Here is a 144,179-nt window from a genome sequence, read left to right as displayed (position 1 = left end):
ATGAAAGATAATGGAAGACTCAGATACGGGGACAAGGAGGGGGGAAAGGAAGAGGGTGAAAAAGGGAGTCGTTGTGATCCTGCATTTAAAATGGAAGCAGAAAGCCCCATTTTGAAATGCAGGATTTTAGGCTGGTGTAGAGATGCCCTCACATTCAGCAGGAATAAAAGTGGGTTGATAACTTTTTTACATTGTGCTTGCCAACTGCAAGCTAAATAAACTCCATTCATTTTGAGAATGGGTATTTTCCTCTAAGGCCCAGTGTGTATGAACTCCTTTGCCATATACCAGCCCAACACAGCAGTCCCTGTCACCCTGTAGTTTTGCCCACAGACTATAGTATTTCACAAGCAGAGGGGGCAGGATTTTGCAAACAAGGCACGACATCCTGAAGACCTGCTTTACTAAAACAAAAGAAGATATCCCAAGTGGCTTGCATCAGCAACAATAAAACAGTAGTGTAATGTAAATAAAACTAAATGTATGCAAAAATGGACACAACAGAGCAGAATCTATTATCAGTGTTAAAAAACGGGAAAAGTCTTTGCCTGGCATCTAAAATCAGCTGGGGTTGTGGACATCACTTAGATGGCTTTGATGTTTTAGACAAATCCATAGAGGATAAGGCTATCAGTGGCTACTAGCATGGCTGCTTATGAATCACCAAAAGAGAGGACAAAAGAAGCTAACTATTTGCATAAAATGGGCATGTGTTAATTTATATGTATAGATGCAAATTTAGACATTATTATTATACATCTCTCCATAGTGGAGAAAACTGTGACCAGCAGAACTGTGTGCCTTGTTCAGTGATTCTGCTGTCCTGGTGCTGTTGATGGGCAACTTCAAGGCCCCTGACCTCTCTCTTCTGATGGTTCTTTATCTTTAAACCACACTTGGTCTGTTCAGCCCTTCAAACAGAAGATGCCTTCAAAACAGAGGACTGCCCTCTGGCAGCCCTTCAAATAGCGAACTGTCCTCTGTAATGTAAAACATGGCTGCCCCAGCCTCTGAATGCCAATTTCAGGTGAACAACAGCGGAAGAGGGCGATTGCCCTCTTGTCCTGCTTGTGGGCCTCCCATAGGCACTTGGCTGGCCACCGTGGGATAAAGGATGTTGGAGGAGAGAGGCCTTTGGGCTGATCCAGCAAGGCTCTGCTATTCATATGTTGATCACTGAGAAGAGCCTATTCTGTCCATGATAACTAAGCCTGCAAAGAGGGGATGTGAAGCAGGGCCGCCCCCACATTTCTCAAGCCGTGAGGGCATTCTTAAAGGAGCATTAATATCTCTTGAGAGGATAGGGCACGGGGGACAGTCCTTCAGGACTCCAAAGGGCTGCACTACAGCTTTTCTCCCCCAATCTTCTCAAAATCTCTTCTCTGTGAATTTTGATCATAAATATCCTCTCTCGTGCTGAGTATCTGACAGCTGACATGCGGCATCAGCCAGCATTCGACAGTATCCGACAGGCAGTAAATTGTGTATTAATTTAATGGATGGATTTGCTTCATTTATTTTGTTTGGGAGGAACCAAGCGAGTTTAAGTTTAAACATGAACATTTCAAAAATTTGCTGAATGTTGAAATCGTGTTTCATCTCCAATCAAGACTGTGAATTGGGTTTGGCAGCAAGAAGGGAGCCAGAGCTGGTCAGTGAGACCCAGTTTGACATGCTCCTTTTGCTTGCCGCAAAAGGAAGGACTGCACACTGAAGCTTCCAAACAGTCTTCAAGGCCAGACCCTGATAAAGCGCATTGCAACAATCAAACTGAGAGGTTACCAAGATGACAATGTCCATCCAGGTAACTTTTCTCTAACATGGTGTGCAGCTGCCATACCGGGAACTATTGCCAAAAAAGCGTGTCTAGCTATGGCAGCCATCTGAGCAGCCAGTAGCAAAGCCTGACTCAGATCTCCCAGACAGAGTATCTGTTCTTTCAAAGACAGTGTGTTCCTCCTGATAGCCTATATCTAGGATAAGTGCCTCATTGGTTCATGCTGGCTGATCACTAACTATAATTACCTCTTTTCTACCTGGATTGTTTATTCCTGCCCAGTCCATAATTATCTCCAGTACCTACTCAGGGATATGACCACTGCTCCTTGATCTGATGAAACTGAAATACAGTGTGCACAAGTGTAGTAAGAAGAGCTGGTGTGTTGCAGTGGTTAGAGTGTTGGCCTATGACTGGAGAGACCTAAGTTCAAATCCCCCCCCCCCAGCCATGAAGCTCACTGGGTGACCTTGGGCCAGGCACTATTTCTCAGGCGAACCTACCTCGCAGGGTTGTTGTGAGGATAAAATGGGGGGGCAGAATCATGTGTGCTGCCTTGAGCTCCTTGGAAGAAAGGCAGGATATAAATGCAATAATAAACAAACAAAAATAAACAACATATATACCATGCAAGCTAAAGTTCTCTTTAAAGCCATGGTAATGTAACATTAAAACCATGTGTTCATTTGCAGCATGTGAGCACATGGAGAACCTGCTGCCAGCTGAGGCCTCCAAACATGTGTATGCAGCAAAGTCGCTATGTGTGCAATATAGGGATGTGTGAATCAGCAAAACTCAAGTTCGCTAAAGTTCTCCAAATTCCATCTCACAGCTCATTCTGAATCAGCAAAACTCATTCTGAATCAGCAAAAACTCAACTCAACTCATTCTGAATCAGCAAAACTCAACTCAACTCATTCTGAATCAGCAAAACTCATTCTGAATCAGCAAAAACTCAACTCAACTCATTCTGAATCAGCAAAACTCAACTCAACTCATTCTGAATCAGCAAAACTCATTCTGAATCAGCAAAAACTCAGCTCAACTCATTCTGAATCAGCAAAACTCAACTCAACTCATTCTGAATCAGCAAAACTGAAGCTCGCTGAAGTTCTCCAAATTCCATCTCGAAGCTCATTCTGACTCTGTGAACTTTGGGGTTTTCTCCCACATGAAAACCTGTGTGTATTTTCATGCGTGTTGGTCCAAATGTATGCATCAATTGTGTGCATCTTTGAAATTTACGCATTCTTCTCCCATTGATTAAACCATATTTGTGTGTATTTTTCAAAAATGCACATTTTTTCATGCACATTTTTCAAATGTACGCTTGCGTTTGAACACACTGATTTTCATCCATAAATCACATTGCAAGCTTGAAAATGTACAGACTTCAACTGTGGATTGTGTCTGAGTCTGTGTTCAGTCCAGAAGGTGCAAACTGGATAAATCCTGATTAAAAATTATCTGAAACAAATTTCTCATACATCCCTAGTGCAATCACAGCTTAAGCATTTCTTCTTTTTTCCTAAAAAGCATTTCTTCCTTCCTTTCCTGTATTTCTTCTTGCCTTCTTCCTGTCCCCGCCCAGACGCCATCTCCCAGAAAGCAACACTCCCAGTCCTAGGCTATATTGCATTTAAGCTTAGTGCACAACTTTCATGGAGGGAAATGTCATGTGCGAAGCAGCCATAAGGTTCTGTTAAGCAAACAGATCAAAGCTACTTAAACCAGTACCCAAAATGTTTTTCTTTTAAAGGTGCTTCCAGATAAGTCTTTTATCACTGCGCCTTATTCACTGAATTTTACATGGGTTCCAGATGCTGGTGTTTTCCACTTGTGACCCTCCTGTGTTTCCCCAGCGCTTCCGTCTTTTTCCTTACTGCAGAAAATCTGTTAAGGAGAAAAAGATGGAATACCTGCTCAGTGCCTTCTCATGGGTAGAACTAGGAGCGCTCTCATCTGGAAGCCCCTTTAATGTGTCTTGCTGCAATAAAATCTGAAACAAATGAAATGCAAGCTTAGTCTGCTAAGGATAGCCTTTGGCCAGATTCTCCTGGGGGTGCACAGTGGGAAAAGGATGCCTTGTTCCCTGCAAGTTTGCCAAAACACGACCTCAATTCTGGGAAGGTCTGCCTAGCAAGCCAATCTCGGTTTCATGAGTCCCACCCATTGCACTCTTACCAGCATGGGAATCTTTGCCGACGGCTGCAGGGCCAACGTTTGAAATGGGATGATAAAAGAGTCCAATAAGAACAAGCATCTGAAAGAACAACCCGCAACAGATGGTGAACTGATATTGTAAATCCGTGTTCATCAAATGATTTATCTATTGGCAAAAAAATAAAAAAATAAAAATCCAACAGGCTGTGTTTGCGCCTGAATGACATGGGTGTCGCTGACTAGAGCAGCTGTAAAGGAAGCCAGAGAACTAGTAGCTGTACTGGGGGTGGGGGGGGGAGACATGGAAAGGTCAAAACATTCAAGTTGAATCAACGTTAATGTCACAGAAATCTCCAAAACCACAGTGAATGGTATGATCCTATGAAGACGGCCTATGCAGGTCTGTGGCTCAGGCTGTCGGATATATGCAGCTCATCTGGACATACAGGCAAGATAGCGCAATGTTCCTTGCACATTCTGGTGGTGGTGCATTTTTGTGTGTGGGGGTGTCAACCTCCCACCTTTCTGCTTCAATTCAGGGTCTTCTTTCTTTCTTTCTTTCTTTCTTTCTTTCTTTCTTTCTTTCCTTTTAATCCCATCTAGTATCCAGGAAGGGAGATTCTGAGAGTGCATGTCAAAGCCACCTCCCCCAAGGTTGATAAAGAGCAAACTGATGTGCAGTTTTAAAAGCCTGGCCTTTTACAAGCCTGGCCCTTTACAAGCCTGGCCCATGCCTGGCCCATTGGAAGTTGCACAACGCAGAGCAGGAGGATGAGCTCTGGATCATGAGCTCTGTACAGAGCAAGAGCTAGGGTTGGATGTCGGGATGAGGCCCAGGGCCACTGCAGCCATCCAGAGAGCGGCAGGTGATGGGGCAGTGGCAAACAGGCCCTGCGTGAGCACCTGGCTCAGCATGGGCATGCAGGGGCCCATCAAACAAGATGCTGCTTGCTGCAGCATCTTTTCTTCTTATTTTTCAAAACATATTAGAGTTGTTTGGGCGTGTACATGGTTGCAGATACTCATTTTATTATTTCTACTTTAAAATATATATTACCCTTTTCTACAACAAGACAGTGCTTATTCCCAAGTAAATGTGTTTAGCATCAGGGTAGCAGAAGGAAACTCCAATTTATTCCTGTAGTCATGATGGTGTCATGAAATAAGTGCGTTTAAAATACAAAAACTGCACTTGCTCTGAGCAATTTTTTTCTTTTCTGAAAGTTTTGTTTTGTGTCTTTGCTCTAACATGTCAGGTGTTACCAAGTGTCCCTTTTTACCTGGATGTATGCCTGAGTCTGGGCACTTTCCCTTGATGCTTGACGGGATCTTTTAACACTGAGCACTGAGCATCCCAAAACGTGGCACCTTAAGGGGATAACAGGATTTGGAGATGAAAGACACAGTTGCTTAACCCAGGAGTAATTTATTGGAAAGGATAAAAACATACATTCAAAAGGTCGGATTGAATGACTGAGTGAGGTTGAATGGGCCTTAAGAAGCATTGCTAATAACAAGGTAGCAGGAGATGACGGTATCCCAGCTGAACTGTTTAAAATCTTGCAAGATGATGCTGTCAAGGTGATGCATGCCATATATCAGCAAATTTGGAAAACACAAGAATGGCCACCAGATTGGAAAAAATCAACTTATATCCCCATACCAAAAAAGGGAAGCACCGAAGAATGTTCAAACTATCGAACAGTGGCACTTATTTCACATGCCAGTAAGGCAATGCTCAAGATCTTGCAAGGTAGACTCCAGCAATTCATGGAACGAGAATTGCCAGATGTACAAGCTGGGTTTAGAAAAGGCAGAGAAACTAGAGACCAAATTGCCAATATCCACTGGATAATGGAGAAAGCCAGGGAGTCCAAAGGCTGGAGTTAAAATCACTGGAAGAAACATTAACAATCTCAGATATGCAGATGATACCACTTTGATGACTGAAAGGGAGGAGGAGCTGAGGAACCTCATGACGAAGGTGAAAGAAGAAAGTGCAAAAGCTGGGTTGCAGTTAAACCTCAAAAAAACCCCAAGATTATGGCAACCAGCTTGATTGATAACTGGCAAACAGAGGGAGAAAAGGTGGAGGCAGTGACAGACTTTGTCTTTCTAGGCGCAAAGATTACTGCAGACGCTGACTGCAGCCAGGAAATCAGAAGATGTTTACTTCTTGGGAGGAGAGCAATAACAAATCTTGATAAAATAGTTAAGAGCGGAGACATCACTCTGACAACAAAGGTCCGCATAGTTAAAGCAATGGTATTCCCCATAGTAACCTATGGCTGCGAGAGCTGGACCATAAGGAAGGCTGAGCGAAGGAAGACAGATGCTTTTGAACGGTGGTGTTGGAGGAAAATTCTGAGAGTGGCTTGGACTGCAAGAAGATCAAACCAGTCCATACTCCAGGAAATAAAGCCAGACTGCTCACTTGAGGGAATGATATTAAAGGCAAAACTGAAGTACTTTGGCCACATCATGAGAAGACAGGATACCCTGGAGAAGATGCTGATGCTAGGGAAAGTGGAAGGCAAAAGGAAGAGGGGCTGACCAAGGGTAAGATGGATGGACGATATTCTGGAGGTGACGGACTCGACCTTCGGGGAGCTGGGGGTGGCGACGGACGACAGGAAGCTCTGGCGTGGGCTGGTCCATGAAGTCACGAAGAGTCGGAAGTGACTGAATGAATAAACAACAACAAAGGTCGGATTAAGCTAATAGGCATTTATAGAGGTTAAATTTCATTCATACAAACTAACAAATCTAATTATTAAGGCAAACATATTGAGAGAAATGGTTTAGTGTAATTGACTAGCAGGTTGTGTGTGCATGGGTGAGAAAGGAGCCCTGGCAGTGGGGAGAAGGAGGAGGGAGACAGATGTGGGGAATGGCAGGGGAGAGGAAGGTGCTAGGGTAATGGGCCTAATTGAGCTTGTAAGCAAAGAGAGGCAGCCCTAACTTGCTGTTTACTTCCCTGGGGGACGGGGGGTGGGTGGGAGAGGTAGGAAAAGGAGCCAGAAAAAGCTAGCTGGGTTCCTCAGGAAAGGTGTGTGTGGGGGGAGGGGTAAGGTGGGGACTGGCTAGCTAATGGATTTGTTGGGGAGAGGTGAGTAAAGGAGGGGTTGCCTTATTAATCTGTGTCTGCACAGTTTGGGGTGCAATGAAGTTGGAGGCAGTGGGGTGTCTCTTCAGCAACTGAGAGAGGGAAAGTGGGGGAGAAAGAGGGGAGGGGTGGCAATCGTTGGGAATATTGAAACTTTCATCTGCAAGTTACAGGAAGGGAGCAGTGTTGCAGTTAGTTCACAGGCGTTTGTGTGCGTAGCTAGCCTTAAGAATTCTATAGCTTACAAGTGTTTTCCTGCTCCTCCCTTCCTTCCTCCATTGCTGGGAGCACATGGCTTGCTCTCTTGCTCCTGCCAGTGTTAGAAAACACAAATAAATGGGCTAAACAAACTCTTCAAACCCTACACTGTGCCTGCATTTGTATATGCAAGAATACTTGTGAGTAAAGCTGTTTTTCTTTGGTCATTAGAGAAAAGTGTAGTCTCTCTCTTTTTAGCCTTTTGTGTGCGTGTGGGACTGGTAAATGCTCTTTCTGTTCCACCTTTTGTTTTTTCTCTGCTAATTTCCTTTTTAAGAGGAGGCAGCAACACCAAAGAATTCCCATCAGCCATGTGTCCTCTTTTACAGAGGACAGTCTTCTGTTTTGAAGGCCCCCTCTCCTTGAAGAGCTGTCCGGTCCACGTCTGGCATAAAGATAACGACCCATCACAAGGCAGAGCTGGGTCTTGAAGCTGCCCATCAACTGTACCTGGACAGCAGGCTGAGCAAGATGCATAGGCCAGCTGGTCACAGTTTTCCCCACAGTGGAGAAATGTATTTCTAGTGAAATTATAAGAATTATTTCTAAATGTGCATCTCTCTATATAAATTAGCATATGCAAATTTTGCACGTTGGCACCCTCTTCCATCCCCTCTTTTGGCCATTCACAAGTGGTACTGTAGGTCTTCAAGATTCCTTTTCTGAGAGAGAGTGAGAGTGACTCTTCTTTGGGTCAAAGAGTCCTAACTATTGGGCTAACCGGTCACTGCTTATATGCCCCAAATTTGAGATTAATTATTAAAACTCAAACGATGTGTAAAAAAATCCTCTCTCTGCTCGCTCATTGAAATTAATTTGTGTGCTAGTTCAGGGACTAAACTGGCCATCTGTCCTTCTTCTCAGCTTAAACAGGAAGGTAAAAATTAACAGGCTGCTGAAGAACCCAGAAGAACCTCTTGGTTCTTCTGGGCTGGCATCTGGAGCCTCACTGTAAATTTGGAAATAATGTCCAAGAAGAGGAAGAGGTCAAAGGATTAGGTCTGAAAACAATGGTCATGCCAGAGGAGTGATGGCTTTGTATCATATTTGCTTTTAGTGCCAGGCCTGGCTTTTAAGATGGCAGACTTCTCCTATCCTTTCCTAAGCAGGAATGAAGCTTTCCTTCTCATGTCAAAAATAGCAGAATATTGGGGTATCTGGCAACACAGGAACATAGAAGCAGTTGTGAAGCACAGAATGGTGGGGAGGGGAGAAGAGAAAAGTTGTTTTCCTCACAATTGAAGTAATACATATGCCAATCTAAAGGGCCTCCCATAAGACCTGGATGAGGGTTGGGAGCAATGAGACTACCTCCCATTCTTCTTGTAATGGTGTGTGTGTATGTGAGAGAGAGAAAGAGAGGGAGAGGGAGAGGGGGAGGGGGAGAGAGAGAGAGAGAGAGAGAGAGAGAGACTGTGTACTTTAATGGCAGGGGTGGGGAACCTCAGGCCCAAACGCCAAATCTGGCCGTTCTGGGATCTCAAACCAGCCCCAAGTAGCCACACCCCTTCCCCTAGCCCCACCCACTTTCCCCCAGCCACTGATTGTTTCTTTAAAGAACAGAGTCATCTTCACAGCGCCACATCTGCAGATAATATCAGGACTGTGCACATTTAAATATTCATTTTGTAAGGCTCACTATATGTAATAAGCTTTTATTTCAAATTCATTTGATTTGCTTTTTCATCCATCAACTAACTATGGGATAGCTGAATAAAAGTATTTCGGATTTTCCCTGCAACATTTTTTTTTTGGTACAGCACTACAATGGATCTGGAAAAACAAGATGGCTAGCACTTAAAAGGACAAGGCTCCATGTAGGAATAACTCCACTCTCATGTTTAGTAATGAACCATATCCAACATGTAAATTGTTTCTGGCGTCTTTCTAAGTCTGCATTTTCGCTGAGTAGTTTTCTTACTAATGTTTATTAAAATGAAGTACTTTTCTATTGTATATATGAAAGCCTGAATCAACCATATCAAATAAGCTTTTAATTTTCAAAACTTTAAAGGTTTTGAACCTACTCCTCACAAGAAACAAATCAGTCATTTGTGGAAACAATACTCACGTGAAACATTTTTATCCTACTCTCCTGAACTAGAGGCTTAATTCTGCAGACAGGAAAGTAACAGCATTTCTACACTAGGCTAAAATCCAACACCCTTACCAGGGCTTCTGCTTCTGGATTCCTTGTGGGATTAAGGTCGGCTCCTTTTTACATGGTTTCATCCTTCTTCTTTCGTTCTGGGCAAGTTCTAAATGTTTCATTATACAGCCACTAGATGGCACTGCAATATAGCATGACTCCAGAATTATGCCAGTTATTGCACTTTGAAGTTTCTTATAGCATTTTCTCCATAGATAATTACAACACTATCATGGCTAGAAAGGATGGGAGGCCATGGAGGTTGACAACATTGTGTAAAGGGCCTACAAAAAACCATGAGTGACCAATTGCGAGCGCACAATAAAAGCTCTGTGCAGAAATGCTCTCACTATCCCTCATAGAAAAAATGTTTTTTTGTTTTTGTTTGTAGCAGAGCAGAATCTTTCTAAATGGGTGGCAGTAGGCAGAGCCTTGGATAAAACTGTCCCCAAATAGCAAATAAATGATTGCTAAGACAATAACTCTAACAGTGCTTCCATTGGTCTCTCTGATCTGGATGACATGTACATAGCAGAGTAGGAACAGGGTCACTCTGTAGAAGAATAAAATCATGTCAGTGTAGCAGAAATCAGAGTCAGAGAGACCACGGAGTAAAGAAAAATGAGTATTCTTTATTTAACGCGCGGGCTTAAGGCTGGAATCTTTTCCAAAGAGCCAAAAGCCCCGAGGCATAGCCACACATTACTTTTATAGAGATGATGACACACAAGTGACCCTTTCTCCCACCCCCTCTCCTGTGGTTTTACAGTTGGTACAGTTGTTTATAGTACAGGAAATGGGCCATAGGACATTCTATCTTGAGAACAAGGATACAGTCTTGCAGTAAGCAAAAAGGCAAAATCATGACTGTGTTGTGCAATTCGGCTTGCTGACAGGGGAAGTCTCTACATTGCTGTTCCTGCCAAACTATGCTAGCTCAGCAAGAACAGGAGACCACTTAGTCTGACCCCCGACATGGCTGCTACATTCCCCCCTTAAATGCATAATTTTATTACAATTATAGCATTTCATTACACAAGTAGACATCTCGGTTGGCAAGGCATAACACAGGATTTTTATGGCAACTTTCTTATTTAATATCTTGTTGAGCTATTAAAGCATAGCGGGCGGCTGTTTTTGTGGCTGAGGCAATAAATAGATTGTTTAAGCAACGCATAAACCAGGGGATGCAGAGGCATAACAGTACCCCTACCACTGCTACTGGTAAAATCAGAACAAATAATGCTTTGAGCCAGCTGAGATCTGGAAGCCAAGAGGTCAACCAGTCGAGCCAATTATGTTGCTCTATTTTGATGTCAGCGACTATTTGGTGCAGTTTGTTGATCTGTTCATCTACAGCATTGCCATTATCAGTTAAGTTAAAGCAACAGAGCTTTTGGTGTGTCTCACAACCCAAATGATGAAGAAGGAAGAGGTAATCTATACCAGCTCTATTTTCTAGAACCGCACCTCTTAGATCACGCAACTTCTTTATTTAATAATGACAATGCTCATGAGGTGGCATTTATACTTTTGGCCAAGCTGCACGCTAACCGGTTGATTTTCAGACCATCAGCCAAGGCTAAACCTGGAACACCAACTAGTGACATCACTAAGGCCAATTTTTCCGAGTCAGAGTATAGCTGCACATGACTATTACAATCTTCAGTCAGTTGCAGTGCTCGAGGCTGCCGTTGACGGATTTTTTTAGGCCACGGGGGAAGGAATGGCACTAGGCGACTGAGGCAACATGGTTGGTTATCGGACAAGTTGGCAGGAATAAATGACCAAGTGCGGGAACCACATGTCTAAAACTATCCATGAGGCAAAAGTATGTGGGCCTCATTAAAAGATATGTTTTGAATTTTATTACAGTGGAAGGGGGGGACCAGGGATGGCTTTATATTTTCTGGAAAATTTTTGACAATTGGGCATTCGCGCACACGTAGCATTTGTTCCAGCAACAATGGGGGTGTGTAAATTCTGTAGGGGGTAGGATCTTTGCAACCACGCCCCAATCAGCATGTTGGGAGTAAGTTAAACTTACACTATAAACTCTTAACATGGTATCTTTTTGAATTCTTTCAGGATGGTTACAGACAGGTATTAGACGTGCTAATAAGCCTGTTTGCAGGTATATCTTTTGGTAAACAAAAATACTTTATCCCAGTGATGTTAGCTAAGTGAAGCCAGTAATTATCAGTAAATTGCTGGGACAAACTACCTTCTCCAGGGGCAGGCCCCCCTTTTTTACATCTTATTAGGGAAACACAATACAACACTACTAACACTACAACACGCATGTTTGATCTTCTTTGGGATCTGACCGTACGCCGGGCAGCTATTCACCTGGCTAGCTGCAGCAGGGTCTAGTCCCCTTCTTCAATTCTCCAGGTGCAGGTCTGACCGTACGCAGGGGGACAGTCTCCCAGTGTGTCCACAGTAAGGTCTAGCCTGAGTCTTCTTACTGCCTTTTCAGAATGATTTTTAAAGGATTTTTAGGATGTCTGTTTACAGTCCATTCCCCTCCTTTCGCTCTCTTGACTCGTGTTTAATGTACACGAGTTCATAGCTGTGGGGGTGGAAGGTATAACAGTTTTTGGTCCTCTCCATCTGGGAGTCAAAGGGTCATTTTTCCCTCTTTAACTCATACTTTATCTCCTGGTTGGAAAGGATGAATTTCTGTAATGGGAACTGGGGCTTATTTTCTAAGACAAAGCGACGCTGGGCTTGAAGAACTTTGCCCAGTGTTTAGACTTCTTGTTTAAGGCTAACGTTTGCTTGCTCTTGATGCTGCTCCAGTGTCAATTATGAAGTCAATGTCATGGCCCCTCACAGTGGCAGTGACTAGGGGCTTCCCAGGGCTGAGATTAAGGGGGCCCGGTCTGTCTTATTTAAGACTTTTGGCTTTAGCCACTTTAATGAAGGGGGCTTCTTTATACATTTTTATAGACCCCTGCTTTCCAGTTTGGTTGCTAACTAAGCTGTCTCTTCCCTCGCCTGTTCTGGCCCCTTTGGTTTTCTCTTTCGTGTATTTGATTTATTTCATTTGGGCATTCACGCCACCAATGTCCATCTTGTCCGCACTGGGCACACTGTTTTTTTCTTAAGAATCTTCTGCCTCTGCCAGGTCTTTTTCATTTCTTCGTCTACGTTTTCTTGGGCCTCTGGGTCGAGGGGGCATACTGGCAATAGGCATTTAAAAGACGCTCCAAGTACGCTCTGTGGGCTTCGGTGGCACCTTGCAGCACTTTAGACACTTTGGTTATATTAACTGACTTTTTCATACTTGCTGTCATGGCTTCTAACAGCAGGGTTTGATACTGGGTGAGGCGCTTTAGCCCCGCTTGTGTGTTGGGAGAGAGAAACCTCTCTCCCTCTCTTGCTTTTTCTCTCTTTTGCTGATCTGCCTGTATTGCAGATCATGTTTCAAACTTTTTATATAAAACTTTCTGCTTTATGCACTAGCCTTGTCTTTTTGCAAGTTAAACTCACTTACTTAAACTTTACTGCCCTACACTAGTCCCAATGACGCACATTTGGGATAGGCTCTTCTTCTCCTAGTTACATTTTCTTATCTTAAAGAACTATTACATTATTGTGGCTACTTTATACACTGGTAATAAGCTCTAGGCATAATCAGCTGCTTCCAATTTACCCTGGGGCAACTATGGCCACGCTTTTTCTTTATAAATGTTTTCTCTCTTTGCTTCTTGCCTCCTTTTTCTTCTTTTTTTCTTCTCTGTCTGCCACTTTTTCTATTCCTTCTTTTCTACTTGCCTTTGTCTTTCTCCTTGTCATCCATTGGGAACCACACTCAGTATCATTTGGAGTTGCAACTAACAGTAAAAACATCTGCAAATATCACATATATTTTATGATATCTAAGAAATCATAAAATATACACAATAAACTTTTTTTGGCAATTTAACACAATGAATGGAAAACACTTTTTGCATGGTAAGGCATGATGGAGCAGATCCAGCAATTATACTGCTCTTCTGGCTGAAAGCTCAGGGCCCATTAAAATCAAGGGACGGGCATACTCACACACGCAAAGAGTTTTAGGTCACCATTTTTGCATCGGCAACTCTATGCTGCATGAGTTCTGGCAGAAGGAAATCTAAAAGTTATAGATCAAACTTAGCCTGCTGTACGCTGAGCTGACTACAAACACAGACACACGGTCCACAGCGATGAGAGTTTTAAGTTTATCAAAAGCTTCACAGCACTGTCCATGGAAAGTCTTTGACAATTCAAAATTTTAGTCCATGTGCAGAGTGTCTCTAAAAAGCCCAGATGATGGAGCCAAACAGAGAAGGCTCTGGGCAATGAAGATGAGATGTTTCCAGCAAAAGCTCCCCACTTTTGCATCAGTTTAAAAAAGGGGAAGTGTGGCCCTACACCCCTTCTGACAGACAAGGGCCTTTAACTTTTTAGCAAGGCCTCTGTCTAAACAGAGTGGCACAGCTCAGCTCTCTAGCCGTGACGCTTTAACCTGGGCAACTCCTCTGTAAATTCTATTTTACTTCTGTCAGGTTCTTACAGACATCTTAAAAATTTACTCTTTTTTTTCTTTTCTAACCTGGTACACGAAAGCAAAGTGCCGAAACTCAGGACACTGGGGGGGTGATGGGCATCGCCTTATACTTGCATTTTTTTCAGGCAGCCGTTAATCTTCTTCGGGGAGGCGGTGGGGTGATTTGCAGGACTTCAAAGGCAAGCTTTTCCATTTGTTTGTATTTGTAAATCCCAAGCTCAAAACAGGACACGATGAGGTACAGGGCAGCCAAATCTTTGCTTTGGCACGGGCAACAAATAACTTAGGTTAGCTTTCTTCGCTGGGGTCTCAAACAGGAAAACAGTCTTAATTTAAAGTTGTAACATCACTGACAGCGTCAGCCAGCCAGCTAGACAGATTTCACTGTTTTTCAAGACAGTTACTCCAATATCTATTTTTCTTCTCAATCAGGTTGGGTCTCCCAGCTTACACAGTTTATTGCAGCTTCCAGGAGCATCGTAGTAGCGTAATTTTGGCTTGGCCAGGAACATGCTGTCTAGTTTCTCGGTCTCTTCAGCACACACACTTAGGCAGTGTAACACTGGACACTTAAATCAGTGAGATTTCTTCATTGCAGGGAATCCCACGGCAAAAGCTTAATGGTTACGCTCTTCAGAAATCATATAGCCGATGGTCAGTAGCTACAGGCTCTATGCAATTCTAACACAGTTCAAAGCTAAACACGGTTACCTTGACAGAGATCTTCAACCTGGTCTTTCTACTTCATTCTGCTTTGGGACAGTCTTATGGCACACTTTCCACTCGAAGAGGGTTCTAGCCTATGCCCTGGGGGCTGATTCTTCACGTTTATTTTATTTTGCGCCTTCATCTTCTGGGTCTTCATTTTCAGTTTCCATTTCTTAGGGATTTCATCTCAATTAGGCGAGGTGATGATGTTGCACAACTCAGAACGTTGTGGGCAATTCTCCTGCTGCCCTCCCGGCGCACTAGGCTAACGGTTACTTCTTCAGCCTCACACTCCCACGCTACGTCAAAAGCCAGGCTCTCTTGCAACATTTCTCTGATTAACAGCCTCAGATCTTGTTCTTTTTTTTTCTCTCTCAGCTTGACCTTGAGCTTTTTTGCTATTTCCTCTCTCTATTCTGAATCCTTTTTAAAAAATCTTTTTCCTTTTTTTTTTTTAACATACATCTCAAGGGGGTGCAAGTCTTGCTTCCCCCAGCTCTCATAGCCTCTCTCCTAAGATAAAGACAGACACAAGGAGGGAAAGGGGACTGGTCAGTGAGTAAGGGGTCTCACTGGCTGACACAAAAGGAATTTCACACCACGCACTTTGCTACTGGCCTGGGCACCCGGATGGTCAATGGTATGCATCAGAAACCGCAGTAGCCACTCACACAATCATCAATCTCTCCACTGCATCCATATGTCCCTGCCACCCACTTTTCCCACTTTTCACCAGAGCGGAAAGCGGCTTCCCAGCTTCCTCAGCTTCCTACTGAGTACTGGCGTGCTGGGTACTGGCGCCCGCTCGGGGGTGTGATCAGGCCCCCCTTCTACTCGCAAGGAGTAGGTTCTTTTTGTATACGTATACTAACACTGACCTTCTTCATAAGGCGGGGCCCTCTTTTTTTCTGCCCAGTGGCCTTTCTCCCAAAAGGCGGGGCCCACTTTTACTCCATACTTGCCTTACTCCTGAAGGCTTCCAATGTGGGTTTCAACTCAATTGCAGCTGCGATACAGGGAGGGCTCAAGTTCCTTCCTCCGCTTCCCAAGGTTCTCTTGCTGCTCGCTGCCGTTTGGGCGATCCCAGTGCAGGCTCCCTCCCGTTTACCCGACAAAAAGGTCGGTGGCGCCAAGAAAGGGAGGCGTGCGCCGAGCTCTCCCTCCCGGTGCGGCGATAAAGAGCAGGCAACTGCCACCTCTCTGTCTCAGAGCCTGCCACATCCGAGTCACGGCACCATTTATGTAGCAGAAATCAGAGTCAGAGAGACCACGGAGTAAAGAAAAATGAGTATTCTTTATTTAACGCGCGGGCTTAAGGCTGGAATCTTTTCCAAAGAGCCAAAAGCCCCGAGGCATAGCCACACATTACTTTTATAGAGATGATGACACACAAGCGACCCTTTCTCCCACCCCCTCTCCTGTGGTTTTACAGTTGGTACAGTTGTTTATAGTACAGGAAATGGGCCATAGGACATTCTATCTTGAGAACAAGGATACAGTCTTGCAGTAAGCAAAAAGGCAAAATCATGACTGTGTTGTGCAATTCGGCTTGCTGACAGGGGAAGTCTCTACATTGCTGTTCCTGCCAAACTATGCTAGCTCAGCAAGAACATGAGACCACTTAGTCTGACCCCCGACATGGCTGCTACATCAGGAAGGCATATGCATGATTATCCTGCAAATGGGCCAAGCAATGTCCAACTGGCCAACCAATCCTTATAAGTGGGCCAAAGTCAACATCAATAAACCCATTATTGGATCATGTATAGAACAATGCACAGCAACCCAATTTACATATCTATCAAAAGTCAAGGCTGCTCTGCTCAAGCTCTGTGTTTTAGTTTTGTATTGTATAAACTATTTAAACTGCTCTAAATTTGCTGCTGAATGCTTCAGACTAACACAGATTACAGCAGATAGTTCTAGACTTCAACCAAATGAGTGTCTTTAACTTTTTCAAAAGAAAAAAGTCCTACAACTCCCAGCATTCTCCAGCCAGATACGTTGACTGGGGAATGCTGGGAGTTGTAGGACCTTTTGTGTCCAAACCTGCATAGGATTGTGCTCTAAATGAAGTTCTCAACCTGTGCTTGTTGGGGGTGGGTTGGTCATATTATTTCATACAAATTGGATGAATCTGTGTGATGTCCTTTTAGTTTCAGCCTGAACAGGCAGATGTTTTTTTTAATGTGAGAAGCATTTTTTTTTTAATCTTGCTGTTCATTTTTTAGGACAGGTAGGCGGCTATGAAATAAAATGAGAACATATGATTTAGAATGAATAACAAAATGATTAATAAACTACACTGCGATTCATTGTTGTCATGTGACAAGATGCTTAATACGTTGTCATCCATTGTTTGAGAACAATCTGCTTGTTTCAATAAGGGAAAGAAAGTACATTTACATAACAACAGCGGAAAAAGAATGGAAGGGGTAAATGTTCCCTTGGCAAAATTCTGTTTTGAAGTTACTGGATCTAAACCAGGAATAAACTTGGCCCAGTGTATTTCAACCCAGCAAAAGAAAAGTTGGTTTGTGAATTCCTTTTTAGAATACTAAAAAAAAAGATGTTTCTGAAAGCCCAGTTAAGGGAATGTTTTTCATTTATTAATATTTGTTACCGCTCATAAAAAGGAGCGACACAAAATAACAGGTGAACAACTTTAATTGTTTAAAGCCATAGTCATCACAATATAAGCACAACAAATAAACAAAAAATTGGGCATATTCAAAAAACCAGATGTATGCATACATAACCCCTCTATAATGAACTATACATACAGTGTGAAAAATCAGTATTAGAACTCATCCCATCCCGTGTATCTTTTGAGTGTCTGTGTTTAGCATCGCTAAAACAGTGGCCTCATATTTTCTTAGCTGCTAAAGCAAATTTTGGAACTTGGGTGGTATGAATACATCTTTGCCTAGAAGCAGTTGACTTATCTGAAGCAGGGGACATATCTGTTTGACAAGGACCAGAGAATACAAATAAGAAACTTCTGCCTAGGATGGTCATATAAGAGACAACTTAGTAAGTAATGCTAAACATTCTCAACCTCTCCAGACTCACAAATACAAAGGCATGTGCAACATGAGCACAAGTTTCAGTAGAAATTAGTCCTACTTCTGCTCTTAAAAGTCCCGCAGGTGGGTATAGTTAACAGAGGTCTCATGAAAGAGTTCTGAACCACCTCCACAGGAGAGACATTCTTATACTCCCATATCTCTGCACTGTACATCAGTTGTGTGGACTACCTTCTCCAGAAACACCTCAGCTGAAGGTGCGACCAAACTCCCCCCACCCTTGAGGAAATGAATGGACTGAGAAGATTTCAGCTTGACTGCATCTAAGTGTTGCTTCCAAGAAAGCTAGGCATTAAAACAAAACCCCAAATATCTAAAATTACACAGCTATTCAATGGGATTATTGTCCAATTTCCATAAATGAGTTTTTCTCTTCTTCCCCAAAACTATTTTGGTCTTAGCATAATTAATTGTCAGATGCTCTTTTATACAAAACTTACTCAATTTGCTCAGCAGCCTTTGCATCCCAGTTAATGTAGTGGAGGTCGTTGCAGTGTCGTCTGCATACAAACAGGACTGAAAGCTTGACATCCAGGATTGAAGCTGGAAAGTATTCCAAACCATCCAGACTTATACAATGTTAATATATAAGTTAAAAAGGAAAGGGCCAATAGGCATCCCTGGTGTACTTTTCTGTCAGCTGGTATATTTTCTGATAACAGTCCATTCACCCCAAATCTAACCTTAAGAAAGTTACTGGAGTGAAGCATTTGTATTAGAAATAGCAGCCTTCTATCACCTATTCACAAAATAACGTATGAACTTGCACATGCCACATAAAAAATATGAACCTTTCACTTTACAATTGCCAGGTTTAGGCCATGAGGAAGGTTTAAAAGTTACATATAAATAAAAGTGAACATATGAATCTGCTGTACACTGAGTAAGACTATTAGTCCTCCTAGCTCAGTTAGGTTGCCCACCCCTGGTGTAAGCACTATCTGCCCCCAAAGGCCATGTATGTTGGAGAGTGGACAGTCATGTGCCACATGCCAGTGGACATGGCTGGAACTGGCAGTGGGCCTGGCAGTTGGGTGGGGCCAGGGTTGGGAACCTCCTCACCCTCTCTCTCTCTCTCTCACACACACACACACACACACACACATAACACACACACACGTGCATGCGCTCATGGGGAGGACATGAAATTTCTCCTTTCACATTTCAATGGTAGCAGTAATATTTAGGAAAGTGTGAATCAAAAAAACTTGAGCTTGCTGAAGTTCTCCAAATTCTATCTCAAAGTTCGTTCTGACTTGAATCCATATCAGACGGTGATCTTTGTTTTTTCTTTTCACATGAAAAACAGGGCATATTTTCATGTACGCATCACTTGTATGCATCATCTTTGAAATGTACGCATTCTTCTCTGATCGATTCAAAAGTAGTTGTGTGCATTTTTCAAAAGTGTGCTTTTTATGCACATTTTTCAAAATGCGCACATGGTGTCAAACGCATTAATTTCAATACATGAATCACATTGCAAGCTTGGAAATGTAGGGACTTCGACCACAGATTGTGACAGGCCATCTTCGGTCCGAAAGGTGCAAGCAAACGTCATAAATCCTGATAGAATACAAACTGAAAGTAATTTCTCATACATTTCTAGTCATGTTCTGTGCACCTCTTAGATCGGGGACCTTCACCTATAAAGTGGAAGGTCTGAAGAGGGAAGCTGTGCTCGTTTAGCTGAACATGTGTAGGCTCTTTGGCATGTTCAGGAATCCTGTGCAATTGCCGTTCCTGGTCACAGGGAACAGCCTATGCCCAATCAGCCACATGCGCACGCATTTGCCCTTCAGACCTTCTATTCAACATCCAAAGATTTGGGATGGAGCTGATAGGCCTGATGTTTGCAGCAGGGCTGGGGCGTACTGCCCCACTTCTCCATGTGTTAAAGAATGCATGGAGGAATAATGTCAGAAGGGGGCTATTCTCAAAGCTGCGTATCAAAATAAATCAGGTGAGAATGTGATGTGTGCTTTGTTCAAGATAGTTTTGGATTTTCCTCATCTCCAGGAATGCCACAATCTTCTTCTAGAGAACAATGTGGTTCCTGCCCTCTTCCATATGCATAACACCCAGATCAGAGGAGACCCAAGGGAATATCTTTACAGCCATTGCTACTTTCTAAACGGGGCATCGAAAGTAGTAGGGTTGTGCAGGGACCCCCCAATCTGACTCGGAAGCTGCTTTGTGGCTTCGGAGGCGGGCCCAATTCAGCTCAGGCTGATTAGGGGGGGCCTGACCCAACTTGGCCCCGAACCCTAAGTGGGATTTGGCCATCTGAATCCCACTTTGGGGGCCCCCCGATGCCCCCGCACATCCCCCAGCTCCTTACCTGGGCCTCCTCTGCAGCCACCGCTGCCTCCTCTGCCGCCTCCTCCTCCTCCGATGTTACCGCCACCACTATCGCCGCCCGCCACCACCAGCTCCTGAGTCCTGGACGCACGCCGGTTCTTGTTGCAGGGAGTTGCCATTTTTAAAATGCCGACTCCTGCCAAAAAGAGCCGACGCGTGTCCAGGGTTCAGGAGCTGGTGATGACGCCAGTGGTGATAGCGGCTGTGGCGGCGACAGAAGCGATGGTGGTGAGGGCAACTCCTGTGAGTCACCTCAGATAAGGAACTGGAGGTGCTGGCGCGGCTGGGCCAGGGTGCCAAAGCTCAGAAATGCACCGAGTGCTTCAGAGAGCCCCTGACCCACTTCGGGTCGCTTCGTGTCCCCTCTGCTTTGCCCCGGAAAGGTCCTGAAGCAGCTCACTTCAACTCGGGGTTCGGGCCTCAGGCCAAAGCGGTGCACAGCCCTAGAAAGTAGCAATCCTTTATTTGCTATTTTCTGGCCACCATTATCCCGAAGGCTCTGGCTCCTATTGCAGTCAGCCTTCAGGAAGATTCATTACAGGTGATAACCTTTCCCTTGTATTTCTTTTTTTTTTTTTTACACCAAGCTTTATCAAATCCCCTCTGTGGATACAAATGTCACAGCCCAATTAACAGTGCAATCCAAGTTTTGCTTGGCTTAATGTGCTGTACGTAACACAATCCCTTGTCAGTTTGATACAGTTCTGCATATTTTCCTCATAATCTGTGATCATCATCATATGGAATGTACTGAATGCTCTTTGCACACTGCCTTTTATGAAGGAGCCCCAAACACAGTACTATAGCTGTTTGGTTCTACGCTATATATGGGGCTTTCTGTTCCTGTCTGGAATGTTCTGAAGCGATTCCCTTGCTATCATGAGATGGTGGAGAGCCCATCTGTGGAATTCCATGTTGAGACTGAATTGGGAATGATATGAATAATACCCATAATTACTCCAATTGGAGTTTGCATTATGGGCAGAGAAATCCTATGGTCCCTGGGAGAGTGTCCAGGGACCAAAGGATATGGTGGATCTTCCCCCTGCCCCACTGTCTGAGGCCATAGACAGTGCTACGACCTTGGGAGGGAGAATCTAAGATCAGACCGTTCCCCTGCCCCCTTGCAGCTGCAGTGGAAAACACCACCGTGGCTGTTCTTCTGAGGTCACAAGAGTGATGTTCGAAGAGCTTGGGGACAGGAAAAAGGAGGCAGGACAGGGGGTGGGGTGGGTTGGGGAGGGGAGTGAGGAGGAGGAGATGCCAGGATCTGCAGGATTCTAAAGCCTCTCCATTGCCTGGCTTGCCCATAACAAGTTAGGCTTGTCTAGCAGAAAATGTAAAAAAGAGGAAGAATGGGAGTTATTTCCCCACCTGTCCTCCTCCTTCCTTGCCTAGTTCCTGCCAGCAGCAGAGCATAGATAGTCAGAGGGTTCTGATTTTGGAGCCTTCTGTCTATTGAGTAGCAATCCCTTAGGATTGCGCTTTAAATCATCCATTCCAAACTAATCATTTCATTGAATTGTCAGAGAGCTAATCTTGTACAAATGAAGGAAAATGGAATGGCAAGTTCTGATTTGTTTGTGATTCAGCTGCTCCATTCATTAATTCTTTCATGATGTATCTGACATCAGAAAGTAGAACACCTCTTAATATATGTTTAAAGATTCTAAGTGCATAAGAATGATCATATACCTTTGGTGCATATGCTCTATACTAGATATTAAATGTAAGCATTCGCTGTGTATTGTCTCAAAGTGAAAGGGGGGAGGAAGAAGGGGGAGTAGAGGGAAATCTCAAAAGTTTCCCAGAGGCCACCTATTCCCTGAAGAAAAATAAAACAACCTTGATTGGCAGATCCATTTTTTTCCAGGTTCCAGGAATATGGGGGATTAGGCCAGCCCTTTCGGCTTCCTCAAAAGAGCTAACAACCCCAAAGACAGAAGAAGAAATGTTCAACCTTGAACTTCAAAGGCTGGAGGAAGGCTCTTAATAAAATCTCATGTTCTAAAGATGTACATGGACCCAGCATAACCACCTCTTTGAAAGAAAAAGAACAAAGAGTTTGTGGCACCTTAAAGACTAACGAACTTGAAATACTATAATGAGCAACAGTTCTTAGCCTGTTGTGTCAAATGATTCCATTAAGGCTGTAATCCTATACACATTTACCTTGGAGTAAGTCTCATTGAACTCAATGGGACTTATGTCTGAGTGGACATGCATGAAATTTCACACTTGGTCTATTTTCACATATATGAAATAGGAATATCGGAGAAATCTGCAACGGAATCAAATGAGTTCAGATTTTTATGAATCCGACCAGTGGATTCTGCAGTAGACTGGCTTTTCCTGAGTCCCGCGGATTCCGCAGACTTGCAGGCTTAAAAACAAAACAAAAAAACTTTCAGAATCTTACGCAAATTTAGTCATAGAAAAATACATAAAATAAAAAACACTGGTTGAAAATGTGTATTTTCCCCATATGCTAAAGCATGAAAATGTGCATGGGGGGATTTGCGCATTTCCACAAGTGTGAATTTGTGCAAATTTGGGAAATTGGAAAAAATCCGATTGTGACAGATGGAATGGATTTTACAAAATCTGTACACACCTAATGAGAAAACAGCTTGGACCAGGAAATCACTCTGGGATTGTGTTGTCCCCATTTCCTCCCCAAACCCCTCCCCCCAATTGTCATTTTTATGACTATTTCATCAAGAGTTTGTAGATGATATTCTGTAGGGTACTCTATATCTGTGTCTAGCAGATATGCCTTTTTATTTGATTTTTAAAAACTCTAGAGTAGGCACTGGGCCCCTGATTCTGATCAGGACCCTAGCATGGATCTGGACTTGGGCACCTGTGCCTACTTTAGAGTAAAAGGGAAAAAAGACATAGCTACTAGACACAGATTTAAGTAATGTCTGTTTTGTCCCTGTGACATCAGTAGTAATGAAGGAAAGAGACTGATGCCAAAGGTACATAAAAGGAGAGCTACAAAGCAGAGCTACTAGGGAGTTGGGGCCCAGACTCCATCTGATTACCCTGATTCTCTGCCAGTCCCAAGCCACATTGAAATAAGTAAGTCCTGTAATGCAGACAGCAATGAAATGATCTCATCAGGAAGTAAAATTGCTGATGTAACTTGTGTGTGCCTGGATACCTGTTGTACAGCTTATCATGTTATTGCGAGGGTGATGCTCCTTTGAGCAGCCAAAGGCCATCCATTTTATTCCCCATAAATCACATGGGAATGACTCTGTCTCATCACAAAGCATAGCATCATTCTGAGAAAACTTCTGTGGGTGCAGGGAGATGATGGCTGGCAGCTGCCCAGAAGCACACTGGTACTAGTAAAGCCCTCATATTTTGCTCCCACTTTGCCCTCTGAGATGGCCTATCCAATTTTGCTGCCTGCAAATAGGGTGGCAAAATTGAAGGAGGTATATGAGCTCAGATTTATGAAAAGGAAAAGGAAAGAAAACCCTTTCCCAAATTGCCTAAGAGCATCTCTATACCAGCCTAAAATCTCGCATTTAAAATGGGGCTTTCTGCTTCCATTTTAAATGCAGGATCACGATGGACTCCCTTTACATGTGCTTCCTCCCCCCTTCCCCCTCCTTTCCCCCCTCCTTTTCCCCCTTATCTGAGTCTTCCATATGTTTCATTATACAGCCGCTAGATGGCGCTGTGGTCCTGCTCCTCATTGCACGTTTTCCTCTTTTCAGGAGGGAACTCAAGTGGAACTTGAGCATTGTCATTTGATAGTTCATTATCTCCTTTCTTTTATGGAATAATGGTCATTCAGTGTGGGAGACGCTCTAGTGGTTGGCGATGTCATCTGAAGGACCCACAAACTTCTGTGAGTAACCAATCTCAATAGCTGGATAAAAAGCTCTGTGTGAAGAAGCCCTGAGTCCTTTTCTTTCCTTATCACACTTCTCTCCCTCTGCCGAATCCAATCCCCCATTTCCTCCATCATCTGAGACATCAATCATCTGCACCAGCTTTCAGCATGTGTCCCATGCACATGATCTGTCCTGTAGGCCGTGTGTAAGCCCAGAAATTTGTATACTGTGTTTGATGGGGAAGGATAGGAACGTGCTGATGGAGCAAGGTTATCTCATGCCAAATTGTACTTGATTACACAGGAACAACTTGCCGGAGGGAAAATGGAGCCGACTACTTCCAATTTGCACAGTGTCAAGAAATCTATCTTCCTTCTGCATCTCAGCAGCCTGTAAAGTTCCCTTCCGTGAGGCTGAGCCTGCATGTATTTGTTAGGCTATCTGTGTGTGTTATCTCATATTGTCCAGGGCTTCAAGGCCACAGCAGCACTCACTAACTGCCTGGGCTGAATGAGTTCAGCTGAGTGTTTGTGATGGGATTATTTAGTAACAATGCCTCCTGTTAGAAAGGCAATTAGCAGAGAAAAACAAAAGGCAAAACAGAATGAGACACAGGCTATCTTAGAATAAGAAAAGACCACACCTTTTTTTCTTTTTTTTAAAAAAAATACTTTTAATTCTATTTTTAATCTTTATAAGTGAAATAAACACTATCAACAACCTAATCAGTAACTACAATTTCCCAACAATACAATATTCTTAGGAGGACACAGCAATACCAAAAGAAAAGAAAAAGAAGAAGAAACCGGAAGAAGGAAGACAAAAGTATAAAAAATATAAAAAATTATTTAAAAGGATTAAGTTTAAACTCCATTACACAAAACCTTCAAATCCCGTTCTACTTAAAAATTATACCTATAACATTGGCAATAACAATTCAATACAGTATAAATAATCACCCTTACATTTCAATATCATATCATCAGTCTTGTAGCAAGGAAGCAGGCCTACAATTAATTTCCAGTAACCATATATTACCCTTCAGCTAACATATAATAGTAAAGCTTAACAATTTAACCAGCCAAAAATCTTACTAACCAATCTCATAATAATGATAATAATAGTAATAAAAAAGGAGATTAAAAAGAATAAAACCTTACAACAATCACTAATGTATTTTGCACTAGATATATAAATGAGTGTGCACATTTCTATACACCCTCAAACAGTAAATTTAAGTACAGTATATCATATCCATTTTAAAAAGAAAGGAATTAAAGAAAAGAAAAAAAAGAAAAAAAATGAGAGAGAAAAAAAAGACGTATAAATATATATGTGCATTTATCTCCAGCCTAGCCTGAATCTTACAGACTAAACAAAGCCAGTTAACAAAACATGTTTATAGATTCAAGTTCATGGGGCTGGAACAGAAATCTCACGCAATTTTCCATTTAGCCACGCCTCTGCCATTTCATGATTTAGAAACTTCTTCATTTGGCCTTCAGAAAAAATGCAAAATGTAGCAGGATATTTTAAGTGATATTGTAAGTTCATTTGTTTTGCCGTATTTTTCACCTTGCCAAATTGCCTTCTTTTCTCAGCAACTTCTTTGGTGTAATCCGGAAATAGCATAATTTTATCTTGTTTCCAAAAAAGATTTCCGCCCTCTCTTGCCAAACACAGGATATGATTTTTTGTGGAGATTCTTGCAAATTGGACTATAATTACATCACCAGTCTCTTTGGCATTTGACACACGGAATGCCTGCTCAATATCAAATGAAAATCAGACGGCACAGGGAGTATCTCATGCAGGAGCTTATCTACAAAAGTAGACAAATTTACATCAGTAGGTGAATCTTTAATACCAATGATACGTACAGTTGTCCTGTGCGCAAAAGCCTCTAGTTGAGAAATTCTGACAGAAAAATTGTTGAAAAAAACTTGTAACGTAGTTTCATTCCCTGCCACCTGATCTTGCAGCTAGTTAACCTTCGCCTCCATTTTTTGCCAAGAAGTGTTAATTAAATCCACAGTCTTTTGCAGGGCGGTGATGGAATTTTGAATTGTATCCAGATTCCAGCCTCTTAACCTGTTCAGCAAATTGCAAGGACAAAGTTTTTATCAGAGCGAGTAACTCCTCTGTATTTCAACAGTAACATGTGTATGTCAGGGAGAGACCTAGTGCATTATCTTATGGAGTGTCAATCCAATACCATCAGTCCTTGACCTTGTTTGGCCAAGTTCAGGGAACCTCCCAGACCTAAATGAGCTAAAGCTTAGGAAAGTCCCCTTATATACCCAGCCCATGTGATCGTAGTTAAGGCTGGGGTAGGGCAGGGATCTTACCAGTCACATGGGCAAAAGGGAGGGCTACAGAGGCACTATATAAAGGAGGTATCCCTCAGCTTGATCTCATTTGAGTTGGGGAGCTACCTGGTGATTGTTAGATAAGCGCAGGGATTCCATGACACCCTTCCTCTTAAGTTATAGGAGTTTTCCTGAGCTGTGCCCTCAGAGACTGCACAGTTCCATGGAAACTTAAGCTGCTATCCTATACTTACCTAGGAATAAGATCTCCTGAACACAGCAGATCTTACTTACAAAAATATGCATACACTTGCGCTGTTACAAAATGTCATTTGGGTAGAGGTGGGTGAGAATTTTGTTCAGGGTGTTGTTGTTTTTTAAGATTAGATCAAAATTCACAAATTTCTTCGTAAATGGGACAAAAAAGTCATGAGTTTTCTTTTCTTTTTTTTAAAGAAATGTGAGGGAAAACAAAACAGATGGATTGATCCATCCAGGCAAAGGGCTTTGAGTGCTTAGCTTTCAGAAGTCTGACTTTGAATCCCTGTGTATTCAACTGTGTTTGTGGTACTGAACTAGTGTTGCCTCCTCTCTCTTTTTCTGAAGGCTGCACATCTTTAACAGCCGTAGGGCAGGTACAACCTGGTCCTCTCCATGCTGGGAGTAGCTATGCCTATTGAATTTGACTGGTGCTGATGGCTGAGAATTTTATTTGGTTCACCTTTGATAAGAACTTCCTCAAATTTGCAAATTTCATCATAAACTGACAGAAAGACCTTGAGTTGTGTGTTGCTTCTTAAAAATGAAAGTGTGTGAAAAGGGAACTGATGGGCTTGTCCGACCCTACCTTTGAGTTGGAATGTGCGAGTCAGCGAACTCCAAGCTCGCCAGAGTTTTCCGTCCAGCTATGATAGGTGGTAAGCTTATTTTAAAAAGGGATAACATACGACAAACAGAACAATATTTGGAAACAGTACTTACAAGGCAAAGCAACAAAGCTGACTAAACCTGCTTATATGTACCAAGGCACAGATCTTCAATAGGACAGGGTCAAACGGAGACAACTGAAACCCAAGTCGCAGATGAAGACAATGGGCAGAGATACAACAAAGGCACATTGGGGGAACTGCAGTACTTCAGAAAAGGTTAGAGCATCTATATTTATGATTCATTTGAATATTGTTTTCCAAGTGCCAAGCTGGAAGAACATAAGTCTCAAAGATGAAGTGGATGATGGGGCCTTCTCATCACAGTGGCTGAGGAATTGAAGAGTGCTAAAACAGCAAGTTATAAACTTTGTTGTTAGTAAGCATTTGCTTAATGCTTTCAGGCATTTTGGTAGCTTATATAAGGGTGTGAAAAGGACTCACTGCCACAGTAGGTGACAAGCAGAAGGCTTGTTATGACAATGGCAATATTTATCATGTAAGCATTTCAAAATGGTGTACAGTTCACTTGCATAAGATGATATATAAGCCTAGCTCTTCTTTCTGCTGTCATCCTGATAGGCTATACCAGAAAACAGTGTCTGCCTCAATTGTAGCTGATAGATTGTGTTTGGGTAACAGTCCAAAATGAGGACATGTGGAAAGTGAAATAAATAGTAGTCTACACAGACCACTTAATGCTCATTACATTTTTTTTAGCTGTACCCCTAAGGATGTGTGAATATGACAAATGTGTTTGCAAACGTGTATCACAAGCACAGTTCTTTTTTTTCTTTTTTAAAAAAACGTTTTATTGTGAATTTTTTACAAAACAAACTGAAAACATTACAAAACCTAAAAAGAAAAAAAAAGTGAAATAAAAAAATACCAACAACATATTCAAAACCCTGAGTTTCTAACATTACAGTATTCGAGAAAAAAGGGAAGAAAAAAAGGAAAAAGGTTGCACATAAACTTCAGTAAAAGCAGACCAAATATCCGCATATAAGTCCATTTGCAAGTTACGCCTATATACCACCCTTTCAAATGTTGCTAGTGTTGTTAAATCTTCAGTCCATTGTTTTATAGGCGGTGAGCTTTTATCTTTCCAGTATCGTAGTATCAGTCTTTTAGCAACCAAAAGGGCGCAAAAAATCCATTTACGCTGACCATGTGTTATGTTCCAAGAAGCAGGTAAGTAATTTAAGAGAACATTTACATCAGTAAATATTAAAGAGCTTTCCAATATTAAATTTATCCGTACAATGACTTCCTCCCAAAAGGAGGCCGCGATTGGGCATTTCCAAAACATACGAAGAAAAGAAGCACTGGCTGCATTACACCTCCAACAATTAGCTGAATTTGACAAGCCATTACTAAAAAGACATTGTGGCGTCCAATAGACCCGAAACAAAAGCTTTTGCTGAATAAGGCGTAACCGAAGTTCCACTGAAATGTCCGACACAGACCCCAAAACAGCAGTCCATTGATTAAGCAAAATAAGATGTTCCAATTCCTTGTTCCATTCCACTTGTGTCATATTTATTCATTGATAATAAATGTTTATAAACATGAATTGTAGGTCGATACATCTGATCAGCTTCAATAAGTATTTCCAATAGCGAAGGAGACTCTGGGGCAGTAAAAGCAGCAGGACCAAATCTAGATACCAACAAATGTTTCAATTGCAAATACTGCCATTCTGCTGAAGCCGGCAGATGAAATTGGTCTCGCAAAATTGAAAATACCAAAAACTCATCATCAACCCCCACTAATTGATCTAAAGTAAAGATCATCTTATCTGTCCAGGTCCTCCATAAAAACATTTTCTTGCCAATTTTTAAATCTGCATTTCCTCATAAAGTCAATTTAGCATGGGAAAATGGATCAAACTGTAATTGACGTGACATTATACGCCAGTCTTCCCTAACTGCCAAAATTGTAGGAGGAGCTCTGCCTACCTTACCTTAATATTCTGAGAACGTAATACCATCCATTTAAAGAGAAGCTCCAGACAAGAAGATTCCAATACTGACCATGGAGGAAAATCGTGGGAAAGACCAAAATTTAGTAGAGGTCAGCATGTAAGCCCAATGGTACATAGCTAAATCTGGAAAACTGAACCCACCTTCATTAATTGGAAGTTGCATCCTTTTTAAAGATATTCTTGGTGGAGAGGAACCCCAAAAGAATTTATGAAACAAAGCATTGCGTTTTTGGAAATATTTGCCAGGTATAAGTATAGAGATCCCTTGTATAACATAAATAATTTGAGGTATGGTATTCATCTTAAGTGTATTCACCTTACCCCATAAACTCAATTTTAAAGATGCCCATCTATCTATATCTCATGAAATATCATTAATCAACTCATTTAAATTTAAACTAATCATTTGAGACATATCTCTAGGAATAATTATTCCCAAATAAGTAATAAACTCTGGGCACCATCGAAATTGCCAATTGGCTAATACACTAGAGTATATCCTATGTCCAATCAGCATTATTTCTGACTTTGACCAATTAATTGAATAGCTGGACAATTCACCAAGGTATTAATCAATTTAATCAAAGCTGGAACTCACAACTGGAGTCTTGAGATAAACAACAAAAGATCATCAGCATAAAGACTAGTTTTAAATTCTAATCCAAAATGGATGAATCCATGAATACTATTATTTTGTCTAATAGCACACACCAGGGGTTCCAAACATAAATTAAATATCAATGGAGAAAGAGGGCAACCTTGTCTAGTGCCCCACCCTAGTAGAAAAAAAAGCTGAAAATAAACCATTGGTCAATACTCTCGCTCTAGGAGCTGGGTATAAATTTTTAACCCATTTCAGAAATTCTATAGGAAAACCAAAATTAGTCAATGTAGTAAAGATAAATTTCCAATGACTTTTTTGAAGGCCTTTTCTGCATCCAAGGAAATGAAGGCCACCTGATCAGTTCCTTCAGAGTTTAAAGCAACCTTTAAACTTCTCATCATTAAGAAGTGAAACATTTAAACGCCAAAGACCGGGGGCCCTAGGAGTATCAGAAAAACTGCATTTCCAAACATACTGGAGTATGATTTGACACTACCAGTGTATCAATCTTGCAATCTTTGATTTGACATGCCAAAGTTGTAGAAATTAAAAAATAGCCTAATCTAAAGCAATTATGGTGAACTGATGAAATAAAAGTATAGTCTCTGTCAGCAGGATGTACAATCCTCCAAGCATCGATTAAGCCATATTCCATCATCTAAGCCTGAAGTGCCAGTTTCACTGCAGATTGAGTCTTGGGAAAAGGTGCACTCCTATCTAACAAAGATCTTGGGGACTTTAACGAGGATCGAAGACCTCGTTAAAGCCCCCACCCACAATCAGATAATCATAGGTAATATCAACCAGTTTAGCAAAACAATAATGAAACATAGCCAGAGAATCAATATTTCGCCCACATACATTGATCATAACAATTAATTTGCCCATATACCTTCCTACCAAGATCAAAAAATGCCCCTCAGTATCAAAAATCACCTGTTGAACAGAGATGGAAAGTAACTTATGGATTAAAATCGCCACCCCTCTACACCGGGTTGAAGTGTCTGTGACATAGGCCTCCCCAGCCCAATCCTTTTGCAACCTCTGCCAATCTGCAGCCATCAAGTGAGTTTCTTGTAAGAGGGCCATGGCAACATCAAGCTCTTTTAACTTGGTAAGAACTCTTTTCTGTTTGTTTACATTTCGCAGCCCCTTGACATTCCATGAAGTCACATTAAACATTGAAAAAACAAAAGCAAATTGTTTGCCCCTCCACCCAAACACATCCTTCTAGAGTTACAAACAATGCCTAAATTTATATACCATAATTGGTATAACAAATACATCCTAAATTTACATTTAGGACTAACCATTTCAGACTTCATCAAAATAATTCTTGTTATGTAGAAACTGAGAAAAACTTTAAAATTATTCCAAAATATGAACAAAAATTGAAAATAAAAAACAAAAGAAAAATAAAACTGAAATAATCCTATTTGTGTCCACCTACCATAAAAAGTGCCCAAACCCCCCACCCCTAACAAACCAAATCAAAAAACAAAAAACCTAAACAAAAAATAAAAACTTTTGTCTTCCGTTTGGACTGATTTGTAGCCGCAGTGCTCAGCTTAGCCCCTCCCGAATATACAAGCACAGTTGTTTGTGGGGAGCTGGCACTGTGTAGTGTAGCAAAACTGAACTTTCTGTCATCTAAGGAGAAGCCAGGACTCAAACCTGTCTGGAATTTGTACATTATGAGGCATGGATGAACTGCCTTTTAATCCCCGGTGGCTGGCTGTGGTGATCGTTTGTTGGTATTTGGAAGGTATTCCACAAACCTTCAGAGACACTCTCTTCAGTCCTTCAGTACAGGTTGAGCTAAAGTCTTCCTCAGATTAAGAGCTCATAAAGACATTATAAAACTTCCTAAAAATCTAGTTGCTAAGGATCACTGTAGCCCAGCCACTGGGGTTTGATCCTTTAGGAATGCTGGAGCAGCTTTGATTTGGGGGTTTATACTGAGGATACAATTCTTTGAAGAATTAATCCAGCTGACTGCAGGGGGATTGAGTTTAAGGTTATGTTAGACTGTGGCAATATGCAAGGGGAGTGTCCCTGCTACTATCAACAGGATTGTCCATTTCTTTAGGACCACAGTGCTGGAACATACTGAAAGGCAGTGTAGTTGAACCCCTGCTCAAAGCCTCAAAGTCAGGCGTGCCCACCCTGAGCATATTCCAACTGTACATTCCCACTCTTACATTTTTCTATTTTTTTGTTTCATAAAATGTGCTACTCACATAAATGAATGGATACAATACCAGTCAAATCTGGCAGTTTCAAAGTTGTATCAGTCCTAAGGAAAACAAGAGAAGGAGAGGAAGGAGAGAAGGGGAATGATAAATTGCCTGTAGACTCATTGTAGATAGAACCAACCGTTAGTGAGACAAAGTAGCTGAAGCAATTCTGAATCATCATTCACTTCAATTTGAACTGGAACTAACAAGTAGTGTATGTGCTTCTACACTGAGGATGGACAGATCTCTCAAATTCCATTCTGCTCAATTTCTCATTTTTTCCAACCTTAAATTTGTTCCATAGCATTTCTACATCAAGTTGTGATTATTTTCTTAAAAGTCTGCATGAAAATGTGTACGGTGCCTTGCATAAGTATTTACCCCCCTTTGATTTTTTCACATTTTGTTGTGTTACAACCTGAAATTAAAATTGATTTAATTAGGATTTCTTGTCCACACACAAAATAGTCCATTATGTTGAAGTGGGGGGAAAGTCTACATATTTTACAAAATGTTTTACAAATAAGAAAACTGAAAAGTCTGGATTGCATAAGTATTCACCCGCTTTGCTCTGACATCCCTAAATAAGCTCTGGTGCAACCAATTGCCTGCAGAAGACACATAAATAGTCACCCAGTGACTCCCATGACTGAGCAGGAATCTGAACCCAGGACTCCCTGTTTCAAGATATCCACACAGCAGGGCAAGGCAACCTGATGCCCTCCCCCCAGATATTTTAGATGACAGCTTCCATAATCCTTGACCATTGGCTAGGATTTCTGTGAGTTGCAGTCCAAAATGTCTGGAGGGCACCAAGTTCCCATGCAGCTTTGGCTCTCAAAAGATGCCATGTCCCAGATTCCCTTCAGAAGCTAGAGAATTCAGTATCCCATCATTCCTGTTCCTCTTGAATCCTACCCATGTTGTAACAGGAAAAGGCATTCTGTCCCTTGTGGACTTAGAAAGCTATTTATTTCATTGGAGAAATACTAAAGGAATATAATTTATCAGTAGGCTGCAGCCTCACCTTGATGTAGTTTCTTTTCTAATATTTTCTGCAGAAAAAAAATCCCTTAACCGAATATTTCTTGGAAAGTTCCTGTTTGTCCCTGTTTCCTAAGATGTTTTAAAACTCTCCGTCCTTTCCTCTTGATATACATTTGCTCTCATAGCTTTCCCTAGGAAGTTTCTAGTAAAAAGCTGTCAGTGGCATAGTATGTAAATCACAGTACAGCTATTAGTAGTTCTGTATGAAGCAAATCTCCGGGAGAGAGCCCAGGACAGGAAGGCCTGGCGTGCTATGGTCCATGGGGTCACGAAGAGTCGGACACACGGCTGAACGACTGAACAACAACATGAAGCAAATCATCCTCAGTTGATGAGGACCCTCTGTAGATGTCACGATATACTGGGGTATGAGGTTGCCCTCTTGGGGTGAAAATAAAGTGCAGATTGTAATTATTGGGCAAATTATAAGAGCAATGGTGCAAATTACAAAGGCAATGTACAATAAAGCGAAGAGAAAACAATTAGTTAAAAATGCAATAAAGTGATATGCAATACAAGTAAAGCACAACAATCAAGTATTTAACTTGCTGTCCAGTAACTCCATATGTCCATTTTTGCCACAAGAATACTATTGCAAGGCTCTCTGGCAGTACCAGGTCCTGGTTTCAGGAGGCCCTTGAGCAAGATGGCCTCAGTGGGCCCCTCCTCCTTTTCCTCCACCCTGAAATCAGCCACTTGCTAGGTCTGTCTGAGCTCAGTCCCTACTACTGCCCAAAGAAAGAGTAGGAGAGTGAGCAGGCAGTGGCAGCTACTCTTTCTGGTGGTCTCATTGCATATTGATGCCCTCTGTCTGGATCTGAGGAACTGCGCGGGTGGCAATGTTAACAGAAACACCGACAAGCCCATGGGCTCTGGTAGTGAGCAATGGATTGGCTGGGGAATGCTGGGAGTTATAGGACTTTCTCTGTTTAAATATGCATAGGATTGTACCTGGAGGGCACAATCCTATCGGGATAGGTGGCCACCTTCGAACTCGGAGGTGGCCACCTATCCAATGTAGGACAGGAGCAGCACGGAGGGGATTGTTCGTGCTTCAGCTGCCCTGCATTCATGGCTAGACAGCTGATTTTGGCTGTCTAGCCGCGGGAAGTTGAAGTAGGGTGGGCGGATGCCGGGCAATGCATAGGAAGAGTCAAAATGGCACTACCGCCCTCCCTGCCCCAGCACGCCCCCAGGAACGCCCTGTTTTCTCGCTCCTCTTCCGAGCGCGGTGCACTGGGCCATTCCATGCTGCCTACAAGGCAGCGCGGGAGGAGATGTAGGTTGGCTCTCAGGGAACTGACCTATTCTGTGGCCGTGTAGCTGCTGACTAGTGGCCATAGGATTGTGTCCTTAGTTGTCTTTGATGAGTGCTCATGTGTTTGTCAGATTCATGATCACGAGCAGAGCCTTCATAAAATTCAGATCCCAAGTAGGGATGGCGGAGAATTCCGCCACAGATTTCAGTGAGGCCGAATCCGTGGTGGAACGGCCTCCCACCCCCTGCCCCCCCGCGGATTCCCCCCGGGACGAAGCTTACCTAGGCTGGATGTTCCAGTGGTGGCGGCTCCGGTGGCGGCGGCAGCAGCGGCAGCTGCTCTTTCAACCGGCTGCCGCGGCCGCCATTTGCATCTGCTGTTTGCTGTGATAGGCTACGTAAGTATTTACGTAGCCTATCACGGCAAGCAAAAAAAAAACAGCGTATGCAAATGGTAGTGGCTACAGCGGCCGCCATTTGCGTTCCCTATTTTTCGCCGTTTTAGCCTACGTAAATATTTACGTAGGCAATTATGGCGGAAAAAAGGGGAATGCAAATAGCGTAGCGGATGCTATTTGCATTCCTTTTTTTTTTCGCCGTAATAGTGTACATAAATATTTACGTAGGCTAAAATGGTGAAAAATAGGGAACACAAATGGCGGCCGTCGTAGCTGCTGCCATTTGCGTACGCTGTTTTGTTTTGTTTTGTCTGCTGTGATAGGCTGTAAATACTTACGTAGCCTATCACGGCAGCCTGGTTGGATGCAAATGGCGGCCGCTACGGCGGCCGCCATTTGCATCCGCAGCAGCCAGTCCACGGCTGGAACTCCGGCTGCGGACAGCCCTGGCCGGCTGCTCCGCGGAGCTGCTGCGGAGTGGAGCCAGCCGGGCAGGATTCCGTGGGGGAGGACTGGATCACCTCCCCCCCGTCAAGAATTCCGGGGGGAGGGACGGAGCGCCTCCCCCCCACTGCGAATCAATCCGCGTAAAGGTGAGTGACTTTCGTACATCCCTAATCCCAAGGGGTGTATGTCTCCTGAACCCCCAACTAATTGGATACAACTATATTTAATACCATATTTAATTTACCAATACCATATTTAATTTAAGCTGCATCAGCACCATATTCACATCTATCTGAAACATTTTAGAAATCCTAGGAGCTTCACCCTTGCCATTTTCCCCCTTTCCAGCAAGAATTCAAATGCTTGCTTGGCCTAAAAGGACCCTCACTGTCCACCTGCATTTGGGTCACGAAATTCTTAAGCTTGTTCCTTCTGGGAGATGGTTTTTCAGGGGGAATGTTAACTTTTTTTAAAAAATGTTTTGCTGATGTCCAATAAGTAATTTAGATTCAAGTGATTTTCCCATGAGATAATGCTCAGAAAAGTTTATATCATTTAGCATGCTCTTGTTTCTTGGTATAATTTTAAGAACAAAGAAGAGACAGCAATTTTTCTCTCAGTGAAAAGCCAGACATTGGGGAAAACAGTGTCATAAAAGACTGCTTTTATATTCACATAGCTTGGTATTCTGAAAGGCAATATGTGTTTAAAATGACAGCATAATTGAGGTTATAATTATAAGCTTTACGTACAATCTGAGAGGTGCAAGATGGTAAAGGTCTACAAGGGTTGCCTGACTGCATCTGTATTGTTCAGGTTACAAATGAAATTCTATGTGCAGTCAAAACGAAGTGGAAAGGTTGAGTTTTGCAGAATGTTTGCCTCCACATATAAACTGTCCATCCTCAGGTAATTGGGATTGCATATCAGAATGCGGAGTGTTGGTTGTGAACTGTATCCTTTTATTGTCAGCTGAATCATTTGAAGAGAAGATAGAATATAAATGTTTAGAGTTTGGCTGTCTTGAATACTGTGAATGGGCCGATCACTGGGAACTACTGGGTGGCCAGGGCTTAACAAATGGGCTGTAATGCTCCTTGATGGCTGGAAATGTCTCTCCTGGGCCTTTGGAGGTGACATCCATCAGAGTTTGGAAGTGTACTAGGAAAATAGTCTATCAACAGTATTTAGCCATAATACCTTGATGCTCTGACTAAATACCAGTTGCTGAGCAACAAACAACATTGGAGATTGATGTCTTGATTTCGGGCATTTCTAAAGCATCTGGTTGTCACCAGTTGAAACAGGATGCTGGACCAGATGCTGCCTTGGTCTGGTCTAGCAAAGGGTTTTAAAAGCCATTTATTTATGGTGTTTTTAAAATTTGTTTTAGAAAACAAATATGTCATAGCATACATATGGATAGTAGTAAAAAGAAAATAATTAAACTCCATACATACAATAAATAAGACACAAACTCTACCGTAAAGATGGTAAAATCAGTGTCATACATCTAAATCAATTTATGGACCAAGGATGAATAAGCCATGGTATAGTGTACACCTTTGAGAGTAAAAGTAAACTAGAGACTTAGTGGCTGAAGTTACAAGGCTTGAATCATTTAATCAAAGTTTGATGTATATAGGTTTGTATTTGGCACGATAGAGCTGCTGATCCACTCAAGTTAATGGACCCCAGTTCTCATACAATATACAGGATCGGTGCCGAGCTTGAGTGGACTCTCAGCAGATTGATTGGTTGATTGATTGATTTAATCAGCGCTATAACAGACATTCTTTGGACAGATTACAAAGCCTAAAACAATAGAATACAATATAAAACCACAAAAGCTAATAGAATAAAATGCAATGCAAAACACCAACCAGCACAAGACTAAATATAAAAAAAATATAAAGGCCCCATCTACATAGAGGATTTTACTCCAGTTCTACTGTGCCTCACAGACTATCATGGCAGATGACGTAACCCCAACTCCACATCAACTGTGTGTTTTGCTGCCCGAAAAGCTGCTTCTTTGCAAAGTCGTTTTGCGCTGAGTTGTCCTGTTGCAGCAGCCTCTGTGCAATTTGGGAGTCTGTGTGACCTCAAGAGGCTTCAGCATGGGCTTCGGCATGTTGCATCATGAAAGGGTGGACATGAGGAGAAGTGCTGGCTAAATGTGTCCAATGAGAAATAACTTATTCCCTTCGATTGCACTTCACTGAGCACAGGAGAGGGGTGGGGAGCAAGCCTGCTGTTTTAAATATCCGCTCTTATGGAAGAGCCAAGGTATGCAGGAGTGTAACAATTTTAAAAGCTGATCACCTCCAAATGACCCTTACTCCTACCAAGAAAGGGTGGGCATGAGGAGTTGTTGGCTAAACATGTCTACTCGGAAGTAACACATCCTCTTCCATTGCACTTCACTGCCCATGGAGCAAGGAGAAGGGTGGGGAGAAAGCCTCCGCTCATTCGTTGCCCTGCTCCTACACAGCTGATGATGTTCAGTTCTATTCGCAGGACTCTGCCCACCCAACCCCCAACTAATGCAGTTTCTGGTAGGAATGTCAGAGAAATCTGCAATGGAACCAAATGAGTTCAGATTTTCATGAATCTGACCCACAGATTCCGCAGCAGACTGGCTTTTCCCCTGTTGGGTGGATTCCGCAGACCCGCAGACCAGTTTTCCAACTTTCCTGAATTTTGCACAAATTTTGTCATAGAAAAATATGCAAAATAAAAAAACCCGGCCAAAAATGTGCATTTTCCCCTTAGTTGAAAGCTTGGAAATGTGCATTCTGGGGAAATTTGCACAAATGTGCATGTGTGCAAATTCGTAACAAAAAATCCAATTCTGGAGGCGCCTGACAATCTGCAAAACACAGACAGAATGGATTTTACATCCCTAGTTTCAGATCCATTTCAATCGGGCTTCAGGCCAGGTTCTGGAATGGGAACTGCCTTGGTCACCCTGTGGGATGACCTCTGCCAGGATAGGGACAGGGAGAGTGAGACCCTGTTGATTCTCCTGGACCTCTCAGTGGTTTTTGATACCATCAACCATGGTATCCTTCTGGATAGGTTGTCTGGATTGGGAGTTGGAGGGACTGCGCTGCAGTGGTTCCGCTCCTACTTGGATGGCTGACTCCAGAAGGTGGTGCTGGGCAATTATTGCTCTGTGCCATGGCAATTGTGCCATGGGGTTCCTCAGGGCTCTGTTTTATCCCCCATGCTGTTTAACATCTACATGAAACCACTGGAGGAGGTTATCCGGAGGTGTGGGCTGAGGTGCCATCAATATGCGGATGACACCCAGCTCTACCTCTCTTTCTCATCAAACCCAGGTGAGGCAGTGGCTGTTCTGAATCAGGGCCTGGGCACAGTAATGGACTAGATGAGGGCCAATAAACTGAAACTCAATCCAGACAAGACGGAGGTACTGTTAGTGGGTGGTTTGTCTGCCTGGCTAGGTGATATTCAACCTGTTCTGGAGGGGGTTGAACTCCCCCTAAAGGATCAGGTTCCTAGTTTGGGGTGCTCTTGGACCAAGAATTGTCATTTGAGGCACAGGTGAACTCAGTGGCACGGAGCACTTTCTTTCAGCTTAGCTGGTATACCAACTACGCCCTTATCTGGACAGAGATAGCCTAGCTACAGTTATCCATGCTCTGATAACTTCTTGTCTGGATTACTGCAATGCGTTGTACATGGGGCTGCCTTTGAAAACAGTCCGGAAACTTCAGCTGGTCCAAAATAGGGCAGCAAGATTGTTAACAGGGACTGGCCAATGAGATCACATCATGCCTGTACTTTTCCAGCCGCATTGGCTGCCAGTCCATTTCTGGGCTGAATTCAAAGTGCTGGTATTAACCTGGCCCCAAGCTGTTAAGGGCTTTCAATGTTATCTGAAGGATCGCCTTCTCCCATATGTGCTGCCCAGACCATAAGATCATCCTCAGCAGTCCTTCTCTGTGAGCCCCTGCCAAAGGAAGTGAGGTGGGTGGGTACCAGAAAGAGGGCCTTTTCTGCTGTGGCACCCCGGATGTGGAATGAGGATCTTGGGCCCATCACTCTCTTGGTTTTAGGGATGTCGGAGAATTTCTCCACGAATCTCCGGGAGGCCGAACTTGGTGGAGAAACGGTCCGCCCCCCCGCCCCCCCGGAATGGGACTTACCTTTGTCGAATGTCCCTGGCGCTGGCGGCTCACGGCGGCTCACGGCGGTTCGGCGGCGGCAGCAGCCGGTCTTCTGACCGGCTGCCGCCACCACCATTTCCAAGGTGAAAAAAACCCCAAAACAATGTGATAGGCTACATAAAGATTTACGTAGCCTATCACGGCTAGATTTTCAAAAAACACCGTGATAGGCTACGTAAATCCTTACGTAGCCTATCACGGCTGACTTTGGAGGGGGGGGTGAAAAAGCCCGTACGCAAATGGCGGCGCCCATGGGCACCGCCATTTGCGTTCCTTATTTGGGCACGTGTAGTCTACGTAAACATTTACATAGACTACGGCGAAAATAAGGGCAACGCTATTTGCATTGCCCTTATTTTTGCCGTAGTCGACGTAAATGTTTACGTAGACTTCCCGTGCCCAAATAAGGAACGCAAATGGTGGCGCCCATGGGCGCCGCCATTTGCATATGCACTTCCCCCCCCCCAAAGTCAGCCGTGATAGGCTACGTAAGGATTTACGTAGCCTATCACGGCTGACTGCAGGGACGCAAACGGCAGCGGCTACGGCCGCTGCCATTTGCGTCCCAGCAGGAGACGAGATTCGCAGCCGGAGGGACGGGGCGCCTCCCCCCCGGCCAGAATTTCGGCAGGGAGGGATGGGGCACCTCCCACCCCACCCAGAATTTCAGGGGGAGGAACAGAGCGCCTCCCCCCCCACCGCGAAGCAAGCTGCGGCATAAGGTACGGGACTTTCATCCATCCCTACTTGGTTTAAACTATTCCACAGTGTTGCTGTGGGAAAGATAATCCTCGTGTATTGATTTATGAAAACATGCATATCCAACATTTCCATCCTAAAAATACAACCACGAAGGTGGCTAGCCACCATAATAAAACAGTAAGCAATAAAACAACATAAACCATATAAACAAAAGCAGCACCAGCTCTAATTAAAATAGCAGATATTGAATTATCCAAGGGTGCTTTATTGAAGAGTGCCTCTAGGAACATAGGAAGCTGTCTTATACCAAGTCAGAACATTGGTCTGTCTAGCTCAGTTTGTCAGTAATGACTGGCAGCAGCGGCTCTCCAGTAGGGATGGCGGAGAATTTCTCCATGAATCTCCGGGAGGCCGAATGCCAACGCATTTGGCCCCCCGAAACTGGTGGTGAAATTCTCCGCCGGCCCCCCACCCCCCCCGGGATGGGACTTACCTCGTGTGAATGTCCCTCTTGGCGGCGGGTCCCGGCGGCGGTTCGGCAGGGGTGGCAGCGGCGGCCGGTCTTCTGACCGGCTGCCGCCACCGCCGCCATTGCAAAATAAAAAAGGAAAGTAAAAAAACACACACACGCACCCGTGATAGGCTATGTAACGATTTACGTAGCCTATCACGGCTAGATTTCCAAAGTCAGCCGTGATAGGCTACGTAAATCATCACATAGCCTATCACGGGTGACCTTGGAAAAAAAAGAAGCGTGTATGCAAATGGCGGCGCCCATGGGGCGCTGCCATTTGTGTTCCTTAGTTTGGCACGTCTAGTCTACATAAAGATTTACGTAGACTACGGCGAAAATAAGGGCAACGCAAATAGCGTTCCCTTATTTTCGCTGTAGTCTACATAAATCTTTACGTAGACTAGACGTGCCAAACTAAGGAATGCAAATTGGGTGCCATGGGTGCCACCATTTGCGTACGCGCTTTTTTTTTTTTCAAAGTCACCCGTGATAGGCTACGTGACGATTTACATAGCCAATCACGGCTGACTTTGGAAATCTAGTCGTGATAGGCTACGTAAATTGTTACGTAGCCTATCACGGGTGTGTGGGGGTTTTTTTTACTTACTTTTTTTTTTTGTGGCCGGGTAGACGGGGCGCTCCTCCCCGGCCTGAATTTCGGCGGCGAGGGATGGGGCACCTCCCCCCCGGCCTGAATTTTGGCCAGGCGAGGCGGGGCGCCTCCGCCCCCTCGCCTGAACTTCGGGGGGAGAACTGAAGCGCCTCCCCCCCACCACGAAGCAAGCTGCGGGACCAGGTAAGTCCCTTTCGTCCATCCCTACTCTCCAGGATTTGAGGTAGAATTCTTTCCTAGCCCTACCTGGAGATGCTGGGGATTGAACTTGGGACCTTCTGCATGCCAAGCACGTCCTCTACAGCTGAGCCACGGCCCTTCCCCAGTCAGATGTGGACATCCAGGCCTCTGAATTCAGTCTGCTGGACTCTCCTCAGGCCACATCCTCATTTTCAGGCCGTGGCCCATTTCCCGCAGCCATGCCCCTCCTCAGCCTCATTCAGGGTTACTGATATTATTCACTCAGTCCTGGGCCCAATCTACACAGCCGATTTAGTGTGGAGCGATAGCACACTGGGGTTGTTTGCAACAGATGACACTATTGCCAATCTCCAGCAACCCCATAGCTTTCCTCTGGAAAATGGTGCATTTACGGAAAGTCCTTTTAGTGCGTCATTTTCCCTTAAATGTGCCACATGTGGTTCTGCTGCAGTGTGCTCCATCCTGCTGCAATAAATCCTGGACATGCCTATTTCTGTGACCTGGCAGGCCAGGAACCTGGTCAAGGGTGGGGCCGCCCTTCCCCCTCCCCTCTTTTCCCCCATTCACAGTATCACTCTTTCAGGCATTCACAATAGCACAGTACCTGCTTTCCCCATTCACAGTATGTAGCCTGTATTTCCCATTCAGAATAGCGCAGTAGTGCTGTTTCAACCATACACAACAGCGCTGTAGCTGCTTCACCATTCAGATTATGTAGCCTGTTTTTCCCATTTGCAATAGCACAGTATCTTTTCATCTTTCGCAATATTCCAATGGTGGATGAGAGGGGAAATATGTGGGGTAAACTACTGGGGCTTAATTCAGTGTTTCCAGTAAACTTCCCTGAACAAGAGAGCGTGGACAGGGCGGGGAACAAACCTCTCTTGTTCACTGAACAGCACCTATGGGGTTGATGACATTGCGTTCTACTCAGCCCACCCAACCCAACGTATGGGGGTTTCAAGTGCTGTGTGACCCATGAAATCGCCAGAGTTCTGGACTGGGAGTTAGGAGATCCAGGTTCTAGTCTCCACTCAGCCATGGAAGCTCACTGGGTGACTTTGGGCCAGTCACAGACTCTCAGCCCAACCCACCTCACAGGGTTGTTGTTGTGAGGATAAAATGGGAGAGGAGGAGGATTATGTATGCCGCCTTGGGTTCCTTAAGGTGGAAAAAAGGCGGGATATAAATGTAATAAATTAATAATAAAAACAAATACATAGCATGTACTTCTTGCTTCTTGTGCCCCTGATGGACCAAAGGGTTTTCATGAAAATCTGGATATAACCAGGAAGTGCTTCTCATTCCATTTCCATGTAGATGGAACCCTGCTCTGTCCCTCAGCTACAAAGTAGACAGATGGGCCCTTGTGCAAGTTCAGGAAGGACAATGCTTTTAATTGGCTGGTGCTGTTTTTTCTTTGATAGTTGCTCTTCATTGTGTTTTGACTTTATTTTCTTTTTATATTATGTTTTAATTTATGAATGTATTGAATGTATTATGTTTTTATGTTATGATTTTGTCTTTGATCTGGATTTTATTGTTAGCTGCCTTGAGCGCCATTTTTTGGCAGAAAGGTGGGATATAAAATAAATAAATCAATGCTTGGATGAAAATGGCCTTTTCTTTTTTTCTTGGTTGCATTCTGAGCAAAGGTAAGAGCTACATATGTAACTCCACCTCTTTTTTATGCTGGCCACACCCACTGCTGGAATGCAGACCCTTGACAGACTTCAGTTGAGGAGGTACAGCAGACCTCAAGAGGAAAGAGCCCCCGCCCCCGTCACTGATCTAAACGATTTTAAGCTGATGCCTTAAAGGTACAGAGAGAAGGCACCAGCCAGATCTCCTGCAGCAAGAAGTTACACAGTGTGGGCAGGCTGTGTCCCGTGTGTCTGCCAGCCGCAGCGCCGTGGTGTTAGAACGTGGAGCAAGGCCTCATGTTCCCAGCCCAGAGCTTTTTTGAGGAAGGACAGGATGGAAATGCAAAAAGGAACGTATAAAATGTTCTCCCTTGCATGTCAAAATCTTAGGATCTCTCCACCCCAAGCATCTTTAACCCAGCTGAAAAGAGGAACAGACTCAGAGGTTCTTCCCCAGTACATTTACCACTAAGCCTAAAAGGAGCCAAGATTGGAATGAGACAAGCTAATCCACTACTACTGAGGGAGCTCCTCTCCTTATGCAGTGTGGAAATCTAGATGCTAGGCAGTAATTAAGACAATTCACATTTCATTCATCAGTCATGTGTTCCATCAGCATCACCCTGCTCTAGACACATGCAGTGTTATATATATATTCCTGTCTTATTTGCAAGCAGAATTAAGTTATCTGTAAATATGTTCATTACGATTAGTCAGGCTTTATTACTGCCAGATTAGTTTCTGAAGCCATGAAAAAGGCGTTAAAATAACACATATGTAGTTCTGATAAATAGATTGAAAGAATGATGATGTTCCTAGATCTCACAAAGTTGTTTGTATGTCTTGAATGACAATTCCTCTTTTAGGGACAAGCAAGACATGATGCGGGACAGAGATCCATAATCAGGTTATTTAAAAACAAACAGACAAACAAACAAAAACAATTAGAAGTCCCATGTGGCTGGTTTGAAGATTGAAATGGCACTGGAGGAGTGGGAGATAATCTTTCCCCCCCATACTTCCCCCCCAAGTCAAACACACAGACAGCCCAACTGCTGTTATCTTGTTGCACAAAATGCTAGTTTCGCCCCCTGGAGGCTAGTCCAATTTGCCCCAAAGAGGAGAGTCAACTTCAGGCTGGGTCCAACTCGATTTTATTGTTTGCAAACAATTCGACAAAGGAGCTCACGCTCAAAGCAGAGTCGACCCTGGGCAACCTCCACGCTACAGTTTTATCACTTAGCTTGCATTCCTTAGCCAGCGTGTTACTTTTGATTGGTTGCCAGCGGTTTGCTTAGCAACCTTATCTTAGGGTTACTGTCTGCTCATTCTAGGCATGCGCAGCTCTTACAGTACTATGTGCTGCTTAAGACACATACAATGGCTTTTAGGTTACATTTTTACTACAATTCCCCCCTCAAAAGGCTTTTCTCAAATTTATACTCTCTTTGGTCCAGCGGTGGACTACGCACTTAAAGGCGCAAACTATTATCGCTGTGGCATTGACGGTGTTCTCTAAACAGCAAGTGAGGCCTGGGACGCTCTTGTTCTAGCTACTAGAATGTGGACAACAAAAACACTTTTTTTTTGAACTTTTGGAACTCAGTTTTGTTCCGTTCATCAGGAACCCTTGAAACGAGAGCGCCCCCTTTCTGTAGAGCTACTTGAGTCCTTTTAGGGGTTCATTATTCCAACGGTGACCTTCAGGTGGGTCAGCTTCCGGTGTGACCCTCTCTGGTGCAGGTGATGCCTTTATTCAGTGTGATGAATCCACTTCTTTTTTTTGGCGACTTTCATAGCAATGGGAGTGGTAAGTAGGATCTGAAACAGACCCTTCTGCTTCTTGGTAGGTGGTTCATCTTTCTAGGACTGGATTAGCACCCAATCGCTGGGATTGAGATTATGCACTGGAGCATCTAAAGGCCAGGATTGGTGCGGTGTCGCAAACCTGTGAAAACAAAACAGACTGCAAAGCAGTAACATAACCTTGAATCTTAAAACTTTTACTTTTAAATTCACATTTAAGCTATCAGCCATAGGTAATATCCGAGGTGGGCACTTGTGGAACGTTTAAAAGGTGTCAATTTAATACTTCCCTTGGGGGCGCACCATACTTGAGTCAAGGTGATTGGCAAGGCCTGTGGCCTTTCAACTTAATCTTTAAACAAATTCTAATGAGCATTGTCTTTAAGGTGCGGTTCATCTTCTCAACTTGACTTGTAGATTGAGGTTTCCAAGGGGGGTGTAGCTTCTAGTTAGTTTGTTATGCCTGGGCCACTACTTGCGTCACTTGTCTAACAAAATGGGGCCCCTGATTTGATTCACTCTCTTTAGGTAACAAGAGCTTAGGGATTACTTTTTAACAGGATCTTGGCTACTGTCTGAGCGGTGCAGTCAATTGCTTTTATCATTACTAGCAGGTACCGATAGCCAAGAGTCTGGGGCAACTCTGAAAAGTCAATTTGAAATCTCTGAAAAGGATAGTAAGCGCATGGGCGACTTCTCATTTGAGCTGGGGGCTCAAACATCTTTGAATCATTTTTGAGGCACAAAGGGCAGTCAGCCACTGTTCTCAGGTCTTGGTCCAACCTGAAGGAGGTGCTATCTGCCTCGGGCGCACTCAAAATCGGGGTGCTAAAGGGGGATGATCCCTTTATTAGCTAACCATAATTTTTGAACTTCTCAATGAGCGGCTTCAAGCCTGCACAGGTGGCTTTTTTCAGAGGATACTGCCTCACGCACACAGGGCTCTCCCTTTTTAAAGAAGATTTTAATTTGTGTTATGCATTTGGTCGGGCAGGGGTTCTGTCTGCCCACACACATGGATTAACATTCTTTAAAATCTCAGTCCCTTTGGCCTCTGACACAATCTTGATTGCTTGAAGGGCCATTCGATAATTTGAGCCCTGCATTGCTGGCAGCTGTACTACAATCTGATTATCATGGAACAAGATTTTAGCTTGCAGTTTTGTTAACAAGTCCCACCCCAAGAGGGCAACCAGGTATGCAGATGAAACTACAAAGGCATGTTCCAGTATGTTATTTCCAGTCTTCGTGAGGAGGGGCTTACACAGGGGCAATTTAGTTTTTTTTTTTTTCCCTTTAATTTCTTCTATAGTTACATGCTTTCCACTTTTTCTTGCCGGGGGGCTTCACAGGGATCATAGAAAATGTGGCTCCAGTATCTACTAGGGCTTTACAGTCTTCGCCACCAACCCTTACTTTTACCTTGGGATTCTCCCGAGCGTTTGTTCGTAGGGTGGTGGCCCTTCAGCTAGACTCCCCCCCACTGGAGGACCCTGCCAGCATTTGGCAGCCTTCAGGGTGAGTCTCTTTTCTCTTTTCTTTCAGCTCTGGACAATCTTTCTTCCAATGTCTCTTCTCTCGGCAATACGCACATTTATTGAGCCCCAGTTGGCCCTTTCCTTTTCTGCCCCCCCCCCCCCTCTGGTCACTTCTGTGCTCTCAAGCTGCTGTTTATATCTCCGCCCATGGTGGCTGCCAGCATTGCCTTTTCCTTTTTCCAGGAATGGCACTTTTTTATGTGCTCTCATGTGCACCATAGCTCTAAAAACTTCATGATCTGGGGTCTGATAAGGCTAAAGCAGGCGGTGATATTAAGGCTTGCTTCAATTTAAGAAAAGCCTTTTTTATTTTAATTGTCCACTTCTAGTGGGTAATATTTTTGTTAAAGCTTCATACGGGGGCTTCACCCCTTTTTATGGCTACTATAGCCTCCCTCTTGTAACAGGCACACTTATCTTTTGGCTTGCCTGTTCTGCAAATCATGTTTCAAATTCTCTGTGCCATGCACCAGTTTTAACTCTTTGTTTTCTCTGCAAGTTAGGCTGTTTGCCATTGCTTTGACAGAGACTCGCTTGCTTAGATCTTCAACGATACACATTTGGGATAAGCTTTCTTTCTTTTTTAAGCCTTTTTGTCTGCTACTTTCTTCTGCCTTCTTTTATACCTTTTTCATATCATTAAAATCTAACACCATGACTGGAAAACATTTGTTTTGTATAGTAGGGCATGGTGGAGCAGATCTAACCATTATACTGCTCCTCTGACTGCATGGTCAGGGCCCATCAAAATCAAGGGAAGGGCGTTCTCATATGTGGAAAGAATTCCAAGCCACCATTTTTGCATCGGCAACTCCACACTGCATGAGTTTTGGCAGAGTGTCAGGTTTGCCTCTGAGCAAATGGAACGTCAGAACAGTTCAGATTTTGAGAAAGAGCTGGAACACATGGGGCAGGAACTTTCTTAGGCTTCAGAAACACAGCTGGGCTTAGAAGTATCACGGGAGAGTGGGGGACTCTCTCTCTCTCACCTCTTAAGTTAAGAGAATTTGCTGCCCCCTTTTTAAAGGGAAACTAACTTTCGTAGTTTCTCTTTGAACTTCTTGAAGGCTGTTTCCTTTGTAGTCTATGAATCTCTAGAAATTTGTATCTGTATGCTTCATTAGGGTAAATGAAATCAAAGCCTTGGAAATCATAGAATCATAGAATAGTAGGGTTGGAAGGGGCTTACAAGGCCATCGAGTCCAACCCCTTGCCCAGTGCAGGAATCTAAATCAGAGCATCCCTGACAGATGGCTGTCTAGCCTCGTCTTGAATGCCTCCAGGGTGGGAGAGCCCACCACCTCCCCAGGTAATTGGTTCCATTGTCGTATTGCTCTAACAGTTAGGACGTTTCTCCTGATGTTCAGCTGGAATCCAGCTTCCTGTCACTTGAGCCCATTATTCCGTGTCCTGCACTCTGGGATTATTGAGAAGAGATCCTGGCCTTCCTCTCTGGGACAACCTTTTAAGTACTTGAAGAGTGCTATCAGATCTCCTCTCAGTCTTCTCTTCTCAAGGCTAAATATACCCAGTTCTTTCAGTCAAATGCAGCTTTTTATCTGAGTGTTGAAATCACAAATCAAACTGTACACTGAGCTGATCACAAACAAACACACAATCTACAACAATGGGAGTTTAAGGCTATGACAAGCCTCACAGTACTTTTTATGGCAAGTCTTTAACTGGCCAAAGTTCCAGTCCATGTGCAGAGTGCCTCTAACAAAGAAGGCTTTGGGCCATAAAGAAGGGATGCATTTTAAGAAAAGCTCTGTGTCTCTTCATCAGTTCGAATGGGGAAGGTGTAACCTTACACCTCTTCTAAATTCCTCCACAGATAAGAACAGAGCAGTGCTGCTCAGCTTTCCAGCTGTGATGCTTTTCTTGTTTGTTAGTTTTTTTTGCAAATCTCACTCTTTTGTCAGGTCCTCACAGACACCTTCCAGCCTCTCTGCTTGCTAAGGCTAAACCAGCCACGGCGAAGGGGGGTTAGGCAAGTCCCCCTTGGCTCTGCTCTGAGTAGGCTGACAGAGAGAAGCTCACACAGACCCTGATATTTTAAGAACTTGCTCTGTCTTTGTTTCTTGATTTTGCCACAGTCTTTAAGTCATCAAACAAATCTCTTTCTTCAGAAGTTGCAACTTTTTCAACTGCTTTTGCTTCTTCTAACAAACTTGGATACGGTGGCAGACAAACTGTCTCTGGCGGGCCCCCTCCCTCCCCCAACAACCTCTCCTCCCAACCTAACAGACCGAATCAGACGGGGGGGGGGAGCTCAGGGCACCTTGGGCAGGGTCTCCCAGTCTTCAAGCTCCTTCCGTGGGGCTTGAATCAGGGGGAACAGGGGCTTTGGGCTTCACCTCGGAGCATACCATCATGACTTTACAATATTGAACTTTATATTCAACCTTTTCTCACCTTCAGTGGATTTTGGTTGGCACTCATCCAAATGCTGATAACCTCACCTTCCCTGAGGCAAATTTATCTCTTACTACTTGATTCAGACACCACCCGGGGTCTCTTGCCCCTGTGGTCCTTTGCCAGTAACACATTTACACATTTACACTTCTGTAACTAAGGGGGATTCTTTCCGCACCAATTTAACCAACTATCAATATAGGCGAATTGATCTCATTGCCCATTATTCACCACATTTTTATATACAGCATTTACAAGATTTACACCAAAGGATCCTATGTCTGGCCAACTAATTCCAAATGCTGGCCATTCCAATTGACAGAGTGTAACCAGCTTGCCTTTCGACATCTTAGTACACGGAGTCTGACAAACCTCAGACGCTTGACTTTGCTAAAGTTCTTTAGCATGCATCCCAAGGGAGTGGCAGAGCTTTCTAAACGGGAGCTACCCGCCTCCATTGTGCCTACCTCTATTTGAAACCATACACGGAGCCTGACAAACCTCCGACACTTACACGGAGTCTGACAAACCTCAGACGCTCCGAAGGCAACTCAAACAGAAAGACAGAAGGGAAATCAAGTACTTACTCTGCCCAACACCCTAGTGCCGTCTCTTCAGACCCATTCAGCCTGGTTGACTCAATCAATGGAGTCCATGCCTTTAACCTCCTGGGTGTCCCGACCCCTGTTCTCTGGTGCCGTGGCAGACCTCAAAGGCGGTCCGGCGCGCCCCACAGGCACCTTTGCCGGTTCTGTCATTTGACCCCAGGGTGGTCCAAGGGACTCCTGGCTGCTCGTCAGTTTGTTGCACAAAATGCTAGTTTCGCTCCCTGGAGGCTAGTCCAATTTGCCCCAAAGAGGAGAGTCAACTTCAGGCTGGGTCCAACTCGATTTTATTGTTTGCAAACAGTTCGACAAAGGAGCTCACACTCAAAGCAGAGTCGACCCTGGGCAACCTCCGCGCTACAGTTTTATCACTTAGCTTGCATTCCTTAGCCAGCGTGTTACTTTTGATTGGTTGCCAGCGGTTTGCTTAGCAACCTTATCTTAGGGTCACTGTCTGCTCATTCTAGGCATGCGCAGCTCTTACAGTACTATGTGCTGCTTAAGACACATACAATGGCTTTTAGGTTACATTTTTACTACAATCTCCATGGTGGAAAACAGGCAGATAGATACAAATGAAGAAAATAGAGGTTTTCCTTGGGGTTATTGTGGATGGGCAAAATTGCTATTATAATTATTTAAACATTTATTGAAAGAAATATAAAACATGACAGACATTCCATAAATGTAAAAACACTGGCTTGGATCCTGGGAACCCCAAATGGAAGGAAACTTATGAAAGGGTCTCATGAAATCCCCCTGTACACCTATCCACCAAAAGCCTCTCCAGAGGGTCCTGGGCCCTCCTGAACCACATGAGATGGAGGACAGAGGCTGCAGTGGGAAGCAGGGAAGTGCCCAAAGTTGGGTGGAGGCATCTTGCCTGAGCAGAGCTTTTGAACCATTAATGAAAACAACAGCAGCAGCAATATGCCCATTGGAACAAGACAAGCTTAAATGCCCTCTTAAAGGCAGAACATGAAGTGGCCAGACACATCTGCCTAGAAATGGCATCCCATAACTTGGGCACCACAAAAAGGGCCAATAAAAAAGGCCCTTTTGCCCTGACCAGCCAAAGTTCTTTCATTGGTGCATAGGGATGGGGGAGAAATTTGTTTGGTTTGCATTTCGGTGCAAGTTTACCCAATTTCTACTTTCGAACCAATATGCAAGCTGAAACACAGTTATCCTTCAAAATTCTCACTTCTCCAAAGTTTGCAATGTTCTCCAATCAGAACGTGCACACAAAAATGCATATACTAGGGAAATGTACACACAAAAATATGTATAGTCATGAAAATAACACTCAAAATGCATTATATTAGGAGCATTGTTTGCAAAAACTATGCATATAAGGCAAAATTGCATAAACATGCAAATATTAGGAGAAATACACACAAAGTACATACTAATTTTCATGAGAACATTAAAATATTCCTCAAAGTTCAGGATGAACCAGACTTAAGATTGGATAAATAAGACACTGAGAGAAACTGAAATTGACAGATACACCCATCCCTATTGGTGGATAGCAAGAAGGGCCTCAGAAGATGAGCAAAGTTTCCAAGCATATTAGAAGAAACAATTCTTGAGATGCCCCAAATAGCCTGGGCTATTCTTGGTCTGGGGACCAATTCTTCAGATATTTATAAACACCTTTGCTATACGGCAATATTAATTTTGAAGGTATCTTCTATATTTGCAGTTAAGAAAACCCCAGGGACTTAGGGCACAATCCTAATGAGATAGTCGGCAGCCTCCGAAGTTGAAGGCTGACAAGTATCCAATGCAGGGCGGTCTCACCTCCATGCTCCGGCAGCCCTGCATTTTTGGCTACATGGCCGATTTTGCCTGTCTAGTCACGGCTTCAAGGAGGGGGAGGGAAGGAGGCCGTATGGCACATACAAAGCTGCATAATGTGGCTTCTGCAGTATCCTCCCCTCCCTTCCCCCAGGACCACCCCTTTTCCCCATCTCCAAGCACGGAGATGTAGTTGGCATGGGGAGAACCGTGCCAGCTATGAGGGGGAGGGAAGCACAATTTCTGGGCTCTGAGGTGAGACCCCTGGTTCCGGCCTTGGATCCCAGAAACCAAAACATGCTATGGTCCTCTAGGCAGGGTCTAGTGGCCACAGGATTGCTCCTTTAATCTTTTTTTTTTTTTTTAGCCCAGGTGATCTTACGCTGTGAGGCTATTGTTGCCTTAACTCATTTTGTATGATTGATCCCTAAATATTCAGACTTTAGGGAGTTTACTTTATAATAATAAACTTTACCATACCGTACAATACAGCTTAACACTTAGGAAGAGAGGTCTTTGCCTTATATAATCGTTACCTGATATAATCTTAAAAAGTGGTATCATTACCTTATATAATCATACAAGGTATGTTCCCGGTTCAAAACCAATTTTTTCCACTGCTGAAACTAAAATTGACTTTGAGATGCTTGACGTGATTAAAGAAGGCCCCCAGAACGTCTTCATTATTGTCATCACATTCATTGATAATACTGATGGCTTTCTTAGTATTATCTGAGCGTAACTTCTCTGATGAAGCCTGACAGGTTGTGATGGATACATAGTTAGAAAAAGCAGTAATTATTCTTTTAGCAAAAATGGCTGCCAGGAGTTTATAATCTTGATTTAATCAAGATATTGGAGGGTATGAAGTTGTCAAAACCTTTAGCCTTCTTATGAAGCATAATAATTCTAGTCTAATTCCATGGATCTGGCATTTCAAATGAGGTTAAACATTCATTAAAAACATTATGTAGCAGATTCAATAACAGATTGGCAAAAGTCCTATAAAACTCAGCAAGAAAACCATCTCATCTTGGAGATATATTTGGCTTCAGGTTCTGAATGGTCAACTGTATTTCATTCTTGCAAATGGAAGCACTTAACCGTTGCTGAACTTGTTTAGAAATATGAATCTTGCCAAGAAACTCATTAATTCCAGCTTTATTGGATTGATCTGAAGAATATAGGTCTTTATATAATGCAATGAATTCTTCTACAATTCATCATGATTAGCAGCTATCTCTCACCGCCCCCCCCTAAATAGACTAAAGGTATTCGTCTGCTTTTCTGTTTCCCCTGCTAATTTATGAGCCATCAGCTTTGCTTGCTGTTTTTGAAATTTTTGCTTTATAAACTTCAAGGATTTATAAGCTCTGTGTGTGTTTTATCACTAAGATTTCTATGTATGTTCCATTCCTCTAACAGATTATCTAACGAGTGCTCGTTTATTGCCTCCAGATCCTTTATCTTGTGTAACCACTCACTCTTAAATGTGTTTTTTCTGCTTGTTGAAATACAAATACCTTGGTATTTAAAATATTTTGGAATTTATATCTTGGTATAAATTTATTTATTTATTTTAATTTATTTAATTTATTTATTTTATTTATTAATCACCCAACTGGCTGGTCACCCAGCCACTCTGGGCGATGCACAACATATAATAAAACAGTTTAAAACAATAAAATTCTACAATAAAAACATTTTCTAAAATACCCTAACCCACCCCAAATGCCTGCCTGAACAACCACGTTTTTAATGCACGGCGGAAGCTCATTAAAGAGGGGGCATAGCGGAGTTCCTTAGGGAGGGAGTTCCATAGAGTGGGGGCCACTACAGAGAAGGCCCTCTCCCTCGTCCCCACCAGTCTAGCTGTCCTGGCTGATGGGACAGAGAGAAGACCATCCGAGGCTGATCTTGTTAAGCAGCCTGTCTGGTGTTGCTGGAGGCGCTCCTTAAGATAGGCTGGGCCAGAACCATATAGGGTTTTAAAGGCTAAAACCAACACCTTGAATTTGGCCCGGAAAACAACTGGTAACCAGTGCAACTCCTTCAGCACTGGAGTAATGTGATCTCACTTGGCTTGATAGATCAGGGGAATGTTTTGGACATACTATATCATATTTTTAACAAGGTTTTCAACAAGGTCCCCCACAATAAGACGAAGATGGTGAGGAGCTTGAAGACCCAAGTCCTATTAGGAAGGCTGAAGAAGTTGGGTATATTTATCCTGCAGAAGAGACAATTAAGGGGTGAGATGATAGCCATCTTGAGATATTTGAAGGGCTGTCACAAATGATGGCCCAAACCAGAGGGTAGGACCCAAAGCAATGGATTCAAATTACAAGAAAAATTTTTTAGACTAAACATTAGAAAGAACGTCCTGATAGTATGAGTTATTAGACAGTGGAACTAACTGCCTCAGAAAGTGTATATTATTCTCCTCCATTTAAGGAGAGGTTGGATGGTCACCTATTGGGGATGCTGAAGTAGTGGATTTCCTGCATTAGCAGGGAATTGGACTAGATGACCTTTGAGGTCCCTTCCAACACTATAGGTTGTATCCAATATTAGTCCTACTTAAAGGAGAGCTGTTGAAATGAATGGGATTTAAGTTAGACTAATGTTGGATACAACTTCTTGTGGTACTCTTTGCAGTAAATGACATTGGGAGTCAAAATTCAGTTCCCAGAACTAAAATGCAAAATGCTACTAGTCTACTACATGAATGGTAATTAAGAAGATATGGAAGCGATGATTGTATTTTACCTTAGTATTTGTACATGCAACAGGAACACATTTAATGACTTAAGTACTGTACTGAATATGCATTACGCAAAAGGAATATAGCTGAAAAGACAAAACAGGACTGTCCATGAACTGCCCAGAATAGTGGCATGCCACTGGAAGTCCTTTGTGGTCTAATACTTTTGAGTAAAGACAGAATTAGATAAGAAGAGGAACCATTATCCTCAGCCAAGTGGCTTTGTAACTGACCTGACAGATGTGCAAATCAAACAACTGAATATGTGTTCAGCCTATTGTCTAGCTTCTTTTCTCCCATGCTACACACAGGCTTCCACCCCTGGACTTGTCCACTCATCCATAACCACTTATTGTGATATGAGCAACACTGTTAAATGTTTCAAGGCTAGCCCTACCATTAGGCCGAATGAGGCAGCAGCCTCAGGCAGTATATGCTGTGTGCGTGCGCGTGTGTGGTGAACAGTGGTGAGGTGTCGGAAAACAGAGTTATGTGTGCCACATGGACTGCTGCCTTCAGGTGCATTGGAAGATGCAGTCCCATCACTAGTGTTGTTGAAGTAATATTCAACTGCCAGTCCAGGACATGGAATGGGGTTGGCAGGGCGGGGCTCTATCTTGTCCGTTGCCTCAGGCAGCAAAACGTCTTGGGCCAGGCTCGAAATGCTGTCATCACATCATAGGTCAGCTGGACATAAACTTTAAATCCTGTAAGCCTTTAACAATTAGGAAGTTGTCAGGTGAATTTGGTCAAAACATAGTACTTTTAAGCTACAGTGGTACTCTTATCTTGGCTCGGCTAAATCAGTGTTATATATTGCTCTTTATATTAACTGAAATCACATGTTGTCCTCAGTACGTTTAGTCAGTAGATTCCAGGCTAACAATAATTACTTTTTTTTAAAGCTGCAAACAGAGATATCCCAGTGCAAAGCCAATAATATTCTGGTCAAAGAGCTATCACTCATATTAGGATGGAAAACTGTTATTCCTTCAGGATTTCAATTTGTTCTTTATATCGCAATGCTTGGAACAGGATGCTTCTCCCTGAACGCTCTCATGCTGATTTGGTTTAAGGCATTTAGCCAAAACGTTATGTAATGAATGTAGTTAACTTTGTTGTAGCTTTGTGACAAGACCTTAGTTAGTTTAAAGGACACAGTGATTCTGTTTTCAGAGAAATAATTGGTGCCTTAAATTACTAGGGAGGTTAACCATTTCCAATCTCTTGGTCCTTTTTGTTTGTCTTGTTTTTCAAAAATAAAAGGAAAATAGAGCAAAGGCAGATAGGCAGGGCAAGAGAACTAGAAGTAATGACACAAGGTTTGTGCTGGACACTGAAGGGGATGAGCTTTTGAGGGTAGGCATGAGTGATGGAAGAAGTGGATGATTTTGCAGTGGAGTTTTGCACAGAAGTGAGATGATCAGATTGGGACAGGGGAAGGCCAGAGCACTGTAGTATTAACAATGGGGGATTACCAGAGCATGGAGTAGAGTTCTGGCTGAGAGGGCGGAAACCTGCTTGTTCAACTGCCTCTCGCTCTGGTCCAGACAACGGTGGTGGTGAGAAGGGGGAGCAGCAGATGCCAAGCAAGCAAGCAAGCAGTAGCAATGATGAGGAAGAGGCGGAACAATCACAGCCGCGGGTAATGCAGGTGAGAAGGCAGACTCAGCAAGGGAGGAGGCCTACCTTTGGTGTCTCACCCAAGGGCCCTCCGAAACCTGGCGCAGGTACTGAGTACCGCTGTCTGGGTGGACCAGTAGGCCACCACAACTGGGCTCCAGTGCTATAGCTAGCAAGGTCTAATAAAGAGCTTTTCTATGTGAGGCTATATCTACTTTTGGCTTCGTCACAGAATTGAGACCCGAGCTCTATACAAAGAGCGTTTCCTTTTCTACTACATAACCTCCAGGTGTGCTGTGCTATAGCAGAATATAGCAATTCCACAAGTAAGAAAATACATGTTCTTGCACTTTCACAAATAATACTCCATTTCCCTCACTCTAAAACCCCCCAAAACAAAGTGCTCTTAAAAAACAGAGGTGAAACTGGAGGGTCATGATGTCTAAAGAACCAATACACAATTGTAAGCAAGGAATGACAAGCGCACAATAAATGCCTCATGTAGAAAAGCTCAAAGCCAGACCCTTTAGTTCAAAACTAGGCCTCAATGGGATGAAAATGAGGTACTGGGAAGTACTGCAAACTATCTCTAAACTCCAGCAAGGATTCAGAACCAGAACATTCTTTTACCTTCTACTTTTCTGACAACCTCTTCTTTCTAAGTTCATGTCACAGAATCATTCTAGCCTATAAAATACAAATATTGCCTTCCCCCTTTTTGTCAAGGGTACTAGCTCACCTTTCTTTCTTTTTTACTTTTGATTCAACCTCTTGCTTTCATTGGGGCTCTCTTCAGGTTATGCACAAAAGTGCATATTACAGCCCTGGCATTTTTTAAAGAAAAAAGAAAAGAAAAGAAGCACTTTAGGAAGGGAGGTTGAGAGCATTGAAGCAGCTAACACAGGCACTTAGCCCCTTCCCCACACACCATTTTCTCATTCCAAGTCTCCCTCCCAGAGGCTCTCCCAGAAGTTTTAAATGCATGTTAGCAATTGAGGGTCAGGGAATGGGTTAAGTGCCTCCCCACTGCCACTTTTCTCCCCCTAATCACCCCCTCCCAAAGTGGTAAATGCGTATGTGTATGTGTGTGTGTGTGTATATATATATATATATATATATATGGCATTAAGGCTTGCACATTTGAGCATAATGTGTAGTTTATGCCAGAACAGAACAGCTTTTCAGAAGTTTCAATATTCTTTTAATTCTATAAAGCCTAATATTCAGAAGACCATCTGTCATCACTCTATAGATTTGGCTTCAACTCTGGAACACAATGCAAAATGTACCGCAAAATGGTGATTGATATATACATCATCATAACCTTCATCTGGGGTGTGAAATCTTCCATGCCCTGCAGGCTGCACTCCAGGCACTGAGTGAGCTGTGAAAGTAGAAATGGCTTTGACATCAGCTGGTCTGGCCTTTGTTAAGGGCTGCTAGATATTCTGCCAAGCTGGGCCAGATTTGTTTATTGCCTACTACTTAATGTGATTAGGATAGAATGATAGATGCTTTATGAATTCCAATAGAATTGATTAGTTCTCAGTAATTTACATCACAACTATTCTAGAAGCATCTTGAACTCAATTGAAAAAAGAAGGAAAGGGAGCTCTCCAAAGCTCCGTGGAGCCCTTTCGGATTATTTAAGCAGCAGTGGCCACTGAATATACCTTAATTATTCAAGCTGTTGTGATGAATTTTTAAAATTCCACATTTTCATTCTTTTTGGCCAGTCTACAGATACCATGTGATCCGTGTCTACTTTTGAGTGGCCACTTATGAATTTCCGACAAAGAGAAAATGAAGAAGAGGACAACCCTCTCCCCCCAGCATATTTTAGCTTAAAGCTTTTACTGCCAGTAACTAAGCCTTAACAGAGGCATTTCAACCTTTTAGAATGGGGGGAAACTGCAGAAAAGCCAGGAAGCCACTGAATGATAGGCAGTCAGAGGAAAGCGGGTGGGGCCAGGAGAAGGGGATGTAGCCATCTGGGCACCCTGGAGGACTGGATTGGGATCCCAGCTGGATGGCATTTGGCCCTTGGTCCCAAGGTTCTACACCCCTGTTCTCGAGATCTGAAGTGGACTGTGATTGGACTTGAGCAGTGGACTTTGATTGTCTGTTCGAGTGTTCAAGCCATACTTCCACCTGTGCTCAACCTGTATATTTGTAACTAAACTCAAATATTGCCAATCACCAGAAGCCTCCAGTGAGTGACCACTTTCCTAAGGGAACCACACCTGGGCAAGTACTGCATTCCTCGAGCTTCTCACCACTTGGAGAAGCAGAGTGCACATATCACTAGGAAGAAGTCAAAAGGGGAAATAAAACAAAATTCAGGGGTGAGAGAGAATGCATGTTTTAATGATGTAAGCTTATGTGTGACCACTTCAAAAATGAGAAAACTATTCTCGGTCTGTACAGTTGTCACATTAGGTTGATCTGATGGGATGTGATGACAGCATGGATGCTTTTTTATCCTGTGCATGGGTTTTTTAAGTTAATAAGTGATAACAGCTGTAGGCGTTTCACCAGTTAAAAAGCACTTTCATCCAGATTTCGATAAATCAGAGCTTGGATTGCCAGAATAAAAAAGTACTTTTTTTGAAGCCTCAAAATGTGGGTTGTCAATTACCACTACTGGCACATGGACCATGAATACGTAACTGCTTCTAAAAACATATCTATAGCTCTGCCTAACAGCTCCTGTTTCTGATCTCACAGCTGGAAATGAAAAGTTGCTGTTCGTTACTTTTGAGTCATCAGCATGAAAGTGCACAGAAACCCCTGCTGTCCTTTGCTGTAGAGTGTAAACATGAATAAGGCCTGCCTGTGTCTTTCTTTCTTTCTCTCTTAGGTAGAAAACAAACACCAGCCAAATCTCTGTGGAAATAATGGGAATATGAATTAATTCAGAAGAGAGTAAATTACACAGTGTTTATTCCCAGGAGGAAAAGCTCATAAAGCCTACACTTTCCAACCAAAACAAAGAAGAGATTCAGACAAAGTAATATGAGGAAAATGTGTGTATGTTTGTGTGCTTTTTTGTTGTTGTTGTTGTTGCTTTTTTAAAAAAGTAGAACTAACCAGGGGGGTGAGAGATAACTGGAGGAATGTGTCTGAGGGCCAAAATAGACATTGCTTTAGATGTGTGTAGCAGCTACATCTTTCTTTCTTTCTTTCGTTTATTCTAGAGTAGGTGCAGGACCCAAATCCAGATAAGGACCTGGAGAGTAAGGGTCTTTTAAGATCTGGATTGGGGCCTGTGCGTACACTAGAGGGAGTGCCTACTCCAGGGGGTCCCCAGCACAGCGTCTGTGGGCACCATGCCACCTGTGGGCATCTCCAATGGAGCCTGCACAGCTCTTTACTCCCTGCAGCATTCAAAAATAATTTTTAATCAAAAATTGAAAAATGTGAGGGCACCAGGTTCTCCTTCCTATTCCTGAATCTGCCGCTGATCAGCTGTTCAGCAGGCAGGAAGAGAAAGCAAGGCAAAGGGCAGGGGGAGAAACAGCAAGATGAAAAGTTGTAAGGGCAAGAAATAGTGAGGCTAGAGCCTGGGAGTGGAGGGAGCAAGGGCAAAGAGGAAAGGTCTGTGTGGACGGAAGAAGATTGGGCAGGAAGCAATTCTGTCCATTTTTCCCTCTCTCCCAGCCTCTAGTCTTGCTATTTCTGCCCCTCCCCTTGACTAGCCAGGCCCCCATGGCAGCCACTATGTGATTAGCCACACCCTCCATGGGAGCCATTTTGTGGTGGTGACTACAGCAATTTCTCAAATTCCCAAATGTGCTCATAGCTCCAAAAATGTGGAGGACCCCTGGTCTACCCTAATGGGGGGGGGGTCATTGTCAGTGAGCAATATCATAAATGGTAGGTGATGGTGTAATTGCCATTGTTACTATGGGAGTGGCTTTAGCTTCTTTTCTAGTGGTATTTTTGTGCTGTTGACTTTGCCAATGAGGGTGCAACAGATTGTGATTATTTTATGCTGGCATTCACCTTCCCATAGCAGCCATCCAGTATAGCAAGGCTATAGGATCAGTGTTTCAACCCTCCCCTCCTGTGCCCCCGATTACATTATAGTCCCACTCCCAAGTCTTTCCTATGCTAAGCCACAGTCACTCAAATAAAAGCTATTGCTGGATTTATCCTCATAGAGTTTTCATGGGTCTCTGAGAGAGGGTTCATGTTCTGCTTATTGGTATCCTGCTTCCTAAACCAATCGCCCTTCAACAATCTGTATGTTTGAAAATCTGTTTCATCTCTGGTGTTACTCCCGCAGCAGGCAATTTGGTGAAATAAAGGAGAATGTATCATTAGGATTTCCCAAATGTTTCTTTTATCTTTCCACACACATAGACAGTCTCCAAACGCCTTTACATTTTGTTTTTTATTTTTTTAAAAACCCACCAAATCAACAGTAGTTAAATCCCCTAAGAGCCATGCAATAAATGTTATGACTCAGAGAAAGTGACTAAAGACGCTTTCTTAATAAGTGAATATCTTGACCTTATAGTAACAGAACGTATCTCTAATTCTCATTAAAACAGCATGTTCAATATTAGTTGTGCCTGACTAATATTAAAGGGGCGAGTGAGGCAGCAACATTTTCCATTTGAGACTCCCGCATCAATCTGTTGGTGGAGCCAATAAAATGACTACTGTATACTGATTTTTTAAAGAAACCTGAGACTTCCTGTTAAGTTCAACGGGCCAGGTATACTTCTTGGTCAAAGAAAATGCAGTGGTGCAGGAAGATAATTTTAGACCCTGGAGTCTTGTGGGGCCCCCTTTAGCAGACATGTGTATGACTTCATGTATGAGGCACACAGCTAACATGTCCCTTTGCCTCTCCCCTAAGCCACCATCCCATGCTTTACAACGCCATCTCATGCAGCCTAACCAGGTGCTCCTGATCACTCCCAGCAGCTTACTTTTTTATGGGGGGGGGGGGGGAGGCTAAGCACACTGGAAAATGAAATACTTCATTTCTTATATGTTTCATTATATATTCTTCATTTCTTATATGTTTCATTATATATTCTTCATTTCTTATATTCATTTCTTATATTCTTCATTTCTTATATGTTAAGAGAGAGAGAAAAACCCCAAATTTTGCAAACCTTGGTTTAAAAACAAAACAAAACTTGAGCTTATGCTGTTTTGTATGTTAAGCTCACTTAAATCTTTGCACCATCATGATGACAGGAATTAAATGGGATTTGTTTCTGCTGCCCTCACCACCTGCCACTCTCTGGGACTGGGTGGTCATGTGGAGGGCTGCTGTGGGGCCTGGACCTTGGCCCCAAGGCCCCAGCTTCACCACTTACACGCCATGGCATGCCGCATGCGACATTGCCCTAAAGGCCACTTTACAGAGGGAAGGAGCACCCTCCCTGCTGCGGGTTTGAGCTCAACCACCCCTCCTGAAACAGCGTTTCCTTTTCGAAAAGCAGTCAGTTGGGTTACACATATCAAGTTTTTCCCTCATGACTCACTTAAGAAAAGTAAGGTGGCCTTTCTTATATGAGTTAAAGGGGCTGTTCACACAACATGTTAACCCACACTCTGGATGATTGTGGGTTGTTTTGAATTGTGGGTTGTTTGTTGATCTTTGGGTCATTGTGTTGAGGCTTGTTAACTACGCTGAACAACCCAACAATAAACTGTGGGTTCTCAAGGTGGCTTGTTCAAGAAAATAAGCCACACTGCATGCTTAACAAGCTACCCTGGCTACGTTAGGACAACATGATAACCCACGGTTCAACAAACAACCCATGGTGCAAAATAACTCACACACTCAACCACTGAGTGTGGGTTAGCGTGTTGTGTGAACAGCCCCTATCTGTCATTCCTAAGCAAAACTGAAGAATATTAGACCAATTTTTGGTTGCTTTGATAGTCATGGAGTGTGTGTGTGTGTGTGTGTTTCTGTGGTGGAAGAGTAGTCAGCTGCACCTGTTAAAAATAGCATTCATTTTGTTTTAACTGATGATGTTCTTGCTTTTTTTTTAATGGGTAGTACATGTTCTGTTTCCTATTGAGTCCATGAAACTGCACAGCCCTATCGGCTTGACAACCATGTTAGGAAAAGTATTTTGATTTTTTCCCCCCTAAACAATGAACAGAGCCTGTAATTTAATTTTGGTGATGTTATAGCAGATGGTGCACAGTCTGGTCTCTTTGTCATTGAAATCAATCTTGAGAATCTTGTGGGCGTTGATGGCAACTGAGTGAAACTATAACAGCTTCAAGATATCCCATCTCCAAACTTTCAAAGAACGTTCTTCCATTCATATTAAAAGAGAGAGAGAGAGAAAGCAGACTGATCTCTCATCTTCCCCACCACTACCACTACAAACCAAAGAGAGTCTAGAAGTGATGGGCTGATCATTATGAATGCCAGACCAAGTCCACTGCAGGCATTAGTTAGCTCTCATGGATAAATACATATATTATCTGGTTTACATTATGTGATTTAAAAACAACAACTTTATTTTGATTTTTTTTTACAGATTTAGCAAATATTAAAAGTGAACTGTAGAAACTCTTTCCTTTAATCCTGGTAACCAACTTTGAGAGGACAGTGGGACTTGATGATCTCTGCCCACCCTCTCCACCTTCTATCAAGTGCCAGAGTCTAAAATTTTACTCTCCAAATCTTTCTTTCACCTCTGGGTTGGGTTTGGTACCTTGGTTGAGGCTTACAGCAGCAACCAGAAGGCTGGATTAAGCCTGAGGGCCTCCAGTTGCCAATTCCTAGCTTAGATATTTGCCAAGGCCTGGGCTCTCTTTACACTGAGCTTTTATCCTGCGATTGAGAATGCTCTTTCACAGAACTTTGCAGGCTCTTTACATGACACCGTGACCCTCTAGGGCATCTCCTGCACTAAATACCCTTTATTCCATTTTTAAACAGATCGCAGGTAATGAGCTATCAAATTACCCTGTTGTGTTCCGCAGCCACTTCAGTTTCCTCTGTGAAGAGAGTAAAAGCCGCAAGAAGAGGATAAATGAAAGATAATGGAAGACTCAGATAGGGGGAGAAGGAGGAGGAGGAAAGGGGAGCGGGAAAAGGAAGCATATGAAAAAGAGAGTTGTTGTGATCCTGTATTTAAAACGGAAGCAGACAGACCCATTTTAAGTGCAGGGTTTTTGGCTGGTGTAGAGATGGCCCCAGTGCCTCTGCATATCTTCTGGAAGACATTTCTGTTTGGAGGACTTTTGCTCATCAAGGTTAGGGAGGGTATTGAGTAAATTTGTTCCCTGGAACTTAGGCTGAATCTACACAGAGCAGTTATACTGTTATCATACCGTTATCATAACTATTGGTACACATGACACCAATGGGCACTAATAGTTATAACAATATGATAACGGTATAACTGCTATGTGTAGATTCAGCCTTAGTCTTGCTGAAGTTTCATTTACCTTTATTTTGTTGTTCACAGTTTATTTTAAGTCACCCTCGCCCTCTGAGACAGAACTATATGTTATAACCTAAATAAATCATAATAAACATTTTGCTGTAAACGCTAGCTATGACCAAAATATGTGCTGACCTTGCTTAGAGACAGTTCACAATTTATATGGCAGATGAATTTACTAGTTCTGGGCAGTTTCATGGGTTGAGGGGGCAAAAATAGCCCCCAAATAATCTTTGGAGGTTAGGTGAATATTATCCATTTTTGGTTGGTGGACCTTACCGCTATTTCAAAAAAGGCAGCAGAGGGTTTTCTACTCCCCCCTTCCTTTAATGAAAACAAAAGCTGTGTTGCTGCTTCAAGAGGAGCTACATTCAGAGCAACTCAGCGGCGGTCCCATTGCCATGGAATGGTTCAATGGGCCCAACATTGCATTATAAGGTAATGTCATTCCTAGGGGCATCACTGGGAAAAAAAAGATGGCTGCCTCCATTGGCCCTGCTGATGCCTTTAACTATGGCATTTTTTTTATAGTTTTTTTTTTCTTTTATTTTCATTTTAACTTTCATTACTCTTTGACACAGCACAACAGGGAATGCAACTAAATGCCTTGACAATTTATCTTAATAAGCATAACTTCATTTTGTAAAAGGAACATTGGGGCTTTAAAGTCTACATTAACTTTCCTTTCAGAACTATGACTTGCACAGCTGAAATTAGCTGAAACAGTCCTGTGGTGCTAAATGAAATTAGCAGAATGCCAGAATAATACCTTCCCCATACAATAATATCTGCCCAGAGAGAGACTAAGTTCCAGATGACTGGAGGGAGGGGGTGTAATTGGCAGAAATCAGTGTATCCTCGATGAGAGTGAGTAAGTCGAAGCACATTCAACTGATTTCTGAGCAACAACAGCTGAATTTCCTTTCCAGTGGGGCTCTCTGAAGGGACAGTGGCATGTGGGCATAGTGGTTTGCAGAAATTAGGCTTAATACTACTGTTCAAGTCAGGGAGGTAAATTCTTTCTTTCTTTCTTTCTTTGGTAGTGCAAATAAGTAAAATCTTACTTTTTGTCACCCAGGTGCACAGTGTGTGCGAATAGCACTGACTTTGATTTTAAAAATACTTGGCTCCTGAGTGATGCTGCGGTGGGGGCGTGGTGGAGAGGGAGCCAAGATGGAAGCTGGTAGGTCATAGGCAGAGACTGACAGACTCTGGTGGGTCAGAGAGGAATGCCAGGCCAGAAGCTAGATGGTCAGGTGAAGAGCCTAGATGGAATCAGAGCCTGGCAGAGTGGGATGGGGCAGCAGCAACAGGTCTGTCTTGGGCTAGTTTGAAGCTTATTGGCCTTTCAGATCCCACCAATATTGGTTGTTGGCCTAACACAGTTTTAATGCTGATGCCAGGAAAAGTGTGAGCAATTAGCTACCCTTCATGTCAATCATGTCTAAAAGCACCAGGTATAGTCCATGCTATACAGGACAGGTCATGGCAGAGAGTTCTGACAAAATGTGGTTCACTGGAGAAGGAAATGGCAACCCACTCCAGTATTCTTGCCAAGAAAACCCCATGGAACGTATCACAAGGCTAAAAGATATGACGCCGGAAGATGAGCCCCTCAGGTCGGAAGGTGTCCAATATACTACTGGGGAAGAGCAGAGGGTATTTCCAAGGAGCGCCAGAAAGAGTGAAGCAGCTGGGCCAAAGCCGAAAGGACACTCAGCTGTGGATGTGTCTGGTGGCGAAAAGAAAATCCGATGCTGTACAATATAGTTTAGGAAACTGGAATGTCAGATCAATGAATCAAGGTAAGCTGGAGGTGGTCAGACATGAGATGGCAAGATTGAACATCGACATCTTGGGAATCAGCGAACTAAAATGGACAGGCATGGGCGAATTTAATTCAGGTGACCATCATATCTACTACTGTGGGCAAGAATCCCTTAGAAGAAATGGAGTAGCACTCATAGTCAACAAAAGGGTGGGAAAAGCGGTACTGGGGTACAATCTTAAAAACGATGGAATGATCTCAGTACGAATCCAAGGCAAACCATTCAGCATCACAGTAATTCAAGTCTATGCCCCAACCACTGATGCCGAAGAAACTGAGGTTGATCGGTTCTATGAAGACCTACAACACCTTCTAGAATTAACTCCAAAAAAAGATGTCCTCTTCATCATAGGGGATTGGAATGCTAAAGTAGGAAGTCAAGAAATCACCAGGATAACAGGCAGGCGTAGCCTTGGTGTACAAAATGAAGCAGGACAAAGGCTAATAGAGTTTTGCCAAGAGAACACGCTGATCATAGCAAACACTCTTTTCCAACAGCACAAGAGGCGACTCTACACATGGACATCACCAGATGGTCAATATCGAAATCAGATTGATTATGTCCTTTGCAGTCAAAGATGGAGAAGCTCTATACAGTCAGTCAAAACAAGACCTGGAGCTGTCTGTGGCTCAGATCATGAGCTTCTTGTTGCAAAATTTCAGCTTAAATTGAAGAACGTAGGGAAAACCACTCAGCCATTCAGGTATGACCTAAATCATATCCCTTATGAATATATAGTGGAGGTGAGGAATAGATTTAAGGGATTAGACCTGATAGACTGAGTGCCTGAGGAACTATGGACAGAGGTTTGTAACATTGTTCAGGAGGCAGCAACTAAATCCATCCCAAAGAAAAAGAAATGCAAGAAAGCCAAGTGGCTGTCTGATGAGGCTTTACAAGTAGCTGAAGAAAGAAGGGAAGCGAAAAGCAAGGGAGAAAGGGGAAGATATACCCAACTGAATGCAGAGTTCCAGAGAATAGCAAGGAGAGACAAGAAGGCCTTCTTAAATGAACAATGCAAAGAAATCGAGGAAAACAACAGAATGGGAAAGAGTAGAGATCTCTTCAAGAAAATCGGAGATCTCAAGGGAACGTTTTGTGCAAAGACGGGCAAGATAAAGGACAAAGAAGGCAGGGACCTAACAGAAGCAGATGAGATTAAGAAGAGGTGGCAAGAATACACAGAAGAACTATATAGCAAAGATCTGAATGTCCCTGATAGCCATGATAGTGCGGTCACTGAACTTGAGCCGGACATCCTCGAGAATGAAGTCAAGTGGGCCTTAGGAAGCATTAGTAACAACAAAGCTAGCAGAGATGACAGTCTTCCAGCTGAGCTATTTAAAATCCTAAAAGATGATGCTATTAAAGTGCTGCACTCAATATGCCAACAAATCTGGAACACTCAACAGTGGCCACAAGACTGGAAAAGGTCAGTTTACATTCCAATTCCAAAGAAGGGCAACGCCAAAGAATGTTCAAACTACCACACAATTGCGCTCATTTCACATGCCAGCAAGGTGATGCTCAAAATCCTACAAGCTAGGCTTCAGCAGTATGCGAACCGAGAACTACCGGAAGTACAAGCTGGGTTTCGAAGAGGCAGAGGAACTAGAGATCAAATCGCCAACGTTCGCTGGATCATGGAGAAAGCAAGAGAATTGCAGAAAAACGTCTATTTCTGCTTCATTGACTATGCTAAAGCCTTTGATTGTGTGGATCACAACAAACTCTGGCAAATTCTTAAAGTGATGGGAGTACCAGACCACCATACCTGTCTCCTGAGAAACCTGTACGAGGGTCAAGAAGCAACAGTAAGAACCAGACATGGAACAACCGATTGGTTCAAAATTGGGAAAGGAGTACGACAAGGCTGCATATTGTCGCCCTGCTTATTTAACTTATATCCAGAGTACATCATGACAAACGCCGGGTTGGATGAATCACAGGTCGGAATTAAGATTGCTGGGAGAATTATCAACAACCTGCGATATGCAGATGATACCACCCTAATGGCAGAAAGCGAAGAGGATCTCAAGAGCCTCTTGTTGAGGGTGAAAGAGGAGAGTGCCAAACCTGGTTTGAAACTCCACATTAAAAAAACGAAGATGATGGCATCTGGCCCCATCACTTCCTGGCATATAGAAGGGGAAGAAATGGAAGCAGTGACAGATTTTACTTCCTTGGGCTCCAAGATCACCGCAGACGGTGACTGTAGCCATGAAATTAAAAGACGCTTGCTCCTTGGGAGGAAAGCTATGGCAAACCTAGACAGCATAGTAAGAAGCAGAGACATCACCTTGCCAACAAAGGTCCGTCTAATCAAAGCTATGGTTTTCCCAGTAGTAATGTATGGCTGTGAGAGCTGGACTACAAGGAAGGCTGAGCGCCGAAGAATTGATGCTTTCGAACTGTGGTGCTGGAGAAGACTCTTACAAGTCCCCTGGACTGCAAGGAGGTCAAATCAGTCCATCCTAAAGGAAATCAACCCTGAGTGCTCATTGGAAGGACAGATAATGAAGCTGAAGCTCAAATATTTTGGCCACCTAATGCGAAGAGAAAACTCTCTGGAAAAGACCCTGATGCTGGGAAAGACTGAAGGCAAAAGGAGAAGGGGACGACAGAGGATGAGATGGCTAGATAGCATCACCGATGCAATGAATATGAACTTGAGCACACTCCGGGAGAGAGCGCAGGACAGGAAGGCCTGGCGTGCTATGGTCCATGGGGTCACGAAGAGTCGGACATGACTGAACGACTGAACAATCAATAGTCCATGCTATCGATTCTTATCATTGCACATTGACTTATTTCGCCAAATGCCACTTCTTGCTTTTTAGTAGCACCTTTGGCATTTGTATTCACTAAATAATTTAAGCTATCGATTTCATCTCAAAGGTTGTTGAGGCTTTTCAGTCTGATGGGTTCTTTTTTTTATGGAATCAATCACTTCAGATGCATTGGTTTTCCCTGTTCACTTCTGAAATGATGAAAACCTTTAAGGTCTCCCCCGCACCCACACCCAATAACTAATAACTAGGAGGATAACAAATAACATAGCAATTTGCTTTCTTCATATGCATTGTTTTATTTTGTGGAGCACCCAATGTGGGAGAATTAAGAGAATACGGATATCAATCTATTCTGAAAATGAGATTTCAGTAGCATTAGTTGGGATTCATTGTCAATGGCTTCATACCCCAGCTTTACTGAGACAACTTAGAAATCCTGTATACCAATACTAAAGTAATTTACTGAGAGCCAAAATTACTAGGGGTAGGGTAATACAGAGAGAGAGAGAGAGAGAGAGAGAGAGAGAGAGAGCAAACAACAGTTTTCAGAAGAGGGACTTTCCTTTGGACTGTAGCAAGGGAGAGATAAAGGTTAAATTCCCTCTACGTGCCAGCTCTGATACCAGTAATGTTCACCCCACTCCCAGCTGATGCTGTTTGCATTAAAAACAACAACTGCAGATTAAATGGAAAGACAAAAAGCATTTATCATCATGTCTCCTTTGGCCTTTACATCACCCATGAGGGGATGCACATTGTTTTATGTTGGATTTATTTCTATACATAATATTTTTATTTATATATCTAAGCCTGAGTTTGAAGAGATTGCTTATTCTTAAGTTATGTTTTAGTACAGCTTTTATTTTAGCAATAGGGCATTGTACCAAATTGATTTTTTAAAAATAATAGCATTCTCTCGGATATAGTCTTAGGCGGGATGTATCTCTGGTTAAAGATTTCAGTAAAATTTATTTGGACCAAAATGTCTGATTATTTGATATGGAAAACTGCACGCTTGCAAAGAGATGAAGACATCTCCCACTTCACGGTAAATGAAGGAGAGATTCACACAGGGCTGGCCCTGTCACATGAGGCAGAGCGACAGTTGCCTCAGGCATCATGGGCTGGGAGGTAGGGAGTAAGCATTAGCAAGGGGTTGGGGGACAGAGCTTTGTGATCCATGCAGCCTGGCCTGCATCCCCAAAGTGAGCCTGCTGCACTCAGGTGCGCCATCCCATCATCAGTGTTGAAGTAAGATTCAGCTGCCGCTCTGGTCGATGTCTGTACGTGGAATGGGAGTGCGGCAGTATCTTGTTCTTGTCCCTTGCATTCGTTCTCCTAGTTGTCAGCAACAAGGTTGAAATTGGGCGGGGCGGGGGGGGGGGATAAACCCTAATACTGACAATAGGTCAGTTAATTTTTCTGTAGATAATATAGATCCTTTATTGCAGGAATGGGAGACGTTTGTCCCTTCAGGTGTTATTGAACTGCAGCTCCCATCATCCCTCATGATTGACTATGCTGACTAGGGCTGATAGGAGTTGCAGCTTAACAGCATCTGGAGGGCCACATGTTCTCCACCCTTGCTTTATTGTCTCGTAAGCAATCCTTGATGATAGAAGATGATGGGGATGTTTTAGAGACTCCAGGAAACAGTGTTTGTGTATTAGAAATCCAATTCAAAACTATTTCATAAAATCAAAAAGTTAAAGAAAAAATAAGCAGTTAACACATTCACTGGTCACTTTTGCCTTGGCTTTGGCCAAAACATTAAGACCAATGTTGCTTTATGATTCCAATCTGGATCAATGTGATGATACCTAATTTGGATTTCTGTATTGTTTGTCCTTTGTTTCTTGTGCTGCATCCATTCTGTTTTAATCTTATGTTTATGTGTATCTTATCTCTCATGGCTAAAATAAACCTGAGTTGACTTCCAATGGAAGGAGAGCCATGAAGCTTTCTCACCTTCACTCATCTTATTTATGCAAAAAACACACAACAACAACAAAAAACTCCAGTGATTTGATTGCAAATTCATGAAATTGACCCAGTAATTTGAGGAGAAATGCTTTGCATGAAATGGCCTCCTCTCCAGCTTTATCTCTCTGAAACATTTCACTGACTGTTCAGCATGTTTTTTTGGGGTAGGTCCCACTCAACTCAGTGCGGCATAGGACTGATTAGACATGCATAAGGTGGCTCCAAATTGCTTCCAATTTCAAGGTGGGCGAAATGGCTAAGAAATGGTTCTTGTCAATTCTGTTCAGCCCTAGTTAAAACGTCAGTGATCTCGTAAAGGCCTCATGTTCTATAATAGTGAAGCAGCACTGTCAGGGTCCCCTTATGACAGGGACCCCCTAAATAACTCTTTAAGGATCTTAAGCCTCCTTAAGAGTCCCACCTTCCTTCTCTTAAACTTCCCCTTCCCAATAAGTTTAGGCTGTAGACTGGGGTGACTGGCACTTCAGACAATAAACCACAATCCTTTATTGGTAAGTTAAAGCAAGCTGAGTGATGCAAAAGGCATTAAGAGAAAATAAAGGTTGCAAAAACACAAGTTCGTCTACCCTAGCTGCACTTAGACTTGTCCAAGCTGCTTCTTCCTGCTCTCCCTTCATGTTCTGGTCTTCCTCTCTCTGGTCTTCGTCTGGCTCTCTCTCTCTCTCTCTCTACCCCTTTTTATTCCCCGAAACTGAAAGTACTGTTCCAAACCTGAAGAAATGAAACTTAATTTGGGAAAATGAAACGTAGCCAGGGAAATAAAACTACTCTTCTCAGGGATACCCCCTCCAAACAACCCAGCCACCACCACCAGACCGCAAGGCCTGACCTTTTTACCTTGCCCCTGTAGGCCTCAGACCTTCACAAGCACAATATACTGTTTTGTAGAATAATGGTAACAATCCTCTTCTTTTTTAGAAGTTACATTTTGCAGATGAAGTATCAATTTTACTTCCTCCTTTAGCAGGACTTCATTATTAGGTCAGTCCAATTCCACCCTCCGCCCTTTCCCCAAAAGCGAGATTGATAGCTGCATGATGGTGTTCCAGAAAATACAAACCAAAGCATCTGGCTGACCAATGTTGTAAACAGAATCACTAGGTGGATTCTTGGTCTTGTCAGGGCTGTCCTTATGTCTGATGGGGGATGCAGGGTACATTTATTTTGCCCTTTATATTGCATTTCTACTCTCTCCAATACATAAAGCTTCTGGTGTTTTTACCTACATACATACAGTTTATTTCAGGGGCGTCTACTGACATAAGCATCAAAAGCTGCTGCAGGTAGTGAAAAGTCTTCAGTAATATTTTCTATTGACACTTGGATTCTGAAAAATAAAATGTCATTGTGGAAGTTAATTTACAAGAAATACCATTTCCACAAGGGAAATGACCTTGTGGTGATGTGGCATATAATAATGTTGGTTGTTATGATGGGGACTGGGTTGTCTACTGCTGACAGCCAGCCAGTCCTTAATATCTGATGTCTTTTTATAAGCACTAACAAACTTCTCCTCACATCTTGGGTATATTTTTCAACAAATGAAAGTATAAATGAATGCTGCTCTGTAGAGCATTGTTGATTCCATCAAGAATAGATGGAAGTTTCTGGACTTAGGTTCATTTCCGTCCATATATTGTAGTATATTTGTAGCAGATGTAGTGACATCTTCCAGGGCTGAGATGATTCTATAATCTAGAAAGGACTACAAATTAAAATACAAGTTAATATTGGAGCAATTTTTTCTCAGGCTTAGAAACTGTCCATATGGTAAACTGTGCCTGACATACTGTTCCTGTGAATGGAGATAACTTTAAAAAGCATGCTCTAATTTAACATCTGAACAAGCCCTACTAAAGAAATGTTGAGTTACTGTGTGGCAGGGTGAACCATGACTAAAATTGTCCTTGGAGTCTTGGACTTAGTTGCTTCCAGATTTGCTTTCAATTTATAGCTTTGAGTTTCTGTTTTATGCATACAGAGGGAAATCAAACCAGTAGCTTTTAATCTGTAGCAGCACTTTGTTAACAGTTTTATTGAGCAGTTCTTGGTTTTTTAACAAATTTATCAAAACCACGACCACCACCCCAGAACACAAGACCAATTCAAACTAAGCCAGATAGTGGGAGGAGGTTTTAGGGGCATGTTGACTGAGTTGATGGGGGAATTATGGGAGTGGGAGCATAGGGCCCTTCATCTTGGTCTTATGTACCTACTGATGTTGAGTATTGCCTTTGGTTTTAGGGTGGCCATGTGTTCTACTTTACAGAGGACAGTCCTCTATTTGGAGGTCAGTCAGAGGACAGCCCTGTATTTGAAAGCATCCTCTGTTTGAAGGACTATCCAGTCTAAAAGAACCATCAGAAGGGAGAGCCCAGGGGCCTTGAAGTTGCCCATCAACAGCAACTGGGCAGCAGACTGAATAAGCATTAGGCACACAGGTCACATAATTACTAATTTTAATTATTATTTCTAAAGTTTCATATATACATATAAATGAGCATGTGGACATTTTATGCAAATTGGTGCCCTCTTTTGTCCTCTGTTTTGTTGATGCATTTCCTCTTTTAGAGTGATGCATAAGTGGCCAGCCTACTTGATTCCCATTTCTCTTTTGGGTTGTTCATATGACTGAGTGGTTGTCTTTACATCTCTTCCAGATGGGAAGATAGGCATCAGATTTATTCTTCTGATCGTGCAGCTCTTTGAGGCATATTTAGCTTTCCAGGTAACTTGCAGTGGTCTACTGGGACAGAGTATTGCACATCTTAATCATGCCTCATTGCCCACATTTAAAAGACCACATTCCATTGTAACTGTGTCAGTGAGAACAAAGTTTCCAATGCCTTGTTTACTCTTATCCATAATTTGCCTATACGTCATGAAAGATTGGATGGTCTACCATCATATACACCGTAGTGGCCACTTTGTTATCATTGTTATCATGCAGGCACCCCCTTTCTGACTCGGAAGCCATTTCGTGGCTTCGGAGGCAAGCCCGATTTGGCTTAGGCTGATTCAAGGGGCCCCCAACCTGACTTGGCCCTGAACCCGAAGTGGGATTCAGCCATCCAAATCCTGCTTCAGGGCCCCCTGATGCCCCTGCGCAAACCCCCAGCTCCTTACCTGGGCCTCCACCTCCTCCTCTGCTGCCACCACCTCCACCACTATTGCCACCCACCCCCACCAGCTCTTGAACCCTGGATGCAGGCTGGCTCTTGTTGCAGAAAATCGCCATTTTTAAACGGTGACTCCCTGAAACAAGAGCCGTGCATGACCAGGCCTCAGGAGCTGGCGGTGGCGGGCAGTGATGATGGTGGTGGTGGAAGTGATAGCGGCGATGACGGTGGCGGCTGTGGCAGTGGCAACAGCAACTCCTGTGAGTCACCTCAGGTAAGGAGCTGGAGGCACCGATGAGGCTGGGCTGGGGCGCCGAAGCTCCAAAGCGCACCAAGCACTTCAGAAAGCCCCGGATCCACTTCGGGTCACTTCGTGCCCCCTCTGCTTCACCTCAGAAGGGGCCCAAAATGCCCCAAAGTGGCCCACTTTGACTTGGGGTTCTGGCCTTGGGCTGAAGCGGTGCACAGCTCTAGTTATCATACCTCCAACAGATACTTATAGTCCATGCACCTTTGTCTGTGATTGGTCCAGTATACTCTTGAAAGCAATATTGGATTCATCACCTCATATCAAGCACAGAATATGTCATCACTTACAGTACAGTTTCTCATTATAACCTGTGAAGCAGCCCTTTAAGTTCATAATACTTATCACATAGTACCTAGACTATTGAAAGGACTTCGAATAAATTATTTCAGCTATCCTTAGAACAACCACATACAGATGAAGCTGTCTTATTCCAAGTCGGACCATTCAGTATTGTCTACATCAGCCTTCCCCAACCTGGTGCCTCCAGATGTTTTGGACTTCGGTTGCCGTCAGCTCCAGCCAGTATGGCCAATGATCAGGAATGCTGGGAGTTGTAAACATCTGAAGGGCCCCAGGTTAGGGAAGAATGGTCCACACTGACTGGCAGTAACTCTCCAGGGTTTCAGGCAGGGGTTGTCCCCAGCCCTACTTGGAGATGCCAGGGCTTGAAGCTTGGACGTTCTACATATAAAGCTTGTGCTCTACCACTGGGCTATGGGCATCCCTATAGGATACAAGTGGGCACCACTGTTTGGATATGAAGAGGGTATGGCCAACTTCTGACACTGAAGCAGATTGCTCTACCACTGAGCTACAGACCCATTCCTATTGAAAGAGTGGGTGTCACTTGAGCCCTCTCTGTAGACTCACAGAGCAGCTCTCTAGCCACAGCATCAGACAAGAGAGGTCAGGAGGAGGAGGAGGAGGATGCAGGTCATTGAGGCTAAGAGACGGTGGCTTGCTTAAGACCACCTGGTAAGGTGGATTTCACAGCTCACACTCTTACTGATACATTACACTAGTTCTCAATGCTGGATTTGGTCATCCAAGTCCCATGAATGTTAGCAAAAAGCATTTCTCATATCAGCTACAGCAGAGAGCTATACTTCAATTTTGCGCAAACGTCCCCCGAGCATGGAGCCTCCAGAAGTTTTTGCCTGCAACTCTCATCAGCTCTAGCCAGCACAGCCAGTGGTGAGGCATGTTAGGAGTTGAAAGCGAAAACATCTGAATGGCCACAAATTGCACACCCCCTGCTCCAGCGCATTCAGTGAATACAATGTTGTGTCGTCATGATAATTCATAGCAACTATAGCCAAGAATGCATATTATCATATTGTATTTGTTTATTGTTGTTGTTGTTGTTGTTGTTATATCCCCCTTCCTCCAAAGAGCTCAGGGCAAAATATGTGGTCCTCCCACACCCCTTATTCTCACAAAAACCCAGTGAGGTAGGTTTGTCTGAGAGTGACTGGCCCAATGTCATTCAGTGAGATGCATGGTGGTTTGAGCTTGGGCCGTCCCGGTCCTGGTCTGACAGCCTAACCCAGACTTGCCCAACCTGGTGACTTCCAGATGTTTTGGATGGCAGCTCCCATCATTCACAGCCAACTAGTGGACATGCTAGCTGAGAATCATGCGAGTTGCAATTCAACATGTGGGGAGGGCACGACGTTGGAGAAGACTGCCCTAACCATTATGCCCCACTGTTCTTATGTCAATTCAAACCCATTTATTTATTTATTTGTAATACTTATGTACTGATTAATATGATAAAATCCATCCCTCAGCACTCTTGGAACCCAGTCCTAAGCATGCTTACTTTGAAATTCATTTACTGTGGAAATAGGAACTGCTGATTAAATTTGTAATCATCTGATTGAGCTTAATATAGTCCTGATTATACAAAGCACTTTAAAAAAGCTTTCTAAATATATTTAATCCAAATATATTGTCTTCAGCGATGGAGACCTTAAATTAAATTGGTTTGGAAAGAAAATTAATTGTATTTATTCAGTAAAGAAAGGACTTTAAATTGCTAAACTTCAGAGGGGCGGGGGGAAACGACTGGAGAAAATTTACCCACTCTAGATAATTGCAGTTGGCTGGCTTACAGTGGACAGGATACCAAACAGCCATATGGGCATTTGGGCACTGAAATGAATGGTGGGGTCAGATGCTCATTTGTAGCTTACACCAACATTTATTCAACGGGGAAAATGGACACCCGGTTTCCAGACGTCATGGTACTGGAACACCGGTTGCATGGTGATTGATAAAGTAAATGCTTGGAAATATGCTTCTCTGAAAGACAATCGAAAAAGCTATTAGGATTCAGTCTAGTCTCAGTATTCATTAAATGTGTTTTGTAGGAGCATCTGCAGAAATCTGGCTGAAGATTTAATTCAGTCTAAAACTGAGGATCAATTTATGCAATGACTTTGCTGGTGTTACTGCCCTAATTAATTACTGTAAGTAATGATTTCTGCTATCCCCAGCTGGCAAAGACACAGCTTCTTTTCCTGGGAGACAAAAACTTAGGTTTATTAATGTCATCATTACCTCCTGCCTTTGTTAGAGAGATATGCAAAATCTGGGCAAGAAGTCATCAGCCTTGAAAAAACACCAGCTATTCTCGAAGACCACAAGTCATCTTTATACCAAAAAAATGACATGACCATTGTTTATCACTTATATGCCACTTTTATAATATGCAAAGTGCTTTACACTTTTGTCTTAGTTCATGAAAATCTAAGGTAAGTCACTATTCCCCCTCCCCCTTTTTTTAGATGGTGAATTGAAGTGGAGAGAACGTGACTTGCCAAAGAAGATACAATGAGCCCATTGAAGGGTTTGAGTGACAGTCTCCAAAGCCACATCCATCTCTCTGCCCATCAGATTATCACATCTATACATGCTTGTCCTATGTATTAAGTTGTAACTATCTTTCTTGTAAAACCTACACTGGCCTATATAAAGTAATTTGTGCTGATCTTTGTTGTTGAATGAAAATTGAGACTCTCCTTTGCCTTAAGTTTAATAAGTTTAATAAGTTTAATTTGTGCTGATCTTTGTTGTTGAATGAAAATTGAGACTCTCCTTTGCCTTAAGTTTAATAAGTTTAATTTGTGCTGATCTTTGTTGTTGAATGAAAATTGAGACTCTCCTTTGCCTTAAGTTTAATATGCATCCCCTTCCTGCCCTACAATGGAGCAGATAACCAAAATAGAGGTGTTTGATCATTCTGCTGAAATAATCCCCTGTTTTAGAATATGCGCCAGGTACCTGGAAAACTAGATTTACGTTAATGGGCTGAGACAGGTTTGTCCTTGCTTCATCTTCAAAGTTTCAGACCCTGCTAGTAATCTGGATGTATTGAACTATGAGTGTATCAAATTTCAGCTTTTTATGGGTTGAAAATGTGAACAATTTCCATACCCCTAGCAGTGGTTCAGTCACCGAGACACAATTGTCATTAGATTAGATTAGAACCAACACATTGTTTTTTAAAAAAATATTCTGCATTTCCTTAAAATGCAGTACTTGATACATGCGTTATAAGAGCCTTCCTCAGCCTGGTGCCCTGGAGCTGTGTTGTACTGCAGCTCTGATCATTGGCTATGCTGGCCTGGGAATGATGGGAGTTGCAGTCCAACACATCTGGAGGACACCAGATTTGTGGGACAGCTGCTTTATACAGTTGCTTAAAAAGTATCCATTGATAATTCAGGAAGCTGATAGCAAAAGTGTTAACCCCACTGTATTAGATTTAGAAGTAGAATTATCAACAGCTGGAACTACTGCGGGAAATAACATATTTGCCTGTGGAGCTGACAGGGACATTGTGGGCAGGGCTGGCATGGGGTCCCTGACCACACGTAATGCCCACACCTGTGGTTTGCACACATTCATAAGGTTAAGATGTTGTAGTGTATTGTTTGGGATATTCCATGCCATCCCCTCTCCTTCTTGGTCTTCTGGGTCCCCTGTCCCTTCAACAGTCAGTCAGTATTCTGTGGACACTGAGCATGTGCAATCCTAGTTGGCCTCTTTTTGAGTTTCCTACCACCCTCAGAGGGGTTTTTAAAGATTGGGGGGGTACTTCTGAAAAATTGGGGTTCCATCATGCCTGCTGATACTTCCTGTTGTGCAGGGATGTAGCAAATGAAAAACAGAAAGTTAGTGTTACAACAACTACTCTTGTGCAGGGATGTAGTATGTGTTCTCCTGTCTGAAGGCTACAGAAGGACCTACATGTGGAGAATTAATCTTTATCTGTCTCTATAGGTAGTATCCAATGTTAGTCCTAGTTAGAGTAGACCTGCTGAAATGAATGGGACTTAAGTTAGTCATGACTAACTAAAGTCCTATTTATTTCAGTGGGTCTACTCTACCTAGGACTAACATTGGATGGATTCTACCCTATGTCTAGATATATCAAGGCTGGGGTACCTGTAGCTCTCCAGATCATCAACTCCTGTCAACCCTACCCAGCTGAGTCCTAACCAGCATAGCCAATGGTGAGGGCTGATGGGACTGGCACTCCAACAGCATCTGGAGGGCCACATGTTCCCCATCCCTGGTATATAGAATGATAATATGATATATGAATGAATATGATCGCATGCTGCCTCTTGGCTGATTTCCACAAAATTTATATTCAGTAGGTATAAGAAATGTTTCTGAACATCACCTTTGTAGCTCAGCAAACTACTTTTATGAAGCAAATGGGACAAACCTGAACTATCACAGTATAAGTAGGGATGTACGAAAGTCACTTACCTGTTCGCGGATTATGCTGATGCTGGGGGGGAGGCGCTCCATCCCTCCCCCTGAAATTCTGGCCGGGGGGGAGGCGCTCCGTCCCTCCCCCCCCGAATCCTGGCCGGCCGGCTCCGCTCCGCAGTAATTCTGCAGAGCCGCCGGCCGGCTCCGCCAGCGGCCAGACATCCGGCCGCTGGCTAGCAGGGACACAAATGGCGGCGGCCGTAGCTGCCGCCGTTTGCGTCCCTGCAGTCAGCCATGATAGGCTATGTAAATGTTTACATAGCCTATCACGGCTGATTAAAAAACAACAACAACAATGTGTGTACGCAAATGGCGGCGCCCATGGGCGCCGCCATTAGTGTTCCTTATTTTGGCACGTCTAGTCTACGTAAACATTTAAACATTTTAAAAAAAACCACACGCACATACGCAAATGGTGGCGCCCATAGGCACCGCCATTTGGGTTCCTTATTTTGGCACGTCTTAGTCTATGTAAACATTTATGTAGACTACGGTGAAAATAAGGGGAATGCAAATAGCGTAGATGCTACGCTATTTGCGTTCCCCTTCTTTTCGCCGTAGTCTACGTAAATGTTTACGTAGACTAAGACGTGCCAAAATAAGGAACGCAAATGGCGGCGCCTATGGGCGCCGCCATTTGCGTACGTGCATGTGTTTTTTTAAAAATCAGCTGTGATAGGCTACGTAAACATTTACGTAGCCTATCACGGTGTTTTTTAAAATTTAGCCGTGATAGGCTACGTAAATGTTTACGTAGCCTATCACTTTTTTTGTTTTTTGTTTTTTTTAAAACTTGGAAATGGCGGCGGTGGCAGCCAGTCGGAAGACCAGCTGCCGCCGCTGCCGAACCGCCGCCGGAGCCGCCGCCAGAGCTGCTGCCAGAGCTGTCGCTGCTGCCAGGAAGATCCGCCCCAGGTAAGTCCCATCCCGGGGGGGGGCGCAGGGGGGTGGCGGGCCGTTCCGCCACCGATTTTGGGGGGCCAAATGCGCTGGCATTAGGCCTCCCCGAGATCCGTGGCAGAAGTTTCGTACATCCCTAAGTATAAGTCATTCCTGTAAAGGGCCCTTTGAAAAGCTTTTAGCTCAGAATGTATACTCCTGTCCTAATAATACAACAAGAACACATCTCTGTTGCATTACAGCTAATACAAGGGATCCCTATTTGGTGTGCTGTCCCCTCTCCATGCTGCTCTGTGCTGTAATGTAATTATTATCATTCCTGTAGTATTTTTCTGACACCTTGTTTATTAAGATAAACAGCTGCACATCAATTATGAGGACACTCAAAAGAGCCTATTCCAGAAAATGAGAGATCGCATACCATGAAACTATTTTTAAATTGTATGCTATAAGATCTGACCATTATTGATAGCATGCATTCTAAATAATGGCCCTTAAAATTGATGTTCAGATTTTATTTTATCCTTGAAACTAAAATCAGTAGAGGAAACCCTGCTGCAGCTCAAGAGGGAAGATAACTAACCCATCTGACAAAGACACAGTGGTCTCATAAGCCTCCATAACGTATTGCAGCCTACATAATTCAGAAATGCAAATTAACCAGCATCACATTTGCCCTTGGAAGAATAAGAAATTATAGAAAACAGTCCTGGACTGTTAAAGCTTTGGGTCATGAAGATGGACTTGGGGGAGTCAACATTCTCACCCAAGCAGCCATCTCCTTAACGGGTTTTTAAGTTGACACAACATACTGTCCAAAGTGGAGGCAGTCCTGGGAGAGAGGGAGAATCCATGGCTGCAAGGAACTATTGGTCCAGAGAGACTACCGACTGACAGCAACTTAACCTCCCTGACTGCTCCCCCATTTACTAGAATTTCTACAAATATTCCTCCTATCAGTCATCGGTAGATATCTCTCCCATCAGCAATGGAACAGAAACCTCTTTCTGTAGTTTCTGTATGCCCATATGCTCCAGAACTGTCCACATTTTCTAGTTCCTGTACCTGGTAAAGTACTTGTCCTGGCTAGGCTAAATGCCTTGGAGAAGGAGTGTGTAGGCTGTAACACATACACTTGCAAATGGGTCAGGTCCAGAAGAGCAGAGACACGGCACATAAGGAACTGCCGTGACTTTGGGCAGCATAGCAGAACTGTTACTGATTGGATGAGCTGTTGTCCAGCAAGGGACTGCAAGCAACAGAGGCATTAAGTAGGCTGGCTCAGAACTTTCAGAGGCTGTACCCTCACTAGATGCTAACTGTAACTCTTAAAGGGCCCAGGGTTATTTCTGTAGCCTCATGCTCCTATTATTATTATTATTATTATTATTATTATTATTATTATTATTATTATTATTTTCATTTCTATACAGCCCAATAGCCGAGGCTCTCTGGGTGGTTCCAACAATCCACAGAAAATACTACAGTATTAAAAACATTATGCAAAATTAAATAATACAACATTATAATAAAGCATAGTCTAAAATATTTAAAATTTACAAAATTTACAACCATTTAAATAGCTAAAAACTATTTTGTGATGGTGACAGTTTTCTTCTTCTTCTTCCTCTCTTGCTCACAGGGCAACTGGTTGGTATAAACTCAGGGAGGCTATGTGGCTGAGGGACAGAAGAAGTTCAGAGTCTGAGGTTGAGGGGCGGACTACATCCTCAGGCCTGGAAAGGTGGCAAGGGTTGTCCCTGAAGTGGGATGGCCAGTGGATTATCAGGTTGAGTTCTCCTTGGGGTGCTGCTGAGCTTTCAAGCCTGGGGACATGACAGCACTGTCTCTACAATCACAGTCTAGGCCCAAGATGTAGCCTGCACACAACCATTTACCAAAGACATGACAACTGAAGTCTGAGACACTATAGTTGGATATATTGTATTAATATTTAAAATTTAATAATAATTCTAAAATTGCATCTATACATATATAAATGAACATATGCACTTTTTAAATGCAAATTAGTGTCCTCTTTTGCCCTCTTTTTTGGTAATGAATTTCCTCTTTTTTTTGATGATGAGTAAGTGGCAGTGGCTACCCTGTCTCTTGCTTATCTGCATGGCTGTCAGAGACTGGGTTCACCACACAACATGCTAACCCACACTCAGTGGTTGAGTGTGGGTTGTTGTTGAACCGTGGGTTATTTGTTGAACAATGGGTTAGCGCCTTGTCTGAACTCAGGACATTTTCCACAGAGTGGCTTGATAACCATGCAGCGTGGCTTATTTTTCTTGAACAAGCTACCTTGAGAACCCATGGTTTATTGTTGGGTTCTTCAGGGTAGTTAACAAGCCACCCTGTGGAAAATGTCCTGGGTTCAGACAACACACTAACCCACAGTTCAACGATCAACCCATGGTTCAATAACAACCCACACTCAACCACTGAGTGTGGGTTAGCATGTTGTGTGAACAGCCCCAGAGACTGGCATAGGCCTATTGTGGGTTGGGTAGGCCACACAGTTCACTTTCACTTCTGAATGCGTGCCTTTTTATTGCAGCAGTAGGTATCTGCTGGGACTACGTAGCCATGTGGACTTGTCCTAAGACTGCAAAAGGCCTGTTTTTCCTTTTTAAAGGTAAAGGTGTCCCCAACCAGTTGTGTCCGACTCTAGGGTGCGGTGCTCATCCCCATTTCTAAGCCGAAGAGCCAGCGCTGTCCGAAGACGCTTCCGTGGTCATGTGGCCGGCATGACTGAACACCGAGGTGCATGGAACGCTTTTCCTTTTTACTAAGCTTTTTATTTGGAGAGAAAAATATTTACATTCTGTGGTTCAGAAGTACCTCGAAATGTATCTCATTTTCTGAAGTTGACAGCAAGTTCCTTTAAAGAGAGAGATCTAGATCTGAGAAGCAACAGTAATTAAACCAACCAAAAAGCTTAAGAATGCTATTCAATCCACATCATCATTTGAGATTATGGTTAACAAGTGATAGGCCTATTAACTGATAAGTGTGCCTCCAGGTAGGCAAGAGATAGAGCTCTGTTCTTCTTGATAGCTGTTTTATCATGTCACACAATAGTTGTAGATATGAAGAGATAACATATGAATCAGCCCTCAGATGGGCAATCACAATTTACTGGGGTAGACAAAGGGGCCACCACACAGAGACATTTTGAAAGGCTTCCTATGGTGCTTCGAAGCAAGCTAGTCATGGGTAACAGTTTACCCCATGGATCAGGGAATTTTACCACCCCAGAACTCCAAAAACAAAGATTAGAGCACAGCTTCAAAGTAGTCAGTAATATATACAAATTAATTTTATAACCCTTTACTGGAGAGAATTTCTGCTGAACTTGACAGATAACACTATTACTAATATTAACTTGCTTTCTGCATTGAGTATTTTTAACCCAAAGTGGTGATGTTTAGGATTAGAGCACACAAAAGGTAATCGCAGATCATGATCTCCAATGAGTAAGTCGGGGTGTTTTTTTTACAGATACAATGGAAAAATTAAGGCAGGCAAATGCACATTTCCCCACCACCACCACCAAACACTAATCACCATTTTTCACTTCTGAGTTTGTCTTCTGAAATACCAACCAGTGGATAGTTATTAGTTCTTGTTGACTACTTCTGATTGAAAAAACCAACTAACCATATCAAATGAGCAGTAGCATTTATGTTATACAGTGCTAAGAGCTATTTGAGATGGATGCTTAACTGAGCTGGCACCCTTAGCCAGGGTTAGTCATCATGTTATTAATCTAGCTGTCTTCCATTGTTAGCAATGGCTTCAGAGAAGATGTTATGATGCACACACACACACAAACACACACACACATTTTTTCTTATGTTAAGGCCACTTTAAAGGCTTCAGAATTAAAACTGAATTTCTTTTGCACTCCAGTACACCACACAATGCATTCCAAGCAAAAGAATTAATATGTTGGCTGCATTGCACATAGAGCTAAGCCATGGTTTATGTTAACCATGGTTTGATGCTATAGCCAGGAATGGTCTTGCAGACAAGAAAAAATAGCAATTCTTTTCCCTATTCCTGGTTTGTTTCTCTCAATTTTGCCAGCCTTCAGGGCGGTTTTGTTCTCTGGCTACTCTTTCCTGGGGCTCTGTTTTAGGGCAGACAGCAGTGCAAACAAGCCAGGGATAAGGCACAGTTCTGGCTTTAGACTTCACAAGAAGACATGATTTAAATTCACTAGACTTCATAAGCCACCAACAAACTATGGCTTTTATTTGTGGTTTGTAACTGGTGAACAAACTATGGCTTGTTTGCAGGGATAGGTTTGCTCACAACAACAAGCCAGTGTTCAACAAACCTCATCAGGGCTTAATGTTATGTGCAAATCTGGCCATCATGGAAAAGGAACCTGCTGGCATTCCTTTATGACAAATGTCTCAATGAAATGGAGAATTCACAAACCTAGCAACACCTAGCTAGCAACACATAAATCCTTGTTTCCTTCATGTTGCATATAGTTCTGTTGAAATACAGGAGGAGTTTGGTTTTGAGTTCAGCAAACAGTACCACATTTGCTAACCTATGCTAAGCAGTTAATGGAAGATACAACACACAGGGGGACATCTTCCAACACACAGCACCCTTGGATGGTCAGCGAGGTGGTAAGATGACAAAAGTTCCTTTTCATTATGATTTGTCAGGTGGGGAGATGGGTGGGATTGCCAGTTTAACCAATCACAAAAGTTGCACATGAACAGGAAGTGCCACTTCTCATCTTTTGGACCAGGAGTGCTCATTAAAGGGAATGTACTGAAGGAAAGGAAGGGTCTAATTAACCAGGAGATTGCTCTGGGTTTCCTGTTTTGTGGAATGATGTGCAGTAGATTATGTAGAGCCATGGCTGCCATCTTGTGGATTTCTTAAAGAGGCAGATGCTGTGGTGACAGGTCTGCATTACAGCCCCATTCTGTGAACTCTGTTTCATTCATGGAAAAGAAGTTAGGACCCAAGTCTTTAGTACATAAACTTGACGACTGAGTCAGAGTGAGTAAACTGGAAGGCTTAGGTCTGGCAAGCATACGGCGACATTTCTACTACACTACCTTTCTACTACTGATGTGTGAACAGGACTGTGCTCTTACAGCTAGTAGAAGAGACCACAGCAGGGCTTGCTTCAGTCAGCTACAGCAGCCACAGGAAACGGGTTTGGTCCATACTGCTGTGCTTTCAGTCAATTATAAAAGATTACCGGGGCAGATAATAAACATGAATTCCTGCGCAAATGCATTTGAGTGCTTTAGAACGGTGCACGGGGGAGTTCCTTTCAGTTCTGCATCATTATTAGGGATGGGGGAGAAATTTGTTCACATTTTAATGAGAACTTACCTAATTTTGCACTTTTGAAGCAATACACCAACCCAAACTCAGTTATCGTTCAAAATTTGTACTTTTCCGAATTTTGCAGTGGAGCTCTCCAATTTAAGAATGTGGTCAGAAGTGCATGTATTAGGGGAAGGTGCATGCACACATGTGTGGGTCTGTGAAAATAATGTTAAAAATGCAGTATGCTAGGAACAGTGCTTGCAGATACTTGTATATTTGGCAGTATTGCACACAAAATGCATTCATTAGGAGAAACGCTCACAAGAATGCAGACAGTTTTTCATGTGAATTGTTTAAAAAAATATTCAATGACTGGGACAAACTAAACTTAAGACAGGAAAAAATGAGAAATGGGGAGAAACCAAAACTGACAGATTCGTCCATCCCAAACATCATGCTCAATCTCCACTTGTACATCTTAGGATAATTAGTTTGTTTAAACGTGTTTGACTTCCATGTATCAGCACATAACACAGGGATTTGATTAACATTTCATAATGAGCAGCTAGTTCGAAGCTGTTAGGTCCTTGCCTTGCAATTTTTTTCTGAACTGTATACAATTAAGAGTGAGTGTTCCAAGATATTCTTCAAATCCCCCAAAGTTGGGTGCAGAGACTAAGTGGTGTCTACGTATCTAGGTTGTTAGGCTGCTGCTTGGCTCAAGCACACAGACTTTGAAGAAGCCCATTCATTTCAAGCAGTGGGGAAATACCTTTCAGCTTCAAAAGTTTGTTTGCAGACATGCTGGTGCATATTACTGACTCATTAAAGCAATCAGAGAGCTTACTATTCAACTAACAACTCTCTTTCCCTGTAAACAAAAACAAAAAAGCAGATTTAAAAAAACCTGGGTTTCTCAGCTATTGAAATCACTGGTGCTGATGGAATTTACATAGACGTATTCTTTTTAATAAAGGCAAAGTCCCCAAACCATAGAAAATGCATATCATGCAGCAATTAGGCCACAAAAGGCCTTTCTGAACATCATGTGATCATTTGAAAGGGGAAAATAAGATGAGTGAAAAGTTTACTAGTTTTCGACATTGCATTTTCTTAAATACTTTGTTTGCAGGTAAGCCAAAGGTGGCGGACATCCATGCAGTCGGTAAAAACAAGACCTGGAGCTGATTGTAGTTCAGATCACGAACTTCTTATTGCACAATTTAGAATCAGACTAAAGAGAATAGGGAAGACCCACAGATCAGTTAGATATGAGCTCACTAATATTCCTCATGAATATGCAGTGGAGGTGAAGAATAGATTTAAGGGACTAGATTTAGTAGATAGGGTCCCGGAAGAACTATGGACAGACGTTTGCAACATTGTTCAGGAGGCGGCAACCAAAAACATCCCAAAGAAAAAGAAAACCAAGAAGGTAAGATGGCTGTATGCTGAGGCACTGGAAGCAGCCCAAGAAAGAAGGAAAGCAAAAGGCAACAGTGATAGGGGGAGATATGCCCAGTTAAATGCAAAATTCCAGAGATTAGCCAGAAGAGATAAGGAATTATTTTTAAACAAGCAATGCGCGGAAGCAGAAGAAGAGAATAGAATAGGAAGGACAAGAGACCTCTTCCAGAAAATTAGAAACATTGGAGGTAAATTCCAGGCAAAAATGGGTATGATCAAAAACAAAGATGGCAAGGACCTAACAGAAGCAGAAGAGATCAAGAAAAGGTGGCAAGAATATATGGAAGATCTGTATAGGAAGGATAATAATATCGGGGATAGATTTGACAGTGTGGTCAGTGAGCTAGAGCCAGACAGCCTGAAGAGTGAGGTTGAATGGGCCTTAAGAAGCATTGCTAATAACAAGGCAGCAGGAGATGATGGTATCCCAGCTGAACTGTTTACAATCTTGCAAGATGATGCTGTCAAGGTGATGCATGCCATATGCCAGCAAATTTGGAAAACACAAGAATGGCCAACAGATTGGAAAAAATCAACTTATATCCCCACACCAAAAAAGGGAAGCACCAAAGAATGTTCAAACTATCGAACAGTGGCACTTATTTCACATGCCAGTAAGGTAATGCTCAAGATCTTGCAAGGTAGACTCCAGCAATTCATGGAACGAGAATTGCCAGATGTACAAGCTGGGTTTAGAAAAGGCAGAGGAACTAGAGACCAAATTGCCAATATCCGCTGGATAATGGAGAAAGCCAGGGAGTTTCAGAAAAACATCTATTTCTGTTTTATTGACTATTCTAAAGCCTTCGACTGTGTGGATCATAACAAATTGTGGCAAGTTCTTGGTGGTATGGGGATACCAAGTCATCTTGTCTGCCTCCTGAGGAATCTGTATAACGACCAAGTAGCAACGGTAAGAACAGACCATGGAACAACGGACTGGTTTAAGATTAGGAAAGGAGTACGGCAGGGTTGTATACTCTCACCCTACCAATTCAACCTGTACACAGAACGCATCATGCGACGTGCTGGGCTTGATGAAGCCAAGGCTGGAGTTAAAATTGCTGGAAGAAACATTAACAGTCTCAGATATGCAGATGATACCACTTTGATGGCTGAAAGTGAGGAGGAGCTGAGGAACCTCATGACGAAGGTGAAAGAAGAAAGTGCAAAAGCTGGGTTGCAGTTAAACCTCAAAAAACCCCAAGATTATGGCAACCAGCTTGATTGATAACTGGCAAATAGAGGGAGAAAACGTGGAGGCAGTGAAAGACTTTGTCTTTCTAAGCGCAAAGATTACTGCAGACGCTGACTGCAGCCAGGAAAACAGAAGACGTTTACTTCTTGGGAGGAGAGCAATGACAAATCTTGATAAAATAGTTAAGAGCAGAGACATCACACTGACAACAAAGGTCCGCATAGTTAAAGCAATGGTATTCCCCGTAGTAACCTATGGCTGCGAGAGCTGGACCATAAGGAAGGCTGAGCAAAGGAAGATAGATGCTTTTGAACTGTGGTGTTGGAGGAAAATTCTGAGAGTGCCTTGGACTGCAAGAAGATCAAACCAGTCCATACTCCAGGAAATAAAGCCAGACTGTTCACTTGAGGGAATGATATTAAAGGCAAAACTGATGTACTTTGGTCACATAATGAGAAGACAGGATACCCTGGAGAAGATGCTGATGCTAGGGAAAGTGGAAGGCCAAAGGAAGAGGGGCCGACCAAGGGCAAGGTGGATGGATGATATTCTGGAGGTGACGGACTTGACCTTGGGGGAGGTAGGGGTGGCGACGGCTGACAGGAAGCTCTGGTGTGGGCTGGTCCATGAAGTCACAAAGAGTTGGAAGCGACTGACCAAATAAAGAACAACAAATTGTGAAATGTTGCTGATTTCAACACAGTTGGAACCATTCAACATGGTTGTCTTTAGAATGTGATTTCAAAGGTTAATTGTAACTCTCAGGTGGGTGTTTCAGACAGTCGAAGGCTCCGTTCCAAAACCAAGTGAGCAATCAGATTAGCAAGTCAGAGCCTTTCAGAAGCATCTGGAGACTTCAGTTACTTCCTTTGCCCTCCTGTTCATTTGCACGTGTGTATATTATAGATGCAGGACTGTTCAGATGAAAGAACCCACATGTCTGACGTTCGATCCCACTTCCCTCTACGCCTGATACTGATGCTTTCTGGCTCTATCCCCTGACAGCAACACGTGGCATTGCTCTGGAAAGGGGACAACGTGCACACAGATGTATGCAGCCCTGGCCGTGTGGTGGTGGGGAGGGAGAATTTAATTCCAGCTTGGTTTTGGTAAGAATTAACCAACATTCATGAAGTTCTCCATATTCAGGACAAAAAGATCTTGAGATTTAAAAAAATGCAATTGTGAGAGACACCGAAGTGACAAATTCATCCATCCAGACCCAGGGCTTTGAGTGCTTTCCTCTTGAAGTCTGGGTTTGAATCCTTGTGCATTCAGCTATGTTAGTGCTTTAATTAGGGTTGCTCCCCCCTTTTTTTCTGACCGGCTCCTCATCTTTAAAAGTTACATGGCAGGCATCATGGTCTTCTTCCTGTTGTGAACAGGTATACCTACTGAATGTGACCGGTGCAGATGGGTGAAAATTTCATTTTTGGTAAGAATTTACCAAAATTCTCAACTTTCTTTATATTTGGGAGAGAAAGAACTTCATAGAATCATAGAATAGTAGGGTTGGAAGGGGCCTACAAGGGCCATCGAGTCCAACCCCCTGCTCCATGCAGGAATCCAAGTCAGAGCATCCCCAACAGATGGCTGTCCAGCCTCGTCTTGAAGGCCTCCAGTGTGGGAGAGCCCACCACCTCCCTAGGGAATTGGTTCCATTGTCGTATTGCTCTAACAGTCGGGAAGTTTTTCCTGATGTTCAGCCGGAATCTGGCTTCCTGTCACTTGAGCCCATTATTCCGTGTCCTGTACTCTGGGATGATTGAGAATTTGAGATGAGACTTAAAAAATTCAAAAGAGAAAGCAAGCAAAACTGACAGATTCACCCATCCCTCGTCATGTGGGGAAGCCCTGATCCATTAGTGTTGTTACAAGTACCCGCCCACCATGGCTGGCTTGCCTGGCCATGGGAGGGATTTTGTGTGTGGGGGGGAGATGGGATGGAGACAAATGCCATTGGGCGTTCAGGTGTGGCATCACTGGGGGAGGAGGGGCTTACCGGCTGTGTTAGGCTGCACTGCCCCATCCTCTTTCCTCTTTGTGCGCGGTTCCCTCCCTCCTGCCCTGCATGCAGTGTGAGTTTTACTGGTCATCCTCTTCTGGGCCTAGTAGGAATTTTGGCTCATAGCCTGATTGGTCCTGGCTATGGGTCTTTTCACCTACTTCACACTGTAACATAGAGGAGTAACATAGGTTGTTTTGGTTCCATTTAATCTCTCAGGTTGATTTGGTCACATTGCTAAACAGGAAGTTCTGTGCGGGCACTTCTGCTGGGGTATAGGGCTGGTGAGCATCCAGAGACACTGCTTCAGGCTTCCAGCTCAGGGTTATGCGGCCTGAGTTGGGATATATGGATTACCTTTGAGGCTGACTCTCCTCACGTAGTCGAGTTCTGTGGCCTGAGGGGGGGTGACCAGGGAAGGCCTCCCTTCCCAGAATTGGGCAGTTCTGTGGGGTGGCGACCAATAACACCACTCCCCAAGCATCGAATGTCCCGCCTAGTACAAGGCCAGACTAGTCTGGTGTAGAGAACTGCTCGCCTTGGCTTTCCTTCACAGATTGTGCCATTCTCAAATAAATGTGGCCCGAGATTTTACACCAAATACTCGTGTCATCTTGTCATTTTCCCCGTCCTTTCACCGGCAATTGCCATTTACCCTACACTGCGCATCTTGCGACACCTTAAAGACTAACACATTTATTATGGCATAGGTGCCAGGGTTGGATCGGAGCCCAGAGAGTCCCAGATAGGGATGTACAAAAGTCACTTACCATTTTTCGGATCTGCTTTGCGGTGGGGGGGAGGCACTCCGTCCCTCCACCAGGAATCCTTGATGGGGGGGAGGCGCTCCGTCCCTCCCCCCGGAATCTTGCCCAGCCAGCTCCGCTCCGCAGGGATTCTGCAGAGCCGCCAGCTGGCTCCGCCCACAGCCGGACATCCGGCCGTTTGCGTCCCTGTACTTAACCGTGATAGGCTACGTAAATATTTATGTAGCCTATCACGGCAAAGTAAAAAAAAACGCGTATGCAAATGTCGGCGGCTATGGCCGCCGCCATTTGCGTTCGCTATTTTTAGCCGTTCTAGCCTACGTAAATATTTATGTAGGCTAGAATGGCTAAAAATAGTGAACGCAAATGGCGGCCGCCGTAGCTGCCACCATTTGCATTTGCTGTGCCCAGCAGCAGCCGCCCCCGCCGCTGCCCTCCACCCCCGCCCCTGCCGCCACTGCCACCACCGCTGCAGCTGCCGCCCCTGCTGCCACCGCCCCTTCCACCCCCGCCGCCCCCCCCACCCCCACCGCCCCCGCCGCCGCCACACCTGCCGCCCCCGTACCTTCCGCTGCTCCCGCACCTTCCACCGCTGCCGTACCTGCTCCCGCCGCCGCGTCGCCGCCAAAGCCGCCACCGAAGCTGCCACATCCGCCGCAGGTAATCTTTGTCCCGGGGGGTTCCACGGGGTGGGCAGGGGGGCAGGAGGCCGTTCCGCCATGGATTCCAGGGGGCCAAATGCCAGTGCATTCGGCCTCACTGGAATCCGTGGCGGAATTCTCTGCCATCCCTAGTCCCAAAGCAGTTCTATTTCTGAGGAAGAGATAGAAACCGCGGGAGAGGAACCCGCATGCTGTTCAGAGGAGCAGCCGGGGGAGAGCACCTCCCCATACACATTCCTGAGAGTGACAGTGACCCTGGCAGGGAAAGGAAGGTGCAACAGCAGTTTTTGGATGCTAGGCACCGGCACAGCTTCAAGCAGGAGATGGTGGGCACTGAGAGGAGGCATTCAGCCTGCTTGGTGCGATGATGGCAACAGTGGCGCCCCGATGCCCCATGGGAAAGGGGTGGACTCTCTCCTCCTAGCCCATACGTTCAGAGGCTTCCCGCCTTCCCCTCCAAATGGAGATCAACTGATTCCTAAGGTTAGAACCCCTGAGTAGGCAGCTCTCTTAAGTCTCACTCGTAGGATCAAGCAATTAGCATCTGTAAGCATCATTAGGTTGAATGCAAATAAAGCCTTGGAAAAGAGCCCTATTGCCTGTGTGTTGATTCTGGATACCTGAGGATCTCAGAAGGCAGCAGGGGTGACCTCCCGACAATAAACTTTTGTAGACCAGAGCCCACATCATCAGATGCATGGAACATCTCCCTGAGTTAGCACAAATATATACACATGGGTGCAGGGAGAAGTTAGCAATGAGGTCAGGGGGAAATAAAATGCAGGAAATACAGATAGTGATAATTATGTTATAGTTTACATGTATTTAAAATAATTACACTGACCATTCACAAAGTAGAATTGATAAACATCCTGTCATTGGTAAATTAATTAAGGGTCCAATCCTATGCATGTTTAGACAGGAAAAAAATCCTACCAGTCCCAGTATTCCTCAGCCAGCCATACTGGCTGGGGCATGCTGGGAGCTGTTGGACTTTTTTCTGTCTAAACATGCATAGGATTGCACCTTAACACATGCAGTGTGACAAAACCTTCTCAAGCCACAGGTGATAAAACTCAACTTCTTGATAAGTGTTAATTCAACAATTTCGCGTTGGTATTAGCCTCTGAAATTCCTTTGTTCAGGAATGGCCACCTTATAGTCAGAAACAGAGTTTCCTGGGACAGTGAAATGTTCTGCTAGTGGTTTCTAAATAGTGCCCATTCTGATGTCAGATCTGGAGTGGCCAGGTGCTCAGCCTCCTCCTCTCTGCTGCACTAGTACTTCTTTGTGTAGCACAGGGAATTTCAGTCTAAATATGGCGGCCAGCAACTTTGATCATTCCATAGCCCAGCGGGATGCCATATTTTAAAGGGACCTGGTACCTTTAAGGAGGAGAAAGGAGGACAAAGAAGGAGCATGTGCAAAAGCTCCTGAAGTGAAGATCCAATCAGGGGCAGCAAATTGGATCACAGATAAGCACCAAAGATGCAGCAGGGAGCAGCAGCAGCACCACCAACCATGCAGCACTTAATTTTGGGGTGTATTTTTGAAGAATATTTATTTCTTTAAAGGCAAGGGGGCAGTGGACTGGGGACAGGGGAATGATCAGACCACTGGGGCAGAGCCTCAGAGCCCCAGCGGGTGCACTGCATCTGCCAGATTGGTGTCCATGTATTTATAGTGTCTTACGTGTCGAAGATGGCTAGACAGCATCACCGATGCAATGAATATGAACTTGAGCACGCTCCGGGAGAGAGCGGAGGACAGGAAGGCCTGGCGTGCTGTGGTCCATGGGGTCACGAAGAGTCGGACGCGACTTCACGACTGAAGAACATGTGTCGAAGAACGTTGTGGCCTGGGCTCCTCTATCAGAACAGAACAGCTCACCCAATGGCAGCCCAATGGGCTGTGGCTCCCCCTGTCACTGCCAACACAGGCTCCCCGTGAGATCAGAGCATATTAGGCAGTGGCATCAATGGCATGAAGATGCTGCTGTTTTTGTTCATCTGTATTTTGTATTTTATTGTTTTAAAATTTTACTTTGTAAACCACATGAGGGGACTTTGCCATGAGAGGTGGTATAAAATTATTATAAATAAATGAATGCCTTGAGGATCATTAATCCAACAAAAGGCATTTTCTCGGACCATTCAAAGGTGCAGTACAAAGACTGGGCTCAGACCTTCCACAACCAACACATCAGTGATAGGTTAAAGGCTGTTTTTATTGTTCTTACCATTGGTAAAGTTTTCAGTTGTTAATACAATACCAGAGCACCAAGGCTGCTTCACTCACTGAAATGAGGTTTGAAATAGATCCCAAGAAGCCTCTAGTATCCAACACCAGTACCAACCCCTGCACTTCTTGGGAAGTGTTGGTGAAGCAGCCTTGAAGTTCTGGTATGGAGAATGATGTACTAACAACCAAAATGTTTACCAGTGGTAAGAACAATAAAAACAGCTTTTAACCTATCACAGATGTGTTGCTTGTGGAAGGTCTGAGCTCAGACTTTGTACTGTGCATTTGAATGGTTGGAGAAAACTGCTTTTGTTGGATTAAGGATCTACAGGGCTTTCTAGGAGAATGCACATATCTTCACCAAGTTACCAATTTAATGAATGATGAATGGATGCATGAGCAGTGTTGAGATGGCCTCCCATGCAAGTGTTAAAATACCATGCTGGTATACCCATTAGGAACATGAATCGAGTATGAGTTTAATTTTTTTAACTGTTTTTCATAGAAACCAGGTTTTACCAGTCGCATTCTTTATTTGGAAGCACTTGTTTCTTGGTATGTTCTGCCAGTGCTCTTCTCTTACTTATCAGGAAGCTCCTGTTCTAAGAACAACGCTGATTGTAAAGTAACATGCCATCCTTATGCCAACAGAGGAAGCAGAACACCAAGTAAGACCTTATGGAATTGAATGGTTCGCCTGTTATTTTATTTTTTGTGGGGTGGGGGGAGGGGACTTTTGAGTTATCTATGATTGATGTTTGAAAATTAGGCTTAATTGGTTTCATCCCTGGAGAACTGGGAGATACCTCAGAGAACTAGGACCTTATATCCATTCACAGGGCCGGCCCTATCATCTGGCAGCAAAACATCCCTTCCCATTTGTCCTGCTACAGGTGCAAATTAAGTGTACCATGTTCTGCTTGTTACTATGCTGAGTGTGCTGTGCTTTGCTTCTGGGAAGTCTGGGCATAGTTTTGAGCACATCTTTGCTTAGTCCTATTTTTGTTCAATGTGGGTCACCGCCTCCCTTTTACCTTGTTCTGATTCAGTTTGTAGAAGCTTGATCAGTCAGCCTGTAAAGCTCCTTATAGGCAGGTGAGCCCCCCCCCCCCCGCCGCCATTTTAACTCATTTGTGCATGACAGTAAAGAAAGTCCCAAATAATAATACTCCAAAATTCTGACAAAGGGAAAAAAATCTGATTTTTGAAAGCTCCAAAGCTCCCCATAGGAGTCATTTGCAAAGTATGTTCTTATGTGGCTGTTTTTCTCTACTTCCCATGTGATGGAAAAATCCCCGCTGCTTACTCTTTCTAAAAAACAGCATTTTATACCTGGAGAATTTTTAGACTAGACTGCTTTCATGGCCATTTCTTGAAAACTGACAGAGCTGCACTAGTGCTTAAGTATGACAATGAAATATTTCAATGAGAATGTATTGACCTGGAAAAAAAATCTTGTTAATTGAGAAAAGATGTTTAACAATGCATCTTTGAATGAGTTCTTTGGATAAGGCTTGATCCAGAATCTGCCTCTGGTGCACAGAAGAGCTCCTTCCATCTCCAGGAGGCTTCTTATCTGGTGTAGGAATCCTGCTGGCAGAATGGGGGAGGTATACTGGCAGTTGAATCTTACTTCAACAATGACAATGGGGCAGTGTCCTTCCCCAGACCTGAGGGTAGCAAACTAGGTTAAAGGGCACAGTGTAGGTGATATAGCACACACAACCCTGTCGTCCGGCAGAGGGAACAGCCAGGGAGCTCAGAAAGGCCTGGGGGAACCACAGCTGCCCCCTTACACCCTCAACCAGCTAAGGTGGCCACATTGCTCGGCCTAATGATAGGGCTGGCCCTTCACTTCCCACACAGTCTATGAGCTCATTCAAGAGGAAGCATTATACTGTCCCGGCCTAAATCTAAGTTAGCTCTAGAAACAAAAGCCATTAATCCCCTTCAACCTTTTGGTAAACCAACAAACAGGGATACAAAAAATGGCTGCAGCTGTGATCTGAATGCCAACAATGCACTATATAATTCAGTGCAGTGAATCTAGACTGTACTGAATTATATTCAGTACACTCTAGGTTCAGCCTCACTGCTTTCACTGCCCCGGAGTCTCCTTTGCTATTGGAAAGACGTATTGAAGCTGACCAGGTATACTGACCCATGATTCCTGTTAATAATACTTATTATCAGTCAATAAATATGATACACTGGGTCTTCAGCAGGAATGGAATAGGGAATTGGAATGTCCTATGTTGCCTAATCAACAGATTGCCGCTTTGGCATCTGTGGATCTTCGGTTACATCTGATTCAGCAAAAACTCTTGTTTTGGGTCTTTTGGACGCCACAATGTCTCTTTAATAAAGATTTATCGAATTCAGCTAATTGTTGGATGCATAATACAGTTAGGGCGCAATCCTATCAAGATAGGCGGCCACCTCCGAACTCAGAGGCGACCGCCTATCCAAAGCAATGCAGGAGAGGCACAGGGGGATCGTTCCCTCCGCACCTCTCCTGCCCTACTATTTTCTGCTAGACAGCTGTTTTTGGCTGTCTAGCCACGGGGGACTGACCAGGAGAGGAGGCTGTGTGTCGTACATGCAGCTCCGTTCTCCCTGCTCCAGAACGCCCCCAGCCCGCCCCTTTTCAGTCACTCCGCGCTCCTCTTCCAAGCGTGGAGGATGGGGCTTCCCCGCACTGCCTCCAAGGCAGCATGGACCTTGGGGGAGGTCAGTTTTCCGGGAACCGACCTCGGAGCATGGGCTCCAAGGTCAGTTCCCAAAAAAGAGCATATCCTATGGCCCTCTAGACATTGCTCCCTTAATGCTTCTTTAAATTATATGTTTTGGAAATGCCCAATAGTTTCCTCCTTTTGGGAGGAATTTATCATACAGATAAACTTCATATTGGAACATTCTTTAATATTTACTGATGTACATGTTCTTTTAAAGTACTTACCTGCTTCTTGGAATTTAACACATGGACAGCATAAATGGATCTTTTGCACCCTCTTGACTCCCAAAAGACTGATACTACAATACTGGAAGGATAAATGCTCGCCTCCTATAATGCAATAAATGGAAGACCTAACAACACTTGCAACATCCCAAAGAGTGGCATACAGGCACTACTTGCGAATGGACACATATTTGGATATTTGGTCTGCTTTTACTGAAGTTTATGTATCATCTGTTCTTTTTCCTTTTTAGAATGTTGTAATATTTGCAACTGAGGCCTTTAAAGCATGTAGTTATACTTGTTATTTTAAAAAATTCTTCGTTTCTGTTTTTTTGCTTTGTTTTGTTGAAACTTACAATAAAAATTGATATAAAAATAATTCAGAACAGTACAGATAAACTGATATAAACTGTCCTAGGAAACTGCCATGGTACTGACCCCATTAGGTAATCTCATTTGGCATCAGGGCCCATGTAACATAGTCACAATGTATGTTTTATGGTAAAGGAAGATGATCACTGCAAACTAGCCCCTGCTTCACCAATATTCCTTATGCCCTGCAGAGGGGTGCAGAGGGACTGCTACCCCTTGAAATGTCCCAAGAGTCACTCATAAGTGACTCTTTTGTTTTTTTCACATGTTTGTTTTTTCAAACAAAACATGTGAAATTCAATCAAACATTTCTCATCACCTAATTTGGCCCATAATATGTACATCTTGACTATAAAGTTTCTATTTATGAGCAAATCATTATGTTTTAATTGTTATAGCAACCAGGCAGTATACTTACTTGTTCAGGAAATATATGCATTCCAAAAATGGGTTCTTTAAAATCCAGTTATTTATATATATCTTTAAGTGCTTTAAATTCCTTGACGTAAATAAATTCACCTGGGAAGGGTATGTTAAATGGGCTATAAAATCTGCTAAGCTATTTTAAGAAATAAAATCTGGGATACACTGATATATTTTCATGTTCTGATAAATACTAAATTAGCATATTATAAATAAAGTTATAGCATTTACATAAATCAAATCCAGTAGGTTTAAAAAAATAGAGTCATTAATTTAGTAAACTCTGCTGGTACAGAAAAATGTAAAAACCCAGCCAAGTCCCGCACTGCTCACATCCCCACTGAACAGCAGCTATTCCTCGGGGGGGGGGGGATTCCTCCAAGGGTGGGGCTCATGGTGGCTGCATTATCTCCTTCATCTGCAATTTGGACCTGGTGAGGATGTTTTTGTTGTTGCCTGTTATATTGCTAGGAGAAGAATTTGATTCACTACTGTGTGTGATCTCCTACCTGGGATCTGCCTTTTTAAAGAGTCTCAGCCTCCTTTTAATGTTATCTAGATAAAGTGGACTAAATATTTTTGGAAGTTATTCTAGTATACTAAGAAACTAACATAAAACCTCTAAGCAGCTTTAAAAAACACTATGAAGTCCTCACATGGAGCAACTACTTAAAATGATAGAAAGAAGCCCTACCCACTGGTCCTCCTAAGGTACCACTGACCTCTGTCCTCCAATATGCACCAATCCCTAGCACTCATTTGCATTACAGGAAGGCCATATCCCTCAGTCTTCACAAGTCAGAGGAAGTCTTGGCAGCAATGGGCCACCTTCCCTGCCATTTTTCAAGTCAGTGAGGTCAATCCCATACAGTAGGCCCAGGAAGGAATTACTCAAAGTTAGGATGGCCACTTAGGAATTGCCAAAAAAGGGGAGATGCATCACCCCTCTCCCCAAAAGAGGATGCCAATTTGCATAAAATTTGCATGTGCTAATTTATATGTATAGATGCAAATTTAGAAATAAATATTATAGTTTAATGGAAATAGAGTGTATCTCACCATAATGTGGAAGACTGTGACCAGGTACCTTGTGTGCCTCGCTCAGTCTGCTGTCCGGATGCTATTGATGGGCATCTTCAAGGACCAGCTCTTCCTTCTGATGGCTCTTTATTAGCACAGTTGTGCCTCCAATAGATAAGGTGATCAGTCAAAAAAGGGTTCCGCCATGTTAAATGAAAATCAGGGGGTGGATTATTCTAACCAAATTAAAATCGAAAGAATTTCACCAGTCTTCCTGAACATTGCATGTACCAGACAGAAATGTCTATTTTACATAACCTGAACATTTCAGGAAGATTGGTTAAAGATTGAGGGAGAAAGGGCAGTTAACAACAATAACAACAACAACAACAACAACAAAAATACTCTGTCCCACAGTGTTGACACTTGAAACATGTGTTGGCAACCGTTCGTGCCCAACATTTGCCAAAAACCATATATGCTTTCCTATTCCCTTTCTGTTGTAATTGGTGGAATGATTTTTTTTTTTTTAACAATTCAATTTACTTATTTTTAAAAATAATTCTTATTGATATAATGAATCCCTATGAGATTGCATAACGTGGCACTTGGAATGTTGAGGGTGAGGGGAGGGGAGGGGAATAACTGCTGTGTAGAGAAAAAGCAGCAGCAGCAGCAGCTGAGTTTCTGGGCCCTCTGTGTGTGTGTACACAGACAAGCCATCCCCTCAGCGTGACCAGACCCCACTGCTTCTGTTTACTGGTCTGCACTCCCAGCCGTTCCTCTGTTCCCCCCTTTCCACTTAATTGTTTGTGTTACTAAGGTCCCTTTCTGGATTCAAGTGCTGGGAATACAGGGCTTAGAAGGAAGCTATGGCATGGAATGGGAGTAAAACTTTGCTTCATAACCAGGCCTGTCTTTCCTTCAGGACAGAAAGTTTTGCTGCCTGGAGTTTGAGAAGTAGGCAATCATGATGACAAGCTGTGGTCAAGCCATGGAACAATGGAGCACTAGGACAAAAGGTTATGTTTGTTACTTTCTGCAGCTAGCAGCTCCGTGTGTCCAGAGTGTTCCCATTTACTCTGATAAGGCCTAGAGTAACATCAGCTGCCTAAAACAATGTGAAACTGTCCCTGCACATTTCTGCCCCCCTGTGTGTGCGTGCGTGCACACACACACACACACACATCATTCAGAACCAAATCTTCCAGTTAGCAACTACAGAAAAGAGCCAATCAAAAAGCAGAAAACTGAGGGCTGTAAGGGGGTTAAAGAAAGCAACAGCACCCTGTGAAAAAGACAAGAACCACGTTTGCTCCAACCTGGCTTGCTTGATTTTTATCTTTTGCTTAACTCTGAACTTTATTAGCAGATTTTGATTTGTTTTGAGAGCTTTTTGGTTCTTGCCTCCCTTTTGGGAGAAGAAGAGTCCTCTTTTATCTTTTTGAACATGTTTTCCCTTGGCTTTGAGACTATTTCTGGCTATCTTTCCCCAAGCCAGTTTCTCTGGGCCAGGCACCTAGCGCCTGAGCAGCTCAGTGTAGTTTTTGCTCACTATTTTATTTTGCTCACTGGTGAAGCACGGGCTTCACAGCACTTTTCAGTTTAAAATATTGTCTTCACTCTCTACCTGATTAATTTTCCCTACCTGGACTTTGCTGAGTTCTACACTCTGGACTCTAGTAGAGGTCTCTTTCAACTCTCTTCTGGGTCCATGAAAGCCTGGTCTAATCCCCCTGCCCCGCCCCACCCCGCCCACCCCTTGCTCTCTTCCTTTTCTCTAAAAGGTTGGACTATACTGCTATATAGCTGAAAGCTTCAAATACTGCATTTAACTAGTTTGGATTGGTGGAAATTTAAGTACAGCTAAGTACAATTGAAACTGCTGCTGGGCTTACTCGGGCCTACTAACTAATATTGTTTTGGGCCTAATAACATTGGGCCTCCTGGGACCTACTAACATTTTTTTTAATAGGCCTTAACAAGAGTTAAACTGTAGTTAAACTATTCTGCATAGTGTACACATGTATTTTCTTTGTAATCATTAGGGATGGCGGAGAAATCCCCCATGGACTCCAAAGAGGCCGGATTCTTTAGAATCCGCCCCCCTGGAATCCATGGCGGAACTGACTGCTTCCCCCCCCTGCCACCCCATGAAGTCCGGTCGGGATGGACCCTACCTGCCACCAGCCAGTCCGGGTCCGTCCTCTTTGGTCCGCAGCCATCTGCTGCCGGGTTGCAGACACAAATGGCGTCTGGTGTAGCAGATGCCATTTGTGTCCCTGCCCTTTGCCGTGATAGGCTACATAAATATTTACATAGCCTATCATGGCAAAGGGCAGGGACGCAAATGGCGTCTGCTACGTCGGACGCCATTTGCATCCGCAGCCTGGCAGATGGGCCCAGCCGGCAGCTCCATGGACTTGCCGCAGAGCGGAGCCAGCCAGGGAGGATTCCGGGGGGAGGGACGGATCGCTTCCCCCCCTGCGGACCCTGCAGCGGACTGGTAAGTGGGTTTCGTTCACCCCTAGTAATCACTGCATGTTTCACATTATACTTCGTAGATAGGGATGTATGAAAATCACTTACCTTTCGGGGATTAGGCTGATGGTGGGGGGGAGGCGCTCCGTTCCTCCCCCCCTGGAATCCTGGCCGGCTGGTTGTGCTCAGCAGCAATTCTGCGGAGCCGCCGGCCGGCTCTGCCAGCAGCCGGACATCCGGCCGCTGGCTAGCAGGGACGCAAAAGGCGGCAGGGACGTAAATGTTTAAGTAGCCTATCACGGCTGATTTAAAACAAAAAACGTGCGTACGCAAATGGCAGCAGCCATGGCCACCGCCATTTGCATTCCTTATTTTGGCAAGTCTTAGTCTACGTAAACATTTACGTAGACTAAGACGGCAAAAATAAGGGGAACGCAAATAGCATAGACGCTACGCTATTTGCGTTCCCCTTATTTTCGCCGTCTTAGTCTATGTAAATGTTTACGTAGACTAAGACATGCCAAAATAAGGAACGCAAATGGCGGCGGCCATGGCCTCCGCCATTTGCGTACATGCGTTGTTGTTGTTGTTTTTAAGTCAGCCGTGATAGGCTACGTAAACATTTACTTAGCCTATCACAGTGTTTTTTTTAAATCTAGCCGTGATAGGCTACATAAATCTTTACGTAGCCTATCATGTTTTTTTGTTTTTTTTGGCGGTGGCGGCTGGTCGGAAGACCGGCCGCCGCAGCCGCTGCCACCGCCGAACCACCGCCACTGCCAGGAAGATCCGCCCAAGGTAAGTCCCGTCCCGGGGGGGGGGGTGGCGGGCCGTTCCGCCACCAATTTCGGGGGGCCGAATGCGCTGGCATTCGGCCTCCCCGAGATCCGTGGCGGAACTTTCGTACATCCTTATTCATAGATAGATGATAGATAGATAGAAGATAGGTAGATAGATCTTTATTGCTTAAAGCCATAGGCCATCACATTATACATTAAAAAAGGGAAAAAACAGTACAGTAAATCACATAGTTGTATATACATAAATTCACCCATCCAACAAAATCATCCCGACTAGGCTGTTTGGGCTTTGGCATGTATTTTCCTTGCTGCCAAGTCAAATTTTGCTACCTGGGCAGTGGTAAAGGCATCAGTGCCAGAAAGAAGAACACATATCTGTTCTAAGGGGGTTCTGTTTGACAGGTACTGGAGAATGATGGCAAGAAATTTATGCCTAGGATGGGCATAGAGGGGACATCTTAATAAGTAATATGAGACATCCTCAACTTCCTCAAACTTACAGATACGAAGTCTCTGATGGAGTGGACTTTGTACATGATGTTCTTCTGCATTTAATTTCTTTATAAACCATTCATATCTTAAGACTTCTCATGTGGCATGATTTCATTTGTTTAACAACTTAAAAGGATATTCACTGTTTTCCTGCCTAAGTTTTAAAATATGTTTTCAAACATATTGAACTTTTAGGTAGCTTTTTAGATAGCAGGGATCTGTATTGGGACCAATGCTTTTCAACTTATTCGTAAAGACAATGTGGTGTAGTGGTTAAAGTGTTGGACTGGAAGCTGGGAGATCTGGGTTCTAATGCAGCCCAAAATAGCATTTGCCTTTTTTGCAGCCACATCACACTGTTGGCTCATATTTAGCTTGTGACCTACAACAATTCCAAGATCCTCCCCACTTGTAGTATTTTTGAGACAAGTATCGCCTGTCTTGTAACTGCATTTGGTTTCTTTTTCCTAGGTGCTGAATTTGGCATTTATCCGTATTAAATTTCATTCTGTTGCTTTCTTCCCAGCGCTCCAGCCTATCAAGATCACTTTGAATTCTGTTTCTGTCTTCCAGGGTATTAGCTATCCCACCCAATTTTGTGTCATCTGCAAATTGGATCAGCATTCCCTGCACCTCCTCATCCAAGTCAATGATAAAAATGTTGAAGAGCACTGGACCCAGGACTGAGCCCTGCGGTACCCTGCTCATTACCTCTCCCCAGTTTGAGAAGATCCCATGGATTAGCACTCTTTGAGTCTGATTCTGTAGCCAACTGTGGATCTACCTGATAGTTGTTTCATCTAGCCCACTTTTGGCTAGTTTGCTAATCAGGATATCATGGGGCACTTTGTCAAAAGCTTTGCCGAGGTCAAGGTATATTAGGTCCACAGCATTCCCACAGTCCACAAGGGAGGTGACCTGATCAAAAAATGAGATCAGATTCGTTTGGCAGGATTTGTTCTTGACAAATCCATGTTGGCTTCGAGTAATCACGGCATTGTTTTCAAGGTGCTTCCAGATGGATTGCCTTATCATCTGCTCCAGAATTTTCCCAGGGATTGATGTCAGACTGACTGGTCTGTAGTTCCCAGGTTCCTCCTTCTTGCCCTTTTTGAAGATAGGGACAACATTAGCCCTCCTCCAGTCATCTGGCACTTCCCCCGTCCTCCATGATTTCTCAAAGAGAATAGACAGCGGTTCTGAGAGTTCTTCTGCCAGTTCCTTTCTTACTCTAGGATGCATTTCATCTGGCCCTGGAGATTTGAACTCATTTCAAAGTAATATCATGCACTCAGAAATTTTCATTAATTTTTTTATCACAGAAGCTTTCACACTGCCAGGCACTTTTTCAAAACCACTTTTCAGTGAGAGATATACGTTGAAATTGTATACAAGCCTATTTATTTATTTATTGCATTTTATTCTTCCTTTTAGCTCAAAAGCCTCCCAAGGTGACTTACAAAGATAGGAAATAAGAGAACCCCTGTCCACAGGCTTACATTCTAAAAGATATAACACAAAAGGAAAGGGTATTGGGAGGGACGAGGAAACAAAGAGCCAAGATGGAGAAACCATGTGGCGTAGCTGTTTCTCATTACACACTGTGTGGTGCATACAAGAGCACAATACAAAAGGAGGATAATCAAATCAAACATGCTATAAAGGCTTTGGACAAGTCAAGTTTACAACCCAACAAACCCCATGCATGTTGAACTCAAACAGTAAGTGAAGACAATTCCTGCCAGTAGGCTTATAATCTAAAAAGACATGACACACAAGGAAAAAAGAATAGGAAGGGATGATGGGGGCGGGGGGATAGGATGCAATCCTAGGCATGTTTAGATAGAAATAAGTTCTACAACTCCAAGCATTCCCCAACCAGCCTTTCAGAAGTAATGGTGCTGCTTCTCACTCTCATCTCCCTCTGCACAGCCTGATGGAGTGGAATTTTTAGGCTGCCTTTAGAGGTAGAACTTATAATGGTAGAAATTGCAGTATAAAAAAATACAAAAGTATACAAATTGACAATTTTATTAAAAAATAAACATTTTATTTTTGAAATAGATTATCTTTTTCTACAAGAAAATGGAGCTGATTCTGAAGTAAATGTGTTCAGCATCAGGGCAGCAGAAGAAAGCTCCATTTTATTTCTGCAATCATAGTTGTGATATAATTTAAGTGAGTTTAAAGTATAAAACTACACATGCTCAGAGTACAATTATTTTTTTAATCAGTGTTGGCAAACAGTTGTACACCATGGATTGGTGAGGCAGGAGTGTGAACTTGTTCCTGTATTCCAAAGGCTGCTTTTCTGTGTGATTCTGAGAATACATGTTATTTTAATTAGGATTGTTATCATTGATGTTATAGTTTGGGGTGTTTTGTGTATGTATGAAAGGGGGAGGGGGTTAGCAAATGGTTCCTGCTGGCTTCCAAGGGATATAATCATCATTACCATCATTACATACAAAGGGATGCCTATATTTTCTCCTGAGCAGTCCAGTCCTTACTCCTTACAAGTAAGATATGCATAAGCTGGAGCGCTTCAGCTATTGGGTGGTACAGAAATAAATAAATAAATAAATAAATAAATTTTTGCTGTGCTGCTTCTGAGCAGACCTGCTCTGTGAATGCTTTGTGGTGGATTTTTGGATCCACAAAAGCATGGATGTTGGGAGGCTTTCAGAACTTGTTCCTATGTTCCAAAGGCTACTTTTCTATGTGGCTCTGAGAGTATTACATCTTATTTTAATTGTTATCATTGTTATTATGGCTGTGTGGACTCTCTGCTCCCATTCATCATCTTAAAGTCACCTGACTCTCTGTGAAATGGGAGTTATTGCTAGAACAGGAGAATGTGGATGCAAAGGAGACCTTTTATGTGGTTATGAGATTTTCCTCCCCCCACCCCACCACCTTTGCGTGTTTTGTGCCTCAGTTTTTTTCCTTCTGTGGTATGGATTGGGGATTCAAAGACTGCTCCTAATCCACTGATCCCCCTTGGCTCCACCTCTCAGGAGCTCTTGGCTCTGCCTCTCATGACCCCTTGGTTATGCCTCTGCAGACTTGCCCTCCATCCCACCATTCAGACTGGCCACCAGGCTCCACTGTATGGTAGTGGTGCTTAAAATTATGCATGGTTAGAGAAAATGGATACGGATACATTTTTCTCCCTTTGATAATACTAGAACCCAGGGTCATCCCATGAAGCTGACTGGTGGGAGATTCAGGACAGGTAAAAGGAAGTACTTCTTCACAGATCTTGTTATTAAACTATGGAATTCACTTCCACAAGATGTTCTACAGGTACCAGAAATGTGACCTATGTGTCAAATTTGGTCATATCTTAAAAAAGCCACGTTATGCGTAATGCATGCCTGACTTGGATATTCTTCTGTTATCAGTAGACACAATGTATTTAAAAACTGCAAGAGCAAAATCTCATAAGGGTTGTAGAGGAGATTTAACATTTTGCCAACTTGCTTCTGTTCTTAACCTGAAGCCTGGTAGATATTTGGGCAAAAATGCCCCTTTCCTTGAAAATTCTAAGATAAACCTTAAATTGCTAAAAGTCAAACCACTGTTCACCCAGCTAGTAAAATGTAAAGTATCCAGATAAGGATATTCCAGGAGCGAATTACCTCTAGGAGGAAATGAATCAAAAATATTAACAGTCTGTTTTTTCTCTGGAAAATCTTAAAACTGCACAACTCTTATTTAATAACATGCAAATGTTCAAGAAGCCAAAGGTCTGTCTTGCATTTTTTCAACAACAAAAACAAACCACAGGGATGCACACCGTGTCCTTTAGCATTAATGTAAAAAAAAAAAAAAATACAGATTCAGGATACTATTTTGTATTTTAACAGTCTTCTTATCATTTATTCATAACTAAGCCCTGTTCAGGTCACAAATCATAGAACAGTGGGGTTGGAAGGGGCCTACAAGGCCATTGGGTCCAACCCCCTGCTCAATGCAGGAATCCAAGTCAGAGCATCAAATCTCAAGTAGTTGCCGTTAAAAATCCCTTTCTGTAATCCAAGAGGACGTGAAGCATTCACAAGTTGTCATGGTGCCCAAAATCTGTTCTTTTCAAGCCAGTGTGATAAATAACATGCCCAGACTTTTAGAGCAGGCCTTATGCTGGTACCCACCCACCCCATTTTGGTACAGTATTTATGGCTGCAGTCCTATACACACTTACCTAGGAATAACCTCAGTTGAAAACAGTGGGACTTAGTGTTAAACTACGCAATACATTCAAGATGTACCATGCAACTGATCCTCCCTTTGTTTTTTTACTCAGAAATAAGCATGCACACACACCCCTGGTCATAATGAGACCACCATGCGTAGATAGGAGAGGTTTAAAATAAAAGCCTCCATTAGTGCCAATGGAGGGTTTTTTTCCTTGAAGGGGAAATTTCAGAAAATAAGCAGCAAGGTGTGTGTGAGGGAGGGGGGCAGTTTAAACCTTCCCTTCCTCTACACAATGGTCCTGATCTGGATTGGGGCACCCCCATGCTTATTTCTGAGTAAAAAATAAAGAGGGGATTAGCTGCATGCTAAATATTTATCATACTGACCTAGTTCTCATGACATGACAGCCCATCATGGGCTAATTTACCTGCTAGGAGCTGCAGTGCATGCTGGATGCCATTATGAATGTGCACACCTGGCCGGGGGTTGCCATGGCTTTTTGTGTCATCCGAATCTGGGTGGTGGGGGTTGTTTGAGGGTTAAAGAAGCCTCACATAACCCATGGTGTATTTTAGGGTTGTGTGAGGGTTGTTTAACCCTCAAATAACCCCCGCCACCCAGGTTCAGACGACACCACAAGCCACAGCAATCCGCAGCCAGGGCTTGCATATTCATAATGGCAGCCAGCACACGTCGCAGCTCCTTGTGGGTAAATTAACCCACAATGGGCTGTCGTGCTGTGTGAAGTGCGCCATTGTGTGGTTTAATCCTTATTTCCAAGTAAACATGGGTAAGATTGCACTGTATACATTTTAGAATGAGTTTGTGAAGGCAGTTGTGACCCCACTCTCTAACATGTTTGACTCCATGGTGTGTGTGTGTGTGTGTGGGACGACGACACATAGCCTACAAACACAAACTCCACCACAAAACGTGCAATCAAAGAAGTTCTGCATGTTTTAGGCCATATGTATGGTTATCCTTTTTCATGCAACAGAGCAGCTGAATATAAATGGTATCTCCAGAGCCGTTTAAGCGGGGTGGGAGTTGAACCATTACAAATCTGGGTTCAGTTTTCACTGGTATTTTTACATTTTTGGTTCAATTCCAGTTCAGACACTAACTTTTAAAAAAATGGTTTGGTAAGTGGTCACCCAGTTGCAGCGCATCTCCCATACAGTGGATACAATGATGCATATTTAGGCACTAATATAACCACAGCCTCCAGAACTCTGTCTTGCACACATACTTGCACACACTGGCATACTTGCACACAGAGAAGATACTGTGAACTTCAGTCCCCAAACCTTTTTTCTTAAAGCTGGGCCAAAACCCTCCCCCCATTTTCAGGGAGCCATTCATCCCCCATGAAAGGCAAGCATTTTCAATTGCTTTGGTGTGGGCAAATTTCTCATAGGTTTTTGGAAGTTTTCCTTCCTGATTTAGAAAATGTGGTGGTGGTGTGTGTGGGGGGGTATTCTTTATTCACTATAACCCCACACATTGTGGCCATGTGTATGGTGACTGAAATAAGGCTCTCCAGTCTGCAGCCTCAAGCCACGTTTCCTGGACCAGAATGCAATGGGAATGTTGCATTAGCAATTATAGTAGCAATTGCACTATGTGCTTTTCTACACAGAGCTGTTAATTGTTCTAGTTACTTTCAGTTTCACTGCAGAATTTAGATCAGAGCTCTGCCTGAAGAGCTTTTCCTTTCCTGCTTTTCTGCTACATAACCTCCAGGTGGAGCTGTGCTATAGCAGAATAGCACAAATACACAAGTAGAAACAGAACTTTCAGAAATAATACCCCATTTTTCCCATTCAAAACAAAAAACGGGAAACTTGTCTGAAAAAACAGAAGCAAAACTGGAGGATCTTGTCGTCATCTAAAGAACCTGTAGACACCCATGAATAAGGAATCATGAATGCACAATAGATGCCTCATGTAGAGCTCTAGGGCAGCAGAACATAGAATCATCACTTTCAAATGTAAGCTTGCAACTTAATGAGTGACTGATCAATCTTAAGTGAAAGAGAGAATAATTTATTATGAAATCACAATGATAAAATAATAAGGGTAAATAAAAAGTGACAGGAAATCTTTATTTAACAGTTCAGTGATCACTATAACTATATCATCAGATAGTAAATGGATGTGCAGAAGTTAAGCTTCATGAATAAGACAAAGATTTCCATTTTAGATTTAAAAATTAAGGAAGATTGTTTTAGTTTAGCCAGAAATAAGACAGAAGCATAATTACTAGTTCTAGTAGTAGGATGGCCATTTAACACAGTGCCAAAAAAGAGGACAAAAGAGGATGCAGATTTGCATAAAATTTGCATAAGCTAATTTATATGTATGGAGGCAAATTTAGAAAGAATTGCTATAATTTAAATAGGAAGAAGACTGCAACCAGGTGACCTGTGTGCTTGCTCAGTCTGCTGTCCAGGTACTAAATGCTGATAAGTAATTTCAGGGCCCTTGCTCCTCCTTTTTATGGCTGTCTTTAAATTGAACTTGGATTGGACAGCCTTTCAAAACAAGGACCACGCAAGTAGGTTCTTTAACCTTAGAATCATAGAACAGTAGGGTTGGAAGGGGCCTACAAGGCCATCGAGTCCAACCCCCTGCTCAGTGCAGGAATCCAAGTCAGAGCATCCCTGACAGATGGCTTCCCAGGGACTTTGGGCGATGGATCATCAAAACAACTGGTGGAGTGTTAGCCCCGTCACCTTTTCTAGGCCAAAACCACTCTTTATAGGCAAGGATTGTACTAAACAAGCTAATTTTTGTCTTGATTTCAGACCCATTCACAGCTGTTGGTAGGACCCTCAAATAAGGTCCTTATGGACAAATATGCCAGTTTGGAAAAATTGCCATATTTTTACTTTAACTGTGATGTAACTTCCCAGCTACATGCTGGTCTTGACTAGTGTCTGGACATGTATGTAGCCTCCCTATTTGTGCAGGTCAGGTATCACTTGGGTGCAGAAGAGGGCAACAGACATGATCAAGAGGCTTGAGCAACTCTCCTACAAGGAAAGGTCACAATGTCTGGGACTGTTTAGATTAGAAAAGAAACAAGTAAGGGGAGATATAGCAGTATACAAAGTGATGCATGGTGTGGGGAAAGGGATAGGGAGGTGTTGTTCTCCCTCTAGAACTCAGGGTCATCCCATCCATGAAACTGATTGGTGGGAGATTCAGGACAGTTAAAAGGAAGTACCTCTTCACACTGTGCATAGCTAAAGGATGGAATTCATTACCACAAGATGCAGTATTGACCACCAACCTGTCTTTAAAAGGGGATTAGACAAATTCATGGAGGAGAAGGCTACCAACGGCTACTTGTCACAATGGCTATATATTACTAGGGATGTCAGAGGAATCCATTTTGGGGGTGGGCCTCAGCGAGCTTCTGCCGGCTCGGCCCCCCAGACTCCAGTCCAACATCTGCTATTTCGCCTGACTTGGTCCGCAGTGAGTCAGGCGAGCTTCATGGTGGATTTTCCGCTTTTGCGTGGTGATGGCAGTGGCAGGGAAGGAAGACAGCATCTTGGTGCTGCCTTCCTTGCCGCCACCGCTACCACACGCAGCCCTACCGCTCTCCCTGCAGAACACAGGCAGGGAGAGCAGGAAGGTTGTGCGTGGTGGCAGCAGCGGGAAGTTGTCTCTCTCCCCCGCCCCGTACTCACCAATTTGCACAAAATACAGCTGTAATTTGTGCAAATCAGGGGTTACAGAGTAGGGGAGAGGAGAACAAGTTCCTGCACTTCGGGAACAAACCCCCAGCTCAGCTCACAAAGGGAAGCTGAGCTGGGGGCAGTGTGGGAATCTGACAGGCCATAAAAGGGCCAGATGCTTGTGCAACAGAATCCCTATCTATCTATCTATCTATCATCTATCTATCTATCTCCTCCAATATTAGAGGCTAGAGGCCTCTGTATACCAGTTGCTGGGGGACCTGGGTGGGAGGGCCCTGTTGCACTCATGTCCTGCTTGTGGGCTTCCCACTGAGGCAGCTGGTTGGCCACTATGTGAACAGAATGCTGGACTAGATGGACCTTGGTCTGATCCAGAATGCGTCTTCTTATGTTCCAACCACAGTTGCAAAAGAATAAATAAATAACATGTTGTGTTAAATATGGAGCATGTTGCTAATCCTCAGTTTTTTCACCACCAAGTAAGTACACAGAGTGCTGGGGCTACCGTGCACAAGTAGGAAGGATTAAACTTTCCCACCAAGCCACTTTCCCCCCATAAATTCACACACACCATGTGTAGGGGCCAAAAGGGGGGGGCTTCATTGGCACAAAAGGAGGACTTTTTCCCAAGGGGGCGGGAATTGCCTATGTGGGAAGGTTTAAACCACTTCTACCCACATGCAGTGATCTCAATGTGGATTGGGGGCCCACATGCTCACTTGGAGGTAAGAGGAAAGTTAGGATCTGCTGCATGCCAGATATTTAACATCGCTTGTAAAGTTGTGATCAACTTTCAGCACTGGAAGTGTTGTTAAAGCAGGTGTCTGAGTTAGGTGGTAGACAGACAGCATATTTCCTTTTGAGTGGGTGTAGTGCTAATACTATGCTGACTTAACAAAATTCTTCTCTAAATATGAATCCCTTTCTCCAATGTCCATCTTGGACAAAGCCAAGCACAGCGATGTTCAGCCTTAGCAGCTGAAATGTCTCCCAGAGAGGCAACAAGTGCACAGAAGTGGGAGTTTTTGCAGCCCCTCTGTCTGCCCTTTGCTTTCATTCAATGCTCCTTTTGAGAAGGTCAGCAATGTGACTGCTTCCTGTGGATCAAAGATAGTGAGCTCAGCTGCTGAGTTGTGTCAGCTATGTAGTTGGAGTGGGGCTACAGGGAAACAAGAGGGAGGTATCAGCATGCTTGGTGGAGCTCCAAGGTGCGTGAAGAAGAAAAACATCTTTAGGGAAAAAATCATAAGGAGGCAATGTCCCCCCCCCCATCAAAGCCCGAGAAGGATGAGCCTACTCAGTGGCCATAGAGTCCTCAGTGTTTGCTGGCAAAAGGCTGAATGTGCCTGATCTCGTCTGATCTTGGAAGCTAAGCAGGGTCAGCCCTGGTTAGTACTTGGATGCGGGACTGCCCGGAAATCGGGCTTCCTGCACTGAGCAGGGGGTTGGACTCGATGGTCTTATAGGCCCCTTTCAACCCTATGATTCTATGAAACAACCTGGGAGGGAGGTAGAGGGGAATGGAATGGCCAGCACCCTAAACAGGATCACTCCACACTGCAGCTTCTTGTGGCGGGTCCCGTTTGTCAAGGATAATATGCAGCACACGTGTGTTTATCTGTGTGGCCTGCGAAGGAGAAGGGAGAGCATAAAAGACCTTTGGAGCCTTAGGTTCTGCAAGCACCCATAAGATTCAGGCAGCTTAATCTGAGTTCCATGCAGGTAGGCCCCATCTCCTCAATATTCCCTTCCAGCTGAGATGGCTGGCATGTAATCTATGGTCTATTAGTAGCAAGTCCACACAGTTTGTTTACATCATCACACGTCATGGAAGCCTCTGGAAAGCCTTTGATGATGCGTCAGTGAAATGCGCCCTCAATTTAAGTGTTTATCCTCTCTCTTTCAAAAAAATTCATGTGGATTTCTTATGACAAATACAGCATTCCCAGACGCACAGGGAAAGACAAAGTGAATAAAGTGGCACCTGGGGGGGAATGGTTTTCCAGCAACAGCAACTGTATGGAGTTAGTGGCAGCTAGAGAGGTGTGGTAATCCTACTTCACAGTCTCCCAGTACTTCAACAGAAGTCCAATGTTAGCCTGGCCTGGGGTGAACCACTTCGGAGGTTGAGGGGCTGCATCTCCCCCCAGAGCTCACCAGGGGCCATGCCCCTGCCCCCCCCACCCCTGCTCCACTAAATTTGCCACCAAAATTCAGTGGCCCACAGCAGCAAAAAACCCAGCAATTTCCCTTTAAAGCAAGGTGCACAATGCGCCTTTAACTTGTTTGGAAGCAAAATTGCGTTCCTGGGAGTCTTCCGGGAGAGTGATTCTGCTTCCCAAGGCACATGCTCCCTGCACACATTGTTGCCTCTGAGGCAACAAAACATTCAGCAGTGGCAGCAGAGGCTTCTTAAAAAGACAAGGGGAGCACAGCACATGCAGCCCCTGGGCTGTGTTTTGACCTCCCCTGATCTGGACCATTGGTTTGACAGTGTAATAGATGACATGGCTTTTAAAACCATTCTTCCCCACACCGGCTTCCATGAGTCAGCTGGCGATATTATTCCAGCAATAAGGCGACCCGTGGGCATTTTCCCCTGGTGGGGGGAATTGTCTACATACACAACTAGCATAAGAGAACAGGTCTACCATTTCTGATAGCGCTTGTGGCTGATGGAGCCAAGGCCAGGATACCACATCAACCCAAGCTGGATAGACTTGGCTGCTGAGTAGTCTTCTGTTGTTTCGTGATAGATAGATTTGCTGTCCATCAACAGGTAGATCTGGTGTCCAGACAAGGGCTTTTCACCTGTAGCTGAAATGCTCCATTCTTTTTCCAGCTCCCTTCAGTCCCTTCAACATGCTCAAGGCCACTGCAGTCAACTGACTTATGTCGGCTTAACTCTGCATACAATTGTATCCAATTGTATCCTTAAAGGATCCAACCTAAGTGGCTGGGTTGCAGCAATTTTTAGCAGCTAGTTTTTTAAAAAAGGTTTTGTAATTTCACTATGAGCTCTTCATTTGAAGTTAGACCTTAGCACAAAAATATGTATAATAGGAAAAAGTGCACACAAAATGCATATATTAGGGGAAGGGGCATGCAAACGTGTGCTTTAGGGGAAAACACACACAAAAATGCACTGTATGAGGGGAAGTTGCTTGGGGAGAAATGTGTATCTTTGGAAAACTGTGTAGAAAAATACATACAGTGCCTTGCATAAGTATTCACACACACACCCCTCTCCTGGAGGAAAAGGCTATTAAAGGCTACTAGTTCTGACGGCTATGTGCTACCTCCAGTACCAGAGGCAGTGAGCCTATGTACACCAGTTGCTGGGGAACATGGACGGGAGGATGCTGTTGCACTCATGCCCTGCTTGCAGGTTCCTGGACAACAGCTGGTTGGCCACTGTGTGCACAGAATGCTGGACTAGATGGACCCTTGGTCTGATCCAGCAGGGCTCCTCTTATGTTCTTATGACTTTATTTTGTTGTGTTACCACTTGGAATTAAAATGGATATAACTGGCATTTTTACAATTTGATTTACACAACATACTTAACACGTTGAAGATGCAACACATTTCTATTTGTGGCACAAAAGTTAATTAAACAAAACAAAAGAAAAAACCTGGCATTTGTTGGTTGCCTATCTATTCACACACACACACACACACACACACACCCTGAATCAATACTTGGTAGAAGCACCTTTGGCAGCAATTACAGCTGAGAGTCTTGGGGTAAATCTCTACCAGCTTTGCACATCTGAATCCTGCAATTTTTGCCAATTCTTCTTGGTAAAATTGCTCGAGCTCTGTCAGGTTGGATGGGGACTGTTGGTGAACAGCAGTGTTCAAGTCTTGCCACAGTTTCTCAATCGGATTGAGGTCTGGGCTTTGATGGGGCCATTCTAGGACATACAGGCTGTTGTTTTTAAACCAGTCCAGTGTAACTTTTGGCTGTGTGTTTAGGGTCATTGTCCTGCTGGAGGGTGAACCTCCTCCCCAGTCCCAGGTCCCTTGCAGGATGAAACAGGTTTTTCTTTAGAATTGCCCTGGATCTGCCTCCATCCATCTTGCCCTCAGTCCTGGCCAGTTTCCCATCCCTGCCGATGAAAAGCATCCCCACAACATGATGCTGCCACCACCACGCTACACTGTGTGGATTGTGTTCTCAGGGCGATGAGCACTGTTGGCTTTGCGCCACACATAGCGTTTTGCAGTAAGGCCAAAAAGTTGTTTTGGTCTCATCAGACCAGATAACCTTTTTCCACATTTGCTCTGTCTCCCACATGCCTTTTGGCAAAATCCAAATGGGATTTGATATGTTTTTTTTTTCTTCCAGCAATGGCTTTCTTTTCACCAGTCTTCCATAAAGCCCAGCTTTGTGGAGCATCCGGGTGATAGTTGTCCCATGGACAGTTTCTTCCACCTCAGCTGTGGATCTCTCCAGCTCCCTCAGAGTTACCATTGGCCTCTTGGTTGCTTCTCTGACTAACGCCCTCCTTACCCGGTCACTGAGTTTTGGTGGACAGCATTATCCAGCCAGAGTTGCGGTTGTGCCATATTCTTTCCATTTTGTAATAAATGGTTTAATGGTGCTCTGGGGGATGTTCATAGTTTTTGTTTTACAACCCAACCCTGATTGGTGCTTCTCCAGAAATTTAACCCAGACTTGTTTTGATAGCTCCTTGGTCTTCATGATGCTGTTTGTTTAGATATGCTCTCCAACAAACTCTGGGGCTTTCCAGACACAAGTGCATTTAATCTGAGATCATATGGTCCTTGAATTGCACACAGGTGTAGAGAGGTTCACCTGGCACCTATGTTGTATTCCTTCCAGCACCAGGTGAATACCTTTTTATTCTCCCAGGCATTTTAGCATTTTAACTTCCTAGTCTTTTAGCTTTGGTGTTTTAAATCTGTATTTTAAATCTCTGCATTGCTGCTAGGTTTTATTCTGGTTTTATTGTTATATTGTGGTTTTAATGCTTTCATATTTTATATTGTTTTATCCTGAGCTTTTTGGTTTTAATTTTTGTGAACTGCCCAGAGAACTTCGGCTATTGGGCAGTATAGAAATGAAATGAAAAATAAATAAATAAAATACCCTTACAAGGTCAGCCACTGTAGGTCCATTAACCAAGTCTTTTCCAAATATTATCCTCTGATTTTGGTAGAGATGCTCCTGAAATCTATATCTGAGTAGCAGCTGTGGCCTTTCAGTCAGTTCCAGGGCTAGTTTCAGGTTTGAAGGGGGCTTGGCAAAGCCTCCTCTGATGGGCTCTGTCCTCCCTTTTAATTTCCAACAATGCCCCAGACAGATGCTATATCAGGGGCATTGTGGGGCATTTAGAATGGCAATCCACCACTGTTGGGTAAACTGCTGTTGGGTAAAGCTAGGGCCTGAGCATGCCAGGGTTTCAGCAGCTACCCTGAGCTGCTAGATGCTGACTAGGGATGTATGGATCCTTTCCATCTGTGTTTTGCAGATTGTCAGGTGCCTTTCGTTCTGTCATCAACTCATGGGCAGAATTGGATTTTTTCAAATTTCCTGAATTCGTGCAAATTTACATTTCCGCAAATACGCACTTGTGAAAATGCGCAGATCATCCCCCAAATGCACAAATAACCCCCAAATGCACATTTCCATGTTTTAGCCTATGGGGGAAATGCACATATTCAGCTGGTGCTTTTTATTTTATGTTTTTTTCTATGACTAAATTTGCTTAAAATTCCAGAAAATAAAAACACCAGTCCGCAAGTCCGTAGAATCCATGAGACTAGGGAAATGCCGGTCCTCTGAGGAATCTGCAGGTCAGATTCATAGAAATCTGGACTCATTTGATTCCGTTACAGATTCCTCCACCATTCCTAGTGCTGACACTGGGCCTGCTCAGTTCAGTACTTTTCAGCTGGGCCAAGGTTCCAGTTCTGTGTCCATATCTAACAGTTGGTCAGCTGACTTGTCTCTCTCTCCAGTGCTGGCTGTATTCCCACCTTCCTTGCCTCCTCTTCCTCTTTAGCTGCTTTTCCTTTCCTTTAACAGCCTATTAAATTTTTTGCTAACATGCTTGTACGACTGCTTCCAGCCAGCTTTTCCATTGGTCGAGCAAAGATTTCATTGTGTTTGCTCCTGCATTTATTGTTACAAGAAAAGGGGCATTATTAAATATGAAAGAACTCTTTGTCCTCCATTGGTACACTAGGCAACAAAAACATTTAATCAACAGGCTCGCAGGTGCCAGGTACTGGGAGATTGTCGGTTAGCTTTTCCTACAAGGCACTTCAAACTGAGCTGCTTAATTAGTTTAGATGCTGCCGTGCAATGATGTGGGAGAGGTAATGGGTATCAGGGATGTCTTGTTGTTATTGGGCTGCCAAAAGATGGCAGTTGTGAGTGATGAGCTGTTTACAAAAACAGTGAGCTGGGGGCAGCAGGGCAGGGGGAGGGGGGCAGCAGAATCTACCAGGACTCAACTGTATTGATCTGAAGGCTGGATTTGTAATTCATAGGAACAGTTTAATGAGCATTTGTGGGACTTTAAAAAGCAAACAAAAACAACATGGGCATCATGAATTATTTACATGAAATGTCCAGCTCTCTTCATATCTGCCAAATTAAATTAATAGTATGAAATTATACACGACTATGTCAGGAAAATATTTTCAGCATTTTGTGCTAGTTTGCTCTCAGGTCTGCTTGTACTGTTATTACTGAATGCCAGATCAGTTCAAAATAAAGCCACCCACATCCATGACTTAATTGTGGATGAGAAGGTAGACCTAGTTTATATTAACTGAGACCTGGGTGGGTTTGCTGGAAAGAGTTAATGGCTCCCAGCTGTGTCCTCCTGCATATTCCGTTCAGCACCAGCAAAAACTTGAAGGTTGGTGAGGGTGGTAGCCAGCTTTGGTCTATAGAATTTCCATCTCACTACCTTTTATTGGGCACTCAGGACAGGTTAGGGACTCTGACAGTGTTCTACTCACATTTCTGCCCCACAGCTTCACTGCTTGAGCTGATGGAGGTGGGCTTGGATTTGGTGTTAAGGACTCCAGAATGATTGTCCTGGGGGACCTCAACGGTCATGCCAAGTCTACCTTGCCTGGGTTGCCTCAGGATATCATGGCGACATGAGAACCATTGCAACTTGGCACCCTTGATCCAATTTAAGTAGAATGTATAATTGCTATTTATAGTGGTGCTGCTAGGCTTGAGGGGATCCTGGGCAAGATGCCCTCTAAGGAAGCCACACACACACTCCTGGGTGCTCCATCCCCCAGGTTCTCCCCCGACCCCAATATACACACAGAACACTCCTTCTCTTTCTCTCTCTGTTCTCTGTCTTCCACATAGCGCTCTCTCTCTCTCTCTCTCTCTCTCTCTGATCTAGTTTTTGAATCCTATGGGTCTCAAATTGGGCAATCAATTCTGAAGTTATAGCCCCAAATTCTCACATATAAAATCCAGTTTTAGAGCTGTTCCTTTAAATGTATCCTGCCCCTCAAAACTGCAGGACTTGTTGGGGAGAAGTTTTAAACCAAAATTGGGGGGGTATTTAAAAAATGTAGAGATTACAAAGCCCCCAGGAGTTTGCCACAAAATTTCATGAATAGGCTTAGGGGTGTACGAAACACTTACCTGGTTCCGCTGGGGCCATCCACGGTGGGGGTGGAGGTGCTTCGTTCCCCCCCCCCGGAATCCTCCCCTGCCGCAGCTAGAATTCTGGCTGCTGCTGGGCTGCTGTGGCCGCAAATGGCGGTCGCTACACCGGCCTCCATTTGCATGGCTGCCAGCCGTAATAGGCTACATAAGTAATTACGTAGCCTATCACGAAAAAGTCAGCCACGCAAATGGCGGCCACTACAATGGCCACCATTTGCAGGCGCAGCAGCCCGGCAGTGGCCGGGACACCAGCCGAAGGAGCCGCCGCCGCATCCATCACCACATCCGCCAGAGCCTCTGCATCTGCCACCAGGTAAGCTCCGTCCCAGGGGGATTCCGCGGGGGGGGGGGAGGCCATTCCACCACAGATTCTGGGGGGCCGGAATGGAATTCTGGAGTCCATGGCGGAATTCTCTGACATCCCTAAATAGGCTTGCCCCATGGCCTGGACTGGGCAGAGTTGAATGGTACATTGAGCGTGCATTATCTCTGCCAAGGAGGAAGAACTGATATTCCTGTGCAGAACATTGTCTCTCTCCTACACATTCTGAATGGAAGAAAAGATTACAAAAGACTAGCATACCTGAGTCATATTCTCATTTTTATGGGGAAAAAATGGGTAAAACATCTCCCAAACAATACGCTTACAAAAGACGTTCTACTGAAACCTCCTCTACAAAGAAAAGGTAGAATAAGTACAAATTAGACTGTACCAGTTAATTTATCTCTTCCCAGTAGTGAAGTAAAGGATACCTTATAAACAACCCTCATGCAAAACTCATTAAAAATACACAAACATGTTTGTGTGGGCATTCTACTACCCCAAGCCATTTTCCAATGTATCCAGGGGTGATAAAATGCACCACAACCAGAAATATGTCTGTGGTGTCAGAAGAAGTATATTTTAAGTATACCCCCAAAATGATGCTTGGTTTGGGAGATATAAAGACAGCCCAATGGCAAAATCAATAGATTCTGGGGTAATCCATAGATTCTGTGGGATGCTGACTAGAGTGATGTTGGTGGAAAACTCAGAACAAGTCCAATCAAGCTCGTTTGAAAGCCTACTCGGTGGCAATGAGGGCGGCGAAGAAATTGTACTTCTTCACCACAATTGTGTCTGCTCAGAGTTGCCCCGTGGCACTTTTTTCTGGTTGTCGGAGGCCTGTTACTCTCTGACCCACAAGAAGAAGAGGTAGGCCAATCGATAGCCTGCTATGACCAATTTGCATGACACTTTGCAGATAAAATAAATCGTGTCCATGTCAACTTCGATGCCATATTTGATACAGGTCCAGCGGATGTAACTTTGGTTCCTGCTTGTCCAGTTAAAATGGATACTTTTCAATGTGTACAGCCCAAGGATGCTGACAGGATCCTTGGAGAGGTAAGGCCTACTGCTTCTGCACTGGGCTCTTGCCCTTCCTGGCTTATAAAAGCAGCTGGGGTGGGCGGACTGGCTGAGTGGATAAGGGTAGTAGTGAAGACCTCTATGGCAAGGTGTGATTTTATTGGACCTAAAGGAGACAGAGGTAAGACCTTTGTTTAAAAACAACAACTCCCTGAACCCAACTGTATTGGATAATTTCTGGCCAGTCTCTAATATGCCTGGGCAAGATGCTGGTGTGTGTGGTGGCTTCTCAGCTCCAGGGATTTCTGGATAAAATGGATTATCTAGATCCATTTAAATCTGGCTACAGGCCTGGTTATGGGACAGACACTGCTTTGGTCACCTTGGTCTATGGCAGAAACTGGACAGGGAGTGTGTTGTTCTGTTGGTTCTGCTGGACCATTTGGCAGCTTTCAATACCATTGATCATGGTATCCTTCTGAGCAGTCTGTCTGAGGTGGGACTGGGAGGCACATGGTGGCTCTGGTCCCTTTTAGAGGGGTGATCTCAAAAGGTGATGCTGTGGGATTCCTGTTAGACACTGTGGCCATTGGCCTGTGGTGTGCCTCAGGGTTCCATCTTATCCCCCAGGCTATCATATATATATATATATATATATATATATATATATGTATGCGCGCAACTGCTGAGAGAGATTGTCCAGAGTTTGGGGAAACCTCTGCGAGAGACTGCCTAGAGTTTGGGGGTTCAGTGCTGCCAGTGTGCTGATGACACCTGACTCTGTCTCTCTTTTACATCTAAATGCAAGGAAGCTGTTCTGGTTCTAAATCGGTGCCTGATGTCAGTACTAGAGTGGATGAGGGCAAACAAATTGAAGCTTAATCCAGACCAGACAGAACTGCTTTTGGTCAGTCAAAAGGCAGATCAGGGAATAGGAATTAGGGATGGGAGGATTCCCTACCTGCCGGTCCATGGGGATCTGCCCGCGGGGGGAATGCGATCTGTTCCTCCACCCAGAATCCTCTTCGGCTGGCTGCACTCCACGGCAATTCCACGGAGCCGCTGGCCGGCTCCAAAGCACCAGCGATACGGCTGCCATGCTGTATCTCTGGCTGAAGGGGACTGACTGTGGATGCAAATGGCCGAAGACGATTCCGCAGGGAGGCGGAGGTGAGCGTTCCATTCCGCCATGGACTCCGGGGGGCCGGATTCTTTAGAAGCTGGCCTCATTGGAGTCGGTGGTGGAATTCTCCGCCATCCCTAATAGGAATTCCATCTGTGCTGCTGGGGTTATACTCCCCCGGAAGACTCAGACTCACCATTTAAGTGTACTCGTGGACTCGACCCTGAACCTGGATGCCCAGGTCTCGGCGGTGGCCAGGAGTGCATTTGCACAGCTGAGGCTAGTGCGCCAACTGCACTTGTTCCTAGAGAAGTCTGGCCATGGTCATGCGTGCCTTAGTTGCATCCCGACTGGACTACTGTAATGTGCTCTATGTGGGGCTGCCTTCGAAAACTATCCATAAATTTCAGCTGGTCCACAATGCTGCAGCCAGACCGTTGACTGGGGCTGGCTACAAGGTGCACATGATTTCACTGGCTACAGCTTCACTGGCTACAGGTCTGTTTCCAGGTAGAATCCAAAGTGCTGATTACGAATTTTAAAGGCTATATGGCTTGGGACCAGGCCACCTGAAAGACCGCCTTCTCCCATGTGAGCCTGCTCAATTCTTAAGATCCTCTAGAGAGGCCTTTCTTTCAAGACTGCCACCTTCAGAGGCACGTTTGCTGGCAACCTTGCATGACCAGCTGTGGTTTGTTGAACTCCACTTTGTTGGGATTAGACTTTTTTTTTTAATGTTTTAACTCTTTTAACGCTTTTAACCATTGTTTTATTCTTTTATCATGTTGTCACCACTCCGAAATCTTCTGATGAGGAGCAGTATATAAATATTGTAAATAAATAAATAAATAAATAAATAAATAAACCAACCAACCAACCTGAGAGAGGGCCTTTTTGGTGGCCGCTCCCAGGCTGTGGAACAGAACACTCTCCCAAGGGAGGTTAGGTTCACTCCCTCTGCTATCTTTCTGAAGGTGGCAAAAACCTTTTTATTCAAGCAGGCCTTCACCTGTAAGTGGATCTGTTGGGTTGAGTACTGTTTTATTTTCTATTCTGTAATTGTTTCGCTTTTTATTGTACTTTAATGTATTTTATTGTTTTAATCAATTTTATTTATGCCTGTAAGCCACCTTGAGTGCCATCTTTTGGTAGAAAGGCAGAGCACAAATCAAATAAGTACAGAAATATTTTATGTCCCACATTGGGGGCAGGGTCCAGAAAGAGGCTGAAATTTGGGGACATTATGTAAGTGACAGAAGACAATGATGTCATGGGAGGACTATGTTGTAGGTGTACTTCTGTGTAAATTTCGCAACGTAAAGTGCATTTGGGGATCCTCTGTATCGCCACCTGATTAGACCAATGCTTTTTTGAAGCTTTCTTCTTCTTCTTCTTCAAGGATGCTTCTAGGAAGCATAAGGGTTTTTCCAAATCAACACGGTTACTCCTTTCTATGGTGTTTTCTTTTAATATTTTGGATCGAAGAATCATCTGCAACAATTTACACTGGATTCCATCTATATCGGATTGGTTCTTTGTTTTGTAGACTGTAAATATCTTTCAAAAACACCTCGCCCTGAATATCAACTAGCTGCACATGCAAGATCTCATTCCAGCCAAAGTGAGGTGCTGTTATGAATGGTCATTTCATCTGAATAGATTCAAGTTTAACCCTCCAACCCACTTGAAGAAGGGCTTCTGTTCTGTCCATGACCTTAAAAGTGCAGTCTTTTTCCACCCTTGATATTTGTAAGCCTCTGAGCCTGGAGGCTTCCGCGTGTCCAGTGCAGAGCAGGAGCTGTGGCAGAGGCAATCTTTGCCTCCGCCATGCCTTCCGCTCTGCAGTTTAGCTAGACGGTCTTTTTCGCCTGTCTAACGGAGGCATTGGGGAGGGGGAGGCAAGGAAGCTGGGGAGGCCTGGGGATACAGCATAAGCCCTCCTCCCCTGCCCCGCCCACTGGCATGCCCCCTTTCCCTTCCCTCCAAGGTCGCCAGTATGGTTCTTTCCACGCTGGCTGTGCGGGGGAAAGGGAGGGGGCAGGGAGCTCGGACTCCTGGCTCCAAGGTCAGGGCACTGTCTCTGACCTCGGATCCAGGAATCCAAACTATCCTATGGCCCCCCCAGATTCTGTCTAGGGGCAATAGGATTGCTCTCTAAGGCACTGTTGGTACATATTTGTTTGTGGTGGGAAAATAGTTGGGTGAATCGTTCTTAAGAGGTGCTGTTTCCTTAATTTTCTCTGGCTGTTTCTTGGGGAACTTCTAGAAATCTATGCACTTGTACTCTGGATAGATAGATGAACAGATAAATAATGAATTAATTTTTGAAATAACAAATTAATTATGTGGCAATATATTCTGTTGGAGATTATATATTTGCTTCATTTTTCTCCATGAAGTAGTGAAAGACTTTCTTGGAGCTACATTTAAAAATGATCACATTTCGCAATGAATGGCTTGTGAAAATTGTACGAAGTCTGTTTTACTTAGGCAAATAGGATTATCTTCCTTAGCTAATTTAAATGATAGACATTTCTGTGGAGACAACATGAATTACAAATAAAGGATTTTAACTGTAATTTCATTAATTATGATGCAAATCCTAGGTGGAGCATCAGTTACTGAAGAGCAGTCAGTGATTAGTTCTCAGATACACTGAAGCTAATTAATTTCTTAAGTCTAATTGCTGGAATTTTAAGTACAGAACATCTGGTACCTAGCAAATCAACAAAGACAATACAACAGCTTTTTCACAGAACAGTTCTTAGTGGACGTTAAAGATTTCCTCCACCGTTGGCAGTGTAAAAGTTTTTATCAGCTCATGAGATGTCCATGATTATGATGGGTGGAATGGATGTGGTGGATGGGAGGACACATTTCTTCATGCAATGCAAAAATATTCATGCACTTAAGCAAGAAGCACACCATTGCCTAAAGTTTGCCCATGAAACCCTGGTTATGCCAATAAAATGTCATGAATAATAAGAGCAAAATGTATGGCTCGCAATATTGTTATAGAGACTGTGACAGCATTGTTATAGATGGGGGTGCATGGGCCACTGCCCATGGGCTACATGCAGCCCCTAGACATGTGTTGTGCAGCCTCTGTTTGTTTGTTTGTTTGTTTATTACATTTATATCCCAACTTTTCTCCTTAAGGAACCCAAGCCAGTGTACATAATGCTCCTCCTCCTCCTCTCCATTTTATCCTCACAACAACAACCCTGTGAAGTAGGTTGGGGAGTCTGTGGCTGAGAATCTGTGGCTGGTCCAAAGTCACCCAGTGAGCTTCCATGGCTGAGTGGGGACTAGAACCTGGATCTCCTGACTCTCAATCCAACACCCTAGCCACTACACCACACTGGCTCTCACTATGTTCCCCTTCAGCCACCACAGAATTCCTCCCCTCTCCCTGTGCCAGTCGGCATCTCTGCTTCCATGTTGCTAATGGCGGTGCAGAAGCAGCGATGTTGATTGGGGTTGCTGAGAGAGGGAGAAGGCTAAAGTCCCCCACCCCACCCCCTAGCATGTTCTTCCTTTGGAATCTTCATGGGACATGTGTCAAGGTAGATGAAAGATCCAGGAACATGATAAGCCCAAGCTGGAGAGAATGAGGGTACTGGGTAGTACAGACATTCCCTTTCAGGGCTTCCAGTCCATGCTCTCAGGAAGACTATGTCCAGTTTTAAAGAGAACAGCAGGCACGTGGAAGTCCTGAGCAGTAGAGATATTCCCCCTTGGGCTGTCTACCCTTGATCCCAGACAGGCTAAAAACCCAGGTGTCATGATGATCCCAAGCACTAAAGGAAGGTTAAGTCCAAACAAGAAAGTAGTCCAGGCCCTAGAGGTGTTCTTTTCAGCATTATATTCCATGGCAGGTCTTGAATGATACAAAGTTGAAACAGACAAGTGTTCAGATTGGACAAAGAGTCCAGGGGAAGAGTGTTTTGAGTGATTCAGATGATGGTGAGTCCAAATAGAAAGGATTTTGGGCAGTAAAGATGAGAATGTTCCCAGCAAAAGTTCTGTGGCCTTGGCACAAACGTAAATACCAAGGGAGTGGCTATTAGATCCCTCCTTCTGTCGATCTCTAGCTCATAAGCTAGCATTACACCTAACAGGGCATATCTGTTCTGCCCTCTTTAGACAGCCCCCATTTCCAAGGAGACAGATTTGAAAACCCCTCTTTCCTCAGCTCAGCCCCCCCTCCCCACATCCTGTTTGGTTCCCACAGAGAGGCTGTCAGCTTTCTTAGCAATAGTGCTGTCGTTCAAGGTCAAATACTTGCACCTAGTCAGTAGTATTCAACTCCCCTCTGAAGGAACCAGGCAGAATGATGCTCTCACCATTCTGACATTCCTCCTCCTGCTCAGGCCCAAACCAGCCCCCTCCCTCGTCCTGTAATCAGGTGGGAAACCAAGCCAAACTAAACTCTCATGGCCTAGGGCTCTCCGTGACTGAACAGGTCCCCAATTAACCTGTTCTAAACAGAGTATGGCTCTGAAGTAAGGCTGTTGGAGGAATCCAGTTGCAGGGTGGAGCTCGATGTGCTTTCATCAGCTCGGCCCCGTGGACTCCAGTCCATCTTCCACCAGCTAGCCCGTCCTGGTGCACAATAATTTCTTTTAGTGTAAAAGATTATTTGCATAAATTACAACTGCAAATTGAGCAAGTTTGCATAATTTGTACAAATTACATAAATTTGTGTTTGAAATTTGTACAATTTGCGGCTGAAATTTGCAGAATTTGTGGCTGAAATTTGCACACATCTGTATTTCTGAAAATTACAGCCGAGACCAAAAAACCCCAAATGCATTAAAGGTCCCCGGAACTCGGGGAAACTACGTGGCTCGGTTCACAAAAGCAAGCTGAGTTGGGTGCACCACAGAAGTCGAGTGAGCACCAAAAGGGCCGGATTTCCTGGTGAGGGACACCCCTAGTCTGAAGCCACAGGTCCCACAGTGGCCCTGGGGCTAGTGGCACTGAGGCTAATTCAGACAAGCTTTTACATTTGTAGGCTGAATAAAAATAATGTGTGGTAGTTAGAAGGAACAAAGTTATCTGTGCAGAGTATCAGTGAATTTGCCTCAGGAAGCTTCATGTTGTTTCAAATGTGTGAAACAACATGAAATTGAATTACCAATTGGCATGTGAGTATGTGAAAAAAATGGACATAGAAAATAGTTTACATTGACTTTTTGTGTAATTAACTGTGTCACCAGGTCATGAATTTTTATAACATTAAACCTGGGTTTCTTACTGTCTCCCTCACAAAATCCAGTCCTGGGGATTCTGGCTTACAGTGATCCTCTACCTGCTTACTCAGTGGTTGAGTGTGGGGTGTTGTTGGACCCTGTGTTCTTTGTTAAACCGTGGGCTAGTGCAGTGGTGCCTGGTGACTCCAGTTCCAGGGGGGCTGTGATTCCATTCAGGGTTTTAGTTACCACCAGCCAAAACTCTAAAGGTGCTATCCAAGATGCTGAACCTTTTGGGGGTGATGTTTCAGCACCTTAGATAGTGTCAGGATTGATTCTGAGCACAGGGAGATAGTTAGCAGCTCAGATTCAGAAGAGGAGCAGCCAGAACCGGGGAATGCATTTTCCCAAGCCAGTTCAGATATGGATAGGTGTACTTCTCAGGTTACCAACCCCCAGATGGCCGGGCATGGAGCTTCCTCCTTACCCCCCTCTGTGAGGAGCTGGGAGGAGGACGAGGAGGAGGAGAGTGTAGGCTGTGACCTAAGAGATGTTAGACTGCGGCACAGAGATAAGAGGGAAACATCAGGGGCAGAGCTCAGATGGTTGACCCAGTTAGCGATGTGTGAGAGGCAACGTAGGGAAGCATCACTGGAAGGGCGGGACATCCCTCCCTAAGTCAGTCTAGCCAGTGAGCCTCACTTCAAACTGCAGGCAACTTTGGTGTTCCCATTTGAATCCCCTGGAGACATTCCTTTGTAGCCTGAGAGTCTTTGAAGATTTGCATCTGTAATGAACCTGTTGATAATGAATTAAAGGCGTAAGACTGAAGCCTATTTGTGTGTGAGAGTGCATAAGGGAAGAGGGAGGCCAAGGGGAATGTGACAGATAGCACCTTTCAGCACCTTGGATAGCCCTGTTAGAGTTTTGGCTGGTGGTAACTAAAACCTTGAATGGAATCAAAGCCCCTCCAGAACTGGAGTCACCAGCTGTCACTGGGTTTGCGTGCTGTCTAGGGATGGGCCTGTTCCTCCCCTTGGGAATCCACCCCCTGGGGGAGGCAATCCGTCCCTCCCCCGGAATCCTCCCTGGCTGGCTGTCAGGAACGCCTTGGCGGCCTCTCTAAGTAGATTCCAATAGCCAACTCAAGACACAGACGAAAGGGAATTCTTTTCAAAGCTTTAATCCCATTACAGCTTAATGTCTCTTTCAGATGCTAATCACCAGTGGCTAAAGCAAAGAAACAGCAGCGTGGACTACGCTTCAGGCAGGCAGTTGATCCCCATTTGAAAGAGAGTCACTTGAAGACCCTGAACTTAGGGGCTAGGGAGAGATCCTCCCTCTTTCCCTTGGGTCCATGGGAGGTGGCCGTTGCTTGCGCGCCAAATGGGTGCTACGCCTCCTTTCCGCGCCCTCCATCGCTCATCGCTCTTTGCGTCTGTGTCGAGCATCTAAGAAGCCCCCCTCCCGCACTCCCTCCCTAGCCGGGTCACTATCTATCTCTGGAATGCTGGCAGGAGGAATCTCTGCCAGGTGCTGAGCCTGTGAGGGATGAATTGGCTCCACTCCCATGGATGGCTGTTCCTCCTCAGAATCAGAACTGCTCTGGGGCTCTCTGGGCTCAGTTTCCACCCTGACAACATCCCTGCTCCCATGAGGCCCCCCCTTCTGCTCCTCCCCTGGGGCCCTGGGTTTGTAGGTGTACAGCTGGTGGAAGCGCCTCAGCAGCAACAGAGCATGCACATTTTCTGCAGGTTCCCAGAATCACTCTTCTGGCCCGTACCCCTTCCAGTCCACTAGATATTGCAGGCAGCTGCGAGAAAGGCGGGAGTCCAGACTCCTCCTCCCCTTCCACTAGCACTGGTGGCAGCGGGGAGCTGACCGAGCGATGAGGGTCATCAGAAACCAGCGGGGACAGCAAGGACTGATGAAAAACGGGATGGCTCTTCATGGACGGGGGAAGAGCCAGGCGAAAGCAACAGGGTTAATTTGGGCCGTAATCTGGAAAGGCCCCATGTGGCAAGGCGCGAGCTTCCTTGTGGGCAAGTGAGAGGGGAGGTATTGGGTGGACAGCCAAACCCAGTCCTCGAGTTGCAGAGACGGACCCGGCTGGCGCCACCGGTCTGTAGAGGCCTTGTAGGCTGCCTTGTCTTGCTCGAGGGAGTCCCGTAAGAGGTGGTGTACTGCTCGCAACTCCTCCAAAAAGTCATGGGCCGCTGGCACCGAAGAGGGAGCTAAGGTGGATGGGAAAGCCTTGGGGTGGTAACCAAAATTGGCATAAAATGGAGTTTGGCAGGTGGAAGCATGGCAGGCATTGTTATAAGCAAATTCTGTGAGAGGCAGCAGGGAAAACCAGTCATCCTGCTGGTAATTGACATAACAGCGCAAATACTGCTCCAGAGTTGCATTGGTGCGCTCGGTCTGACTGTCCATCTGTGGATGGTGGGCGGAGGAAAGACGGAGCATCACATGGAGAAGCCCAAATAGCTCCCTCCGGAAATGGGCAGTGAATTGGGCCCCCCCCTATCTGAAATGAGACCCTTGGGCCATCCATGGAGCCGGAAAACATGCGCCAAAACCAGCTCTGCCATCTCCCTGGCTGTGGACAACCCAGAGGAGGGGATGAAATGGGCCATCTTAGAAAACAAATCCACCACCACCAGAATTGTGGTCTTACTGTGTGAGCGAGGCAAGTCAGTGATGAAGTCAAGGGAGAGCAGTTTCCAAGGTCCTGAGGGGGTAGGCAGGGGGTGAAGCAAGCCTGTGGGCTTGCCTGAGGGGGCCTTTACCAACTGGCAGGTTGGGCAGGAGGTGACATAGGTCTTGACGTCCCGACACACACGAGGCCACCAAAAATCCCGCGTCACTCCATGCAGGGTTTTGGCGAAGCCAAAATGCCCAGCAGTGGGGGAGTCATGGCACTGATGGAGGACCTTCTCGCGGAGGGGTCTAGAGGGCACATAGACCCAGCCAGAATGGTAAAGCAGGCCACCTCGCAAAGAGAAGGGGGTAGAGTGGGGGGGCAGAGGCTAGCCCTAATTCCTCCACTGTCGTGCGAACAATATCATCCTTAGCCTGTGCAGAGTGAAGGAGCTCTTCCCAAGAGTGAGGCACCACAGCTGCCACCAGGATCTGGGGGGGAAGAATCGGAGAGGGGAGGGGATTGCCCTCATCCCCTGGCTGGAGGTCCGGCTTACGAGAAAGAGCATCTGCTTGTAGGTTGTCAGAGATCTTCACATGGCAAATCTTAAGGTGGAACCGGGGGGAAAAAAGCGACCACCTAATCTGCCTCTGGTTTAAGGCATGGGCTGTCTGAAGATGTTCCAGGTTGCAGTGGTCGGTTCTAACTTCAACTGGGTGCTGTGCCCCCTCCAGCAGATGATGCCAGGTCTCCAAAGTGGACTTGATGGCCAACAGTTCCTTCTCCCAGATGGTATAATTCCTCTCAGACATGTTCAGCTTTCTGGAATGGTAGGCACATGGTTGCAAACCGCCGCCCGCCCAATCTGGCTGAAAAAGCACCGCCCCCACCACAAAGTCAGAGGCGTCAGTTTGCACTACAAAAGGCTTCCTCGGGTTGGGATGTAACAGGATTGGCTCAGAACTAAAAAGCTTCTTAAGTTCCTCGAAAGCCTGTTGGGCAGATGCTGTCCAATGAAAAGGAGATTTCCTGCCCTTAAGGAGGTCTATGAGAGGAGATGTCAACCGAGCAAAGCTGGGCAGGAACTTTCTGTAGAAATTAGCAAACCCCAGAAAACACTGCAAGTCCTTCTTGGTGGATGGAGCCTGCCAGGAGGGGACAGCCTGGACCTTTGCAGGATCCATCCTGATGCTGTCAGCTGAGATAATGTAGCCAAGAAAGTCCAAAGAGGTTAGGTCAAACGCACATTTCTCCAGCTTGGTATAAAGATGGTTCTCGCGGAGGCGCTGGAGGACAGCGGAGACATGGTGCTGATGGGCATGGGGGTCCTCAGAAAATATAAGTAAATCATTGAGATACACAATGAGGAAAGTGTCCAAATAGTCTCAGAAGATGGCATTCATAAAACGTGAAAACGTGAGGGGGGTGCAGGCGAGCCCAAACGGCATCACTAGGTATTCATACACTCTGTACCAGGTGCCGAAACAGGTCTTCCACTCATCCCCCTCCTGGATGCGAATCAGATTGTAGGCGCCATGCAGGTCCAACTTTGTGAAAATCTTGGCGCACTCCAGGTGCTCCAGCATCTCAGGGATTAGGGGGAAGGGGTACTTGTCAGGGATCGAGACCAAATTCAAAGATCTGTAATCATGCACTGGGTGGAGTTCTCCAGATTTTTTGGCCACAAAGATGGTAGGGGTGCAGGCGAGGGAGGAGGAAGGATGAATGAAGCTATGTTTGAGGTTTTTGTCCAAAAACTCTCGCAGACCTCGAAGTTCCTGCTCTGACATCGAATACAGTCGTCCAGCGGGGATGGTCGCCCCTGGAATGAGGTTAATGGCACAGTCAAAAGGGCGGTGGGGGGAGAGCTGGTCGGCCTCCATCTTGTTGAAAACATACTGAAAAGCCTCATACTTCTCTGGGAGGATCACGGTAGCTGAAGAACTGCCAGAAGCAGACGAGGAGGGGGAGGAAAGGGTTAAGGCCTGAGCTGGGACTGGTGCCTCGGTCGGGAGGCAATGCTCCCGGCAGTAGGGAGACACAAACTCCACTTGCTGAAACTCCCAAGAAATCTGAGGATTATGCTTAGAGAGCCAGGAAACACCCAGCATGATTGGGTATTGGGGAACATTAGGGATGTACAAAAGTCACTTACCTGGTCCCGCAGCTTGCTTCGCGGTGGGGGGGAGGCGCTTTGGTTCTCCCCCCAAAGTTCAGGCCAGGGGGGGAGGTGCCCCGCCTCACCCGGCCGAAATTCAGGCGGGGGAGAAGCGCCCTGTCTCCCCAACCGCGAAATAAAAAAGTGATTTTTTTTAAAAAAAAACACGTAATAGGCTACGTAATGATTTACGTAGCCTATCATGGCTAGATTTCCAAAGTCAGCCATGATAGGCTATGTAAATCGTTATGTAGCCTATCACGGGTGACTTTGGGGGGGAAAAAAAGGGCTATTTGCGTTGCCCTTATTTTCACCGTAGTCTACGTAAATCTTTACGTGGACTACCCGGGCCCAAATAAGGAACGCAAATGGCGGTGCCCATGGGTGCCGCCATTTGTGTATGCGCTTTTTTTTTCCCCCAAAGTCACCCATGATAGGCTATGTAATGATTTACGTAGCCTATCACGGCTGACTTTGGAAATCTAGCCATGATAGGCTACGTAAATCGTTATGTAGCCTATCACGGGTGTGTGTGTGTGTGTGTGTTTTTAAACTCACTTTGTAATGGTGGTAGCAGCAGATGGTCGGAAGACCGGCCACCGCCCCCGCCCCTGCCGAACCGCTGCCGAACCGCCGCCGGGACCCGCCGCCGAGAGGGACATTCGAGGAAGGTAAATCCCATCCCGGGGGAGGCGGGGGGTGGCAGAGAATTTCACTGCCAATTTCGGGGGGCCGAATGCATTGGCATTCGGCCTCCCCGAGATTCATGGAGAAATTCTCCGCCACCCCTAGGGAACCTTGGCCAAGTGAAACTGAATCTGCTCAACGTGGGACTGGGTGCACAGAGTGAGCAGAGCTGTAATCTGGGTCACCACGCCCGAAGAAAGAGAATGCCTATCAATGGTCTCCACTCCCAAGGGGGCAGAAAGAGGCAGGGTAGGAATCTTATGGAAGAGAGCGAACGTTTCATCCATGAAACTGGTCATAGCCCCCGAGTCCACTAAAGCCAGGGCCTCCACCCCACCCCACTGGGAGGAGCGGAGGTGAACCTGCAATAGCAGATGGGAGGGTGGGGAGGTTGCAGAAGGCACCCACTGGGTGTGGAAATGACCCCCACACTGGAGACCCCCAACAGGCTTGGGGGGCAGCCTACTCAGGCCTGGGGGCGAGGAGGAGGAGGGGGAGGAAGGAGAGGAGGGGGAGGCAGAGGAGCTGCGGGTCTAGCATGGCAGGTTTTGGCGAAATGACCCAGTTTTCCACACCGAAAGCATCGGCGCTTCACGCACCGCCGCTCTAGTTCCTCCAGCGGCAGTGGGGCTCGGGTAGCTCCCAGCTGCATCGGGGTCTCCTCCGCCCCCATCGCAGGGGTGGGGGGTGGGGGAGGGGGCAGGAAACGGGGGGGAATGGGAGGAGGGAAATCTCGGCCCCCGGCACCCCACCAGGTCTGCCGGCGGCCCTCCAGCCAACTATCTATCTGGAGGCAGGTCTGGATGAGGTCCTCCAAAGTAGGCGGGCTAGGTGTGGGTGCCAACTCGTCCAAGATCTCGTCGTTCAAACCATCCAAAAACTGAGCCACCAGCACGGCATCATTCCAGTGTAAATCCTGCATCAGCAAGCGAAAAGTTGTCGCATAGCTGGAAACTGAGTCCTTGCCCTGCCTGAGGTGGCGAATCTCCCGAGAAGCCATCTGCATGCGCAGGGGGTCACCGAAAAATCTGGATATCGCTGTCATGAAACCTTGATAGTCCCTGAGGAGGGGGTCATTAGCGAGAAGAAGCCTCGAAGCCCATTTAGCTGCCATGCCTGAAAGTAGGTTAATGATGAAGCCCACACAAACCTGTTCTGTCAGGAAATCCTCAGGTCGAAGGTGCATGTACAGCTCCGATTGGGCCCTGAAAATCTGAAAAAGTCCTTTCTCCCCAGAAAACTTCTCTGGCAAAGCCACCAGGCACTTGCGGCGGGGGGGGGGGAATCGGAGGTGGTGGGGGTTGAACTGCAGCTTGCAGATTATGTATGGCAGTCGTCAGTTGAGCCACTTGATCATGGAGGATCTGGTTCTCTTGCACCAGAGCTTGCACTGCCAGGTCCCTTGCACCATCCATTCGGCAGGAGGAGAGAAAGAAGAAGAAGAAGAAGAAGAAGAAGAAGAAGAAGAAGAAGAAGAAGAAGAAATGGGGATCAAGCTGTCAGGAAAACCTTGGCGGCCTCTCTCAGTAGATTCCAGTAGCCAACTCAAGACACAGACGAAAGGGAATTCTTTTCAAAGCTTTAATCCCATTACAGCTTAATGACTCTTTCAGATGCTAATCACCAGTGGCTAAAGCAAAGAAACAGCAGCGTGGACTACGCTTCAGGCAGGCAGTTGATCCCCATTTGGAAGAGAGTCACTTGAAGACCCAGAACTTATGGGCTAGGGAAAGATCCTCCCTCTTTCCCTTGGGTCCATGGGAGGCAGCCATTGCTTGCGCGCCAAATGGGAGCTATGCCTCCTTTCCGCACCCTCCATCGCTCGTCGCTCTTTGCGTCTGCATCGAGTGTCTAAGAAGTCCCCCTCCCGCACTCCCTCCCTAGCCGGGTCACTATCTATCTCTGGAATGCCAGCAGAAGGAATATCTGCCAGGTGCTGAGCCTGTGAGAGAAAAGCTGGCTCCACTCCCACAAATGGCTGTTCCTCCTCAGAATCAGAACTGCTCTGGGGCTCTCTGGGCTCAGTTTCCACCCTGACACTGGCTCCGCTCCGCGGCGATTCAGCGGAGCTGGCCAGTGGGGAGGATCCGGCCAGGGAGGATTCCTTAGGGAGACAGAGGTAAGTGATCCGTTCCTCCATGGATTCCGGAGATTCAAAAGAATCCGGTCAACAAGCCACCATGCAGAAAATGTCCTGAGTTTGGAAAACACACTAACCCACGGTTCAACAAATGACCCACGGTTCAACAACAACTCACGCTGAACCACTGAGTGTGGTTATTTATATTTCTTGGCCACTTTTCAGGGCAGAAGCCCTCCCAAATATTAAAAGTAGGGATGTACGAAAGTTACTTACCTTTCGCGGATTATGTTTATGGTTGGGGGGGAGGCGCTCCGTCCCTCCCCCCGGAATCCTCGCTGGGAGGGGAGGCGCTCTGTTCCTCCCCCCCCCCCGGAATCCTGGCCGGCCGGCTGTGCTCCACAGTGATTTTGCGGAGCCGCCGGCCAGCTCCGCCAGCAGCCGGACATTAGGGTTGGCGGAGAATTTCTCCCCGAAACTTCGGGGGGCCGAGCGCCAACGTGTTCGGCCCCCCAAACAAGTTTTGGGGAGAAATCCTCCGAACCCCCCCGCACCCCGCACCCCCCCCCGGGACGGGACTTACCTTCACCGAATGTCCCTCCCGGCGGCGGGTCCAGCTGGCGGTTCGGCGGGTGTTCGAGCGGGGCGGGAGCGGCAGCCGGTCTTTCGACCGGCCACCGCCGCCGCCATTGCAATCAAAGAAAAAAAAAACGCCCCCTGATAGGCTACATAACGATTAACGTAGCCTATCACGGCTAGATTTGCAAAGTCAGCCGTGATAGGCTACGTCAATCGTCATGTAGCCTATCACGGGTGACTTTAAAAAAAAAAAAAGCGCGTACGCTAATGGCGGCCCCCATAGGGAGCCACCATTCCCATTCCTTATTTGGTCGCTGTAGTCTACATAAAGATTTATGTAGACTACGGCGAAAATAAGGGCAACGCTATTTGCATTGCCCTTATTTTCGCCGTAGTCTACGTAAACATTTACGTAGACTACAGCGACTAAATAAGGAACGCAAATGGCAGCTCCCTATGGGGGCCGCCATTAGCGTACGCGCTTTTTTTTTTTTAAGTCACCCGTGATAGGCTACGTGACGATTGACGTAGCCTATCACGGCTGACTTTGCAGATCTAGCCGTGATAGGCTACGTTAATCGTCACGTAGCCTATCAGGGGGTGTTCGTAAAAAAAAAAAAAAACTTTCGCGTTCGCGGCCGGGCGAGGCGGGAAGCCTCCTCCCCGGCCTGAATTTCGGCCGGGGTGAGGCAGGAAGCCTCCCCCCCCGGCCTGAATTTCGGCCGGGGCGAGGCGGGAAGCCTCCCCCCCCCGGCCTGAACTTCGCGGGGGGAGCAGCGAAGCGCCTCCCCCCCACCGCGAACGTCCTTCGAGGACAGGTAAGGGACTTTCGTCCACCCCTACCGGACATCCGGCCGCTGGCTAGCAGGGATGCAAATGGCGGCAGCTGTAGCCGCCGCCGTTTGCGTCCCTGCAGTCAGCCGTGATAGGCTACGTAAATGTTTATGTAACCTATCACGGCCGACTTAAAAAAAAACAAAAAACAACGCGCATACACAAAGGGCGGCGGCCATGGCCGCCGCCATTTGCATTCCTTATTTTGGCACATCTTAGTCTACGTAAACATTTATGTAGACTAAGACAGCGAAAATAAGGGGAACGCAAATAGCGTAGCGTCTACGCTATTTGCGTTCCCCTTATTTTCTCCGTCTTAGTCTACGTAAATGTTTTTTTAGATTAAGACGTTCCAAAATAAGGAACGCAAATGGCGGCAGCCATGGCTGCCGCCATTTGCGTACGCACGTTTTTTGTTTTTTTAAAAAGTCAGCCATGATAGGCTACGTAAACATTTACATAGCCTATACGTTTTTTTTAAAAAAAATCCTAGCTGTGATAGGCTACGTAAATCTTTATGTAGCCTATCCTGTTTTTGTTTTGTTTTTTGTTTTAAACTGGAAATGGCGGCGGCGGCAGCTGGTCGGAAGACTGGCCGCCACAGCCGCCGCCGCCGAACCGCCTCCAGAGCCGCTGCCGCCAGGAAGATCCGCCCAAGGTAAGTCTCGTCCCGGGGGGGCGGGGGGGCCGTTCCGCCACCGATTTCGGGGGGCCGAATGCGCTGGCATTCGGCCTCCCCGAGATCCGTGGTGGAATTTTCGTACATCCCTAATTAAAAGTGATAAAAGCAATAAAAACAACAATAAACAATAAAGCCAATTAGTATGTTGTGTGAACCCATGTGTTCCACAGTACATGTGTCATGTTTCTTCGTTCTCCCCCTTTGCAATCCACACACTCCAGGAAAGAAGGCTTCAGGCTATGCTACTTTATTTGTTAACGACTAGCTGCTTTACAAATGCAGATTCTAGGAAACTCTCGGACTGCAATGAAACAGCTAATACACACATCTATGAATATCAATAGAGGAGATGGAAGTGGCAGTTAGAGAAGTTGCCAGTAGTCTGGGCATGAACCTCTCAGCCACACTAGCTTCACAGGGATGCCCCTTCCTTAGGATGGCTCCCTGCTACATTGGCTTTCACGAGTGGCCAACCTGGCAGAGCACCTGAGCCCTGCCTCTAATTGTTCCCATTTCGCTTTACGACAGACCCTAGCATCCCTCAAGTCACGCCCCGTGCTCTCCTCCTCCGAAACCTGGGTTCTCATGGTGGAGGAAAGGTGGGGGCATTCAGCCAGGGCCATCTGTGTGTCAAGGTCTTGGGAAGAAAGTCTTGCCATAGCTGAGCTCACTAGGGAGGATGCCTCCCCCTGTTCTGGCTGTTCCCCTTCTGAATCTGAATCTGAGCTGCCAGACATCTCCACACGCTCAGATTCATTCCTGACAACATGTGCATAGGATTGCAGCATAAGGCAGGCTCTTTCCTCAGTCATTTGGGCCTGTCAGGTCCTAATGTCACCTTCTACATACCCTACAATTTCTACAGAGCAGCCTGCCATTCACTCCTTGCTCGGGTGCTTGGGTGGCCGCAGTCCCCTTATACCTCTCAGAGATTATTGACATTCCAACATTGAGGTTAGAAAGGATGATGTACAAAAACCACCACAAGGGAACTCTCTCCCAGCCCCACTTACTTTTGGCACTGTAAAGTGGTCTTATGGAAGCCATATTTTTTCTCTCAGCCATTAATAGGGCTTCCTCACCCCCCACCTATCCCACGACCAGGTATCTCAGCCACATAAGGAATCCAAACGAGAGTTGGCACTTCTCTCCTTTGGGTTTCTCATAGATAATTTGTATGTTGGTTTTTCAGATGGAAAAGCCATGATGAGGTGAGCTGAATCCATCTTCATGTCATAGAATCATAGAATAGTAGGGTTGGAAGGGGCCTACAAGGCCATTGAGTCCAACCCCCTGCTCAATGCAGGAATCCAAGTCAGAGCATCCCTGACAGATGGCTGTCCAGCCTTGTCGTGAATGCCTCCAGTGTGGCAGAACCCACCACCTCCCTAGGTAATTGGTTCCATTGTTGTATTGCTCTAACAGTCAGGAAGTTTTTCCTGATGTTCAGCCGGAATCTGGCTTCCTGTAACTTGAGCCCATTATTCCGTGTCCTGCACTCTGGGATGATCAAGAAGAGATCCTGGCCTTCTTCTCTGTGACAACCTTTCAAGTACTTGAAGAGCGCTATCATATCTCCCCTCAGTCTTCTCTTCTCAAGGCTAAACAGGCCTAGTTCTTTCAGTCTCTCTTCACAGGGCTTTGTTTCCAGTCCTCTGATCATCTTTGTTGCCCTCCTCTGAACCCTCTCCAGTTTGTCTGCATCCTTCTTAAAGTGTAGTGCCCAGAACTGGACACAGTACTCCAGATGAGGCCTAACCAGTGCTGAGTAGAGGGGAACTAGTACTTCCTGGGATTTGGAAGCTATGCTTCTATTAATGCAGCCCAAAATAGCATTTGCCTTTTTTGCAGCCACATCACATTGTTGGCTCATATTCAGCTTGTGATCGACAACAATTTCAAGATCTTTCTCGCTTGTAGTGTTGTTGAGCCATGTATCCTCCATCTTGTAAGTGTGCATTTGGTCTCTTTTTCCTAGGTGCAGAACTTAGCATTTATCCCTATTAAATGTCATTCTGTTGTTTTCTGCCCAGCACTCCAGTCTATCCAGATCACTTTGAATTTTGTTTCTGTCTTCCAAAGTATTAGCTATCCCACCCAATTTTGTGTCATCTGCAAATTTGATCAGCATTTCCTGCACCTCCTCCTCCAAGTCATTAATAAAAATGTTGAAGAGCACTGGGCCCAGGACTGAGTCCTGCTCAGGACTGAGTCCACTCGTTACCTCTCCCCAATTTGAGAAGTTCCCATTGATAAGCAATCTTTGAGTCCGATTCTGTAGCCAACTGCGGATCCACCGGATCGTTGTTTCATCTAGCCCACTTTGAGCTAGTTTGCTCATCAGGATATCATGGGGCACTTTGTCGAAAGCTTTGCTGAACTTGAGGTATATGATGTCTACAGCATTCCCACGGTCTACAAGGGAGGTGACTTGATCAAAAAATGAGATCAGATTTGTCTAGCAGGACTTGTTCTTGACAAATCCATGTTGGCTTTGAGTAATCACTGCATTATTTTCAAGGTGCTTCCAGATGGATTGCTTTATGATCTGCTCCAGAATTTCCCCAGGGATTGATGTCAGACTGACTGGTCTGTTGTTCCCAGGTTCCTTCTTTTTACCCTTTTTGAAGATAGGGACAACATTAGCCCTCCTCCAGTCATCTGGCACTTCCCCCGTCCTCCATGATTTCTCAAAGAGAATAGACAGCGGTTCTGAGAGTTCTTCTGCCAGTTCCTTTCTTACTCTAGGATGCAGTTCATCTGGCCCTGGAGATTTGAACTCATTTGAAGTAATTAGGTGTTCCTTGACTATATGCCTATCGATCTCAAGCTGCAATCCTGCCCCTTCAGACTGTACTTTGCCTTTGCCAGAGGGGTCATAGACCCTCTTTTGGGAGAAGACTGAGCCAAAGTAGGAATTGAGCACCTCTGCCTTTTCTTTGTCATCTGTTATCGTTTTGCCATCCGTATTTAATAGCTGAACAACCATTTCTTTCCTCTGCCTTTTACTATGCACGTAGCTGAAGAAAGCCTTTTTGTTGTTTTTAGCATCCCTCGCTAACCTCAGCTCGTTCTCAGCTTTAGCCTTCCTGACACCATCCCTGCAATTCTGTGCTACCTGCCTGTACTCTTCCTTTGTTACTTGGCCTTCTTTCCACTTCCTATATGTGTCCTTTTTTGTTTTCAGGTCATCCCTACGCTTTTTGTGAAGCCACATTGGCTTCTTCTGTTGTCTTCCACCTTTTCTTCTTGTTGGAATTGTTTGTGATTGTGCCTTGAGAATTTCCTTTTTTAAAAGCTCCCACCTATCTTGGACTCCTTTTCTCGTTAGCATCGCTTGCCATGGGACCTTACTGATCATGATGTAGTAAAGTGGTCTTAGGACAACATCATGGACTCCAGAAAATGGTAAGCTCCAGACACTGATCCCAGAGGTCTGGCCATCTAGGGTTGTTTGCCCAAGTTTCATTTCTGCTGAGCTTCTTAGTTGGTGAGCTGTTTCCTTACATTCCTGGTTTCACCAAATCATTAGGCCTTCTGTGCTGTCTGCCTTTAAGCAACAGAAGCAGGTATACCAAGGCTGCACAGATAAAAGGAATCTGCTGTGGAACAGGAAGTGTAGTCCTCTGAGTAGCCAGCTTGAGTTGCTTAGAGTTAGGCCAGCCTAGCCTCAGGAGATGTTCCATGCTGTTGTGTAGTTACAAAACACATGGCATGCTTCTGGATGGAGGGCTCATAGTAACACCTATTAAAAGGCATTGTGCAGTTACTCTGTCTTTTCTTCCTTAACAGATTTTTCTTCTGGTAAGGAAAAAAGACAAAAGAAATGACAGGAAAACACAGGATGGTTACAAATGGAAGATGGTAGATGCTTCCAGATGAGGTTTTTTATCATGCCATTGCCCTCCCTCCATCTGAATTTTATGGGGCCAGGAGTGTTGTCCCAGCCCAACACTCAAAGACACTTTCAGATACAACACACCTTTATTGAGAGAGAGAGAGAGAGAGAGAGAGAGAGAATGCAGCAGCAGAAGGAGTTCACCCTCTGTGGAATGAAATAAACGTTTCCCCACATGCTAGACACAGCCAGCTTTTTATTAGGAATTGGTTACAGCAACTTGATCATGTGCAGAATGCTCGTTTACTCAAAAGGAAGGTTAGCTTAAATGCAAGTTGTTAAACCAGTATGTGGTTTGTCCAGGAGGATGGTAACATATAGACAACTCTGTCTGGGTTGCTCATTTAGAAACTCCTGCTGATCAGGCAAACTGCTTCTCAAATCTTGCATTTTTTGGAAGAAAGGGTGGGGGTGGCCATGTACACATTTGAAAAATCCACAGTGGAGACACTCAGGCCTAACCTTTGCTCGCCTCAGCCTCAATATAGCTTCACTATGGTCCATTATAATTGGCCATAACAGTGTTTGTGCAGACAATGTCATCTTCCACTCCTAACCCTCCCACATTTTCCCACTGCTTCTTCCGTCATTTTCGTACCATGGGAAATCTGTTAAGGTAAGGAGAAAAAGATGGAATGGCTGCACCAGTAGCACTAGGAGCTCTCTGTCTGGGAGCACCCGATGTCATCTATACTTCCTGTACAATTCTGTGAATGAGACAGGGTGATTTCACAAGAAAAACCTCATTTGGAAGAAGAGCCCAGGTTTACAAAAGAGAAGGGTAGAGTTGAGATGATGTAATCATAGTGGACACAATATACTTTCATAGATCAGAAAATGAGAGGGTGCAGCCGTTTGGAAGCTATCATTATAGGAGGATGTAGGGAGCAACCACAAATCCACCTGGAATTGCAGCCAGTAGTGTGCCAAGTTATTAATTCAAGAGGTCTAGGGAACTTATCTATAGCAACATATAGTTATGGCACATTGTCAGCTCCCATTGTTCCGGCAGCTTTGCAAAGCTGAATTTTCCTTCCCTTCCCCCCACCCCCATCCAGACTCTTTTAGAAAGGAAAATTATAGCCTATTGGTATCTGAATGGAGAATGGGCTAAATCGTTTTCAGATAACCATGTGCAGAAATGAAAATGAGCATGAGAAAGAGGTGCTGTATTCACAGAATTTCCACTTGACTAGAGAAATGAGGAGCATGTACATATTTAGCATTGACCTTATGTTAATACAAGTGGGATATGTAACCCCATGTTGCAATGTGCCCCCACCCTCCAGGCAAACTGGAACAAGAGCCCTGTTATGCTGTGCGGGCATCTTGGGTGGAATTTCCGCATGTGGGAAGCGATGGAGGACACCTTTATTCCACCTTACCCTGCCTTGTACACAATGTATGTTTACTGTCAGCGGCCTTGCCTCATGCTTTTACACTATGCCATGGCAAAATAATATCGAAGAGAAGCTGGATGCAGGCCTTCCCCACCCCCACCCACATTTGCATTTCTAGGCTGCTGTGTTTACTGCTTCAAACATATATCCTAGTGTGGGTTTTGTTAAACAAGGCTCCAAACCCCAAAGAGAGTAGTCCAATCTTCAGTCACATCCTCATATTGATTTTTAAATTTGCCTATATAAAAATCAAAAATTGATGTTTTTTAAAAATTGCAAATATCGACAATGGCTAGTAGAAAATAAGAAGGGTGAAAAGCTATGTATGTTTCTGGCAAGATGGGGGGGGAATGCATTGAATAGAATTGCCAGTTACTAACATAAAAAGGGGTTATACACCTTTGATTGTGGGGAGCAGGGCTTGTCAGATGGAGCATCTCCCTTCAATAGTGTGTACGGATCAGGAGGATGGAGGTTGTTTCATGTGATACAGTTTGGGTAAGCAAAGAAACCACCCTCAGCTTCATATAAACAGTGTGCTTCACTAAGATGGTTTCTTGCAAAACAGTTACAGGGCCTTCTGCTCTCTTCTTGCCTCTCCACACAGTGACTTGGTCTCCTCCCCCTCACTGCCTGCTCCTCCTTTGAACTCCACCTCCCTGCCACTGCTGATTTTACTTCCAAACTCCATACATATTTATACAGCTTTCCTTGCAACCGTTCAAAACAAATCATTAACTTACTCAAGTGATTGGGGCTAGAGGTCGCTAGCGAATAGCCCACCATGGAGACCGAGCCTTCACCACTGGTCTGATATGTTCTGTTAGGGCTCATAGTCATCCAGAGATGTGGGCTGTTAGTACCAGCCTCCCACTTCTGGTTTGTTTGATTGTTCTGGATGCTATACTTGCTTCTGTCCTGTCAAAGTCTTCGTTCTGTGGGCTGGACTCTGCTTGTGTCTTTCTTTCCTTTGTGGAGTTCGTGGTATCTTTCTCTTCCACATGGGACCCACTGATGACTGACCAATTATCAAAGTTGTTTTGGTCCTCATCCTGGAAACTTTTGCTCAGATGTGTTTTCTCTCTGCCAGCAGTGCTCAGCTGCCTTCAGTTACACTTCAGTGCTGTCTACTGACTGAGGCAACCTCACTCTCCACCGTGGCCATTTGCCACCCTGGCCTTTCACATGTAGACTTGCTGGTTGTATCCAGTCTGCAAACTGGTCTCAGATCTCTGGCTCCTTTGTTATACTGTGCTACTTGTTGGGACTGTTGTGTATTTAACTGCTTCTGCATAGCGTCACCCCATCAAACAGTCTCTCACAGGCAGCAAAGTTTTGGTTCTCTGCCCGTTAATCTTTGTGCAGGGCTACTGACCATTCCTCGGGAAAGTGTGTTGTGATGACCCAAAAGAGCCAGGTAAGGATCCCCTGCAGTCTTACTTGCTTTCCACAAGAGTTTCTTGGCAGTCTTTACTGCTGATTCCACCTTCCCATTGCTCTGTGTGTACCCAGGGGATGATGTCTTATGCTGGAATTGCCATTTGGTGCAGGATTGTTTGAATTCCAGTGGTACCCATGCCTTGTGCTATGTCCAGCCCTCTAGGATGCTTTCTTTAACTGCATGAAGCACAGCATCATGTTCTGTGCTCTCTTGTATTGCTTTGGGATGGGAAGATTTTGTACCATATTAATCTCCTGTTCTACAGAACCATCCATGCTGATCTCCAGAAGGTATGCTCTACTTAAGGTGCAATCCTGGGCATGTTTAGACAGAAGAAGCTCATACAACTCCCAGCATGTTGCAGCCAGCATGGCTGGCTGGGGCATTCTGAGAGCTGTGAGGGGGAAAACATCTGTCTAAACATGCATAGGATTGTGCCCTTAGTGTGTCTGCCACTTGCAGGGATTTCCCTGGGTAATACTTTATACTCACATCATGAGCTTGGATCTCAACAGCATGCATTGAAGTCTCTTAGGAGCACTCCGCAAGGTTTTTTTTTTAAATTATGATTTCTAATGGTTTGTGCTTTGAATGCACATCTCTTCCCTGTCCAAAGGTGAACTGAGGGAACCATCTGTCAGGAGCGCCCTAGTGGCCTCTTTCAGTACACTCCAATAGCCAACTCAAGACAAAGATGAAAGGATTCTTTTTAAGGCTTTAATCCTTTTACAACTTAATGACTGTTTCAGATGCTAATCATCAGTGACTAAGCAATGAACAGCAGAGTAGCCTATGCTCCGGGTAGGCAGTTGGTCCCCGTTTGAAGGAGAATCACTTGAAGACCCTGAACGTATGGGCTAGGTAGAGCTCTTCCCTCTTTCCCTTGGGTCCACGGGACGTGGCCGTTGCTTGTGCACCGAACGGGCGCTACGCCTCCTTTCTGCGCCCTCCATCGCTCGTCGCTCCCTGCAACTGCCTCGAGCATCTAGCAAGCCCCCCTCCCACACTCTCTCACTGCTTGGGTCACTATCTATCTCAGGAATGCTGGCAGGAGGAATCTCTGCCAGCTGCTGTGCCTATGAGGGATGAGCTGGCTCCTCTCCCATGGATTGCTGATCCTTCTCAGAATCGGAACTGCTCTGGGGTTCTATTGGCTCAGTTTCCACCCTGACACCATTCCAGTCCAAACAATACTGCTAGCAACTCCTTTTCTATCTGTGCATACCCCCTTTCTGTTTCAGTCCTTGCTCTACTAGCGAAAGCTATGAGCTGCTGGTTCTGCATCAGGGCATTTCTACATGAGGCTTTTATTGTACACTCATAATTGGTCACTCATGTTTTTTTGTGGGTCCTTTACATGACGTCATCAACCTCCCAGGCTTTACATGCTTTCTGGCTATTATAGCAGCATTATTCTCAATGAGGAAAACCTGGTAAGAGATTTTATCCTGCTTTGAAGTGTGATAAATTTCTGGTGAATTTCTGGAATCCTGCTATATCACAGTACCATCTAGTGGCTGTATAATGAAACATATAGAACTTGCCCAGAAAGAATCCCTGGAAAAAACCACATGTAAAGGAGACAAGCTTAATCCTGCAAAGAATCCAGAAGCAGAAGCCCCAGTAAGGGTGCAGGACTTTATCCTCTTGTGGAGAAGCTCCCAGTGCTGGCCTATGATCTCCTTCTAAAGCATCACACTGCAGTATCACTTGCTTAGCTAGATTGTAATACTTCAATAGTGGGGCCTTGCTGGTGAGTTTTTTCATCCTTTTGAATGCCTCCTCTTGGTTCTTTCCCAGGCGCATTCTCAGGCTGCATCATTGTGCATCAACAACCTCAGTGGCTCACAAGCATCAGACAGTGTACACAGACTTTGGACAGATAGTTAACTACCCCAGTAAGGCTCTGGACTCCTTTGACATCCTGTCTGGGCATCTCCATAATGGCTCTCAACCTCTCTGGGTCTGGTCATAGTCCTTCAGAGGTCAGCAGATGTCCAGTATAGGGTACGTCTGCTCTTCTCAGCTCAATTTTATGAGCATTCAGTTTAATGTTCTTCTCCTGACATCTTTTGAGAAGTTGCTGTAGTTTTGCATCATGATCCCGGATTGCCTCTTTCTTATTGTCCCTATTGTCTCCTATGACAAGAACATCATCAGCCACAGTCTTGATACCCAGAAGCCCTTCCTCTGAAAATCTTTGGGAGCAGGGCTAATCCCCATGGGCATCCTTAACCAATGGCACCTGCCAAAGGGTGTGCTACAGGTTGTCAAGTGGCTGGATGACTCTTCTAGCTCCACATGCCAACACAACATCCATTCTTGACATCACAAACTGAATACTTTTGCTCTCGATAGGTCCCATAGTACATCCTCAATGGTTGGCAGTGGGTAGTGGCTTCTTTTGAGTGCTCTGTTAAGTAGTTTCAGATCAATGTAGATTCTCAGTTTGCCTGATGGCTTCCTTACAACTACTATGCTCCTGATCCCGTCAGTACTTCTTTCAACTGGTGTGATAATGTCTTGTTTTCTGCAGGTTTGTCCATTCTTCCTTCAGTGGCTCCAGCAGGGCTAGTGGGATTCTGGGTTTTGGTAGTCATACTGGTTGCCCTTGTGGGTCTATTTCTAACTTCAGTTTGCCTTCAAAGAGCCCAGTACCATGGAATATATCTTCATATTTTGAGAGAATGTTGTGTAGAGAACCTAATGACTGCCCGTGCTTTACCCCAGCCTGGAGGATATTGCGATGTTGCGCTGTAATTAACTCCATGGCCTGTGCTGCTCGGCTGCCCAGCAGTGGATGGGTGTCCACTCTGTCAATCACTATAAATTCCAGGTTCTTCTTGTGTGGGCTTCTTATAGGCAGTTGGCACTTTCCCAGTGGCCTCACAGTTGTTTTGTTATACATTAGTACTTGGCGACATTTTGAGATTATGATGCAGCTACTAAATGGATTCACAGGTAGGCCATTGCAAGCAGCTCCACAATCCACCTGGAATCTTATAGTCCTTTGCTCCAGCATCATTGTTGCAAATATGGCTGAGCTGTTGCCCTTTCTTTCCTGTGATATGTGTATCCCATGAATCTGTCAAATTTACAAAAAGATATCCTCCTCATCAGTGGTCTCCTGGTCCTTCATCACTGCATGAACTTTTTTTTTCCTTATTTGGGCCACTGCAACACCGACTCTTGAACTGGTTCTGCTTTTCACATCCTTTTCACTCTTTTCTATGGGTCTTTTCATGTTTCATTGAGTCTGCCACAGTACATACACTGAATCATATTGTTTGTATTTGCAGGTGGTTTGTCAAGTTCCTGCTCCCCAGAGTCCCTTAGGCAGAGCCTCTGAACATGCTGTATACATGCGGCTGTTGATACATAGCTCCACCCTGTTTTGCTTTCATCCTTGCCCACCACTGGAATGTGGCCCGTGCAAGCTTCCCTGAAATTTAGTTCGCTCCTTGGGCTGAAAGAGGATTGACACCCCTGCACTAAGGCAAAGCCATAGTTGAATACAA

Source organism: Heloderma suspectum, chromosome 1 (assembly GCF_057233095.1).
Source record: "Heloderma suspectum isolate Gila_16-S chromosome 1, 16-S_ref, whole genome shotgun sequence".
Taxonomy (NCBI): Eukaryota; Metazoa; Chordata; class Lepidosauria; order Squamata; family Helodermatidae; genus Heloderma; species Heloderma suspectum.
Note: the sequence above shows the minus strand (reverse complement) of the source record.